This window comes from Eublepharis macularius, chromosome 3, assembly GCF_028583425.1.
Source record: "Eublepharis macularius isolate TG4126 chromosome 3, MPM_Emac_v1.0, whole genome shotgun sequence".
Classification (NCBI taxonomy): domain Eukaryota; kingdom Metazoa; phylum Chordata; class Lepidosauria; order Squamata; family Eublepharidae; genus Eublepharis; species Eublepharis macularius.
Window position 1 is genome coordinate 59,749,472 of NC_072792.1, and position 144,179 is coordinate 59,893,650.

At 42.6% G+C, this 144,179-nt stretch overlaps 1 protein-coding gene across 1 annotated transcript; it reads right to left on the reverse strand.

The window, feature by feature from the left end:
• Positions 1-24,062: 24,062 nt before the first annotated feature.
• PRKX (protein kinase cAMP-dependent X-linked catalytic subunit) lies at positions 24,063-98,838 on the reverse strand. Its single transcript, XM_054974680.1, has 9 exons — positions 98,380-98,838; positions 57,529-57,697; positions 52,109-52,372; positions 43,511-43,630; positions 33,919-34,014; positions 31,765-31,822; positions 30,538-30,615; positions 28,896-29,046; positions 24,063-28,186 (listed from the first exon to the last, which is right to left on the reverse strand). Exons 1-8 carry the CDS (start codon positions 98,564-98,566, stop codon positions 28,921-28,923), a joined length of 1,098 nt encoding a protein of 365 aa, XP_054830655.1. The 5' UTR covers positions 98,567-98,838; the 3' UTR covers positions 24,063-28,186; positions 28,896-28,920.
• Between the last annotated feature and the right edge of the window lie 45,341 nt (positions 98,839-144,179).

Genomic DNA, 144,179 nt, shown 5'->3' on the forward strand with positions numbered 1-144,179 from the left:
AACCGATGGCCATGAGCTGTGCCTCTTTTGTTTGGGGGAGACCCACAACGTGTCGGCCTGCAAGATCTGCCAGGGCTTCACCAACAAGGCCCGGCAGGATCGGAGGGCCCGACTGAATTCGTCACTGTGGCAGTCGGTCATGTCCGAGGGGACCCCGTTACCTAAGGCCGGCCCTAGCCCCTCTGCCGAAAGGCGCTCAAGAGCTGGCTCTGTGGCCTCTGCGAGGTCGGGGTCGAAACCGCGTCCCCCGAGTGCCTCGGCGTCGAGAGCGGCCTCCCCAGCGCAGGGTCCGGCGCGGCCGCCCCGCAGCGCGTCATCCACCAGGTCGGATCCGAGACCGACGTCGGAACCGAGGATCCTGGTGCCGAGTCCCCGGTCGGAACCGACGACCGGTTCGATCCCTATAAAATCTAAGAGGTCGAAACCGAGGTCCCCTTCGAAGGCGAGGAGTGCGTCGGTTCCGAGGTCTTCTTCGGAACCGGCAAAAAAGAAGAAGAAGACCAAACATCATCGGTCGCCGCATCCCGCTCCCCAGGAGGAGGTCATCGTGCTTCCTCATACGCCTTCCCCTCATCTGGGTTCCCCCGAACCAGAGGAAATCTCCGTGCCGGTGCCGGATCCGATGGCCTTCGAAACGGTGCCCGCAGAGTTTTCGTCGGGGCCGGAGCCGAGCCCGCGCCGTCGGAGCCGACCATCTCCTGCCCTTCGGTCGCCGAGGTTGGAACCGAGCCCGTCTCCTCATCGGGGCCGTCCATCTCCTGCCCGTCCATCTCTGCCTGCTGTCGGTCGTGAGCGACGTCGGTCCGGGGACAGCATTCGATCTGCCCGATCCGCTGCATCCCGGCATCGTCAAGCCTCCTACCTTCCCTCACCATACCGTTGCCAGTGGGAAGGGGCACCTGCTGGTTTCACTGAGTCGGAACCGGGGCCGTCGACGTCGAGGCGAACGTGGTTTCCCCCTCCAGTCCAGGGTGAGGACTCCCAGCACGGTTCCGAGGAAGGAGAAGTGGAGAGCCTGGCCGAGTACCAGTCGGAATCCTGGTCTGAACCATCGCCGGCTGATGATCTGGTGCCATCTACGGGCTCCCCGTACGAGGATCTCCGCATCTACGCCGACCAGATGGCGAGGATGGCCCAGGCCCTCGAGATGGACATCTCCTTGGCGACCCCACAGACCAAAGACAAGCTGCTCAAGCGGATATACGGTGACAACCCAGCGTCCATTGGCTTCCCCATGCTCGAGGGTATTGAGGAGATCGTGGAGAAGGTGTGGAAGGTGCCCTGTGACCAGCCTCCAACATCTAAGAGGATCGAGCAGCTTTATAAGATCAAGCAGGGCACCTGGCCGGCGTTGGTGAAGCACCCTCCACCTTCCTCCTTGGTCACGGAGGAATTCAACCCCCGACGGTCGGGTCACTCCTCGGTGCCTGCCGATAAAGAGGGCAGAAAGCTTGATGCCATGGGCAGGCGCCAGTACATCGTCGCTTCGCTGGGTCTGAGGATTGCCAACTACCAGACCATCATGGCAGGGTACCAGCTGTACCTCTGGGAGAAGTTGGCGTCCTATACCAGGGACCTCCCACCTGAGCAGAAGGCTGTGGTGTCCCTGCTGCAAACGGAGGCTGTCCGGCTGTCTAAACAGCAAATGAATGCTGGGAGCCACGCTGCTGACACTGCTGCTAGAGGGATGGCTTCGGCGGTGGTCCTCAGGCGCCACTCCTGGTTGCGGTCGACCGCCCTGTCTCAGGAGGTGCGTTCCAGGGTGGAGAACATGCCCTTTGAGGGGGACTCGCTGTTCTCCAAGTCCACGGACGAGACCCTGAAAAAGAAAAAGGAGGACAGACAGACGGCTAGGTCCTTGGGTCTGGCTCCTTCGGACAAACCCGCCTCCAGGCCACGGTACGCTCCCCGGTCCGGCCCTTACCACTTCCAGGGCAGGTACCAGCAGCAGCGGCCGGGTTTCCACCAGTATCCTGCCTACCAGCAACGGTCCTACCCTCCCACACAACAGCAGAGGAGGCGTAGGCCCTTCAAGCCTCGTCCGTCACAGCAACCGGCCCAGCAGAGAGATCAGCAGGGCGCCGGGAGGCAGTACTGACGGGTCGCGCCAGCCGTATCCCCGAACTTTTCGGACAGACTGAGTCCACTCCTCTCTGAGTGGGAGTCAATAACATCTGACTCATGGGTCTTAACGATTGTTGAACTGGGATACGGGCTGGAGTTCGTTGAGCTGCCTAGATGCAGTTCACCCCTGACAGCTGTCAATAACACTATGGCCGAGCTGGATGCGGAGATCGTGTCGCTCTTGGCCAAGGGTGCTGTGGAAGAATTGCCCTATGAGGACTCTGTAAAGGGTTTCTTCTCTAGGTTCTTCCTGGTCCCTAAGAAGGATGGGGGCTTACGTCCCATTTTAGATCTGAGGGGCCTTAATGCCTTCCTCAAGGTGACCAAATTCAAGATGGTTACGTTGGCGGCTGTGATCGCCTTGCTCAAACACGGGGATTGGTTTGCGGTCCTTGACTTAAAGGACGCATATTTTCATGTGGGGATACGGGAGGAGCACAGGAAATACCTGAGCTTCGTTTACCGGCGAAGGGTTTTCCGGTATAAGATGCTCCCCTTTGGCCTGTCCACTGCCCCACGAGTGTTCACGAAATGTGTGGCCCCTGTGGTTTCCTTCCTGCGGGAAGAAGGCTGTACCATCTTTCCGTACCTCGATGACTGGCTCATCGTGGCTGAATCGGAGTCTAGGCTGGTGCAGGACATTGGCTTGGTACTTAGCACTTGCCAACGCCTGGGGCTCCTGGTGAACTTTGAGAAATCCAAACTGGTGCCCAACTGCAAGGTGTCTTACATTGGTGCACTATTAGACTCTGTGGAGGGTAAGGCTCTGCTCCCCTTGGAGAGGGCTCGGTCCCTAAGGGGTCTAGTGTCCATGTTTAAAAGGAACCGATTCCAGTCGGTGCGCACTATCCAGTGCTTACTAGGGCATATGGCAGCGGCCACCTCTGTGGTGCCCTTTGCTAGGCTGCGTATGCGCCCTCTCCAGAACTGGTTTGTGCGGAGGTACGATGCTCTGCTGCACCCTCCGTCCCTCAAATTCTCTATCCCGAGGGTCATCCTCTCCTCCTTGGACTGGTGGCTGTCTGATGACAACTTGTTTAAAGGGACCCCCTTTGGATATCAGCACCATGACGTCACGGTTACCACTGATGCCTCTCTGTTGGGGTGGGGGGCTTACTGTGGTGACGTGTCTGTGCAAGATGTCTGGTCTGAGAGGGAAAAGACCCTCCATATTAATGTGCTGGAACTAAGGGCCATTCGTTTCGCACTTGTGTCTCTTACAGCACTGCTGAGAAATCGTCAGGTGTTGGTGCAGACGGACAACACGACTGCCATGTACTACGTGAATCAGCAGGGGGGCACAGTGTCCATGGCCCTGTGCCGGGAAGCCACGCTCACTTGGCAGTGGGCTATCAGGAACGGCGTGTCGCTCCGTGCTATACACGTGGCTGGGTCAGACAATGCCCGAGCAGATGCCCTCAGCAGGGTCCCCTTGCTGGACCACGAGTGGGAACTGAACGTAGAGTGCGTTGGGCCGATCTTCCAGATGTGGGGTCATCCAGTGATAGACGTGTTCGCCACTGCGGCAACCACCAAGGCCCACACGTTCTGTTCCAGGGCGGGAAGCGACCCCCTCTCTATTGGGGATGCCCTCCAGTTTACGTGGACGCAGGGCTTGCACTACATGTTTCCTCCATTCCCCTTGATTCCCAGGGTCCTGTGCAAGATAGAGGAGGACGGGACGGACTGCATCCTGGTGGCCCCCTTTTGGCCACGGCAGGTTTGGTTCCCGAAGCTCCTGCGGATGTCCCAACGGACATATGTCAGTCTGCCCCCTCGGCAGGACCTTCTCCTGAATGGGAGCCTGGTCCACCACGATCCCAGGAAGCTGCACCTGACGGCTTGGCGGATCGTTCCTCCCCTGTAGGCTTTACTGACGAGGTACAGAGAGTCCTCCTGAATGCTCGTCGGCCATCCACTAGGCGCGCTTATGCGGCCAAGTGGCGCAGGTTTGAACTTTGGGCACTTGCTAAAGGAGTGGTGCCTGACAGCAGTCCCTTGGGGGTTGTATTCGAGTATTTGTGCCACTTGCGTGGCCTGGGCTTGAAGGTTTCCTCCCTCAAGGTCCACCTGGCAGCGATATCAGCTGCTCACACCCGAGTTGAGGGTGCTACAGTGTTTTCTCACCCACAATCCTGCCAGTTCCTTAAGGGCATGTACAATCTTTACCCACCTGTGTCGGCGCCGGTGCCTCAGTGGTCGCTGTCCCTAGTACTCTCACGTCTCATGTTGCCTCCATTTGAACCTATGGCTACCTGCCCCTTGGATATGCTATCTTACAAGGTGGCGTTCTTGGTGGCTGTGACATCGGCCAGAAGGGTCAGTGAGCTGTCTGCACTGCGGTCTGACCCTCCCTTTCTTGTGTTTCATCCCAACAAGGTGGTCCTGCATCCCTGCCTCGGTTTTCTGCCCAAGGTGGTGTCCGCTTTCCACCTCTCACAGGATATTTCATTGCCTGCATTTTTTCCTCACCCTTCCTCTAAAGGGGAGAAGGCCCTCCATTCCTTAGACTTGAAGAGGGCCATAGCCTATTACCTGGATAGGACGAAGGGATTCCGCTCCAGTCCTCACCTGTTTGTATGTTTTGGGGCCAAGGACAAAGGTAACAGGGCTTCCTCACAGACCCTGTCTAGGTGGATTGTGACGGCCATTAGCAGGGCCTATTCCCTGGCAGGGGTAGCTTGCCCGCTTCATGTTAGAGCCCACTCCACGCGGTCCCAAGCATCCTCTTCGGCACTCCTCAGGGGGGTGCCCCTGGTTAACATTTGTAAAGCAGCCACATGGTCCTCTGCAGACACCTTTGTCAGGCATTACGCCATTGATGTCAATGCGGAGCAGGATGTATCTGTGGCCAAGGCTGTCCTACACTCCCTTTTTTCCTGAGGGAGTCTTGGAAAGACTTTCTTGGCGTACCTGCTAGGTACCCTTGAGTGAAGAGTGTATATATGTATATTTGGGTGTATATATGTGTAAATATTGGGTACTGATGTATCACTGCACAGTTTACATAGATGTATATATGCATGTCTATTTGTTGTTGTTCTTGTTTGTTCAATAAAATTGTGTTGGACTTCACCCCACCTTCCTTATTGTGTGAAGCTTGGTACACTCCCATGTGTGGAGGCACAGAAGAACGAAGATGAAAACAGGGTTAACATACCTGTAACTTATGTTCATCGAGTTCTTCTGTGCTGACACACAACCCTCCCTCCTACCCCGCTGTGAATTCCAATGCACAATGATGTGGTGGCTGTAACTGAATCTGATGTGTTTTAAGGTGTTACGGCTAAGTGTGTTGGTCAAGCGGCGGCAAAGGAGAACTGAGGGAAGGGGCCGTTGGTCGCTGGAAGAGCACGTGACCGTTTGGGCGGGAAGACGGTCGCTGAGGCGCGCGACAAACGGCCCCTTCGGAGCCATGGAAGCTCTAGAAAATTCTCCGGCGGCTGGCCTGTGCCTGCGCAGTCCCCCATGTGTGTCAGCACAGAAGAACTCGATGAACATAAGTTACAGGTATGTTAACCCTGTTTATCAAAGGATTGGGCCTGCCCTACACAACATCTAATTAGGGCATGAGGGAGATAGAGTAGGGGTTTTTATTTGTTTTATTATTCCTTCCATTCACTGTATATTTATCTGTGTATAGTTAGAAGTTAAATAAATGAGTTTTGGAATTTATGAAGGAAGTGTCAGACTGTGGCTTGCTAAATGTTGCAACTCAGCCTGCCCTTTGCAATAAGACAATAGTCCTTTGGTTTCAAAAGGCTTTACTGGAAATAAACAACTATTAGAGTACACATTCCAAGATACACGGATCTTGACTGAACTTGAAAATTGTTACGAATGACAGGCAAAAGCAGTGGTACAGAATAGCAGTTCCCTGCAGGCCCCATCCTCCCCCTCAGTTCTCAAAACAATTGGCCCGAGGGTGAGAAAGTGAAAGTTTCCCAAGGGTGTCCAAAAAGCAGATATATGTAGACATAACACTCTTCTCCTCTCTGTAAGCTTCCAGCGGAAGGCTTGCCACCTGCAAAGAAAACACTTAACATATACCCAGGATTAAAATGGAGTCTGTTTGGCTTAAACACAGTCAGAACCTGACAGGAAGAAAGCTCTTCTGTTCCACATAGTCCCCCAACCACTTGGGCCCACTAGCAGAGGAGGGAGGTTAGGAGGCTGTCCCACCTATCCAGGACCCCATACAGGGACAGCTGGTGGCAGCAAATACCTGGAGACAGAAAAGTGAGAAGGCTCCTCCAGGTGCTAGGCTAGGCAACAGAGGGGTAGGCAGAGTGGGGTCTACCAGTGGGAGGAAAGGTCCCGTTTAGAGGCCTAAATAAACCTAGGAACTAGGGTTGCCATCTGCAGGTTGTAGGGTTGCCAGGTCCCTTGATTCCCCCCGTGGGAGATTGGAAACCTGGCACGTACCTCGTTGCACCCTGGGTCCTGGTTTCATCCATGTGCACAGTGCACGCACGCTCCTAGCTTAGGTGATGACATCACTTTCAGGAAGTGATGTCATCACACAGGTCAAAGGGTGGCCATGGAGTGCTTCTGTGCTCAGCAAGGGGCTGGCTCGGCCTGCTGTGGGCATGATTTGGCCTGAAACTGGCCTGCTGCGGTGTGCGTTTCGGCCTGAATCAGGCTGCTGTGGGTGCAGGGGTATATCATGTCACCTAGGGGCATGCCACACTGCCCGGGGGGGGGTGCCCCAGGGAGCACGCCCCACCACTGGCCAAGAAAGTGGGTGTGGGGTGGGGAGGCTGGAAGAAGGGGATCCCCACCCCAGGCAGGGGAATAGCACCCCCAGCAGGTTTGGAAATCTCTGGAGATTTAGAGGTGGATCTTGGGGAGGGAAGGATTTGGGGAGGGGCAAAATAATATAGAATTCACCCTCCAAAGCAGCTATTTTCTCCAGGGTATCTAACCTCTGCAGTCTAGAACGGCTAGGCCTCCTGCTATGGCAGGAGACCAACTTCTGGTACTCCGTGAGGGGGGGGGGGCTGGGGGGGAAAGCTTGTGCTGTGCATGTTTGATGCCACTTCAGATGAAAATCTGGAAATTATGTCACATTGTTCTAGGAATTGCCAGAAGCTCTATGGTTTACCACAGAGTTTTCAAGAATTCCCAGGACAATATGATGTCAGTTCTGATTTTCCCAGAAGTAACTTCATGGCTCTGCTTGTTGCCAGGTTATGCCTGCAACCCTACTGTAGTCTGGAGATCTCCGGTTGTAATTCTGGGAGATTTCCAGGCACTATTTAAAGGCTGGCAATCCTGCTAGGAAGGCAGGTAGCAATGGCAAAGCAGGAACTGAGGAAGGCATTTTGAGATGGTTCTTTTAATATGCCCTTTGCATATCCATAGCTTTCTGAACTCCCCCCAAAACCATAGTCCCTGCAGATTCTTGCTAGATATTTTTTTTCTTTAATGTCCTGCTTCTCTCTCCCATAGGGACCCAAACAGTTTATGACATCAGTTTCCCTATCACCATGTTACCCTCACCATGTTACCCTAGTGTTTACTAGGAGGAAAGGATGCAGTTTATCTTGTGGTGTTCTGTGGGAGCAGGACATTGTGATGAAGACCAGGGTCCTGAGGGATTTCCTACATTCCCTGCAGGTTTTTGCACCTGTGAAGAAATCCATCAGGAGCAGAGGGATGGGGAAGAGGTGCCCTGAGCTGAGGCTCCATTTTAGTAATTCATCCCAGGAAAGGAGGAGAAGGATGAGCGTGACAAACAATCCCTTCTCATTCTTATATTTGAGAACCAGGGAAAGTGATGGGGGTCTCATAAGCAAGCAATATTGGTGTTAAGCTCAAGAAGCTAATGCAACTGGGCCAATGCCAGCCAATGCCAACCTAAGCAAATTTATGCTTTTAAAGCCCATTGACTTTAAGAGATTAAGAAGGGTGTGTGAGGCTCTGCTTAGGATGGCTGTGTGAGTTTATGACCTGGCCATGCATGGCCTTTCCAGATACAGAACATAACTTTCTATCTTCTTAATTAGAATGTAATTTCCCCTCCTTACAAGAGAACAAAACTGCAACCAGTATAACCACTATAACCAGTGCATCTTGCTCCCACCCAGAATGCATTCTGCCAAGCTTTCTCACTATTTGGCAAAAGGCAAAAATAGAGAGAGGCTTGGACCCACTTCCTTAACAGGACCAACCTGGCACTGAGGCATCAGCAGCCTTTGGGAGCAATGACTTCAGGCAAAGCTGGGATAAGGTAAACACAGGGTTTCTTTTAAGAACTTCAAGCATGTTTGATCCCAAAATGTTCACAAGAAAACATTCAGTACAGTTCTAATTAAAATGCATTTTAGCTTCACTATGAAAAGATTTAGGCATGGAAACAAATCAAAGCCACTGCCTGGAGTTATAAGAACTTAGAAGAATTAACAATGCATGAATCATTTTCACAGGGGTGGGGAGCACACTATTTTCATACATTAAGTCATGTCTTGTGTCCATGTGGTTTAGATCTTATAGGAAAGATTCTAGTTATTGTTTTCAAACTGGGCAAAGGATAAGAGATAACTCACAGTTGTGGAAGCAAGGTGACCAGTAAACAGTTACTGGGGTGATGATGACCTCTTAGAAGTAGGTGTCTGCAAAAAATGTCTGCCTTGTTATAACATACAATGATATACAATCCCTCTAACACAGAAACAAATGCTCTACCAGACCTGACACTTCGTATCTGAATAAATACAATTATCCATTGTAAAAAAGCAATATATGACATGTGATTTGACCATCACTTAATTGATTCCAGCTTCCAGAGAGTCCCGCAACAAGGTGAGCTCACACTGAAATTTCCTCACATTGAAATTTCTCCCATAAATGGTATACATTTTCAGCCTTAATTGTGCATCAATAAATCAGTATTATAAATATACCAGTATTATATTAAAATACATACCACACATATCAATTGAATGTAAAAACTATTCAGCATTATTGCACAGTACAAATGAATCTACAAATCTAGCTGAAAATTTTACAAAAATGTAAATGAATATCAAAAGAAACAAAGCAGAATTTTGTTTAGGTATCATTGGCAGCTGAGCTTGGCTGTTGACAGCTATCTGATGATTCCAGATTCCTTCTCCCCCCTCCCGGTCCCAAACATGTGATCTATGAAAACAGATAACATAACTTGCTTAGCTCCATGAACCTGCTGAGATACTAGGGCTCCACAAATTACAACCTGCTACTTTCCCCTCATCATCAGTCCTGAATATACCTTGGCAAGAACAAGAGGGTTTATGAGGTCACAAATGCTATGCAAGAAAGAGGCCTGCCTCTTCTCTGCTTCTCCCATGCTACACTGTTGATTTTGCCTAGTTCAGTGAACTAAAGTAAAAGCTACATCAAAGCATAGGGTGTTGTAAAGATACTTAGAACAAGCATTAGCCAAGTAGTAATTACTGCTATTGTTCTAAGTTTGGGTTACTTTTGTACAAGAAAAAAGACTATTCAAGGAGAACTAATTGCAATGAGATGGGTGGGCTCTCCTCAGAACTAAACTCAGACAAATCAAGCTATTTGCAGATAAGTTGGCAAATAGTCCAAATTATTATGAGGTTGAATTGAGTACTCTAACAGCCGAAAATACTTGATAATGTCATCAAGAATGCCATAAGTCCTGGTCACATTTTAATGAACATACATAATGCATATACTTGCATGCATCTGCTTTAAGAAAGAGCCAACAACACACATACATGTGTCCACTCTTCAAATGAAACTGGGGACCAGTTCAGGGATGAACATGCCATTTAAATCACTGTACAGCTGTACATGCATTGAATGCAACATGAGAATTACTTATTGTTATATAGAGAAAAAAATTAAGTGTAGAGGTGTGAACTTCAAAAAACTTCATATTAATTTCAGAACAGGATTTGGGGGAGAGCACTGGATCAATTTTTCCTGAATGTTGCCTTTGCTGCTTTGGGATTCCCTTGGTGTGTGTGTTTCTGTTCAAGAATTTCAGACCAGTTTTTCCCTGTTCCTCCTCTATTTTCCCCATCAGAGGTAGCAGGAATGGGGAGGGAGGGAGGCAGAGAGGAATCTGACCATGGCAAACAGATGTTAGTTGGCATCTGATGTCTTTAAATTTTAAAGGGCCAGTACATTCTATGAGATAACCTGGCATCCAGAGGCCAGACCTGCTCCTGTAAAAAATAATAGCGCTTTAAAATATAAAGGGACTGTCAGTCTATGGAAGACAGGATACATTGAAGCTGACTCCCAACCCTTGCAGCAAGAAATCCAGGCTCTTGAGTAACTGGGTTTTATTGAGATATCTTGGCTTCGCCATACATATGTCCATAGAATACCCAGAAGCAATTAAAAGCATCTGGCTGTACACAGGTTCCTTGTTAAGAATGACGCATTGAGTACATGATACACTATAACTACCCCTCTACATGTCCCCCACCCTCTTAGCTCATCCAGCAAAAACGTAATCAGTAGCAGGATGGGAGTATCAGGAAAGAGCAGCCCCAAGGCTGCTGCGGCGAGCCATCCGAGATAAGGGCTCCGCCATACTAGAATCTGGAAAGCAACAGGGGAACAGGTGCATGAGGCTATTGCAACATCCTATCTAAAAATGTGTAACAGTATGGAGGGACTGTGGGCAACAGACCTGACAGGGACCAGAGATGCTGATTTACAGCTAAGTCAACTAACAGCTGATGGTCTGGTAGACTTGGACAATGGAAGCCAGATCTACTAGCCATTATTTCTTCCCACATCTCTTCAGGCTAAGAACATAAGCAAAGCCATGTTGGATCAGGCCAGTGGCCCATCCAGTCCAACATTCTGTCACACACAGTGGCTAGAAATCCAGTGCCATCTAAAGGACTGTCAGTGAGGCGAGGACACCAGAAGCCCTCCCACTGCCTTCCTTCCAGCACCAAGACAACAGAGCACCACCTCCCCACAAAGAGAATACCATCTATCTCCTGTGGCTAATAGCCACTGATGGACCTCTGCTCCATATATTTGTCCAGTCCCCTCTTGAAGCTGGCAATGCTTGTAGCTGCCACCACCTCCTGTGGCAACGAATTCCATGTGTTTATCACCCTTTGTGTAAAGTAGTATTTTCTTCTATCTGTTCTAACCCGACTGCTCAATAATTTCATAGAGTGCCCACGAGTTCTTGTATTGTGAGAAAGGGAGAAAAACACATCTTTCTCTACCTTCTCTAACCCGTGCATTATCTTGTAAACCTCTATCATGTCTCCCCTCAGTCGTCTTTTCTCCAGGCTAAAGAGCCCCAAGCGCCTCAATCTTTCCTCATAGGGAAAGTGTTCCAACCCTTTAATCATTTTAGTTGCCCTTCTCTGTACTTTTTCCAGTGCTATGATATCTTTTTTAAGGTGTGGCGACCAGAACTGTACACAGTACTCCAAATGAGGCCTCACCATCGATTTATACAGAGGCATTATGATACCGGCTGATTTGTTTTCAATCCCTTTCCTAATAACCCCTAGCATAGCATTAGCTTTTTTTATGGCAGTCGCACACTGTGCTGACGTTTTTAGTGAGTTATCTATCATGACTCCAAGATCTCTCTCTTGGTCAGTCTCCGCCAGTTCAGACCCCATCAACTTGTGTTTATATTTTGGATTTTTGGTTCCAATGTGCATTACTTTGCACTTGGCTACATTGAACCTCATTTGCACTTGGCTACATTGAACCTCATTTGCCACATGGATGCCCACTCTTCTAGCCTCGACAGATCCCTTTGGAGTGCCTCACAATCCTCTCTGGCTTTCACCACCCTGAACAATTTCGTGTCATCTGCAAATTTAGCCACTTCACTGCTTAATCCCAATTCCAAATCATTAATAAACAAGTTAAAAAGCATTGGACCCAATACCGACCCCTGTGGCACCCCACTGCTCACCACCCTCCACTGTGAGAAGTGCCCGTTTATACTCACTCTCTGTTTCCTATTAATTAGCCAGTTTTCGATCCACAAGAGGACTTGGCCCTTTATCCCATAGCTACTGAGCTTACTTAGGAGCCTTTGATGAGGAACTTTGTCAAAAGCTTTCTGGAAGTCAAGATAAACAATATCTATCAGGTCTCCCTTGTCCACTTGTTTGTTCACTCCCTCAAAGAACTCTAACAGATTGGTGAGACAAAATCTTCCCTTACAGAACCCATGCTGAGTTTTCCTCATCAGCTTTTGGTCATCAATGTGCCCACTAATTTTATTTTTGATAATAGTTTCCACCAACTTACCCGGTATTGACGTCAGGTTGACTGGCCTGTAATTTCCCGGATCTCCCCTGGAACCTTTTTTAAAGATGGGGACAACATTAGCTACCTTCCAGTCCTCAGGAACAGATGCAGAGTTTAATGACAGATTACATATTTTTGTGAGGAGATCTACAAGTTCACACTTGAGTTCTTTCAGAACTCTTGGATGTATGCCATCTGGGCCCGGTGATTTATCAGTTTTTAAATTATCTAGCAGTCGCATAACCTCCTCTCTCGTCACCTCAATGTGACTCAGGTCTTTCAAAACCCCTCCCAAAGTCAGTGCTTCCGGAGTGGGCATGCACTTCTTATCTTCCACAGTGAAGACAGAAGCAAAGAACGCATTCAGCTTCTCGGCCATTTCCCTATCACCCTTTAGTAATCCTTTTACGCCTTGGTCATCCAAGGGCCCCACTGCCTCCCTAGCTGGTTTCCTACTTCTAATATATTTAAAGAATTGTTTATTGTTTTTCTTTATGTTCTTTGCAATATGCTCCTCATATTCCCTTTTTGCCTGTCTGATCACAGACTTGCACTTTTTTTGCCACAGCTTATGCTCCTTTTTATCAACCTCACTCCGACTAGTTTTCCACTGCCTAAAAGAATCCTTTTTACCTTTTACAGCTTCTATTACATTGCTTGTTAACCATGCTGGCCTTTTCCTAAACCTATTTGTGCCTTTCCTAACCAGCGGTATATATTTAATTTGAGCTTCCAGGATTGTAGTTTTAAATAGTCTCCAAGATTCCCCAAGTGTTTTGACCTTTTTTACTTTCCCTTTCAGTTTCTTCTTCACGTATCCCCTCATCTCAGAAAAGTTACCCCTTTTGAAGTTAAACATGGCTGTGTTGGTCTTATTAGGCAATTTCCTATTTATACATATGTTGTACTCAATAACATTATGGTCGCTGTTCCCAAGTGGTGCAATCACATTTACATCTCTCACCAGGTCTTCAGCATTACTGAGGACCAAATCCAGGATCACCTCTCCCCTAGTAGGTTCTGTAACCATCTGTTCCATAGCACAGTCATTGAGACAGTCTAGAAACTCACTTTCTCTCCCCCGATTCGAACACCCATTGGCCCAGTCAATGTGTGGGTAGTTAAAATCACCCATTACAACACAGTTTTTTTGTTTAGCAGCCATCTTTAATCCTGTCATCATTTTATAATCCTCCTCTATTTTCTGATCTGGAGGGCGATAACAAACTCCCACAGTTAAGTTTCCATTTGGGCCCATAATTTCAACCCATAGCATTTCCAGAAGCGAATCTAATTCAGTTACCTTCTCAATCTTACTGGAATGTATACCTTCTCTGACATATAGAGCCACCCCACCACCAACCCTTCCCTCCCTATCCTTCCGATATAATTTATATCCAGGAATCACCGTGTCCCACTGATTTTCCTCATCCCACCAAGTTTCTGATATGCCCACAATGTCTATGGATTCGCCCAACACTAAACATTCCAGCTCCCCAATTTTACCTCGGACACTTCTAGCATTTGTATATAAACACCTGTAACTTCCCCGGCACACTTTGCCTCGAGACGTAGTTAGGTCATCTGCACTGTTTGTCTCCATCTCAGTTGACAACTCTAATCTATCTCCCTGTAGAAGTGTTATACCTAGCCCTTCATCTCTCTGAGATGAACCATCCTGAACCAGAGACACTTTATCTCTTGTCGGCTTTCCCCTAGCATTTAGTTTAAAAACTGCTCTGCCACCTTTTTGATTTTAAGTGCCAGCAGCCGGGTTCCTTCTCGGGACAAGTGGAGACCGTCTCTCTTGTACAGCTCCCGCTTGTCCCAAAAAGAATCCCAGTGCCTAACAAACTTGAACCCTTCCTCCCTACACCATCGTCTCATCCACGCATTGAGACTCCTGATCTGCGTTTGTCTCTCTGGCCCTGCGCGTGGAACAGGTAGCACTTCTGAGAAGGCTACCTTGGAGGTCCTGGCCTTGAGTCTCCTGCCTAACAGCCTAAATTTTTGTTCCAAGACCTCACGACTGCATTTCCCAACATCGTTGGTTCCAACATGGACCACGACCGCTGACTCCTCCCCAGCACTATCTACCAGCCTATCTATAACACGCGTAATGTCCGCTACCTTCGCACCAGGCAGGCAAGTCACCATACGGTCAGAACGCGGTTGTGCCACCCAGCTATCTACTTGTCTAAGGATCGAATCACCACCCCACCCAGGGATGGTTCCTTGATGCTAGAAACTTAAGAAGGAAGAGAGGGAATAGGAGAAAGCTGGGGATTCAAAGAAACTGTTACATGTATTGCTATAACATTGAAACAATATTCAATTGCAACATAATAATAATATTTGATTTATATACCACCCTTCAGGACAACACCACCCACTCAGCATGGTTTACAAAGTATGTTGTTATTATTCCCACAACAATCACCCTGTGAAGATAAAATTCAATTATCGCTGCTGGGAAGAATAGCTACAATTAAAATGAATGTCTTACCTAGAATGTTATTCCTATTTCAGACAATTCCTGTATTGACAACAGAGGCACCATTTAAGCAGTGGCAGAAGGATATATCACGATTTATATGGCAAGGCAAAAAGCCAAGGGTTAAATTTAAGGTTCTACAGGATGCAAAAGAAAGAGGAGGTTTGGACCTCCCAGGTTTGAGATTATGTGGCTGTTTGGTTTGGATGAAGGAATGGCTACTGTTAAAAAATAGACCATTACTGGACTTGGAAGGGCATGATCTAAAATTTGGGTGGCATGGGTATCTATGGTATGGCAAAGTTAAAGCCAACACAGAGTTTAATAATTATTATGTAAGACGTGTAATCCTGAGAGTATGGAATAAATACAAACTTAGATTTTGTTTGAAAATACCTCTCTGGCTGTCATCACAAGAAACTCATTTTGGAAGGGAAATGGTTAGTCGATCTAATTGGTTAACTTATCAGGATTTATTAGAATTCTCTCAGGACCAAGTTAAAATTAAATCAAGAGAGGACTTAGCAGCAGAAGGGCATGTCTGTCAGTGGTTTCCATATATGCAAATTCTGGAGAGATTCAAATTAGACAGGAGTCATTATGACTAAGAAATCTAAAACTGAATTTGAAATAGCCCTTTGTACAAATGATGAACATGTTATTTCTAAAATGTATAAACTTTCGTTGAAGTTTGAGATGGAAGAAGAGCAAGTAAAAGAATGTATGATTAAATGGACAAAAATCTTGTGGACACGATATATTAATGGAGCAATGGGAAAATATGTGGACAAGAGGGCTAAAATTTACATTAAGCTCTAGTATTAAATTTTTTTACAAAATTAGGTATCATTGGTATATGACTCCTGAAAAATTGGCTAGAATGTATAAGGGAGCGTCAAATGTATGTAGGGAATGTGCCAAACAAGAAGGGACATTTTTCCATATGTGGTGGACATGTAAGAAAGCAAAGAGTTTTTGGTTGCAGACACAATCATCAATTCAGAAGATTTTGAAGATTAAACTTCAGCTGAAACCAGAGACTTTTATGTTGGGAATAATGGATAGCCAGTTAGAAAAAAGCTTTATAACACTGTTTTTATACTTTATTACAGCAGCAAGAGTACTTTATGCACAAAAGTGGAAAACTACAACATTGCCTACAGTGGAGGAATGGTTGACAAAAGTTTTGGAGTTTGCATCAATGGCAAAACTTACTGCATTGATTAGAAAAAGGACATTAGTTAACTTCTTGCCTGAATGGAAACCGCTAATAGACTTTTTGCATGAAATGGATAACAAGGATTTGATGACATATGGATTTATGGATTAAGAAACATGAACAATAGAAAAAAGAGGGGTTTTGTGACTAACCTAGAATAAGTGTGACTCTAGAAATGATATATACTTGTTGTGGAGAAAATAGGAACTCATCCTGTAGTGTAATCCAGAGGGTTTTTTTTGTTTTCTTTTCCCTTTTCCTTTTAATTATATAGATATATGTATTGTTAGTGTGTCATGTTTAGAATTGTGGTTTTTTTCTTATTCTCTATGTTTATTGTTTATTATGTTATGGTGAATAGTTTATATTTAAATAAAGAAAATTTTTAAAGGTAAAAACAATCACCCTGTGAAGCGGGTGGGGCTGAGAGAGCTCCAAGAAGCTGTGACTGACCCAAGGTCACCCAGCTGACTTCAAGTGGAGGAGTGGGGAATCAAATCTGGTTCTCTAGATTAGAGTCCTGCTGCTCTTAACCACTACATCAAACTGGCTCTGGTGGCAGGGGGAAGACATTGCTGCTGCAGGGATAATGTCATGAAATCTCCCTGGGCAGCCAAGCCTTGTAAAAGTTCAGGAGCTTACCTGTCATTTTTTGACGGTTGGGGCAGGCTCTGCAGCCTCCAATGCTGGTGGCATGACTGTTACCAAGAAAAAGGCCTACAACCCTTCCCTTGAGCATTGGCCAGCAGGCCCAATGCCAGCCAGGTACATTTATGGTCAGTTCTGTCCTTCCTTTCCTTTTAAACTTTAAAGGAATATAGGGTGTGGACTGGACTTTCTGTCATTAGACAGGTTGGCTGTTAGTCAGCATCTCTGGTCCCTATACATTTTATGGGGCTACTATGTTATGTGGGAGTAGACTTGGCCTCTAGAATTCTGAAACAATTGTTTGCCAGGGCCACATTTTTCTCTCTCCCTCTGTACTCCTGATCTCCCCACAACCTGAAACACTCATAAAATTACAGGAGATAAATTTTCATTACTTCCCAAATTTTAGGAGAGTTTGGAATCATTTTGAAGATCCTCAAGCCACCCCCAAACTGCAAATTGAAAGAATATTATCAGTTTGGGAATATTCCAACATGCATCCCTAACTAAGGGTACATCAACTATGGATTATATATCTTTATCAGAGCGACAGAGTCCTAGGTATCTTCCCAAGAACTATTCCTTCCTTGTCCACCCCAATTTACCCGCGTTGTTTCTGAGGAGTGATGTGGCGACATAGGCAGCTAGGTAATGGAAAGTTCTTGCTGCCTTTCTCCATGGATGCTATAAATTAAAGAGGCCTGGAAAATTGTGAGAGGCATAGTTCCAGAGCACCTGAATCCAACATTCTATAGTTCCCAGAATGCAATGGGTGCCATACACGTCATAGTTGAAATCAAGGCAGCTGGGAGAAGGGAGGGAGATAAAAAAATGTCTTCCTTTCAGCTATCTGCGGGCACTACTACATCATTCTTCAGTAGCAGCAGATGTTGGGGTTGGCTGGAAGAGTGAAGGGAGAATTATTTTATGATTCAAATTTATCATCTGAACCTGTGAGGTTTACCTCAGTTTGAATCCAAGCTTTATAGGCTGATGAAGTTCATATTCCAAGGCAGAAGAGGTGAGCTGCAGAATTTTGCTTTAATGATAGCCTCTGAGACATTTTCAGTGCTTTGAACTTGAGTTGTAGCAGACTTCCATCCACCACCATTACCTCCCACCCCCCAAATTTAGCTATCAGTTGGGCTAATGTTAGGTTTTGTCTGGTGCTCTATGAAAATCAGTAGATAGAATTGGGACAGTCACTTTCTACTTCATAAAGCCAAGGCCCAGATTTATCAGAAAGTGGAGGAGGTCTCAGCTTGTGCAAGCGCATTGCCGTAATATGGTCTATTTTTGGCACGTAAGAAATAGAATTGTTTCATTTATAAATCATGAGATTGTATAAGCAGGATCATGGAATGTGTGTGGTTTTATAACTTTGTTCAAGAGCAAAAAAATTAATGCTTGGGCCCCACACAGAGATGTTGTGTGAGTATAAAATATCAGGTATGCTTCCTTCAGCTCCTTGGAGGAAAGGTGGGTGTGAAAACAGTGCAATAATTAAATATATCCTTAGCTGTATAAATCTAAACAACATTAATAGTTTTAATTTAAACCTATGGTTATGGACAATGTATTGTCAAAATGGCCCTGTTGACAAGAAAACTTTATTTTCATTTTTAATATGCTATGGTCCATTTCCTCTTCATCGCATTTTAATATGGTGCATGCTATTGAAGTGTTACTTTGTTCTGAAGTTTGTTGCCACTAAGTTGTCAAAACTGTCTTGAATAGGCAAGGCATGGATCAAGAATTTTCTGATCAAATACAGAGAACTGAGCCAAACTGGATGTCACTGAATATAGCCTGAGGGACATCAATGTAGCAAATATTTCCAAAACAAATGAACAATGAAGTTCTAATCTCCCTAAAATAAATCACACAATGAGAAAAAAGTAACTGGGATAGGAGCAACACAGGGCAATTTGGTTATCAAGCCATACTATGTGGTTTTCAAGAGCATTACTTATTGTATTGTTAGTAAAAATATGCAGAATAAAATGTTGGGATAACATGTTTTGAGAATCACTGATTGTTTCCATTGACTTCTGAAGCATTTGTCTTTTAATTTGTTTCAAAGTGTGCCAGAAAGTTTTAAAGAGGACTGGATTTTCCTACAATTTTAATAGAAACAAAATAAGGGGGGGAAAGGTTGGAAGTTGATATTTTTCCCCTTTGGTTTTTGATGAAGGAAATTATTATTTTACATTAAACAACTTTGCACACATTGATACTGATTTTAACATGTGGGGACTCAAAGGGGTTATGTGGGAGTTGGGATTACAATTAAGGAACATTGTGCTATCTCTGAATATTTTATTACTAGGTTTGTTTCTTGGGCTGTAATGAACATGTTAAAAAGCTCTGAAAATCTTCACAGATCAAGGTCTTTTCACTGATTCACAAACTACACAAGTAGCAATATATCTAATTCTCAACATGGTTCCATCTGTGGATACTTAAATCTGGAGGTTGGAACAGACAGACAAGAGACAACTTTCCACAAACCTGAGAAAAGCCTCAGGTTTGCAGAAAAATCTGAAATCATAAAAAGGGAGGGGGAGGTTCACCCCTCCCCACAAAGGATAAAAGGAATGCCTGAAATTCCCCTGTGGCAGTTGCTTGGCAATCACAACAGTATGGCCAACCTTCAATCCTTGGTTTCTGGTAGTAAAAAGGAAGGGAAGAGTTAACAGGGCCCTTTCCAGGACAATTTTGGCCTTTGAGGGAGTACTTATGGGGCCAGGCCTGCCAGTAATCACTAGACTACCACACAACTTGCATGACTCACCCAGGCCTAGCTGCTTGCTAGTGTTCAATAACAGCCACCCTACGAAAGCAAACATGGTTTGTCAGATTAGGATCTGAGAAACCCCTGATTGACTTCTACTCTACTGTGGAAGCTTACTGGGTGATTTTGAGCCAGCCACACACACTCAGCGTAACCTACCTCAAAGGGTTGTTGTGAGAATAAAATCAAAGAAGAGAACAATGTAAGCAGCTTTGGATCACCTTTTGGAGAAAAGTGAAATATAAGTAAGTAAATAATAAATATAGCTGAAGATGGGCAAACAGATAAAAGATTCTTTGGTGGATAGGTGGGAAGGAGAAAAGCAGGAAAGGTGAAGATATGTGGGCTGCCCTGTGGAAGGAAAGAAGAAATAGTGTGGGGAGGGGATACAGGAGAAAGTGAGATACTCCCACAAGTCCTTGCAGGTCCCTCACTACACACCTGGGCCCAGCTCAGCCAGGACCACACAACTTTGCCAGAGTTTTCCTGCAGAAGAAAATGTTCATTTTACAGCCCATGCCTTCAAGTTTACAGCCATATGGGCCAAACACTGAGTACCTTTACTCCTGCTCTAAATAGAGTTTTCCGCATGAATGTTGGGTATTTAAAAAGAACAGAGAGAGAACTGAGGGAAGGGTGATCCTCCCCCTCCTCATTGTGCTAGAAAAGGCAGGAAAGTGGGGCGGTGGGGAGAGCACTCTGTGGTGTTTTTGAGCTTCAAAAACCTCTCAGTGGTAGGCCTGCACATGCTTGGTACCTCTGTGTCACTGCACAAGGCCCACCAATTAATAAGAATATAATTTCTTTTAAACACACTCACACTTGTAGTCCTTATTGGTGCAGAAAATATACTTGTGCACAGTTATGAAAAAATTAAAGGAGCCTGGATGGGATTAACAATAGTATGTAGGGATTTTAATGTCTCACTGCAGACTGAAGCCTTACCTTGTTATTCCTGCATTACTACCCAGTGCTCAATGAATCCCAATTCCTACTCTCTAAACTACAGCAGAAGAACTAAAGTGAAATAAAACATGCCACTAGAGCAAAACAATTATGTGTACTTTCATTGACTTTCTACAATAACAGTCTGATTTTTGGCCAAATATTTTGATACAAATATTTTCAAGTACTCTGGATAGTTCACCTAGTATACTTCAGTGACAACAGGGGAGGGGGTAGAGGCAGCAGCTCATGTTTTTTCCCTTTTATCTCTCACCAGCCTACAGCATTGCTTTTTTCCCCTGCCTGGTTTATGTGGTGGCTCCATCAGCGACATGCACTGTCCGTGAGGACAAGGTCATGGTGACGAAAGTGCATTGTCTGTGTGAATGCAGACTGTGGAAGGATGTAACCCCCTATCCTTCTGCAAACCAAGGGAGTCCCCCAATTTTGTAGAAATATCTCTTTCCCCTGTACATGGCTCAAATCTAAGGAGCTGTAGCTGTGGCTATGTTGAGAAATATAAGAGGTGAACCCATGAGAACCTTGCAGGGGAGGGGGAATCCCAATGCTATGGCAACTGTTTCTGTTTGTTTGCTCACTTACTTGCCCACCTTTCCTCTTCACTGCTCTGCCTCTTCAGCCTCCTTTCCCTGCCACCATTGCTGTGCCTATCTGCCTCAGGAGTGCAGGGGGCAGCAGCTGCTTTCAAGCCTCCCAGTCCTGCCCTACCTTCCTCCTCCTCATCTGCTCACCTGCAGCATTGCCTCAGTGGAGGGTGGTGGCAGCTCCTAGGGTGGAACCTGATCCTCCCTCCTTCTTTCACTCACCTGCCAGCCTGTAGTGTTACCTCCTCTGCCAACCTGGTTCATATGGCAGTGGCAGCAGCAGCAGCTTGAACTCCTGCTTCCCCAACCCTTCCAGAGACCCATGAGAAAATCATGGGGAGGGAAACTTAGGACCCACACACTTGCCCCTTCCCACCTCACTGCTCTGCCTGCCTGCCCACCATTCATTGTCCTCCCCCTTCCTCATCCACTGGCTGCCCCATTGCCTCCTCTGTCTGACGTAGGTGGCTGTGGACTGCCTCCAATACCCTCATTCACCCCCTGAAGATGACAGCAGGCCAATGGGGGGAAGACAGCCTGCACAAGAACAGAAAATGTTCCTCTATTTGGGGGGTGGGATTTAAACCCCCACATTTTTTATAGTTTTTTTTGGGGGGGGGGGTTGCATAAAACTTCACTTTGAATTTATTTTAATCTGTGAACAACACATATTGTGAGTAGGTCCATGTCCAGAAATAGTAAGGCCCTGGAAGATCCCAGCCCAAATTTTGAAGTAACTCATAGCAAATGATGATGCTCTCATCAAAATGTCACCTTTTAAAAGCCCCACAAGGGAAGCAACCAAGAAGTGTCGCTCCTTTCTGTTCCATGTTATTTTAAAATAGTGGATAAAAGGAGTCATGTGAGAAGAATGTGGCATATCTTTGTCATAATCTGTGTTCCTCTCACCGTTGATTTTGTGCAAGAATACACCGATGAAGAAAGTGGGAGTAAAAGGAGGTTGTTTTATGTAGCAGTTACCTTAGAATAGCAGCAACAGGCAAACTATTCTTATCCTTAATGCTTGAAGGAACATTCTGCTACAAGATCTTGCCCTCAGTATTTGTGGAGAAAGAAACTTATCCTTGAAACATCATAGTTTATACCATTAAATCTATTTATTCAAAATGGCAATATTCATGAAGCAAAAATGAACCTCTGTTGAGTACCGGTAATCAGTGAGCAGATAGTCACAGACATATGAATAGTTTCTTTGCTATACTTTATTTTTTTCAAGGAAGAAGAAATACATAGTATGAGTTGAATCTAACTATCATGGATATAGCTACAACTATAGGGAACTATTGCTGGAAATAACCAAAAAAGTTATTCAAGACTAGGGATGTGACATCAGACGGAAAATCAATCTTCGGGATCAAACTTCTGGGAAAAATGGATCCCATTTTACGAATTCATAGAAGCAAGAGATCTGCAACCTCCCTCTTCACACCACTCATTGTTAATGTATTAAAGTTGAAGCACTGTGTTAATATTTGTAAATGCAATGTATTATATTGGTTTGTTGTTTGATTATTGTTACAGTTCTTAAATTGAATAAAAATATTTTTTTTAAAAAAAGACTAGGGATGTGCAGTTTGGTTTGGATTAAAGTAATGAATTTTGATTGATTTGGTAAAATCTGGGTATTCTGAATCAAAAATCAGGTATTCTGAATTTTTACCAATTTTTTCAACAACAGAAGGTTAAATTCAGCCATTGTTTTCTTTGGGAAAATTACTCTGGGAGCTATCTAGTGGGAGGGAAGAATAATTTTTCAACCAAACTTCATAAAATTTGGTGGGCACCTACTTACTCCTGACTGTTCTCTAAATATTCCCTGAGTTTCATGGGGTTTTATTGGCTGCAAAGGTACCACTCATTTTCCATTATTCCGTATGGGGGAAATATCTGGGGGCTACACGGGGGCTGCAGATGGCATTTTTCATGTAAACTCCACCAAATTTTCAGGGGACCTACTCCTGACTGCCCACTAAAGATACTCCAAGTTTCAGGAATATTGGACCCTGGGGACTATGAGCCCCTGAACAATGTGTCCCCAGCCACTTCATTTTTTTCCTATGGGAAAAAAGTCAAAGCTGACTCCCATTGTAGAAACACACTGGGGCAAGGCTACCACATCCAAGGCACACTTCCAAATGCAAGCTGTGCTCATCCTAGAGGCAACCCAATAGGACCAAACTGAAGAACAGAAACGGAATCTCCCCAAAACCAAAAATGAAGCAAGGGGACCAACATCACATCAGAGAATCACTTCCATTCCACCCAAACCAAACTGAAGCAAGCAACACTGAGCATGTTCACCTTCAACAGAAAGCTGGATTCACATACAACCTGCCATGACCATTTTAAAGTGTTTCTTTGTTTCATACTGTGCCTGGTTAGGCCTATTATATGCTTCATGCCGTGTAGCAGTTTATTTAGGACCACTGAGGAACTCCTCTTGGACGAAACGCGTTGTCTGTGGCATTTATATAATTGTAACTGGTCAATTGGATGCTATGTGTATGATATCCTTATGTGGAATCATACATAATGATATTGTTTTAAATACATGCATTTATTGCTCTACATTCCATTATTTTTGTATTGGTCTTTCATTTTTTATATTATTGCTTGCACTTATTTTGTTTTGTTTTTCTGAACTTTTTTTTGTTACAAACTTCATTACTCACCACATAAGATAAGTCATTAGGCATAAGCAGCAGGAACAGATAAACTCTGGTGACAAACTTCCAGAGAAAATACACCAATATACCTCCGAAATGAAATACAGAGCTCACACAAGAGCACTGGCCTAATGAGGGCTTAAGATTTAAAAGTTAAAGATACTTTCTTTATTGGAAAGAGTACAAAAATCTTCATGGACACAACTCATACTCCAGAGTTATAAAGATAAATGCAATGACTCTACAAGCTGCAGTTATTTTATAAATCAAACAACAGATGCATTTTTGGACTAAGTTTTATTTACAAATCACAGTGATTTTCATTGTGCAATGAGGACTGACATGTATTTGTACAGTACTTATACACATTAGAACTAGCAAGCAACTTCTCAGACTTCCAAGGCTGACTTACAGATGTCAATCTAACAAATTTGGTTTTGTATAAAGATGCAACTATCCCTTATTTACTGTACAGCAGGATATTTATAAAGCTGTCATGTTTGCCATAGAAAAGTGCAAAACAGGAAATCTGTACACAGTACAGTACAAAGGAATCATGCTACAGTTCTTGAAAGCTGAAAAATTCTGTAATGTAGGAAGTTCAACTCTCTTGTATGGCAAGATGATCACTTGATTGTTTACCACTACTTATTTTCTCTCGGAGATCTACTCATCCAGTTAATCATAGTTAAGATGGCTCTTCTACAGCAGACCATTTTGGTTAAAACTCAATGGAAGTTTTCTTTCAGTCAAGGAAGTTTACACTACAATCCATGGCATGTTCTCCATTACAGTGCATCTTAGTTAAAATTATGCTAATGATCCAAGTTATAACAGGGCATTTAGAAAGAGCTAGCAGTGGTTTAGCTTAGTTTTGTCTGTTGATCCAGTACAAAAGTTTTACTTAGTTACAAAAAAAATTGTGTTAGAAGTTCCTTACAGAATCCAATTGTTACAAAAATAGCCACCAAGTAATAATGATCAGTTCTACTAAAAATAATGTATAGGCATATTTTTTTAAAAAAACCAGGTGCTAAGTTGTTCACTTTTAAATATTTGTATGCATGCTTTCATAAATATTGTGCATAGATGTGTTGTGAGAGTTTACCAGTATATTTTGTTAGCTCAAAATAGTCCAATTAGGTGGCATTCTATTCTGAGATTTCATGATTAAAGCAGCAGTGCAGGTACAAATAGATTTTGTAATGAGATGTGGTATATTTGGTCATTGTCCATTTCCAAATGCACATTTGTTTAGTGGTAACTGATTAACAGGTTTGTGTCATGCATACCTCGACCATCAGTTTTGTCTGTAACTTTTCAATGACACTGACACTGTCCCCCACCATCATTCTGAGATAAAATAATAGTAAAAATCAAGCACTCCCATTGGAGGGGAAGGAATGCCTGTAGTACCCAACACATGATGCCATTCTAGGCATCTATGAGCTTGGCCAAAGTATCTCTGAAAGTCTCCTTATTGGGTATGTTAAAGGTACCTAAAGAATTTAAAAAAGAAAACTTACACAGCACAAATGTCTCTCCAGTTCCAACAGAGATATGAATGCATTACACCAGTAGCAAGGAAAAATAATATTCAAATCTAAAAGATTACTTATTAAACACACATTTCCTCAAAGCTTTGAGTTGGGGATTTCAGACTAGCAAGGCATAATATTCTAAAAATTATCAATAAATATTAATCATAGGATGGGCCAGCATTTAAACATGATTGTTCTAGAAATGGTATAAAGTTTTGATAAGCCTTTCTTTCCTGTGCAATTTTATTTTTATCAGTTTGGGATGTAAGCATATTTATTGCTCATATAAACAATGGATCTCACTGCTATTAAATACTATAACCTGACACTTACAAGGCATCCTGATATTGTGCCACTCCTTATGCTAATTTCACTAACGTAGGTAAAGTTTTTCTTTAAAATTTATGGTACATAATTTCTGTAGACCAAATTAAAGTAACAATTCTGGTCTATTTTTTAATAACCACGTAACAACTTTTCCAACAACTGGATACTTACAGGTGAAATATAACTAAAGTCAGAAGCAGTACAGTTTTAGTGGCTTGGCAACCAAGTGAATGCATGGATTTATTATATGGTATACCATATATTAGGCATGCAAAGTCAGTTTGCAACTTGTAACAGCCATAGCTGAGGTATCAATGATTCCAAATAGTAATACGAAGGTTAAATTGATCAATGAAAGCAAAGAAGGATCACCACCAAAGGAACTCACATATTAGAGTCAGCTAAAGCAACACTGGGATTCTTGAGACTCAACATACTTTGAAATGAACTTACTTCCATTCGTAATATTCCATGTGCTAAAATGTTATCTACAACAGTTATTGAGAGCACTATTTTTTAAAAAGTCCAATATTAAAGAAGTATGACATTTATGGAAGAGTTTAGTACAAACTTATTGTATCTCTGCTCTTGCTTATGGCATTTCCAACAGTTTAACAGCTGGAGTGCAGACATGAACAGGAAGTACAATGTATTCTATTAGAAAGAACCCTAATTTGCCGCAAAGCACATGCCATGGTTCTGCAACCAGGAATGCCAAAGTTGGCAGGTTCACATTGAACAGAACTAACTGTGCAACTGTGCAAGTCACACAAATGCTGAGTGTTAACAATCACAAGAAATAGTAACACTGCTGCTTGTTCCCAGATAAGTACTCTATGTGCTGACTGCAAATAGCATGTAACAATACAGAAGAAAGGAATAGAACTCATGTAAATCCTGGATAGGCAACATGGGAGCATTGAAATTAAGAACTGCATCCCCTGGTACCACTTCTGACATAAGACCTATATACAATTGTGGCTTAGAAAGATGTTCTTGCCATCAAAAATGAAAGCAGGAATAATAGTGAAGGACCAGGCTCAACAGATCTGGTCTATGAAGGTATCTGATCAAATAGACTAGAAACCTGTGCAAGTCTTTAATTTTATAAATCAAGTAAATGTGAGGCTCTTAAAACAGTATAGATTTACAAAAGGAAAATAAGTCTTTTTAAAAAAAGAACTTAAGGTGTAAAATGGATGGGCACCTACCAGGTTTGCAGATGTTCTATCCTTTTACTGGAGAGAGCTTCAAACATAAAAATGCAATACTTCTCTGAATTTAGATCTGCTAGTACTTTATTCTTCCACACAAGCCAGTTTAAAGTTAAATTCAGCAAATTTAAGTATTGAAAAAGCCTAAAATTAGTAATATGTTTGAACAGCACAGTTTCTCTAAAAAATGTCAAGTTAACCCCAGAATTTAGTAAATGCATATTACCACTCTCCACATTTAATATTTTTGGTTTATTGCAAATGTATATGATGCAAATTTATGGTACTGGAGATCAGTTGATCTACAGAAGGTCCTGGTTTGGAGTTGCATATTCACGCACATCACTTGATGGCTCAAAAGACTACATAAACAGTACTGAGCCTGAGATGATGACTTTTAGGCAAATGCAATGAAAATAAGTTAATACAATCAATCTAAGTTAATTTATTGACTTCAATGGGCTTAGAAATGTGTAACTCTGCTTGGGACTGAACTGCTGAAGTCAGAAAAGAGATTTCTACCTTATCAGCAAAAAATGCTGCAACAAATGTCTTGCCATTTCTTATACTTAAGAAAAAACAAAAATCCACTTTCCATAGTCTGTAGTTACCAAGAACAATGATGAGCAAACACATCATGAACTTTGAAGAAAATGTCATGATGCAATCTAAAAAAAATAAAACAAGGCCCTTTTATCTTTCAGCTTTCAAGTATTATGGCTGCAACAGTGAAGCACTGGAAATTTTACATTTTTTCCAAAACTTACTTGTATATTCCTTTTTACAAAGAATTATAAAACGCATATAAGATGCTGAAAAACCTAATTATCCTTTTAAGTTTTTTTTTACTTCTAGAGAGCATCTCAAAAAAAACATTTAAGAATAAAAACCATAGACTCTGTAAAGTACAAAAATTTACATTTCTGCACAGTTTCTGTGCTTTATCTGATTTCTTTATATACATATTTACTACTTTGTGCTTCAAATGACCAATTTAGTAAAACTTATAAAGTTAGTCTATGAGATAACTATGCAAAAAGATCTGGGCATAGCAAGAAACAAAAACTTAAAAATAAACTTTAATTTAAAAAACTATAGCAATTTTCAATTAGTCTTCCACAGGGTAGGTGCTTCAGTATTTTAGTTTACTGAACTAATGCCAAATCTGAACTAAATATGAGAATCATCGGTTCCTCCAATTCCAAAAGCATTTCTTTAAAAACTGTGCATAATGTAGTGACATTCACTCATTTCAAAGAAATTCTTCAGTAATGTTTTCAGTTCTTCTTTGCAAGTTCCCAGCTATGATGATCTTCCAGTTTCTAGCAAAGAAACATACACAGTGGTTTAATTAATGGATTACTAAGTTTACATGCAGTAGATATCTGAGTCCACTTATTTACTTCATTTATACTCCACCTTTTTTGCTGAGACTCAAGGTGGATTACAACTTTAAAAAGAACAGGAATACATACAACGAACAAAATTAGAGAATAATACAAAAATGTAGACTTTAATATAATTGCCAACCAATTTTGCCTACTGGATAGCTGTATATAGCTTTGATTTTTACATTAGCTAATAATCAAAATGTGAAAATGTAGTGTATTAGTACTTAATTAAACCACTGCCTGTAAATTTACCCTCCCTTTCTCCATGGCAGTCAAAATAGGTAAGAAGAATATTACTTTAAATTGTCGAACTTGCCTTTCAGCCAAATAGGATCTCAAAATTGCTTACAAAAACACATACACAATGTAGTTGCATAAAACAGTAGATGTTTAGAAACACTGGATTGTGTCTTGTGATGGGCTAAGAACATTGCTGGATTTAGATTTATTTTTGCAAAGCAACTCCCTAACAAGAATTAATCTAACTGGAAGGTATCTTCTACATGTGAAGAACCACCTTTGGATCCAATTCATTATCAGTTCATCATGCTTGTCTTTTGTGTAACAACAAAGAAAATTTATCATCAAGCTTTATCATGTATGTTTGAATAATAACTTAGAAAAAATGAATATACAATACCTTAAATACGCTTTATGTCTCACAATTAAAAATTTTTGAAAATTTCTAAGTCTCTAGCAGGTACAGGAGGTGTTTTGTTCCAGTCGTCTTCAGGATAAGCTTCAAAATTAGATGTATCACCATCATTTGATACTTTCGGCACTATAGGAGGCTGAATAAGGAAAAATAACCATGAGTAAATACAGATAATACTCAATTGTGAGGATGACTTTGCAGATTTTTATTTTCTTCCCCTATAGTACACGACATAATGTTAGTTCAAGTTGCTTTGGTTTGGTTTTAGATGTCCAAGTATATAGGTGATTTCTGAATCTGCCCGGTCACTCAGTTACTGCTAAACACTGTAACATAAATAGACATGGGCATGAATTGAAATACGAAGCAAATTTAATCAGAAATGGGCTGTTCTTTGTGTCGCGAAACCACATTTTGTGGGGCTGCGGTTATCATGAAATTCACAACTTTTTGGCCTGTTTTGTTCGCTTCCTGAATGATTCGTAATTTCAGACAGGCTGGAGCTGACCCATTGATTCCCTAGGCAACAATGGGCCCAAATCTTTTGTTGCCATTGGAAACCTTAATCATAGCCCACTTACCCTTGATTGGCAGCTCACCTAGCCATCTGGAGAGCTTCCATTCTGCCCTTTACAGCCAGGAGCTGGGGATCAATCCCCTAGGCAACCTAGGATGTGGCCCTTCTGTAGCCATGAGCACACCAATCTCACCCCTCCAAACCCTGTTAGGCAGGTCTATCAGCCAATCACAGACCTCCTGTTCTTGTTCTGCTCTTTGTCAGCATTTTTTTATAAAAAGCACTTCTCTCTGTCTTGCGTTTCAGTCCCAGTAGACAGAGGGAGAGAGAGGAGGACCTGTTGCTGTGATTGGAGTGGGAGAGTGTGTGGAAGGATTTGGGATTGTGCTTTTGGCTGCTGCTGCTTTAAAGAGACTGAAAGTAGTAGTTGTTTATTTTTCATGGTCAATGACCAGCAATTAACAAAGACAAAAAGACTGAAAGAAGCCTCTTATTTCCAGCTCTTGGCCTTGCTGTGGGAAGGTCTTTGGGTGAGGGTGCCTTTTTTCCTCCACCCCACCCCTCATTCCATTTTCCCGGCCCAGCCCCACCACAGCCGATCCTTCATCCTCCTCTGATCTAGCAACTCCCGGTCCCCATTTCAGTCATGCACTCTGGCAGCACTCTGCCACCCTCCCCGTTGACCTTCCTGAGCAACGAACTGTAAAATGGGAGGGTGGGTGGAGGAGAGCCTGCTGAAGTCTCCCTGCAAGTTTGGCATCTCCTGGTATGAAGAGGGCCATTGAAATGCCCTGGGTTCTGACGACTCACGAAACTAACGAATCATTTCAGCAAACATGGCAATCTTGTGAAGTTTCGTGATTCGCGGATCATGACGAAACACAAAACTCTCATTTTGGGCTTTTCTGTTTCGTGCCCATGTCTAAACATAAACAAAATGGATTTTGCAACAATTCACTGGTTTTAATATAAGCAACTTGACTGCATTTGCTCAGTAACTTAATTACTATCTTCACAAACCATTTATACAGAATAAATATATTCTATTAAATGAGATCTCTGAACTATGTAAATCATAGCAAAGGTCTTACATGAAAAAACGCAATTCACCTTTAATTTTCTTTGTGGTACAGCATCCCAGTCTATAGACCTGAACCATCGGTGTCTCTTCACATCATCTGCTCCATTCTTTAGGAAAAAATGTATATGGATTTATTTATATACAAGGAACTTCTGATTTATATTATTATAGCAACCAATAACAACAAACAAACCATCTTCCTATAAGCCTTGATAACTCAATCTGATTTCTTCAACTGTGAATAAATAGCCTGTTGAGTTCTTATTCAAATTTACCCAATTTTTCTGATATTACCTTGAATATCTGATTTCCCAATGGCCTTTGTACCAAAGATGTATTCCATTTATTTCACAGTACATTGACCTAATCCTAGATTTTTTTTAAATGATAACATAACATAAGCATTTAAGAACTGGAAGATACTTCTACTGTTGGCAAAGACTTCTACTGTAGGGCAAGCTCAATCTCAAGTCAACAGACAGTTGAAAATATTTAATGGTCACAGGCCAATAAAATTAATTGATATCAACTCCTGGTATAAAATCATGCTGCAGAAGTGGTAAAGAGTAATTGGTGGGAAAGATAAGCCTGTCCTATATTTAAAGACTAATCTTCTATGGCCCATTACCACCCCCTCCCTTTTTAGAAAAATACAGGGATTGTGTCTTGGAAAAGGACTGGGCAAATAGCAGCAGTCGTTTCTGCAAGCCATTTCGAGTTGGGTATAGATTGAAAGGTATAGTCTAATTACAGGAGAGTTAATGTTTAGCTGCTCTAGCTTCTGGAATTGTGCTAGGAGTGAACTCAGATATAAAGATCAAATGGCAACATTGTTTCCTTAGGAAAGGCAAGAAAAGATTCAAATTAGAATTTTATTTTTTGTGGCCAAATAAAAGTACTTCTAGAAGTACTAAAACACCAAGAGACAAGTGGAAAGGAATACTTCTATAAATTCCAGAATATCGGTCAAGGAGACCATACCACAGAAATGTGAATATAACAGACTACATATTGACAATATGGCATTGCCAAACCTTTTTCTGATACAAAGGTCATTTACTAAGAGTTCAGATTACAAACACCATATCTTCCCCTTAATTAGAATTATATATTTTTAAAGCAAACATATGTTTTTCACAAGTTCCAATGTATTAGATTTTGGTCTTAAAATCGAGTATCTTACTAGACTGAAAGAAAACTATCTTTAATAGTTTGAATGAACAGATTAAGGTTTGCCTTTAATACTTAAAACTTACCTTCATGTTCCCCAGTCGTCTTGTTCTATCAACAACAAGTAGCTTTTTAATAAGGTCCCTATACAAATGAGAAAATATTAGTTGTATTTCCAACCTAATATATTTAATGTAGTCACCTGATTTTGCCTGGATAGAAATTGTAACACTAGAACACAATGTATGCATTTTTACTTCCAAAGCCCAAGTTTACTGGAATTTAAAGACAACAATGACCGAGAGATGAAGGATAAGAGCCATGAGCAATGATAAACTTTCAGCTTTGCAATAAACTCAATTTCAACAACATGACTTTTTCCTGAATCCACGAAAGCCACTTTGTAAACAATTTAATTATTTGGCCCACTGGCTGCATAATTAACCATACCACAGTTTATAAACAATGATTTGATTAAATTCCAGTTAAATTTCTGAATGCACACAGTCTAAAATGTGGATTGCTGGCAAATGCTAAAACTAGAATTTTAAACCATGGTTTTTAGTGCGCTTGTTAACTATAGCAATGGTAGTTTATCATGACATTTCAATGCAGAAGTCAGTTTGTTTAATAGCACCATCTCTCTCAGGGATGGAACCAATCAGCTTTTCCACTGGTGGAATAGGGAGGAGAAAGCCCCTTTTGAACAGCAAAAAGGATATGCTGGAGATCAGGGGACCTGTTCAGGAAAAGGCATGAACAACAGAAGTTGGAGTAAGGAAGGGAACTGTGTAGCAAAGCTGGCTGAATTCAACCATTCAACTTCAGTATTCAAAACAACAGAAAAGCTTCCTGCTGTAGCTGTATACAAATGCTGGTGGTTACTTTCTGAGGACACTCCATCCCACCACCTTTTTTTCCATGCTCCAATTTCAGTGATTCAACTTGTTTTAGAGATTATTTGTAGGTACATGAAACAGATAGACAGATAAGACGAGAGATGATCCTTAGTAAAGAAGCAAGAACATAATATGTGGTTTAAAACAAACCACAGTTCCCACTACTTATTTCAAAAATTAAATATAGCATTTTTCAGTGACACACAATTCTGTTATCTTTGTCATTGCTACTTTAGAAAAAAAAGAACTTGAAGGGAGCCCAGTTGAAACAGGCTTTTTAATTTCATTTTTGTTTTCAATATTGTAGAAAGGAATTCTTGATGCAAAGTTGTTTTTAATGTATTTTCAACTAGTCTACTGAAATTTTGTCTTTGCAGTCCTTGAGCAAGAACATGGAAGCTCTTGAAATACAGAGCAAAGGAGCTGAGCAATTCTTGAACTTGTCTGACCAAGTTTGAAGAAGTTCCTCAATCCAACTGATCTAACGCTTAGACAGAATGTGGCACTCCTGGCCAGTGGCAACAGCTGCTTCAGCCAGTAGCTATGATTTGCCTCCCCAGAGGGGGGAGGCAGCGGCGCTTTTCCCTTGGCCATCCACGGAACGTTGGAGGGGTGAAGCACAAAGCCTTATAGGGCCGTTCTGTTCTTCAGCACCTCAGTTGCACCTTGAGCTCAGCCCACCCACCTCAACCTATTTCAGTGCAGATGTAGCCAGTCACCATTTACTGGGGCCAGCTTGGAATTTTTTCTCCTTTACCAAAATTGGCAACTTGGGGAGGTGTTTTTTGCCTAACTTGCACTGTAGTTATGGGAAGGTAATTGGCTTAGGTGGGTCGTATGTCACCCTTGAGGGCAGGTTAGAAGTTGGGGAAAATCAGCACGCTGGTGAGCACCCTTGGCATATTCCCATTGGTGGGGAATTGGGGTCTGTAAGGAGTGGCTGGCTGCTTCATGGCCCAGTTGTGAGGACAGACACTTTGGTGGGGAACCCCCAGACAAGCCAGTCCTCCCCCAGCTTTATGGCTAGGTAGTGGAGCTTTAAGGGGGTGAACCACTTTGCCTGGCCTGGCCAGGCCCCAGCCATATGATGGATGGCTCGCACCCAGAGCAGCGGATAGCTTGCCTAGACAGGTCAGGGCGGAGGTCCTGGAGTGATCCCAGGGCCTGACCTATATTGCTAGTTAGGCCCTTGCTGTGCTAACAGATATGTTTTAATTTTAATAAAGTGGCCCTTTAGTTCCCAACGCTTGTGTCTGCCTCTTCATTATGACCAGAGGTGGGGGTGGGGATTTCCTTACATACTATCTCTGTTAAGTCCTTTATTCAAGCCAATACACTTACTTTACATATAAATCCAAATGTCTTGGGAAATCTATTTTTCCAGCAAGTATCTTCTGATATATCCCAAACGGGTTATCATCGAAGAATGGAGGAAATCTGTTCAGAGGGAAACACACAACAAAATATACCTGTTAGTTTAAAAAGAAACCAGCTCCCTTGACTCCCTTGGGCTCTGCAGGTCACTTACCCTGCAGCTGCACCACAAAGGTAAGGGGAAAGCCACTGTAGAAAAAACATGTCTAGGAGGTCACACTACTAACTTTTCCAGTTCTTTTCCTTTAAGTGTTTAATTTCAACTTTATGCAAAACCTTTTCAGAGCCTGAGAATGGAAACCTGCAAAGATTTTTTGAGGGGAACGGAATCTCATTTCCCCCTCCCCCATTATTTCCTCTTTTCCTTCCCCAAAAGTCCTTAAGCTTCTTCCCTTTTCCTGCTTCTTTCTGTACTTCCCACACACCAGCCAACCTATCTTTACCTGCCCCTTTGTATTCAGCTTTCCTCCCTTCCCACTCCCAGTAGTCTCTCTTTGAGAAGTCTGCCTAGCTGCACAGTGGGGAACCTACACAGACTTGTTGTGAGAACCTTTCATCCCCCTGTATCATCCCCCCCCACAATTTCTTTTCTCCCTGCAGCCCCCATATCCTCAACTTTTAAGGCATCTTTTAAAGGAAGGAGGCAGGGATTTGGGGATTGTTATTTTATTTTTATTTTACTGTAAACCTTTGTAATCTATTATTGTAAGCTGTTTTGAATTATGAGGAAAGATGGGTAAAAATATTTTAATAATCACTCGGATGAATTAGCACACAGTACTAAACAGTTAGGATGTTTACCTGTAAGACCTCTACAACCTAACTTCAAAGACAGATAAAATTTACCAAATATCACAATTAGCCTAATTATCAATTGTTGTTTGACATTTCTGAATCTGAAACCTTTGTTAGAACTCTTTATGCTCCAATCTTAAAATATTTGTACCGGTATTGTTAGTTAAAGTAACATTGCCCCCCCCCAGTTGGAGGAAGGAGACAGGCACAAGGGGTTGGATTAAAGGGCCGCTTTATTGAGATACAACATGAATTATTAACTGCGGCCAAGGCCAACTTGAGGTACAGGTCAAGCCACGGGGTCAGCTCCGGACCTCTGCCTTGACCTGTCTGGGCGAGCCCTGCTGCCCCGGGTTTAAGCCATTCCATAATGACATCCACCTGGCCAGCCAGGCAAAGGGTTCCTCCCCATCAAGCTCCTAAAGCCTCAGCCATACAGCATGAGGGTAGGACTTGCACCTGGGGTTCCCTGAAGGCGGTCTGTCAGGTGGTGGTAGCCGTATAGCATACCCTCCACTCCTGTCAGACCCCGTTTCCCTCACCAATGGGGGATTGCCAATGGGGGTGCTCACCGGCCCACTCCCTATTCTCCCTACTCTCTCCTACCAACGCAACAGCCAAGCCTCTGTTTAGGCCACTGTGCCCCACCATTGGCCTAGCGCCACCCTGGGCCTTGCTGCAGGAACTATGGAAAGGTGATGTCAGGACAGTCAGAACAGGGTAACCCCATCCACTAAACGCTGGCAAAAGCAGCCCAAGCCCTGGGCGTATATTAAACCATAACTATCCCCACCCTGGGTAACCAGGCCGGAAGGCGTCAGTAACAGGGCACTGCAACCGTGGCCCTATAAATGTGAAAGGACCTGTCCTCATCAACTAAATGGGAGCAGACCCATCCATCCCAGAGACCTGCAGGGGAGCCTAATACTCCAACCAAGAACACAGGGAGGACCGTTCCTTCTCCAAACCAGGATGCGAAGGAGGACCCTTCCTCCCTCCAAACCAATGAGATGGAGCAACTGCCGGCCGTGGGGGAAGAGATACCCAGTGAGGCATCCGTCTCCGCCCCCCTAGCCAAATCCCTGGTGCTGCCTCCTCCTCCTTGTCATGTCTGTCACCCATCCATGCCATTATTTTCGGATGATGTGTTGCTATGAACCATTGTTCTATGCTGTGCCTTGATATCATATTGCTGATGCCATAACTTGCCTTGTATTCACAGGCCTGCTGTATCCAGAGTGTCTTATCTCTTGTGCTTTGAAGCTCAGTGTCTCTGACCTTGCAAACCTGCTAGTTCTCAGGGGGAAGAAGAATACCGTGTTTCATTTTTAATCTACTGCCTCTCTCCTGTCTAGACAAAGCATGTAAACTATTTAGGGAGTTCTCAGGACTGGTTCGCGCCAAAAGTTGGGAGGGGGGATGAGTACTTGGAACCTATATGAGCCATAGTTTTACAGATTTTGTTATTCCTGTCAACCTTCTGATCAACCTGTGGACATATCTATGAATATGATTTGTTTCCTTGAATAAACCCTTTTCAACCAGGACCATGGAGTGCTTGCTGTGAGGGTACAAGTATCTATCTACCATAGCCTGTCATCCATAGACATGACACTCCTTCCGGGGGGGGGGGGGCAAAGTACATTCCCCAGCTTAAGCCGCTTTGCGGCTGCTGGGAAGGGGCTGCAATCTCATGACATAGGGCATTCTATTGCTGCAGGATATGAAATATGCCATCTTGTGAGTTAAAACAGTATATTTTATAACAGCCTCCTATTTATATTCTGACACTGAGCTGCCATTCATCACTAGATCATCCAAATTCATCACTGCCATCCAAATATCAAATAGCATATTTCTCTAACAGATGGCCTACAGCTTGTGGGAAGCAGTCTTTATGCAGAGCATGTTTACTAAAGCAAACTGTTCCCTGATTGCCTTTCACAGCCTTAACAGCCTGTACAAACCACAAGTCCTGCCCTTCTGTATAGCAGGGTTAAGAGTACTGTTTCAGGCAGCAGGTTGCAGAACGAATATAGCCAAGAGATCAGAAACAAAAATTAAATATTTAATTGTTTTCTATATGCACACATGAAGAGGGAACATGACAGTCATCAAGCAGCTGCTACATGACAAGTTTAAAATACCTGTGCATGCCCAGCCACTCACAAACACTTTTCCTGAGACAGACTCCTGCAGACGGTGCCACCACTGAGATGGTCTCACTGTTATCACTTGTCCCATTGTCCAGACTAGGCATCAGTGACATGCTCCCCCAGGGTCCCATAGCTAGAGATACCATGGCTAAATGCCAAGCACACTGCAATTTTTATTAAGTTCAAGCATTTAAGTGCATGAATGAGTATATAAAAACACTCTGCACCAGAGGAACTGAGATGCTTGTTTGTTCAGTAAGAAGCAGGGGTAAGCATGATAGTAGTGGCAACTTTTTCAGTACAGAAGTCTCTGCTACATGTAATGCTCTAGTTTACTGATTTTAGACAATGATACTGCTGAGACCAGCTACCAACCTGGTTGTAAGTATTTTAGGAGAACTTTCCAACCATGAACACTAGGCTAGTAATCCAGATATAGTCACTTTACAGTAGTTCCCTGTAAACCTTAGGAGAAGGAGAAGGATGTGCATTCATCCGTTACAGCCAGGCCCCTTACAGCAGCAGTCTGATCCTGTCATTCTAGAGTCGCAGCCAACATATGGGATAGAACCACTGCCATGTGGAGAAGTTATCTCCATACCCTTAGTAGAGTAGTGGTCTGTCCATCTACTTTGGAGCATCAACAGCAGCAGCTTGGGTTGGCTCACCCACTGGGACAAAGTTAATCTGAACAAAAGACCTCTAGTCCAAAGAATGAGTCAGGATACCATATACATAGAAAATGATATAACCATGCATACACTGTTCAGGCAGTAAAAACTAGGGCTTGTCCAAGTTTGGTGAGCCAGTTTGGTGTAGTGGTTAAGAGCACAGGACTCTAATTTGGAGAACCAGGTTTGATTCCCCACTCCTCCACAGAGTGGGAAATCAACAAAAGAAGGACAAAAAGGATAAGAAAAGGGACAAGGAAGGAGTGAAGAAAGCATAAGGAAGCAAGGGGTTGCCAGGAAACACACCAGCAAGCGCCTTGGTGTCAATTAGAGGTGGGCATGAACCGGGGGGGAAAAATGAACAGTGCGGTTCGTGGTTCGTCCTGTTTCACGAACCACGAACTTTCATGAACTTGCCCCAGTTCGCAAAGTGGCATGGAAAAGGGCATTTCACCCCCACCAGCTTCGATCAACTGCTTGTCAGGGATCTCCCCGCCAAGCAGCTGATCAGGGGGTTTAAATGTCCCAACAAGCAGCTGATCTGGGGGTTTAAATGCCCCTTTCTCTGCCGCTTCACAGCAGCATGGAAAGGGGTATTGGCGGGGTTTAACACGAACCAAACGAACTGGCAGACCAGTGCATGGAAGTTCGTGGAAAACGGGCTTCCACGAACCGCTGGTTTGTGAAGCACGAACTGACCCAGTTCATGACAAACATTAGTTCGTCTTGCGGTTTGTGTCCATCTCTAGTGTTAATAGAAACTGTGTGGGGAATCTGTGGTCTACATAGTATTACTTTCTCTTTATCATTCTGCTTTGATATATCCCTAATACTTTCCCAGCCTTTACAAGTGTAAGCATAAACAATATGGGGAATTTTCAACTTGGTCATCACAACATCACAAAGATTTTTTTCTGTTGCACAATGAAATTTGTTGCTGGAATTTAGGGAGCTAAGAACAATAACAATAAAAATGAAACCCTCTAGTTTTCAACACCATGCTGGTCTGTCCTTCCTTCGTGTGGTATTTTCCTTTGCTATATACATTTGATATCAAGCAAACACAGCTAGTGTTTAGAACTTGCTTTTTTAAAGAAAGGCCAGTGGTCTGTTTAAGGTGGGTGAGACACAGCTAGAACTTAAATTCTCTAATGGGAGTTAATGTTACGTTAGCAAGCTTTTTGGATTCTTTCAAATTCAGTTAATATGACATAGCTTCAACCAGCTTAAAGAAGCCTAGAGTAAAATATTTTTCAGTGAGGCAACATTTTTTAAAAATCAACACAAAAATCCCTGTCCTGGAAACTCCCTTCAGACTTTCACTAGCTGATTTTTATAGCAGTTTCATAGGAATGTTTTCAGAGGAAGCACTTGGGCAGAAAGCATCAGACCATATGCAAAAGTCAGTTTTTGTTTTAAAAAGAGCCTATAAGAAAGTAAAAGAAATATTTAAAACTAAGACTACAGCCTGAGGTATGCAAGTCCTTGACTTTATAATGATGACTACAGTAGATTCTATTAGTGGCAGAATGAATGCACATTACTCATTGGCTATTATTACATATTTAAGGCCAGACAGAGCATTGTGTTTATATTTGAATCAGGACAGCAGAAACACAACAGAAAAGCAGCAGCACATGATCATACAAATTGACCCCAAGTCTGAAAAAGGATGCAAAGTGATAAATGCCTTTGGCTACCAGATGTTTTCTTTAAATATACTGAAAGCCATAGTATAAACTGCTGTAATAATTCCTCAGTTCAAATGTTAAGTCCTTTTGCTGTAACATTTACTCAAATGCAGAAGGAGTATATTTCATTTTATTGTGAACAGATGCAGTTAGAGAGAGAGAAAAATGGAACCTATATTTTAGCATTTTAGAGATAATACAAAAGCAGGAAGCCACGTCCACCAGTTTGCAAGATCTGAGCAAGGCAGGACGATTTGGAGGTCTTTTATTCATAAGGTTGCCGTAAGTTGGAAGTTGGAAGCACACACATACCTACTCGTTCATGCTCATGTAACTATCAATATTAGGAAAGGAATATGATTGCAAATCTCAGTTAATATTTGGGCAAGTTTACATTTTGCTATTTGTATAATTTATTTAATGCAAGCCTTCTGACAACAGAGCAAGTTAGAGCATTAGTCTGAGAATGCTGCCATCTACTGGATTCAAAATATTTTCCAAAATTGTTTATGGGACAGAGAGAATCAAGTAACTGGCATTCACAGACACAAAATAAAGGCTAATAAATAATAATAATTCTACTAATAATAGTAATATTAAAAAAAATCTCACCATGAGTATGTAGAAAATGGTTTTAACTTCAAAGTGGTGCCATGTTCAACAATAAATTTTGATAAAATTAACCATCAAGCTTCTACCACACTCTGTACACGAGCCTGACATGACAGGAAAACAGTGTGTCTCATTAGAAACACTCTGGTGACAAAGTCTTCTCCCAATATTCTTCCTGAAAGGTGGTGGGGTGGGGTTAGGAGTCAGACATCTTTGTATTTCCACTAGTGGAAATAAGATTTATGAGGCAGAGTACAAATCTGAGTACAGCTTTCACTACTTGTACTAAAACAAAGAGAATACACAGCATCACTCCTAGTCACCACTAAAATCTCTTTTGTGTTACTATTGGTATTCTAGATGATTGCTTCTATGCAAATTTTTCTACTGAGAATCTAGAATATGACAAGTTGAGTACAATGTAGAATTTATCCTTCCCTGCCAATCAGTTATGTTCACAAGAAACATACCTGCCTAGAACGTCTTGGAAAAGTAGACTGTTGAACTAACCCAGACTTCAGGTGTAGTTACCCACCTCAGGTGTACTTTCCCTATAAAACTCAAAAGTTAGCAGCTCTATCATTTTTCTCTTTTAGGACAATGTCATTAATAAAGCATTGTATCTTCAAATGAAAATTATCATAACTTTTTTATTCCTACCTACCTATGAATTAAACAAACAAACAAACATTAGAATAAAAGTTTGCCCCAGAAACAACCAACTTTTCCACCTGGGGAAACGTACTTTGGCCTGCATTAAGTACTGGAGCACAGAATTACCCTGGGTGTATTTCATTTATTTAACCATGCTAGCCTACCTTACTTAACTCCAGGTGTGTTTCTTCCACAAATTTAGGTTTCATTTATTTCTGCAAGCTGCCTTTACACCAAACACAAACAGTTTTACTAGATAGCCCACAGCGATCTATCTAAAGTAGCTCTAGTTGATAGATCTTTCTACAATGCACAGGTACTATCTTCAAGTAAAACCTTATGAGAAGCTGCCATGACTCCTCAAACAATCCACAAAAGGAAGTGTTGCAGAGTTTGCCCATGTTCAAAGAACTGCGAATGATACACACAATGCAAGAGTTGTAATCAATTTGGTTTGATATAATAACACTATCTCTGTTTTCTGGGAGAACAACTATATTTATGTGGTGTAAATTTGAATGGGCCTGAATATGGACTGCAATGGTCTGAAGAGTTTTGTATCTTTATACAAGAGGGCAAAGAATGATTTTCTACTGCTACAGAAGCATGGCTAAATCTAATAGATTTGTTACAGGATGACTGATGAACATTAAGAGAATCTTACAAGTAGTACGAACAATTCTGGAACCAACCATCCATAATGGCTCTCCTTCACTGGAGGATTTCAAGCCAAAGCTGGTCACCATCTGTCAGGGATTCTCTAGTGTTTGCATTCATCACTAAGCAAGGACCTGGACAAGATGGCCGATAAAACCTCTTCCAACTCTATGAATCTATCAGCACCATCGTTAGCAGAGTTACTCCCTTCTAAGTCCCCAGAAGTCAAGGTCTTTCAGCTGTATGATTAGGAATGGCTAGGAACCTTTACATATATTTTGAAACTCTACTAAAGCTATTCTGTTTTCAATAGAATTTTCATTTTTATTAAAAAAAACACAATTGTCAATTGTAAATGGAAGTAGATTTGTGGTATACTTGTGGTATATTTGTGGTATACAAATATATGCCGCAAGACACAATCATTTGTGTTCCTATGAGTGCATGTATACTTGTGTGCATGTGCACTTGTGTATCTGAGTGTGCATGTACACTTGGGGTTGCATACAGCAAGTAATATGATCCATACTGTGACTTATATTGTCAAATACAATTAAATTTCATTTGCTTTCATTCAAATACACCATAAAATCTACCTGGGTCAGTGATAACGTTAGGTAATTTTAGAATCTGGATTTAATATATTATGGGGGCTCCCTTTATATTTATTTATTTATTTAATCACATTTCTAGACCGCCCTCCCCATCAGACGGGCTCAGGGTGGTTTAACAACAGATTAAAAACAGTAAAAACATTATAAAAAACATTAAAACATCATATCAAAACAATAAAAATTGGCAGGTATACAATATTAAAATACAGCATTGTCCTGCATGGGTGGTGGAAGGTCTTCAGTGGTATGGCCAGCGAGAGGACAGCCTAGCCTCATAGGAGAATGTCAAATCTACATGGGTTCCTAGTTTGCTTCTGGGCTCAATTCGTGGTGCTGGTATTGACTATTAAAGTCTTATACACACTGGGGCCAGCAGACTTTAAGGACTGCCTTCTCCCATATGAACCTACCCGTTCATTAAAGTCATCTTCAGAGGCTGAGCTCTGGGTGCTCCCAAGATAGGGCCTTCTCAGTCATGGTTCCAAAATTTTAGAACTCCCTCCCCAGGGAGATCTGTCTGTCCTTCTCTACTGCTGTCTTCTGCCTGTGGGTAAAGGCTTTTTTTGTTTTGTTTGGCATACCCCCAATAACTGTTATAGGTCTTTCTTCCAGTTCTTGGTGTTGTGTGTGTGTTTTATTGAATTATTATTATACTATTTTAAATGTTGTTTAAATTAATGTGGCATACAATGTTTTAAATAAATAAATGCAAAGCTATAGCTTGGTTTTGGGGACCGATGCGGAACCTGTAAACTGAATCTGTGGTGCTCTGCCTCAAAGTCCAGCCCAGATGCCACCATTGTATGGAGTAACATTATAACATCCCCCATATGTGGAGATGTTATGGCCTATGACACTAAAGTGCCATAGGTCATAACTCCACTCCCCAAGTTAACAAAGATTCCACATTTCGTAAGAAGAGAGAATACAGCAGGTTTATGCTTGAAGTATATAAAACCAGAACTAAATTAGAGTAAGTGGGGACAGTTAATAAAGAATATGAACATACTAGTAAACCTAAACCTAACCTAACCCCCCCAAAACAAACAACCTTTTTATGTGTTTATGTTAAGATTAAAGATGTTTTAAAAAAGAAAAAGAAAACGAGGCACAATTTAAAAACTTTCTTCTATAGTGTTAGTAAGGTAATTTAAAACAGAAGCATAGACCAAAAGTTATCTACTAAACAAGCAGGTGCATTGTTGAACATGAAAATGTGTTAGGATTCCAAAGAATGCTGGTGTTCTTTTAGTAGTCCCTAGACATGACAGCCATTTATTCATGAACCTATAAATTACTCAGTCACATGAGCAGGATCAATGCCACCAGTATTTCCTATGGAATTAGTACTGAGAAAGAAGGCTTTAATTTTACAGAAAAGACTTGTGCCATAAGCCCACCTGCAGATTCCTGGGCCTTTTAGGAGAAGCTTTCAGTCGTGTGGAAATTAGTCATAGGTCAATAGTGCCTACGCTCTCAGAAGTTTAAAAAACACCATTTCCATACTAGGAAATTTGTTTTTATCAACTCTTGTAATTTTTAAAGGACAGGCGTGATAATGTTACAAAATATTAAATTCTCACTCCTCCATCTCCAATACACAATACAAAGGAATACTAAGACAATTAGCCACAGAATTGGATTTTTTTTCATTTTGAAAAAATGACAGTATTTGTACTTCATGTCCCCTTGCCTCCTCTTGAACTTACCCGGATAACATTTCAAATATTAGAATGCCTAGGGCCCACCAGTCTACTGCTCTTCCATGACCTTTACTCTGTATAACTTCTGGGGCAAGATATTCTGGGGTTCCACACAGTGTCCACGTCCTAAGGGGGGAAAAGGAAGAAACCTGGAATTAACACTGTTGTTTGCATTTTTAAGGACTGAATTTCAATCTTAACTTGGCTGTATAAGTCATAAAGCAAAGGGAAATGATCAGAAATGGCCCAAGATTTAAGATAATTAAGAGTACACATAAAAACAGGAATTGCTTCAATATCTTATGAAGGTAGATGACAATTCTCAATTGAGGTAGTCTATGTCTCCCTATTTCGCCCTGAGCCGGCTTGCGGGGAGGGCGGAATATAAATATGATAAAATAAATAAATAAAATAACTAAATATAAGAGAACCATTTTAATTCGTGGAACTTTGAAATGTACTCTACACCATACGTTATAACCATTTACTGGTTAAACTAGCACCCTCTCTTAGGAAATATTATCTCCTTATGCCACAAGCACATATAAAGGGAATTTCAGTTCACCTTGATAACAATTGCACTGGTTTCATTCCTGTGATTGTGTAAAAGACAGGAAATATTGTCCAATCCTACACTTGAGCCATTTACAACCAGATGGCTAAAATCTATTATCTTTCTATCCTGCTGACATGTAGGTACTGAATAATTTAACCCAGTCCTTGACAAACCTCAGGTGTCAGGTTGCAACAGTGACTGTAAGTTTGTTCCTGGCAACTTGAGCTGTGGACCTGCTGCTGTTGAAGGAAATAGGGAGGATCACAGATATGGCAGCAGACACAAAGCAAAAGGAAGTGCTGGCACATCCCAAGCACCTTTGAGCAAGCAATGCCAGCCTCTCCACTGCCCCAATGCAGACCAATTGTCTCTCTCAGCTGGGCAAAGTTCCCCACCTGCTTCTGAGTGGCTTGTTGCAGTAAAACTTCCAGTTCCAGCATCACTACCTCTCAGGCTCATATCTCAGTCTCTCTCACATGCACACTTCTGGCCTGAGGTAGCTTAGGCCACCTCCCCTTCCCATGCTGCTGTGGTTTGGGCAGGAGGTGACAAGTAAGAGGGTTGCCTGGTAACCACCAAGTGCTCCATTAAAACTTCTTGAGTTTCTGCCCACTGTGAAGCAGAGACACAGACTCTAGGGTGGGATCGAGCAGGTGAGTTGAACTTGGCAAATGTCTCTAAGGGAGTGATAAAACATTGATGGAGGAGGAGTGGGGAAGGGTATTGAAAGGCAGGAGCAAAGAGATATAGAACAGAAATCCAGAGTGGCACCTTAAAGATTAACATCATTTATTCCAAGTGACCTTTGGTGAGTCAGAAGTTGAACTCACTTCCACAGATGCAAAGGAGTGAAGGAAGACTGTAGACAGTGGCAGGGTCAAAGTCTGTTAGTAGGCTCCTGAAGTGTAGTCCATTTACTTAAGCTGATTTTTAAAAGAATATGAGAATTTCTTCCACATTTCACAGTGGTGATGGAGAGCACCATCAAGTCACATCTGACTTATGGTAACCTCTGCTGCGGTTTTCAAGGCAAGAAACTAACAGAGGTGGTTTGCCACTGCCTGCCTCTGCATAGCAACAGTGGTCTTTTCTGGAAGTTTCCCATCCAATTACTAACCAAGGCTTAGCTTCCAAGATCTGATGAGATTGGGCTGTGACTCATGAAAGCTCATATCCTACCACAAATTTTGTTAGTCTTATAGGAGCTACTGAACTCTTGCTTTTTTCTATTGTTACCAGTAAGTCTGGTTCCTGATTGTTTGGGTGAGCCCCTAGTTCTAAAGAAAATTCATTAAGGCTTGCCCTAATCCAGAATTTTTGCCCTAGCTAAAAATAATGGAAGGAAAGAAGCATAACTCCATGCAACACAAACAACTTTAATCTGGATATTAATACAATCAAATGGTAAGATGAAAAATCCTGTACTATGTAAATATTACCGTATCTTTTTTGTAAAAAGTGAGAACAAAAGTCCTATATCTACCTGTGAAGAATTATACTTTCCTGATATTAAATGGCTAACAACAAAGAAAGAGACCTGCGCTTCACAAAACCTCCACTTCTGAAATATACAACATTCTCAGTATTTAGAATACTGTTACTGCAACTGAAATATTAACTAAAAATGCTGAATTTAGAGTGCAATCCTAAGGAGAATTACTCCAGTCTAAGCCCATTGAGTTAGTCCAGTCTAAGCCCATTGATTTAAATGGGCTTAGACTGGACTAACTCTTGTTAGAATTGCATTATTAATGTAGTTCCTAAGACTTGTACCAGACTACTATGTTAACATGCCAACAACATGACGGAGATATCATGTGTTGCATGCAAATACACTGATGCAAAGACTTAACAGTTCAGTGTGTTTCTACAATTACAACTGAGGGGGAAAAAAACTAATCTGAACTTAATGTTCTTCTCTTTCTAAACACAGGACAACAGTATAGTTGTTTATACATCATGACTAGTCATTATAATTACTAGGCAGTAGCTAATAGAACAGCACTGAGGCTGCACTTCAGTTGAAGAGGTCATAATTGAAATGGGGAAAACCCTTTTTTTCTTGAACAGAACAGAAATCAATGTGTTAAAAAGGAGAAAAACTTAGCATTTTAGGCAAATGCTATTGTATATTTTCACCTTATGAAATGTGGTGCATTACTATGTGACTTTTGTCTCTGCAACCAAAACAGTACACTCTAGCACCATCTAGCAGCAGTTATGGATAATATTAAATCTACTTTTAAAAAACTCCGTAATGTTAGATCTTTATTAGCTCCTTTAGTTTTCAACCTGCTATCGTCCCCCTCCCCCCAAACCACCTTCATAAAGATGTTCACAATATCAGCATGTGAGGCAGAAGATGTTTAGTGCATTAATGCTTCTGTGCATAGTGTAAATTTTTTTAAAACTATTATCATGAAATTTAAATCTACTTCATCCAGGATTGGTCTGCTGCTCCTTTAGTCATTTCACACGGAGACACTACATGCAGATTTGGTTATGTGAACTGGATAATATTTCTCCTAAAACAAAGGAGATCTTTTTTTAAAAAAAACCTTGGATATTAAAAGCATAACATAAATAATATTTCATGCACTTGAACAAGTGATCAAAGCACAATAGTTTATTTAAAATAGTTGATGGGATCCAAACAACTTTTTTTCTCCTTTGTTCATCAAAAAGCCTTTGCTGGAGATTAAAGGAGTTGCATGGACTGAAGGCATGATAGTGTCTGTAATAAGGAGAAGAATTAGGTGAGAATGAATGAGAAAGCTGGTTAGATCCAACCTACTGATTTTAAGGAAGAAACATCCAAGAATTCAGAACCCATATATGGGCTAGCCAATAGTAAATACATTTACAGAGAGAGAGTGAAGGGAAGGAAGGAAGGAAGGAAAAGATCTTTGGTCTTACAGAATGATGCACTCTACCTCTCAAAACTTCTGAGTTTATCTCCAATTAGATATAAAACCGAAGCCAATATAATCAGAGGATGATTACGCTGCAGCACTGTTACTGAATACACATGGGAGTTTCATGTAAGCACTACTGAGAATTGTTCACATGGATACAGTTTTATGGCTTTGAAGAAGGGCAAATGTTACTTCAAAAACATGCTGATGGTCACATTTAGCTACTGGGGTTGCTGTGTAGCAGAGCTAGTCTGTCACCTTTCTTTCCTCTTAGTTCTGTTGCATGTCAGTCCATTTTTCAGGGCACAAAATGATTCAGTGTGGTTCTGTAAAGAATGATGACAGAACACTAACAAAGGACCCACTAACAACAACAACAACTGTGCTTACATACTGCTCTTCTAGACAGATTAGTGCCTCACCCAGAACGGTGAAAGTGCTATTATTATCCCCAAAATACAGCTGGGGATCTGGGGCTGAGAGGAGTGGCTTACCCAAGGCCACCTACTGAGCTCATGGCAGTAGTGGGATCCAAACCAGTAGAGTGCTGATTCACAGCTGAACCACTTAATCACCACTATTGTGTGTGAGAATGATCACTGTTTCTGAAAAGCTGTTGTTTGTATAGAGAACTCTTAAAATAGCACACTTTTTCTAGCTTTGTGTTATTTTCCTTCAGCCAGCATTACTTTTGTCCACCTCATGAGACTAAACCAATATATACAAATATCAGAGGAGAGAACATCAGTGTTGCTGGGAGACAAAGAAACAGCAATTAGGGCTATGCTTTGAATAATGAGGCTGTGGCCTATATTGTCTGAAGTCTTGTGTAACCAAATGTCTTGCACAATTTCAAGTGGGGATGGAACTTACTTAGGCCCAATTAGACCAACCAACCATCAATCAAGACAGGCAAGATTAGAGAAGATTTCACGGCAAGATATTGCTAAGTTTTTTAGCACTTGGGTATACTATTGCACATCTGGAAGACACTCATGACTGTCATTCAGCTTGGAACAGTGCTTTAGGCTTAGAGAGGCATAGAAACAACATAGGGAAAAGAGAATGATTTCCAGACTGGCCTGGCTTTAAGGTTTGAGGTTGAGGAGGAAGAGAAGATACTCTTTTAAGTATTTAAAAGGGAAGGGAAGGGAGGGAAGGGAAGGTAGCTGTTCCTCTTGGCAACAGAGGATAGGACTCAATGGGTTTAAACTACAGGAGAGAAGGTACTGGCTGGAAATTAGGAAAAGCTTCATGTTATGAGGAATCCACCAGTGGAATTGGCTGTCTAGGGATGTGGTGGGTTCCCCCTCATTAGCAGTCTTCAAGGAGTGGCTGGACGAATACTTGTCAGGGTTGCTTTAAGATGTTCCTACGTTGGGCAGGGGGTTGGACTAGATGGTCTGTAAGACCCCTTACAACTCTATGATTCTAAGAGAGCAGGAACCCTAGTGGAGTTCACAGGCAGCACAGTGTGGGTGCCAATTTGTCTCCATTTTGAGGGAAATGTTTCATCTCTTGGTGTTCAAGGTTGCTGTACTTGGGCTGTACTGGTTGATAGCAGCTTCCTCATTAAGGAATTTATTACATCCCATCTTCAATATTCTATTCATAAAGGTAAAAAAGGCAATGAGGCTTGCTGACTCATGCATGGTTGACCCATAATTGCTCTACTCTGGGTCACTGGTCTTTGGATTCTATGATGTTTTATTATCAGGTATATAAATGGTGTTTCTGGATTTTAATCCTGTAAGTGAAAATGTCCAGAAATTTTATTTTTAAATTTTATTTTGATGGACTTTTAATTTTCTTTTGTGCTTTTGCTATGGCTCTTTGCTAGCACAAGACTGATGATGATGATGAATATTCCATAGCATCCGTGGCTTTTCCCTTCTATGTGAGATTACAGAAGCATTTCCCCTTCCCCTTTTAAGACTAGCAAAGGCACACATTCAGTACTAATGCTTCAATCCCACACAGTACAGTGATATGAATACTGCTGCAAAGTACTCTTTGCAATCTATCTTCAAGAGGTGATAAGACATTCCCTTCTATAGTAGCAGAAGCTACCACACAAAGTCACAACACTTGCCAACCAATGTTAGATCAGGCTTGTGTAGATTCAGTTAGCTCAGCAATACCCAGCCTGCCACTATGGCCAGACACTGAAAAGCACCAAGCCTTAAAGATATGGTTCACATGAAAATGAGATGTACATTTGTGCATCATCAGAATCCACACAACTTCATGATATGCAGGCATGAATGAAGCCATACAGAAACTTTTCACAAAGTATCTTTCATCCCAAAATGGTGAAATAAGGTAACTGCATACAGAATACCCCCTTATCCCACACCGGCTCAAAGTGCCAAGGGGGTGGCAACGTATGACTTACCATTCGTGGCTGTCGTACGGCTAAGTGTGTTGGGTTGGGGAAAGCAATGGTGAACTACCCTGTAAAAACTTCACTGCGAGACTCTGCGGATCTCTCTCGACGCGCTATAGGACAGAAAGGCCTAGAGGGGGACGATCTATGGAGTAGCTGAGGGTCGGACGCGACTGTGTGGCTTGGATCAGATCGGATACAGAATAGGGTTTTAGGATTTTTTTTATATATATGATCAGGCTGCTGAAGTATAGAGGCTACCTGGCATTCTTCCTTTTAAAAGCATACATTGATTTCCCTACCCAGTACAATTTTCTCCTACTTCAGATTAAGCAGCCAAAAATGGCTTTATTTATTTTATACCCACCTTACCGGGGGGGGGGGAGGGGGGGAAAGCACTGAATATTGTAATTCGTATTCCTTTCTCTCCTTCCAAGGGGAGGGGGGTGACACTCATAAAAATGCATTCAAATTGAAGAAATCTGAACCTATGGCTGTAGGCAGACAATATACAAGGGTATCACACTGCTGAAAATTCTCCTTCACAAGATAACTGTCACAAATTAGTCTCGCCTAATATCTCTTCCACTCTTATTATTTATATCTCATGAGGATGTATCTCATGCACACAGCCCAGGGACTTCAGCTTTCCCCAGTCAAAGGAGGTGATGGCAGTATTGGGTAAACAAAGAAGAGCAAGAAATGGTGTGTGATCATTTCTTTGAGAAGGTGGAATTCTGAGCCCTTTTTAAATGTTACATCTATCTTCAGATATTTCAACAAGAAGTTTCAAAACAACCAAATATAAATTTAGTCTGTGAAGCAGCTGGTTAAATACCAGCTAAACAGATTATAGGTAGAGACAGCCCAAATTTTCCAGACCATCATAAACCAGATTTTAAAATATTTATATTGTATTACTGTTGTTTTAAATTGTTAATATGTAAGTTTTATTGAAATGCTTTTATGGAATGTAATCCGCCCTGAGCCTGCCGGTGCGGGCAGGGCAGAATAGAAATTGAAACAAACAAACAAATAAAATAAATATTCATTTTGGTGCATGGCATTTTCCAGACATAGTGGCAGCACACACAAAAGACTTTAGTTGCTGTCAATACTGTGGCATTTATAGCCTTAAAAATGTCTCTCATTGCCACAATCTGTCCTCCTCAGCATGAGTCAAGCACCAACTGCTCTCTAGTTATCTACTGTCCTGTTTCATTATTTTCAGCTCTCATGAAAAGCTGAAGAACCTGTAGTAAAAAAGTAGAGCAGGAATATGCCCAAGAGCTACCATGTCAATAGCCCTAGTCAAACTGCTATCCCACAAAAGCAAGAATACATTCAAAAAGATAATCCAGGCCCTAACATTATAAAAATGGTTGCACTTTATTTTTTATATATTAGCTGCCAGTGGGTTTTTCTTTCTGTTGCACAGTACTGAAATGTGGACTTGCTCCTTCTCTACACTTCATTGTATTGCGACAAATCTTCAGTTTTCTCATGCAAGAAAAGTACATTATAGAATGTCAGTTTAACACAGAGAATATATCTATCATTAAAATATACTAATAAAACTATAAAACAAGACTCAAGGAGACTCGTATAATAAATAGTATTCCTACTATTATTTTCATATTCCATTATCTCCCTTAACTGAATGTATGAAATGTCTTATTTTACTATGATTTCCAAATGAGAAAGGCAATAGGACATGCCACTTGCTTTCCTACAATGTCAGATTACAAAACAGCAAAAACTAAAACTATGCAAAATCCTCAGTTTTCTTATAGAATGAAAATACTCATACTCTGTCTAAAGAGAGACAAGATGCTAATGTTCCGATCTCAAAAGTTTTCACTTAATTTTAATATACACTAATCAAGATCATCATACATAGTGGTAATACTTTCAAACTTTCTTCCTTTGGAAACACTTTCCTCATCTTTTTGTCTGTTGAAGAATTTCTGCACACTGAAAAGCATTCTGGGAACATGTTCTATGTCGCAGCGTCAGTTCAAGTAAAGTCATATCCAATCGTGCTGGATAATCATGGCCCTCTATGACATGAGAGAAAGTCCGAATGCAACCATGACATATATTATCCAGAGTCAAGTCAACTGTCCGCTTAATTCAGAAAAGGTTTACCAACATTTTCTACGCTTCTTGCAGAATCTCAAGCAGAGATCCTTCCTAGCTCTGCTACCAGAGAGCTGTAGAAATGACCCCATACTAAACGTACAGTCTAATGCTCTCCCAAAAAGCAAGAAGATGCTTTGACTTTTCTGGTACTTTCCTATCCTCTTTTTGGTTAGACTAGGCTCTCAGTTGGCTTCAGAATATTCTGGGCCATGACAAAAGTAATACAGAGAGAGAGGGAGAGGGAGAAAGAAACACACAAGAAGTCTCTATATTGGGGATAAAATGAACTATGAAAACTTACTGGTGTATTTATCAGTAAAAACCTTGATGTCTTTAACATGGCTGAAAATAACTGAGAATATTTTCTACTCTATAAAGAGCAGAAATGATCTGCATTTTAAAAGTTTTCATAATTTAGGTGAGTCACTTTCAAACTCCTCTGAATACATCTTCAAGAGTTTACAAGATGTATAACTATAACCAGTTAGTAAGTGGGTTAAAACCTAGAAAGAGCTAATTTTATGGCTGACACCACTAGCTAAATACAGCTTGAGCTTATGTCCTCCTCCCCTCTTTCCCCCCATCAAAGTAAATACCTTTCTTACCTATCAACCAGTTTTTTTGCAAATCCAAAGTCCGTAAGCTTGATATGCCCCTCTTTATCTAATAAAATATTTTCAGGCTTTAAGTCTCTGTAAACAATTTCTTTTGAGTGAATATATTCTATTGCACAAACAATCTCTGCAGAATAAAATAGTCCAGTGCTGTTATTGAAGCGTCCCATATTGCGTAGATAGCTAAACAGTTCTCCTCCAGGTACATATTCCATCAACATATATAGAAAGCGTTCGTCATGGTAAGTCCAATATCTACAACAAAAGATAAAATAATCCATTAGCAAGTCAGAGATATGTGCATTTATTTAAAGGTCTGAGATCAACATGCAGCAAAATGTGCAGTACCCAGACTGAATATGTCACAAATTTTAAGTTCACATACCAAATGGTTTCTCAAAATAATTTTCTCATTTATAGTGACCGGAGCACTAGACAATGTATGTTCATTATGTGGTTGAAGGATAGATAGATATATTACAGCCAGAACATGAAGAGGAACTCTAGACAACAAAAGCAAGTATAGCAAGAGGGCAGGGGCAAACACCTCCATACATATGCTTGGTTAACTAGGCAATCAAGTAAGATATCAACTAGAGGAACAATAGGTTAGACCTTTGAGCTTTAACAACTTGGCAATTCAGGTGAAAATACTGAAAGAAAGAAGAACTAACCAGAACAGAAAGCTTTTGAGTAGGACAGTGCAGTGGGAAGACCAGTGTAGCTCCTTGACTGATAAAGAACAAGACAAGCTAAAATACACACTCCCCCTCTCTTAGAAATGAGTGGCGGGAGGAGACACTAAATATTTCCAGTATGTTGTCCTCTGTTCCTTTGAAATATCAAGGGCTTCAGTCTGGGAAATGGGAGAGTGCAGAATTTCAATTTCATGAAACTTCAGGATTTGGGATGCAGTGGGACACAAAGATGACCTAGTCCAAATTTTGTTCTAATTCATAACCCATAATGCCCAAACAACTTTAAGTATATGGATTGCAGATTATAGCAAGTCAAAAGTTATCTGCAATACAGTTTTTCTTATTCTACTGTGACAATGTTAGCAAGTTCTTCGTGGAAGAGATCTATCCCTCCACATCCTGGGGGCAAGGCCTATACTATCACGAGGATCACTTGGAGTTATTTACTCTTGATATGTCTGATATTCTACAGACAAAATGTGAATAAATGTTTATTGCACTATAATGTGACAATGCTTCCTGGAGAAGGCTTCCTAACTAATAATTATGTACCATGGATATGATCATCTAAAAAGTGTTTTATGGATTAAAACTTGCACTGACAATAGGAAAAATAAGGCAGAGAGTAAAATGAAGCTTCAATAAAGTATGCTAGAATCTCTCTCTGTTTTCTGAAAGGGGCTTTTAAAAGGTACTCTTTGACTCAGAATCAGTGATATTCATTCCATAGGTCATGGAAAGTCACATTCACTATTATCAGCCACATTTACTTCCATTACTGTGTAAGACCTGTGTCTCTGGGAAGCTCACAGCTTTTCCACTTCTCTGGCAGCTGCTGTTTCAAGGTGGGATCTAACTGCCAACCAGAGTCCCAACTGGGCAAGTCTTACCCTCTTTCCTGTATTATTGGATGGATGCCACATTGGGAAATGATACTCAGAAGAGATACTGGTGGCAAGTCCAAGAGTCACATGTGGCTCTTGAGCAACTCAGTATCTAGGCAGAACTCATATACATAGCTTTCAACTCATAAAATAAGGGTTAAGCTAGATAAGTTGCAAGGAGATCCATGTCATCTCATTAAAAACAAGGTTTTTTTTTTTTAAATTAAAGACAGCTTAGGAAACTTCCTATTTAAATTGGGACACAGTGCATCATCCTTCAGCGATGTTAATTGTTTTATGCTTCACAGTGCATCTTCCTTAATTAGCCTGTATGTTTGCCCTTCTTGTACACTTAGGAATGGTCATTGCCACCCATTCTGAATGGATTTTTTCTTTATTAGATCATTCTTCACCTATATCCCAAGCAAAACAGAACCTCCGATCTCTCTTTTTATTATGTGGCACAACCACATCCCTTCCATCCCTTCCAAAGAGTCTCACACTTGAATGATATACAACAGGATTTACAATAGGTCTCTCTCCAATATATCTCCCCTTCTGTGATCTTGGTTATAATGATCTCTCAAAGATAATTCACTCCTATGAGATCTGACTCTCAAAAGTTTATGTTAAAATAAATTTAGTTAGTCTTTAGGGTACCACCTGACTCCTGTTTTATACAGCTGGGGAAGCAGGGGTTAACCCTTTGTCCCCCAAGCTTGCTCTTCTATAGAACTCCTGCATTTTCTTCTCAAAGCAAATAAAAGTCCGGAAGCAACATGCACTTGCAAAACAGAACAGAGGAACCTTCTCACCCAGTGACATGGTCACAATCTGAACTGAGGTCAGCAATGGCTGGTTTTATCTAAAAAAATTCTTGTCTGCACGTACAATTCCAGTGAACTTTGCAGTCCCTGTGCTACACTGCATCTCCCATCTCTTTGAACAACAATCTCATTCTTTAATTTTAAAAAAAAATTGCTATAAAAAGCTAGTTAAGAGATTAAAGGATTGCTTATTACATGCAGCATATATATTTGCTCCACTAGTTTTGTCCTCACACTAATTAGGGGGAAACTATGTTTTACAATCAGACAGAAAGGATTATTTTTTTTAGTATGCCTGTATTTTCTCTGTTCACTTCTCCTTTGAGATATCAGGATGCAATCTTATTATGTTGAAATCACTCTTGCAATCTGTACCCACACCCAATCTATTTTAACTTGTTAGCGTTTCACATTTCCGGTGGTATACACTACTCCACTCATTACCACAAGATATGCAAAGCGACAGTGAAGCACATACAGGAACAGATCTTCAGGCAGTTTCAGTCTCAGGAATAGGTATAAATGGCCATTAAAAAGTAGTAAGTACTTCTTCCAACAGAAGAGCCACTTCAGTTTGAGGAAGGTTTCTTAGGTGGGAGAAAGGTTTCAAAGTCCGCAGAGCAGCTGGATCTTGTCCACTGCACTCACCAGAAAGTATTACAGTGAAAGTTATTAAAGATCTCTGATGTTCTGCCTTATTTTTTACATGGTGAGAAAAATCACAAATCTTTCACTTGATAATAAAAACTCTATTATGAAATTTTACATAGAAGACTGCTATGGAAGAACACAGACATACTGGCTCTCAAATAAGATTAAGATTTTTCACACTTATCAAAATGTGTTTCTCAATTTTACTAAAAAAAATAAACAAAGTGATGATACATTCACAACACCAGTGGAGATGAATACATACTGTAACATTATATGAAAAAAGCAGATTTCTGTGAAGATTAAGCAAGTAGAAGTGAAGAGGAATTTCAAGGGTCTCAGTGCTACTCTGGGACTTCCTGACTAGATTATCTTGCTGTAAGCTAAATGTTGTTTTTTTCCAATCTAAGAGGACATGCTTGAATTACTACAGTATAGGAAACTTACATCTTTAATAATTACATCAATGACTGTAATTTGAAGGGTGGCATTTTCTTCCAATTTGCCACTAGTAATGTTATAATGCTTATTTTTGTCTTTTGCTAGTACCTGATAAAATATGGTCTGCCTTAGTGCCACACCTCCCCCTTGGGGAAAAAAATAACCATTTTGATATTCTGTGACATTTCCAGAAAAAGATACAACTTCTACATCAAAACTCTCCAAATAGTAATTCTCCATCAAATATATTTCTGTAACACTGAAATTTTGTTTGTGGATCAGCAATGTTTGAGAGCTGCCTCTTGTAGAATTTTGGCCTCGATACCTCCCCTGAACCCAGTGTCAGCTGAAACATCAGGGCAATGTGTGACTGCATGGAGCTTAATATGTAAGCAAGAATAAATGTTTATAGCTAACATGGCACAAAAGTAAAGCCATGGGTGAACTTATTTTTTTATGGTTTTTCAGAACATGGGCTCATTTGTTGAAGACAACTTTTTTCTTAAACTGAAGTTTTTTTTGGTGGGGGATAGTTTATAAACAAACAAAACATTAACGGTGTCATCAGAAGTATTCTCCACAGGAAAAAGTGAATGTAACATTGTTGGTGGGAAGTGCATTCAAGTCATAGCTGACTTATAGTGACCCCTGCTGGGTTTTTTTAAGGCAAGAGACTAACAGAGGTGGTTTGCCATTGCTTGCCTCTGAATAACAAACTCAACTTCATTGGAGGTCTCCCATCCAATTACTAACCAAGGGCAACTCAGCTTAGCTTCTGCGATCTGATGAAATCAGGCTTGCTGGGATGAAGGATCCCCTAAAAGTCTGGGATGTGGTTAAGACAGACATTCCTGGATTTCTTCAGCCATTATTTCCTATGGGGAAACTATCTGGGGGCTATCCAGGAGGTTGGGGAGGCATTATTCAACCAAAATCCACCAAATTTGCAGGGAACTTACTTCTGACTGTTCTCTAAAGACAACCTATGTTTCAGGAAGATTTCACCTGGGGTATCCAATTCTGTAGGCTCCTGAAGAAGGTGCCCCTTGCTACTCTCCATTGTTTCCTATAGAGAAACTTTCCAAGCAGGCTCTCAGACGGAAACACATAGGGGCAAGACTGCAAGTGGACAAAGGCACACTCCCAAATGTAACCTCAACCCAGAGAAAGCCCAACCTAACCAAACTGAAGTCCCCTCCAAAACCCAAACGCCCCCTTGACAAACTGCCCAAATACTCTCCATTGTTTCCTATGGGGAAACACTTCCAAGCGGGCTCTGGGGCAGAAACATACAAGGGAAAGGCTGCCAGTGGTCAAAGGCACATTCCAAAATACAAGAGGAAGCCTAATTGAACCAAAGTGAATCAAGGAGACTAACATCAAACTAAAGAATCCTGTCAAAACAGAGAATTCCCCCAAACCAAACTGAACGGACACAAAGGAAGGTGTTGCAACTTAGCCCAACTGAATTAGTGTCACTCATGGAAGCCAGGCAGACAAGGAGAGCTCCCACAGACTGGCCACTCACTTTTCCTCCCTCCCACCTCTGCCTCATTCCCTGTCCCTCCCCCTCCCTCCTCTGCCTTCCCTTTTGGAAAAAAGCCAAGAGCTTTTTTCCAAAAGGAGCCAGCCAGAGACTGAAGCCATGTTTTCTGGATTTAACTGGATTTACCTGAAGGAATCCAGGTTCTCAGATTGGATGCCAGATTCTCTGATTTATTTGCGAAAGCTGGATTTAGCTGGATTGGCAAACATTTGACTTTTTCCTCAAATCTGCAGACCCAGGTTGAATACCCCTAGCCTGGACTACCCAAAGTCAGGGCAAATGTAACATTAGCCACCAACCCCCCCCCCCACATGTATTCATAAAAAATGAAAAAGTATACCACAAAACAGAAAAAGAGGCTCACAGTTTGATCAGAAATGGATGATTCACTTCTTTCAAGACTGATTTTTCATTGTGCACATGCTGTTCTTGTTTTAGGCGAATGACATCTGGGATGCTCATTACTTTCAATGCGAAGTAGCATTTGGCTGATTTTTCTTTCACCAGATGAACCCGCCCAAACGTACCTGTCCCTAAAAATAGAAGGGGGGAAAAAACACCAATGAGAAAGACGTTTTGTAGTGAAAATTTAGAAGGAATATAGAAAATCAATGTATTAACCTGACAAGCACAGGACTTCATGCATGACAACTTGGACCATATACAGATCAAGATGGGTAGCCGTGTTAGTCTGTCTGTTGCAGTAGAAAAGAGGAAGAGTCCAGTAGCACCTATAAGACTAACAAAAGTTGTAGTAGGATATGAGCTTTTGTGATCCACTTCTTCTGAAGAAGTGAGCTGTGGATCTTTTCAACTGCAACCATATTTTCAAACAAGCAAACACCTCAGCTGCTCACGATCACTTTTCTGAATTGCTTATTTGTTCACAAGAATGAGCAGTTGAGGTGCATGCATAATAAGAAGTGCTCTGCCAAATCTCTCTCTTTTTTCATACTGCAGCTCTTTGACTGTGTGACAGCTTGGAAGAAAACTGATGGTCCTTGGGATGAGGTACATAAGGGATAACAGAGAAAACTGTGGAGATGGAACAAGGCTTCTTTAGAATTCTTGTTATCTATTCCATCTCATCTCATCTTTACTGTGTCATCACAGAGAAAAAGATTAAACACTTATCCATGGTGATCTGTATTGCATCCTGACCCATTTTCAGGCATCAAAAAAAAATCACATGGTTTAAATCCCAGTTCAGAATCTCATGGAGGAAACAAACTAGGACTTGCAGATCACAACAAACTGGTTGTTGATTAAAGGCTACACAAATCAGGAAGCTTACAACCACACTCTTTATACACACATAGGAAGCGGCATGCATGCATGAGAATAAGTGTGGTTAGTGCCCATCAAAGATGATCAGACTTATCATGACCTCTGAATGTAACCAGAGTAATTTTGTATGCACAATTTTTTTAGTTGATATTCTTTGCCCTCGTAAGTTTTCAACTGATTTTAAGCAATTTAAAAAAAAACTAGTTTTATGCCAATGTTAGTAATATTTCATAAATTTTGTAATTTAAAAGATACCATTGATGTACAAGTATTTATTCATTTATTCGACATATACTTCCTCTCCACCATGTCTGTTGCTCGAGGTGGTTTACAACATGAAAATGACAAAAAGGCATAAAAGAGGCATTCTAGGAGGATATGCAGAAGTTATGTGCCTGTCTTTCCCAAAAATGTTCCTGAGAGTTGGAACATCTTATGGAAGAAGTACCCAAACGGTGCTGTAGGGGGAAAAAGAGGTATGGAAATGTATCTAGGCCTCATAGAGTACCTGGGGAAGGCAATGGCAAACCACCCCGTAACAAAAAGTCTGTCAAGAAAACATCGTGATGCAACATCCCCCCATGGGTCAGTAATGACTTGGTGCTTGTACCTTTACCTTTTTTTTTTTTTTACCATAGAGCACCTCATGGTTATGTTGCCGCCATTCTTTAAAAGTTCAGAGAACTGTTTAGAATTGTGCTATATTGTTTTTCCTAGATAAAGGCTGATGTGGCATCAGTGGACAGTGAAAAAAAGAAAGGCTATTTACTGTCATTTATACAGCCATCGATTTCTCAGCTGTGTAGGAAATGGCACCTTTTATATTCCTGATCTTGACTATGCATGCTATAAGTAATTAATACTGTTATATTGGAGTCATTCCTTAATTGTGTTTATTTTTTTTTTAAGTTGAGGGTACAGACCAAAAACATTTCAGCTCAGTTCAGTGGCACAAATCTCAGATTATAAATTCTTGGGAAAAATATTATCCCCATGGATTCTGGTGGAATAGGGAAAGCTTCCATGACTGCATGCAAAGCTATTTCACAAGTTGTTTATATTTCTCACACTTTAAAATAAGGTGTATAGTAACTGCCAGAAAACCATTCCATTTTGTAGTATATTATTATGTATACTATGATACTACATGCACCAGGAGAAATTAAACTTAATTTTAATTATGTACACAACGTTAAAATGGTTCAAGTATCACATTTTCCTTGGTGATTGTCAGTTTTGCTATCCAGCTTATATTAGAGTATACCAGAAAATTATGTAGTTACTTAAACATTACATTTCAAAGATATAGCTTAATGAAGGGCCATACAGAAAATCATACCCAGTTGATGACCAAAAGCATTTCATGTCTTACATTACACTGCTAATGATACAATTCGGCTCCCACCCGGCCGGCAGCCAAGGGCTTGAGGCTGGGGGCCGCATTTGCCGCCGCGAAGGATAAGCGGCAGCGTTTCCCCAGCCTCTCAGGGTCACATGGGAAGGGGGCAGGGCTAAGTGCCTTAACAGGACAGCCCTGCCTCTGCATCAGCACTTGTTGCCTCGTGCTCGGCCCATCCGCCCGCCCAGTAGCAGTGCAGGTTTTTGACCGGTTGCCTTTTGGGGGGCCAGGTAGGAATTTTTCCTTTCTGTCTACATTGTTAGGAAGTTTCTTTGTTCTACACCTGTTCCAATGCAAAGCATCGTTTCATTTTTCATACAGACATGGAAAGGCAGCTAATACCATTACTTTGCAAAAGAGCAGTATCAAGTACAAGATTTAAACAATTGTTACAATCGAAAACACATCCAAATACAACACAAAGTATGTCAAATTAATGACAGAAGATTCCTTGAGGCTGACTTGTGTCAAGGTTTTAACAAAAGCACTTTTCTTCTACTCCACCTATACACAATTTGTAAGAATACAGAATCATTGGTAGATAACCACAAATATGCTGCACAAAGTGTCAAACACACAAATATGTGAAACTGTACAAACAGCACTTCACGGAATTTTCAGCCCAGAGGCAGAAACTCCAGCTTATAAAATGCAAGTCAAATGTACGCTGATTAAGGTTTGTCAGTTTAAAGATAAAACAAAACCCTCTTGAATTTAGGGCTCACATCTTACAGTTAATTATATGTATTTACATCCAATAAAAATGTTAGCTATTATTTTTAAAGGTTCCAGTGAAGTCTAATGCATGAAATGACAAAAGAGTATTCTGTACATTAAAAAGGCATCAAGCAAAAAAAAAAGAAGAGGCATTTCTGTTCCAATGCAATTATTCAAAACACCTTCATTTTTGTCTATGGAGTACTGCGAAAGAGGCATTTGTCTCACTAACCAAAAGATAAACAAGAAAAAAACTTTCTATAAGCGAAGTAAAAAATACTCAAAGACCTTCTCAATACAAACTGATTTTAGCAAGAATTGCTTTTAACACCCTGCTCGAACCATAGTGCTTTAAGCATTAAAAATTTCCATTTAAAAGTGTTCATTAAAAGATTCTTAATATATTCACCTCTGAAATCTGCTGTCCCAGGAAATTTAACAAGAGACTAAATCCCTGTTTTCATATTAAATGAATGTATCGGCAAGCAACTTTGCTTTCATGTAGCTTACAAACAAGATTATCCCACCCTGGGAACTCTATTTGGGTAGAAAGGCAACATATAAATGTTTTAACAACAACACACGCCACATGCTAAGGTGATAGATACCTCACCAATTCCTAGATTCTTGGATAAAATCTGAATCAGTGAAGGATCAAAAAATTCCAGCCCAAACATCTGGTGGACTGTGATATCACATGATGATGATGATGTCCTGTGTAATATGACTCAATGAACGATCGGTAAAAATTTAGTCAAATATAAACTTAACACTTATCCACTGGCCATGGGAAAAGGTAAGTGTTTAGTAGTAGTAGTAGTAGTAGTAGTAGTAGTAGTAGTAGTAGTAGTAGTAGATGTTTTTTAAGGTCACATACTCATACCCTTTTGCTGAAGAGTACGCCGTTCATTTTAATAATTTTATGCTACTTCTATGATTTTATCAAGTTTTACTTTGTAAGCTGCCTTAAAAGGTCTCTGGAGGGGTGAGAGAGAGAGAGAGAGAGAGAGAGAGAGAGAGAGAGAGAGAGAGAGAGAGAGAGAGAGAGAGAGAGAGAATGGGTTCAATTATAACAATCATGAGAACTCTTAATAAGGATCTAAACTTCTCTTCTTACAGACCATGCAAAATGAGGACCACCAGCTTTTTGTGGGAAGTGGACCCTGATGACCCTGTGGGAAGTGGATCCTGATGAATGCCAGAATCTATGGAGCTGACTACAATGAGAACTATATGGAATATCTGCCTCTATATATTTATCTATTACAAACACCACATGGCATGATGTTTTACATTTGCTAATTTGTTTTCCAATGCATAGTTCATAAGCAATTAAGGCTGAAAGTGCAAAGCTCTAATATCCCCCATTTAACTGAAAGGGCTTTGCTATTTATAAAGTTCCAGAAATAATCTGGCCAGAGTGGCAAACATCTTGCTTTCAATGCTCCAGGGGGAAACAGAGTAGCCTATGCAGAATGTTTAACTTCCTTAGGCAACTTTCTGCCTTGACAAGGGGAGACCAAAGGAGGTCATACTCTTGAAAACAAACCTGTTACTGCTGTACTAGACAACTGAAAAACATCAGCATCTGTGCTGACATTAATGCAGAAAAGGATCTCACAAACAAGCTCTTTTGTAAATAACTCAGTTCAGTTATCTTGAACAATTTTCACCTATGTTGGAACTGCAGAAAGTTGAAGCTAGACTGCTGGTTGGGTCCAGCTATCAAGATCATGTGATCCCAATATTACAGCTATGACACTGGCTATCAGTCCACTTCTGAGCACAGTTCAAGGTGTTGATTTGAGCCTTTAAAGCCCTATATGGCTTGGGATCAGAGTATCTGAAGGACTATCTTCTCCCATATGTTCCTGGCCCAGAAATTAAGATCCTGGGCAGAGGCCTTCCTGACTTTCCCATCAGTAAAGAAACTCACCTGGTAGGTATATGAGAGAAGTCCTTTTTGATGGCAGTTCCATGATTATGGAATGACATCCTCAGGGAAGCGTGCCTTCACGAGACTGAAGACATTTTTAAAATTTAGGGTTGCTTTTAATCAACTTTGTTCTTATGTTACTGGCAGTCCTAAACTGTGTAGTTTTTAAACTTTGTTTTTATTCCTCATAGTTTTTATTTATATTGTAAGCTGCCTTTGGTTCCTGCACGGTGGAACAGTGACTAACAAAAGTTTTAAACAAACAAACCTTTTTCTATCCAAGGGAAATATATACAAGCTATTCAATCTACCTATGGCAAACTGCTATTATAATGACACAGAAGTAGACAACAGTGGTCACTTGCATACCTTTTGGAACTTCAGTTTTAATTATACGCTTATTTATTTATTTATTTATTTATTTCATATTTGCATTCTGCTCTCCCTGCAAGCAGGCTCAGGGCGGATAACAACCTTAAAATCATTTTAAAACGTTCCATATTAAAACATCATATAAAAATAGCAGCACTCTTCGCCTGGCAGCAGCAATACAAGTATTAACAAACAATATAGCAGTACAACTAGACATAGCAGCACAGGAACAGCAGCTGAAAAACAAACAGTGGTGGGCAGCTTTCACAAGGAGGGGGGTAGATGTTGCATCCTCCGGTTTAAAACCTGACATCATTTTTGCAGTTATCACAGAGTGCTGCACTTAATTAAATACTGGATTAGAGAATATTAATTAAAAAAACAAGTAAAATTGTACTAACCAAAGTATGAGCACCCACTAGAGATGGGCATGAACCGAAATACGAACCAAAGTTCGTCATGAACCAGGCCAATTTGTGGTTAGCGAACCAGTGGTTTATCGGAGCATATTTCCGATGAACCGCTATGATTTTTAGGGAGGTTTGTTTTATTCATTTTTTGGTTCACCACTGCAGACAGTCTGGAGCCAATCAATCTATTCCCTAGGCAACGGGGGAATGGACTTCTGCAGCCCTGGGAACACCAATGTCAGCCCTCCAAAGCTTGACAGGCAGCTCTGGCAGTCAATCAGAGAGCTCCCATTCTACACTATGAGAGCAGAAGGAGTATAATCCCCAGCTCTGAAGTGAGTGGTTTCAGTTTCCAGCAGGCAGTTAGACAGGGAGGAACTTCTGTTGGATTTTCAGTCACAGAGGTTGCTATTTGAAGTTTGTGCTTCTGGTGCTTCAGGCCTCTGAAGCACCTGCTTCTGTTCCACAGCCAGGTTCAGGGGCTAAGCCTAGTAAGTTACTCATCTGAGAGTTTTTTATTATTATTTTGAGTACCTCTCTTGTAGGGTTGCCAGCTCCAGGTTGGGAAATTCCTGGAGATGTGGGGGGGGGGAGCCTGAGAGGGTGGGGTTTGGGGAGGAGAGGGACTTCAGCAAGGTATAATGCCATAAAGTTAAGGTTGCCACCTCCAGGTTGGGAAATTCCTGGAGATCTGAGAGGTGGAGCATGGAGAGGACAGGATTTGGGGAAGGGAGGGACCACAGTAGGGTATAATGCCATGGAGTCCACTCTCCAAAGCAGCCATTTTCTCCAGGAGATCAGTTGTAATTCTGGGAGATCTCCAGCCACCAACCGGAGGCTGGCAACCGTACCTTCTCTCCAGCATTGACCTTCCCTCATGGATCGCCTCTGTCCTTTCCTGTCCAAGAATATTCCTGTCTCTCCAAAGAACATCTACTCCTTCCCCCCAAGATTAACCTCCTCTCATAGATTGTCTCTGTCCTCCTGTCCTTTCAAAGAATGTTCCTATCTCCCCAAGAACATCTCCTTGACTATCCCCTCAAAGAGTACTTCTGTCCCCATTCCAGACCCAGAGCATTTTTTCTGCTCCCAGGAACTGTCATTCCACCCTGGAGGTCATCATTCCGTTCTCAGAGGAAGATTCTCTCACTCCATCCCATGTTTTCATTGCAACCTTTTGGTGCTGCAATGTATTTCAATGGAGCCAATGCAAGTCAGAGCAGTTTATCTGTTCCCAGAGACCGTCATTCCACTCTGGGGGCCTTCATTCCAGGCCTAGAGCAGTTTAGCTGGTTCCAGGGACTGTCATTCCATCTGGAGGTTGTCATTTCATTCTCAGAGGAAGATTCTCTAACTCCATCCCATGTTTTCATTGCAACTTTTTGGTGAAGCAATGTATTTCAATGGAGTCAATTCAAGTCAATTGGTATTTTTCCTTCCCATTATATCTAATGGAACTTTCCTGGGGGCACCCGCTTTGGGGGTCTGTAACTCAGACATTCAAAATCCTATCTCTGCCAAACTTGGAGTGGCTGGAAAAGAGTCTGCTGAAGACTTCCTGTGAGTTTGGCATCTGACTGTCAAGGGGGCCATTCTACAGCCTCCAGAAGTGACATGATGAACCGAACAAACTAAACAAACTGGTTCGTGAACCAGGCAAGTTAATGTAGATTCGTGGTTCGTGAAATGCGACAAACCACAAACCACCATTTTCCTGGTTCGTGCCCATCTCAAGTACCCACCAATTAGCTTCACTTTTTACCTCAGCACCCTAAGGTCTTTTCTGAAGCCACAGAACTCACATTTCAAAATAAGGCTGTGAATTATGTGTACTGCACACACCATCTATTTATTTGACATTGTTTTCTCTATGGTATATTAATCTGATGATCAGTTTTTTCAACACAGATTTTAGTGTTACCCTTCTCTTTTTTTTTAAGTCAATCATTTGCATAATGTAGGAGTGATTTGGAACAGTGACCAAGTTATCATCCGCTATTATGAAAATTACAGTGTGGCATCTGGAAAACAGAGCATCTGCCAACAATGGGTGGAAAGACACTAGAATTACGTGATGTCATCACTCTAAGAATGTGATTGCTGAGTGGACTAATCACTATGATGCACACAAACATATTCACACTGACAAACAAAAATGCCATGCGTACTGGAAAAATTCACAACTGAAAAAACAAGACTCTAAAAACCCTGACAGATGTATGTGGCTAAGTGTGGAAAGATGTACAAACATATACAGATGTGCCACATAAATATATATTATGCTACCTTAAAAAGAAGTAGAAGAAAGTATACTATACAGGGTTTTTTCCCCTAAAAAAATAATTTAAACTGTGTCATGAGTTGACAGGTTTCAAATTCTATAAAACCAGGCTCTAATCAGATTTTTAGTCCTGTATAAAGCCAGAATGCTATTTCCTACAATGTCATCATTTCCCTCAGAAGCTTTCAATCCTCATTACAAAAATGTATGGCATAAAAATTCCTGGCATAAATTTTAAGGTCTTTAAAAGAAAAAAAAAATCAGGTTTTGTTGTTTTATTTATAAGTAAAATTAATTAACTTTCAGTCATATTATTAAAATATTTTATGGTAATACGGCCCTCACCCGGCCGGCAGCCAAAGGCTTGAGGCTGGCGGCTGTATCTGCCGCCGCGGAGGATGAGCAGCAGCATTCCCCTGGCCTCATAGGGTCATGTGGTGGGGGAGGGGCTAGGTGCCTTAAAAGTCTGCCCTGCCCCCTGTAACGGCACTTGCTGCCTCATGCTCGGCCCACCTGCCCAACCTGTAGCAGTGCAGGCTCAGACTCGTCGCCTTTGTGGGGCCAGTTAGGAATTTTTTCTTTTTTCCCTGATTGGTCCTGGGAAGGAAGTTTTTTGCCTACCTTGTACTGCATGCTGGAGCTGTGGCAATTTGACTATGGTGGTGCTGATATAGGCCATCGCTGCCAGGATTTAGTTGGGGGAATGTGAGCTGGACAGTGAGTACCCTTGGCACATCCCTATCGGTGAATAGGGGCCTGTCAGGATCGGCTGGCATGATTTACAGTGGCCAGTTGAGAGGGCAGGCTGCCTGGTGGGATCCCCTGGACAAGTCCTTCCCTCATGCACCACAGAAGGGGTGCTTGGAGCTTTAAGGGGGAAACCATCCGCCAGGCTGGCCAGATCCCAGCCATGCATTTAGATGGCTTGCATCCGGGGCAGCAGGTCTCACCCAGACAGGTCAAGGCGGGGTCCAGGAGTGACCCCAGGGCTTGACCTGTACCTCTGGTTAGGCCCTTGCTGGGTTTTAGTTGTTGCAGTTAATGTTGTTGCCAAAATAAACAGTGGCCCTTTATTTCCCAAGCCTTGTGTCTGCCTCTTTATTTCGAATAGGAGGGGGGCAAAGAAACACTTATAATTTTCAAACACTGGGAAAGAAACCAGAATTTTTCACTTCCCTAATTTCAAGAACAGAAAAAGGAATGAAGACACTAGTTAACACTTTTTAAAAAGTTTTTTGCTTTAAGTAACTTTTTAAAAAGTGCTAGCAATTTGATAATTATCAAGTGTTTTACTACAAACACCCAGTTATAAATCTGGTAAATAAAATGGTAGATTGGAAGTGTTTTCTTGTTTTAGATCCCAAATGCATGAAAAAACCAAAGGGAAGGATACAGGGCTTCAAAAATCAGACTTCAGCATTCCTGAAGCCAACCAGACAATAATTGACCTAGACCACCAGTTTATGATTCAAGGCATTCCCATCAAAAGAATCACATGACAGAGGAAGCCATTTGAACACAGGGTTGTATTTCTGAATAGATTTGATTTAAAAGCCATTTAGCCTAGCCCAGCACAGCTCTCTTAATTGTTTTAATGTAACTAGATATCACATACATACTATCAAATTTAGGCATTAGTCCTAAGTGCATTATTTGATTTTGTTCTTAAATGTATAAATGAATATAAATGATGTGATTTAAGAGTAATAAATAATTATAAAGAAATTTTTTAAGAGAGGAATCAAAATGTTCTATTGTCTTTGCATAATGGAGATACAAAAAAGGATTTCTTTTTAAAAGTTATGGGCATCATAGATTTTTCTCTTAAAACTAATTCAATACGTACATATTCTATGAAAACAACATTAGTCCTATGAGTGAAATTATGCATCAAGAAACCAATACAACTCATATCAGGTTAGTAGAAATTTTGTATGGCCTGTTTCAACAGTTTTAAAATCTAGCCTAAGCCTATCAAAGGAAGCTCTGTCTCCCAATGGCTGTGATGAAGAAGTGTTGACTTTTGTAAAGGGCCCTTAGAGCCTGCAAGTTCACTATAACTTTTTAAATCTGCTTACCCCTAAACATGATTGTTTCTTTTTTGTTTTTGGATTCTTAACCTGAAGGGACACCACTATGATCATGGTTTGCGGAAAACTAGGACATTACAAATTAGTCTAGAATGCCCAGCAGGAAGAGGGATTGTGCAAGCAACCCTAAAGCTCTTTCCAGGCTTGTTTGTATAGTGCTGAGCCACAAATTCATAAATGGAGCAATCCTAAATAGAATGATTCCAGTCTAAGTCCATTGATTTCAGTGGGCTTTGACTGGAGTAACTCTGTTTAGGATTACACAAAAGGCACTCAGCATCTCTCAATACTGCCTTACAGTGCCTTGCAGCACCTCTTAAGATTTTTTGGGTTTTTTATAGCTTCAGCGCAGGTACATGGAGGAGAGGAAACTGGGAACTTCTGAAATGGCTGAATAAACCTGGGCTGAGTATCTTCCCCTCCTAACTTAAATCCTAGGTCGGGTCAGAGCCAGGAGCCTTTGACATGAACCTCAGAGCAAGAGTCAGTGGGCTCTTGGCTCATAGTTTGCAGCTTGTAGTCCTCCTGTGTGGAACATGTTGGCAGAATCGGCACTAGCCCAGGACTTCCTTGTGGCTCGTCAACTTGAATAGAGGCCTGTTGGGATGCATATTTTGTTTACATTTTTATTATTTGTGTATCTTATTTTGTAAACAGCTCTGAGTCTCCAATAAATAAGGTTTGGTTATTTGAATGGTCAGCAAAGATTTGGTAAACTGATCGTCTGTTGTCAAATATGGCCAATAATTTTTAATGCATTAACTTTATAAAATATCCTTTTGTTAATAATCAGAGGGCTTCAATAATCAACCCTATTTACACCAATTACAAAAACAAATTAAATAAGCTTATTTGGAAACCATGAAATTAACTTCAATAATGATTTCACAATTCAGTGGATTTTAACACAGGTTCTCCTAGGATTTTTCTATTTGATAACTGTCCCCCTGGTTTGTTTTTGTTTGTTCCAATTCCAATAACCTTTATTTGCATAGTGTTTTTGTTTGTTTTTTCAGACATCTGTAATTATATTTATTGTCCACCAGGCGACAATCTGCAGTGCTATCAAGGTTGTCTGTGACTGCTATAGAGCACTAGGGAGCAAACATTCCTGCCTTCACTACAATCGACATAATATTGAAATATGAAGGTAAGGTAGTATCTCCACAGTGGCACGTCCTAGGTTAGCAGTGAACATCCTAGGTTAGCAGAAAATCCTGAAATCTTAAAAAAAAAAAATTGAAGGGTTAACCTACCCCCAATGATAAATACGAGGAGATGGGTCCAGAGCCCTTTCTGCGTTGTTTTGCATTGCTGCCAGGCTTGCAGCAACTACCAAAGGACTTACTACCGCATGACTTGGATGACTTACCCAGACTCTCCTGCTTGTTACTATTCAACAGCCCCCCCCCACACACACACACATTAAAGCCAGTGTGATGCAGCGGTTAGTTTCAGACTTGGATCTGGGAGGCCCAGGTTTAAATCTCTACTTTGCTGTGGAAGCTCACTGGATGACTTTGGGCTGGTCACATGCTTTCAGCCTAACCTACCTAACAGGATTGTTGTGAGAATAAAATGGAGGAAAGCAGAATGATGTAAGCCCCTTTGGGTCCCCATTGCAGAGAAAGGCAGGATATAAATACATAAATAATAAATCTAGCTGAAAATGGGAGAGCAAAAAATATAGGTTGATTGTGAGGGAAGAAAGCAGGGAATGATTAGGATGTGAGGACTTCTAGAAAGAAGAAAAGACAAAATAGTGTAGGGAGGGAATACAAGGGATAGTGAGGTACTCTTTGCAAGTCCTTCTGGGTTCCCCAACTATGCAACTGAGCCTGGCTCAGTCTGCACTACGTGACTTGGCCAGGGTTTTCCCAGAAAGAGACTTCTAAAGACAAGGAAGAAAGGAAAGCTAAATATAGGAGGCCAAGAAAAGATAGGTTGGCTTCTAGGTAGGAATGGGAGAGGGAAGTGAGGAAAAAAGAAACGGCTATGGAAGCTGCCAGGGAAGAGAAAGGAAATGACAGGGGAGAAAGAAATGAGATGCCTCCCCAAGTCCTTTCAGGTCCACTGCTTGTTCACTAATCTGCAGAACAAACTATGAAAGGTATGTTAGACAAAAACTTGTTTATTTAAAATATGTATGTAGCCACCTTGCTCCCAGGCTTCCTGGGACCCAAAGCAGATAATAGCAATGTGTGCTGTTTCAGTGTTCAGCAAACACCGAAACAGCATATTAAAAACAAAACTATAATCAAGTTATGACCCCAATGAACAGATAATTTCCCCTTTGCATAGGCTGCCCCCAAAGTTCTCTGGAACAGCTCTAGTTTGCAGCCTTACCAGAAAGCCAAGAGAGTAGAAGCCCCTCCCTGGACCTCTTCCAGTATGCTGTTCCAGAGGTATAAGGGCAGGCACTGGGAAAAAAACCCCAAGCCCACACCATTTCCAAGGCATTCTGAGTTTTGCGGAACTGGACTTTTGAACACAGGTTTCCTACATCTTAAAAGAGCATGCACTCAGTTTTGAAACCTTAAGTGTCCTCGTAAGTAAACACCTAAAAGTTTTTTAATTTGCACAGCACAGAATCAAAACAGTTTTTGTCCTTGTGCCAAAGGACATACAAAACAGAACTAAACTGGGGTAGTGCCTGATACAGTCCCTGTAGCAGCTCACAACTTTGAAGAGAATGCAACATTATCTTGAAAATTAGGTGCAGTTGACAATTCCATAGATTTCCAACTAAATATTAACTGCAAATTTGATCATTTTAAAATGAAACAAATCCATGAGAATTAGAAGGCAAGCCTTTACTTTAAAAATAACCCAAAAGCTATTTTTACACAACAAGAATATCTGACCTAATAATCTAAACTGGGCCTTTTTAAAAAAAACCAAACAGAACTTGTGCAAGGTGCAAAGGTTTTCCATTGCCGTTACAGAGCAATAAAAAACCACTTTGTATTGTACTGGAACAATTTCCTGCTTTGTTAATATTATTCAGAAACATAGCTGTGTAAAAGATTTAAAGTGTATCTTGATATAATCATACACAGAAGGAAGACACATGAACTAAATTCTGTCACAAATGTAACCTCAATTTAATGCTGAATGAGGATCTACTGGCATTTCATTTTAAACTGTTGAACGCTGGCAGCTCACACACTAATGATATCTAACAATGCAATTTACTTATGTACTTGAAACCAACCCCTATCATTGTTCAAATACTTCAGATACATAAGCAGCCAGCATTATTCACATTAAAGTGCTCAGAATTAGTTTCACTACAATGTGTTCAGTCTTCATCCACATCTTGCAGCTATATGAGGGAATATCTGTCAAACAAAACAAATCACTGGGTTCACAGCTCTCCAAAAAGTGCACAGTTAAAGCATGCACATGTTAAGCTGTCACATGATGTCTATAAAATACAGCAAGTTTTTACTGCACAGAGCAAGGAAAAAAAGATAATAGAATTGTTACTTTTCAAGTGCATTTTTTAAAAAATCATCACATGGATGAAATGCTTCAGATTTTAAAATGTCTTTAAAGACTATGGAACTTTAGTTGTTGTAGATTTTCCGAGCTGTATGGCCGTGGTCTTGGCATTGTAGTTCTTGACGTTTCGCCAGCAGCTGTGACTGGCATCTTCAGAAGAGTAGCACCAAAAGATAGAGATCTCTTAGAGTTAATGTGTGGAGAAGATGTTAGCAGGTAATTTATATCTACTCAGGAAGGTGGGTTTAGGCTGAGTCATCCTGTAAGAGTTTCCCAGGGTGTGGAATGCTAATGGGGGGAAGCTTCACTGTATCCTGAGGAGGTTCTTTTGCATATGGATTGGTGGTTGATATGCTAATCTTATCTGCAGGGCTATAGTAAGATGTAGAGTATATTGTTAGTCTGGCGTTTTTCAGGACTGGAAACCATGCTCTATTCATTCGTAAAGTCTCTTCTTTCCTGTTGAAATTGTGCTTATGTTTATGAATTTCAATGGCTTCCCTGTGCAATCTGACAAAGTTGTTGGATGTGTTATCCAGTATTTTCGTGTCCTAGAATAAGACACTGTGTCCTGTTTGAGTTAGGCTATGTTCAGCCACTGCTGATTTTTCAGGTTGTCCAAGTCTGCAGTGTCTTTCATGTTCTTTTATTCTTGTCTGGATGCTACGCTGTGTGGTCCCGATGTAAACTTGTCCACAGCTGCAGGATATGTGGTATACTCCTGCAGAGGTGAGGGGGTCTCTACTGTCTTTTGCTGATTGTAGCATCTGTTGTATTTTTCTGGTGGGTCTGAATACTGTTTGTAGGTTGTGCTTGTTCATAAGTTTTCCCATCTGATCAGTGATTCCTTTGATATATGGCAAAAACACTTTTCCTGTGGGGGGCTGTTTTTCCTTAGTTGTTTGATTTATCCTTGGTTTAATTGCTCTTCTGATTTCATTTCTGGAGTAGCCATTTGCTTGAAGTGCATGGTTTAGATGATTAGTTTCCTCATTGAGAAAGTGCGGTTCACATATCCATCTTGCACAGTCTACTAATGTTTTTATTATGCCTCTTTTCTGTCGCAGGTGGTGATTGGAGTTTTTGTGTAAGTACCGATCCATGTGAGTTGGTTTCCTGTAGACCTTGTGACCTAAGTTTGAAAGTTTGCTTTGCAGATGACCAAGGTATCTAGATATGGGAGTTTACCCTCGATTTCTTTTTCCATGGTGAATTGTATCTTCAGGTGGATATTGTTGAGGTGGTTTAAAAACTCCGATCAATACTTCCTCACCATAGTTCCAAATGATAAAGGTATCATCCATGAACCGGAACCAGACTATAGGTTTGTGGGGTGCTGATTCTAGAGCTGTTTTTTCAAAATGTTCCATGTAGAAGTTTGCTATAACTGGGCTGAGAGGGCTTCCCATGGCCACCCCATCCATCTGTTCATAGAATTCATTAGCCCATTGGAAGTAACTGGTTGTCAGACAATGGTGACAATGGTGATATCCTCTGGAAAAATCTGATTAATAAGTGTGATTGTGTCTTTTACTGGAACATTAGAAAAAAGGGATACAACATCAAAACTGACGAGTATGTCCTGTGGATTGAGTTTCAGAGGACTGATTTTGTTGATGAAATGTGCTCAATCTTTGATGTAAGATGTGTTTTTTCCGATGTGGTCCTGTAGAAGATTGGATGTGGTCCTGTAGAAGATACATAAGGATTCAGTCCTACTCTGACCATCGTGAGTACCATTGGTTCACCAACATATGAACAAGCTAAACACCTTGCCAATCTTCTACAGGACATGAAAGCCTTCGTCAATATACTCTGGAACTTGATTTGAACTGAAAGGACACCTTGTTGAACAAAGGTCTTTGCTGAACAAAGCTAGCATTTTGTTAATAACAGATTTATTTTATTCCATAGCTTTCAAAGCATAACTTGTCTGTCCGCTTAGGGATTTATATGCAATATGCAAACTAGGGCTCCACTCTTTAAAAAGAAAGTTGCCATTTGTTTAAACACCTTTGAATGAAAAATGATGTGATGTTGTATCCCTGCCTTAGCATCATGCTAAGTCACCTTTAAACTTTCAAGGAACACATCCAAAGACAGCAAGTCCCTGCACAGAACAGGAACATAAATGTCAACTTTAGATAAGAATCAGGTCTTTGGGGAAACCAGAACCAAGTGCACTCACTAGAAGGTGCAGGCAGGCAGTTTATTTCAACTCTAGAAATAAGCAGAATTACAATGCTATGAAGAGTCTAAGGAAAGGAAGTGGAAACTAGAGATATTATCCTGTGGATAAGGTTAAACAGGTTCTACAAAGCTCACAATGAAGTCATTCAGGGTCACTTCAACGTGATAAACTAACTAACCATAGCATGGGGAATGGCCATCACAATCCTCTTTGTGATACCAGGCAATATGTTTTGTGTTAATCTGATTTTCTTTTTAAAGGCCAAGGATACTATGTACTTGAAAAGGATCTTAGCCTTAAATGAAATTTGTTCAGATATCAGTAACTAACAAGATTTTGCTGGACAACTGTAATCAGTAATATTAAAAGATAGCAATACTAACAATGACAACAACATATGGCATATATTCTACTTCACTCAATATTATCGTATTTTACCAAAAACCCAACTTTCCCATGAGCCATTTTTACAGCTGATAAGAATATAAATTTTTATGTAACGATTAGATATTTTGGTACTTATAACAGTAAATAGACCACATGATATAGAACCAAACCGCATTTTACCCTTCCTTTGAATTACTTTTAGTTCTTTAAACTATTTGAGACAGTTGTCTGGATCTCAAATCTAAATGGATTTAGAACAGGAGACAGAATCACAGTTCTGTCTTTCAGCAGGATTTGGGTCCAGTGGCACCTTAAAAACCAACGAGATTTTTATGGTGTAAGCTTCCGAGAGTTAGAGCTCCCTTCTTCAGAAGAAGGACGCTCTGACTCTCTAAAGTTTATACTCTGAAAATATTATTGGTCTCTCTAAGATGCAATTGGACCCAGTTCTGTCAAAATCTGTAAATAAGCATGTTGAGTCAACAAATTGGATAGTCAGGAGGCTATAACACGCCACTCACCCTTATATGAAACTTGCTGACCCCTCAGCTCCCCAGAATTTCTGTGAGCCAGATGCTATTTTTTCCAGATTCTTTTTTAAAAAATGAGTATCTTGGGGACAAGAGAAAGAACTGTTCCTCACTTAAATTAATAAATGAAATAAATACTTTCATGTGGGTAGCAGCATTGGTCTGCAGTAGAAGAGTAAGATTCAGGTTCAGTAGCACCTTAAAGACTGACCAGATTTCCCGGAAGAAAAGGGATTCGAAAGGTGCTACTGGACCCAAATCTTACTCTAAATAAATACAGTTTCCTTGTATGTTTCAGGACATCATCCACTCTGTTAACAAGAGCCAGTGTGGTGTAGTGATTAGAATGTCAGACTAGGATCTGGGAGAACAAGGTTTGAATCCCCACTCTTTCACGGAAGCTTGCTGAGTGACCTCTGGCACTCTCAGCCTAACATAATTTACAGAATTGTTGTGAAGATAAATGGAAGGAAAGGAGGAAGGTGTAAGTCAATTTGAGTCCCATGGCGCAGAAGGTGGAGTATGAACAAACTAAATTCCCTACCAAAATTCTAAACTTATTTGTCTGCAGTACTCATTTTGTACTCATAAATTCACTTGTGTCTAATACAGAAATTTAAAAATAGTTGTTCATTTTGTTTAAAAATCTATTTCTTGGATCACAGTGGAGAAGACAACCAAGTCTGGCAAGGTACTTGCCTTGGAAGAAATTCCTTCTCCTTTTATTGACCAGTGGCAAGACCAGCTGCCTTTTCTTTCCTGAGGCTTTGAGGTACGAAGCACCTGTTTTATTTAAACATGACTTTCCCCCATTAATTAAAAATCCTCATTAGAACATAGATCAAAAGTGTTAATAAGCACACTAACTTCTACAAGTGTTTAGCCACGCACATAAATCATTTTTCTTTTGTCATGCAAAAAAAATCATCAAATATTTTTGCCAGTTACCTTATATCAGGTCAGCTAGACCACTTAATCATCACATCTCTATCTAATCTGAATTGAGCATTAGCTTAATTCAGCCCATTACTGACTTCAGATAACTTTTCAGGGCATCCACCTTTTCACCAGAGATAATTAAAAAGTAAAAACAGCAGAATAGGAAGGAAAAACAGAGCCCTATATAACCACCCCAAAGGTTTCATGGAAATACCAAATGCATAGGAAACATTCTAAAACTCTACAGTACCTCTTATGATGGAACAGCAGTTCTTTGGTAACACTTGCTAGACAGCAAATACAAGTGAAATCACTGTTAATGCATAGCCACCAACTCCCAAGCCACCAGACAGTAGTACAGAAAGATGCACTGACCAAAGACATCAAACACAGAGATCCAGGGGAAAGGAAGAAAACAACACTCTTCTTTCTATAACCTGGTGCAGATCATCCAATTTTAATTCCAAAACTACATGGCTAGCCAGATTAACTAGACTGATTCTCACCTAGCATTTTATCATAACCGTAGAGTACTGGACAGTCCATTTGCTCTTGCATATAAAACAGTATATAAAAATTCTTCATGTATAATTTAGTGGGGGGGAAACCTAGAACGTAATGCACATTTCACAAAACTACCAAGAGAAAGTCAACCCATCTATCAGTAAAGTGAATTTCTGAGTCTAATGGATGAGAAGAATTAGTGACTGAACATATAATGCAGCTTTTTTGCTTAAGCCAATGGTCTTCATCTAGAGGGTCATAAGGACCCCAAGTGGATTGCAAATTCTTGTCTGCCAGGATGTGAACCTTATGGGGTCATCTTTTTTAAAAAAGCTACATTTTGGAAGGGCCTGCTCCTGAATGTATAAAGCCTAAGAGTGCCATGCTTCCCGCCCTTCTTTGAAAGCATGCTCCAAGGAGAAGTGGGGCAGTGAGGAGTGGTCACTAAGTGGTGAAAAAGACTCTTCCATGGTTTTGATCTTGGCTTTCTCTTCACCATGGTTTGGATCCATGTCCTGGGCTGGCGATGAGAGAGGTCATAATTTTGACTGCAATGTCACATGACCTTATGTCTGCTTCCATCTTGCTGTCAAATGTGGGTCTCCACTCTGGAAAACCCTTTCAGTCTTTGACTTAACACAAGTATCCTAAAGTATTCTTGAGCAAGGAAGGAGTATGCATATAATCACTCTGATCACATCACTTTTTGTTTACCAGTACAAGGCAGATAACCAGAATGACCTGCAGGATTACCCAATGAGTTTGTAGGAGTGTGGGACTTCCTGTTTGGGATCCATGGAGGTCTAACGCAGCTCCACTTGCGGAGCTGACCGGACTGCCGTTTTAACCGGCCGGCGGGGTGAAAATAGCCCGCGGCCGACTGCTCTCAGGCGGGGAGCAGGCAAAGAACGCTCAAGACCCTAGGGTGAGCTAGATCTCGGACGAGGGGGGGCTCTACACAACGAGTCTCCCCCCGATCCTTGAGGTCCCACCTTGCGACGGGTCGGCTATAATCTCTGCGGCAGTTTTGGGGCCAATTCGGCTGGCATAAGACCTACATACCCAAGCATCGATTGGGGGAAGAAGCTGAGAGGAGAACTTAAAATCGAAACAGCGATTACAACCCGAGAAAAGTGAAGAGAAGGTAAAGATCATTATCTTCTGAGACGGGACAGATTGATAAAAACAGAGAGGAAAAAAAGTAGATTTTTAAACTGCAACAGACTAGTGAAAAGGAGGGGAAGACTCGGCAGGAATCGAATTTAAAAAGAGACTAAGTTTAAAGAAGTTATTAAAGAAATGGGACTATTGTTTTGAATACCTGTGGCTTTGGAGCTGTGAGAAAAAGACACCATCGCGAGATCTGCTGTGGGAAGACGGGAGACAGGAAGTGCGTAATAACAATAGAGTGGCTGGAGAGAAGCGGCCCTTGCTGGAGGGCAGGAAGTAGGGAATCGCCATTTTTGAAAGGGGAAGGGTCGCGGCTTCAGCGGAAAAGGAAGTAGGCCATCTTGGATTACAAAATCATAGAGAAACCATAGAGAAAAGATGCCCGACATTTTGGACTCTTTAAAATTTAATTTCTATAAGAAGACCGGGACATTTAAAATAGAAAAACGTTAAATTTTACGCCACGGAGTTAAGGAAGAGAGCGGATTCGTGGGAGCGAGCTAAAGCAAGCCCCACGATGTCAAAAAAAGAGTGGCAATCGGCAATAGAAAACCTGGATAAAAACCTGGACAAAAAACTTTTAGATATGATTAAAGAACTTAAGGACACGAAATTGGAGCTGATAAAAGAGGTTAAAGAGGTTACACAGACAGTAAAATCGGAGCTGTCAGAAGTGAAAAAAGGTATGGAAACAATACGAAGTGAATTACAAGGAACGCAGCAGAGAGTTAAAACAGTAGAAGACGCGATGGAGAATTTAGCAGACACGCAACAAACAGAGATGAGATTGGTGAAGGGGAGAATGTCAGTTGCAGAAACTAAACATATGGAGAAGCAGCTACGTTTTCGTGGCTTGCCAGAAGTGGAAGGAAAGTCAGCGCAAGAACAGATGACTGAGGTGTTGGCTGAGTACCTGGGGAAGGAGGAGGAGGAAGTTGTGGCTATCCTAGATGTGGCATACCGTGTGAATTCGAGAATAGCAACCCAGAGGAAACTACCAAGAGATGTGATTGTGCAGTTTACAACACGAAATATGAAAGAGAGGATTGTGACAAAACAGTTTCAAGATCCATTGGAGATTGATGGCAAGACGATTATTATAATGAAGGAACTGCCCAGATCAGTGTTACTGGACCGGAAAAAATATAAAGTGCTAATTCAGATTTTGAAGGACATGGACTCAGGGCAGTTCAACACAGACTGGGAGAAGCTGAAACAATACCTGGAGAAGAAATGGGAGGTGGGAGGAAAACTGTGGCAGTTTGAGAACTACTGAAGTATTGAAGTAGAGGGGGGAGACTTTACCGGGGGGAGAAGAGATAAATGTGAATTAATAAGCAGTCAGATTAATAGATTGACATATATACAGATATATATAGGTTAACAAACAGAACATAGAGAAAATAATTAATTATAAGGACTAAATATAAGGAGCGATTAACTAACAATATTTTCTTTTTTTTCTGACAAGTTTTGTACCAAACTGAATGTCTGAAGATATAGATGGGTCAAATTGATTGACTACGTGAGGAGAGATATATAGAACTATTATAAAAAGATAGAATGAGTAATATATATAGAGAATAAGTCAAATTGTTTGATATAAACGAATGTATGATCTATATGGTTTATGATATATAGAAATACCTGAAATTAAAAAATTGGGATAAATTGTTTATCTAAGATGGAAACAAAGGCTTACAGTTTGGGCATATAATGTTAAAAATAGTTAAGGATGTACTGCTTAGAATAATGGAGAATATATATTTGTTTTAGATAGAGGAAGCTAATAAAAGTAAGGGAAAGGGGACAAAGGGTTGGAAAGCTGTTGGAAGTCAACAAAAAGGGGGGGGGGAAAGGGAGGGGGTTAGAGATGAAAAAATTGGGGAAAATTGAATGTAAATGTGGAAATAATGGAGTCTAACCCAATAAAAATTTTTCAAAAAAAAAAAAATGAGTTTGTAGGAGTGTGGTTTTTACACACACATCATGACGAACAAATCAGGTTATTATAACCTTAATCACTCAAACTGGGTCAGAATTCTTTATATATTAAAGCTTGATAATTTTGAAGGTATATCCTTTTATTAACTAGATGAAGACAAACTAGTGTTGTCAAGATATTTTTATCCTTTCATGCTAGATCATGGTAACTTTGTGCGTATTTCCACTGAAATATGTAGCTAATGCAAATCAGTTTGTGAAATCAGTATATTAGATATACCTGGGATGGCAACAGTTCATCAGCATTTTCGAAATTTTATATTACATTGCAAAATGGATTTATTGAGGCTATTTCAGTACATTTTCTGATATAGGAGTATACTACTGTTATTTTGGGAAAATGGACTACTGCTGAAGACACTGTCATATGATCTTTCTGAAAGCCCCCAGCCCCGCTCTTACCAGGGCCGGCGTTTGCGGGGCTCGCAGGCAGGAAAGAGGCGTGCAGGGCGGCTCCTCCCCCTCCGGCCCCGGCTCTGATCTGCGCGGCTCTATTCCGAGCTGCGCGAAAGTATTTCCCAGCCAGCCAATCAGCGACGTTGGCTGGGAATTTGAAAATGGGTCCGTTGCTGGACCTGAGGGAAGGAGTTTTCCCTCCGGTCCTCGCACAACCCATTTAACCGGGGCCGGAGCGCGTGCACGTCAGTCGGCTCCGGAGCTGCGAACCCCTCCCACCCTCCGCTATTTTCATCAGTGTTCAGTGGCTCTCAGGTTCCATCGCAGTTAGAGTTGGCTTTGTATTAGCATACGGTTAGCGTTCTTTGTGAATGTCAAATATACTGTTGAAACTCTGTGTTAAATATGGAGACTCGTTGGAACAGTCTCACTGTTATAACAAAATTGTCACAACTTGGGGTGGCGGTTGGGCGTTGGGCACCGATCCCTGTGGGGAAAATCAAGGCCTGTAGGCACTGTTTTCCCATAGATGGGGATCCCCATAAGGGATCTTGGACCAGGCATGGCAGTGGCAGGCCCAGCTCAGGGGGCTGCCAGAGCATGCCTGTTGCCAGGTGATGGGGAAACCACACAGAGGCTTCCGCCCGGTGTGGACCCCTCAAGCATCATCACGGGGTGTCCCCCTTCAGCAGGCGGGCTGAGGGGGTTAGAGGGTCATCGGCTGGCAGGCGGGTCACCCGATGCTGGGATCCGTGCCCTACGCTGCCAACGCTCCTTTTCCTTTCTGTACCCAATAAAGCTGTTTTCATCCAGCAGAGCTGTTGTGTAATTTTTCCTGCACCAGACACCTGCCTTAAGCTTGCCCCGCAAACATGAGTGTTTTATATGTTATGTTTACTTTGTGATACTGTTTATTAATATCCATATTTACTGTTTTCCCCAAATAGATATACCCCCTTTCCTCACCTTTTTCTTTCTTTCTCCTTTTCTTTCTTGCTTTTTCAAGCTAATGTGATGCCACAAAGGTTTACAAATATTTTACACAGATTGTTCAACACCAATTCCTTCAAGGAAGTTAAAAACTAGGGCAGCTGGGAAAAAGTCACACAGGAAGAATTCAAGATAGAAATGCTGATACATTTCATATAAACTACCAGAACAACCTTTCACTAGTGACTGTGCTTATGGTAACCCTCACCCTTTAAAAATACCTGGAGAGTCATATATCAGAGAGAGAAGAAGGGTACAGCCTTGCTAAAGGTCACCTTTTTAAAAAGCTAATAGGTGGTGTATGGCCAGAAAGAATGGTGCAGACGTACTCACGTTCAGTATTATCATCTCTTTCAAATAACAGAGTAGTATTTGCCACAGGAGAAAAAAATGCATCAGTAAAGCAGACAGTCCTTTAAAATGCTTTTTAAAGTACAGGCCTTTGGAGGGGAGGTTATGACTTTTGGATGCCATGGACTATAGATGCTAATGAAAGACACACAGTTCACAGATGGCAGAAGCAAATGGGTGTGTCAACTTGCTTCTACTCCTACCATAAGCCATACTTAAGTCAACCTGTCTGAAGCATGTGTACCATCATCAGTGCACTCACCTATCCTGTTATTTCAAATCTAGAATTATCTGTCACATCATAAGACATTCATCAATCTCCACCTGGTGTAGTTACCACAGATCCCACAACTCAGGAATCAACATTCTCAGATTTGAAATAACATAGGACAAATCATTGACAAAGCCTTGAATCTAACCCTTTATATGTGAAATAATTAAGTTTCTTCAAAAGGTTACTGAAAGGATGAGTAAGAACTAAAATCCTCCACAATGGTTATTATAAAAACTTTAAAAAATTATAAAACTTTTAAAAAATGATTAAAAGTAAACAGCACAACCATACTTGACAAGAGTAACGTGTTTCTACATTTTAAACACAAATTTACAGTCCCTGCCCTATTTTACAGGGTTGCATCCAAACATGCCCTTGAATGTGTGGAATGCAGTTCTGTAAATGCAATGGTGTGAGGTCTGTATTTCTACTGATTTCCTACTCAAGAGGCAAAACTCGGACACTGTATCTCACAGTATTCCTGAGTGACACAGGCTGCTTTTTGGAGAGTTCTAAAGTGTGCAAAAGATTTGTTCCACAAGCAACAACTTCTTGTGTGGTTCTCTGCATCCAGCATATAATAAGCAAACTGTAACTTTTCGGCCTCTAAAACTCAAGTAACCCATGATTTCCATGCCCATTTCACTTCCCATTCATCAAATTCTTTGTCAAATTCTTCCATAGACGAAATTTTGTATAACTCATTCAGATGGCAACAATTGTTAATCCATGATTTGATACAAAGTAATTTTATTTGGATCATAGGTAATATTTTTATTCAGTTTATTATAGCTATTAGACCAGATTCTCCTCCTCCCCATTCTTTATTCATTTCAATTTATTTAAAAGGGAGAAGTTTCAGTCTGACTTTGTTTTTCATTCAAACTGCGATGAAATTCTCAGGAGTTGTATCTGTTACTATAGAGTCATCCCAGATAAACTTCAGGCAAATACAAAAAAGTCCTCTCATTTTAAAGTTAAAATCTTCCAATCATATGCAGTGGAGTTTTTCCTTCTTTTCCAGGATTCACAAGCTGAGGCTGTGGAATTCATATGCAGACATGCTCCTGTTTTTAAACAAATGCAGAGAGCCCTTTCAAGGGGAACCAAATCTCCCTCCTGCCCAGCACCACATCTCACCTCAGTGTGTATTTTTCCCTACACTTCTCCCCTACAGCTTTCTTCTGTAATGAGAGCCTGGTCAGGAGATATAAAACACTTCAAGCACCCACATATGGCACAGCATGGCACAGACACCAGTTTTCCTCACTTCCATGATCTAGTTTTGTTTAAAAATAACCCCTCAGCCCTATTTTTTAAATGAATGAAAGGAATGGGCGGGGGAGGTTGCCTGAGTTTTTATCTACTGGAGTTAACAACAGTGTGCCTGTGTGAGTGGGGGGGGGGGGCCGCGGTTTGGTTTGCATTGTGCTTTAACATAAGGTTACAGACACTATCTTGGATCTTAGATGCAGAGGAGTTAGCCGTGTTAGTCTGTGGTAGCAAAATCAAAAAGAGTCCAGTAGCACCTTTAAGACTAACCAATTTTATTGTAGTATAAGCTTTCAAGAATCAAGTTCTCTTCGTCAGGCATCTGACGAAGGCATCTGACGAAGAGAACTTGATTCTCGAAAGCTTATGCTACAATAAAATTGGTTAGTCTTAAAGGTGCTACTGGTATCTTGGATCTTGAATCACTAGTTCTCTCACACCTAGGATAAGAAAGGATCAAGACTGGGTCGTATTTGGTTTGGCGTGCCTGACAAGGCAGAGACAAAAGAGCAATAAATCAATGTAAAAACTTACTCTCTCCCTATCTCTAAAGAAGGCAGACTATTGATGGAGGGACCGCTCTATCTTTTGAAGCCATGCCTGCCTGCCTGCCGACTAGAACAAGCAATCTATTTACATTCATCAGAAGCTGCTTGTTGCAAAGGGAAGGGGGAATGTAGCCTAAGACTTAACTCCTATTGTCCCATTCACAGCCTGTGCAAGATTAACAATCCTCACTTATTATAACTAAATACAGTTCATATTCCTGTTTTGATTACTTACAAGTATATTAATAAATGGGATCTGCTTGGGTGAGAGATTGATTTGCTATTCCTAGAATGTGTTGTCCCACAAAACCTGGCTTTTGAATAGTTGCGAGTACTAAATTCTTGTATGTTGCTTCAACATGGTGATCATCCATACATTCACTACATGATCAGACAATCTGAAATATTGTGTCACTGAATTTGACAGAAAAAAAATCTCAGCCAAATCTTAAACTGAATACACAAGTCACACACACTAAGAAAGATCAAGGAAATCTCCATTGCCCTCTTTACAGGATCTCTGGATATGGTACATAAGACACAGTGGTGGAAATATGAAGAATTTTGCTGACCACATAAATGACAGAAATTATTTTAGGTAACACATACCTTACAAGCAGGCAGAGTCCACTGAAATGTTTTTATTTCATATTAAAGTTTACAAGTCTTGAAAATTCTCTGAAACACCTTCAAAAATACATATACAGAACCACAGGGAGGGCAAATAATTCTAAAAGCCCTTATACCTCCATATCTGTTTAGCACACACCTACAGATAAAATTCTATCTGGAGAAAGTGATGTGGATGGTACTATCCCACCAAGTATTAGAAATTACCTACAGCATGCCTTTGTATACACTCAGACATGTGGCACAGCACCATCATCTATGCTTTGATTCTCCTTTGTTTTTTTTCTCTTGGTAATCATCTTTACATAGTATTATTATATGACTAAGCTCCAGGTAATGTCCTTGTGCATGATTAATATATTCACTAAACCCTTCTTAAATTTTAAAAAACATTAATTTAGTACCTTTCATTTTCAATACAGTAACCATGCAGTTATTACTCCTTTCTTAAATGGTATGTGTGCTTTCCCAAAAACTATTGTTTCAGCTTAGGGCTATCACATTTCTTGATCACCAATAAAAGAACATTTTTTTCACAGGGAAAATATAATTCCTCCCTGCCACTGTATTCTATGGAATACATTCACACAAATGTTACAGTAACTTCATTAGCGAGATCTGACAAGACCTCCCTATTTCAAGTTTACGCGATTTTATAAACGTCTTGCTTTTACTATAACAGTTTGAATGCTACCTTTTCCGCATGGTAGCTTCAGCAAGGCAGTACTTATTGAATCACATTCATAAAATAAAGCCAAGCACAAAACAACAAAAAAAGAATAAGTAACCTTATTTACTCAGCTGCAGCAAAACTTTCATTTCATACTAAGTTGGGTGTTCTTGTTCATTTGAAGGCTGCACATTTCACAGCACTTTCTGCATTTGGTAAGTTTCACTGTGAAGAAACCTTGTCAGTTTCACTTCCTGGTTTGAACAAAGCTCATTCACACTACTGTTCAGGATAGGAATTAAGACAAAAAGTGTTCTCAGCCTTCAGCACTATGTATATTTCCTTCCAAAGTAAGGCTGACTCCTCTTAACCAAGGCATACCATATTCCCTCCACTGGATCATGTAAGTCATGAAGCCACTCTCCACCCTTCCTCCTTAATTTAAACCTGGGAAAACAAGTTTTGCCATCTCCAAAACACTAACCCCACATACTTTAAAGAGTCTCTAATTTACAAGAGGTACTATTACACTTAACCAATCAAAATTTCCCCACTACACAACAAGAACAGATTACCCATTTAAGAAGGAAAGACACTACTCTGTTCTGTCCAATGAAGTGAAAAGCCTCTGAGTCTTATTCTCTGCAACATCATCAGAAGAGGTTAAGTCTTCATTAAGAACACCCTTTTCATCATTTTTGTAATCTAGGCATCACATCTTTAGCGTAAAGATACAAGTGTGCATTAAAATACAAAAAGGTGTAACTATGACCCTATCACCTCCTTTCTAATCCATCACTCTTTCTGGCTCACATTTAAGGGAGATGCAACATGAAATTCAGCAAGGCATCACTACTTACTAAAATTCTCACAAAAACACAACAGCACAATATGAAATACTCACTATAGCTCTACCCCTTAAATTTATTCATGGTAGCCCATGATCACAGCAGAACCGTTCCAGTTCTTATAGAGAGCAAAGCAATGTTCCTCTTTCACTAGTAAAGCATCTATGCTATTGACAATAAGTTTTGAATGTCATACTTTACAACATGGAACAAAGATTGACATTGGATAACTACACAGAAAGGAGATTTAGGATTTTTTCCACAATTGTTCGTTCGGGAACCTGAATCTATTGGGATTAAGATATGAAAAAACAACAACTCCAGAGCGACATATTTTGTGATCTGAAAGGAAATTTAACAACCAGACTTACTGTCAGTATCAATGGCTGACAAAGAGTTACACTTGTAGAACTTAAATTTAAAATGTCTGGAAAAAGCAGGAAGCAGGTTGAAAAACAGAAATCAAGAATGTTTTCCTGTTCTTCAAAGCCAAAACAGAAACAGCTTTCTGAAAACAGAATTTTACAAAAATGTAGTCATACTAAATGCCAGCAGCCAGTTAACATGAGTAACAGTCCCATGTTATTTTTTAGGTACCCACACATGGCTAAAATAATGCTTATCATCTACTCAACATTTGTCAGATTTGCCTTCCAGAAACCAGATTTGATGATTTCCCACCAACACCACCAACACACAATTTAGGTTACTGGAATTCAAAAACAACTTATTTTGGTGTATATGCATAGGTAAGCAACTCACTTTCATAGGTTTACCTGCATGACTGGCCTAAATATATTTTCTCCCCTTTGCAATTTTGGTGCCACCTTTATGTTCGAAGATTTATGGACTGTGATTTACAAAAATTTTCAAGCATTTTAAAAAAATGGCATGAGGACACCATGGGGAGTAAGTACTGAATGAACTTTGTAAAAGAATTACTGGAATCATCTCCATGTAACACTAGCCACAGTTTGTTCTTTATTTGGATATTTAGATAAAATGTTGCTAAGCTGGTTTGGTAGTGTATGGGTCATGTAGATAGTAAGTTGCAGAGCTGCTTACTTTTATTTTATACACACATTTGAGCAAATATGGAATGTGCAGCCATCTACAGAGTGCAATCTGTCAGCCAAATTCAAGTTTACACCCGTGCAAGAGAAGGGAAGGGTGTTCAGTTCGTTTATGAAAAGAGTCCAGTAGCATCATCAAATTCCAATAATCTATTAAAAATCTATGCTATTAATTACATGTTTGTTGGGGGAGAAAGATAAGTATACCTCAAAGCTGTACTCTTGTGAAGAAATTATCTCCAAGTTTATGCACCCAGATGCAAAAATCTGCAGCTTATTTTACAGCAACTTCTAATTGCAATCCTTACAGAATGCTTTATCTACTGGTAATCTGCATGAAAGAAACACATCAAACTGAACTCAAATTTTAAAGAGATTCCAGGGGAGAACATGGGTAAATGAATAATCTGAGCGGCAGACAACAGAGCTCAATTCCAGCTGCATTCAGTCTTGTACAGATGCATTAATGTTAAAAATATACACATGGTTACTCAGATGATTTGCAGTTCAGTACAACATGGTATCCCCCACATAATTTAACACAATAATAAAAGTCAATAGTTAATTAGGGAAGCATACCGAAAAGAAAATGGGAATCAACAACACCACAGAAGGTACTGTAATTTCTCTAGAGCCACAGTTCCCAAAATATGAGGTGGACCTTCCCCAGGTGCATTTTCCATGCAAGGTGGAAGCGATACAAGTCCTTTCATCACTTTTTTTTTTTGCCTTCGGCTGGGAGGAAAAAAATGCTCATTTATCCATTCTTTTCTAATTGCAGATAGATGTGCAGGCTTTACGCCCCGTGACCCATCAAATCTTGAACGAGAGCTCAAGGGGAGGAGTTGTCATTATAGCATCCTTTCAAATTACCAGCCCTAAACACACATTACGCTGCAATTCCTAAGCTGCATGTAGATAAGTTACACCAATTTCAGGATCTATTCTATGACAATGTTTGGGGGGTCTGACATAATCAACATGTGGAATTCTTCAGTAAATATTAAACAATGGCAACTACATTAGATGGCTTTTGTTAATGGTTAGGCAATTAATGCTGAGCAGGCCTATCAACAGCTGTTAGCCATAATGGTTAATGTCCGGGGTCAGCAGCCCAGCCCTCGGACTTGCTGACAGACAGCGGCAGGGGGCAGCTGGGAGACAGCGGTTCAACTGCTCTGACTGGCAAACAGAGCCAGAACCTGCCTACTCCAGGGGGAAGGGGTGAAAGGCCAAAGCCTCAGAAGGCTGGAGGGAGCAGGGAGAAGCCAGCTAGTCCCACCACCCAGGGGAAGAGAGGGGGCTAAGCAGGCTAGAGGAAAAGGGCCAAGGCAGGGGGAATAGGGACCCAGCAACAGCCCAAACAGAGCCCTTACCTGCCAAGGAGGAGAAGCAGCCACTACAGCCCAGAGCCAAACCCTGGCTAGAGGACAGCAGCCTGGCTCAGGAGGTGCTAGGAGCCAAGCCCCTCCAGGTGGAGCTGCCACAGGCATTCTGGGGGAGGAGATGGGTAGCCCCGCCCGGCATCAATGAGCAAGCAGCCCAGAAGCTGGCCAGGGCAGCTCCTCGTGAGCAAGGCCAAGGAGACCTCAGCTGGGGATGGCTCGAATTCAACCCCACCCTGCCAGCAAGGCAAGGAAGCCAGGAAGGGATTAGTGGTAGGAGGGAAACACCTGAGGGAAGGCACAGCTGGGCCAAGTCAGGAGAGGGAACAAGCCTAGAAGGAGGGCGGGGCGGGGAAAGAAAACCCTATATAAGGTGTCTAGGAAGAGCTCTGAGGTGGTGGGTGTGAGTAAGGAGTGATGGTGTGGAGTGAGAGCAGAGCAATGCAAGAGTGGAGGCTTGGAGGAGAGTTCTGGAAGGAGGAGATGATGAAGGACGCAGAGGGTAAGCAGGCCAGGTTGAGCAGGCCAGCGAGTGGACTGAGAGGGAGTCTGGGTGATGTATACCGCCCCTCCTTCCACAGAGCAGGGTCCTGCAGTATCCCTGGCGCCCCTCTGACGTCAGGGCCGGCCCAGCGGCGGCAGTGGGGCCCTGCCCAGTGGCGGCAGTGACAAGCCCTGACAGTTAAAACAGAACCTGTATGCTTCAAGGCAGTTTATATCCAAATATCAGAGGGTAGAGACAAACAATTGAGGGCAACAGTATACCCTTAGGAATCTGACAGGCTGCTAAATCCTTGCCGTTTTACACAATCATACTTAAATCTTGCACACTTGTTGAGGCTAAAAAACATAAGCTCATTCTTAACAAAACAATTCACTATTCATATTACTCAAGCATCTCACTAAAACCCCACCTTTTTGCCCTCATAAGGACCACCAAAGAGGCTACCAAATTAAAACACAGATAACAAAATCAGATCTCAAAAGCTATTAAAACCAATAATGACAAATCACTGAAACGATTAAAATCAGACCTAAAATACATACAACAATATAAAAACAAAGATTAAAACATTAGGCAGTAAGGAGGGATTACTGGCCAAACAAAATAAAAAATGCCAAACAAAATAAAAAAGTCTTCACCCACTGGCAGAAGAGGGCAACAGAAGGCAATAAATGAGTCTCCTGGGGTGCCACTGCAGAGAAGGCCTTCTCCAAAGTTGCTACCTGCTTAATTTCAAAGGATGGGAACACCCAAAGCAGGGCTTCCAAAGATGAATACAGTGGGTTCATAAGGAAGTAGGAGGTCCATCAGATCAGTTGGTCCCATCAGGTATGTTGGTACTTTAAAGATCAGCACCAGCCCAAACTGGAGTGATATGATCCGACCCACTCTGGTCAGCATCCTGGCTGCAGCATTCTGCACCAACTGAAGTTTCCAGACATTTCTAAAGGGCATCCCATGTATAGCACATTGCAGTAGTCTAATCTCAATGTAAACCAATGCATGCACAACAGTGGCCAAATCATTTCTGCCCAGGAAAAGTCACAGCTCACCAGCAACAGTTCCATCTTTTGGGGAAGAAGCTTCAGTTTATTAATCTCCATTCATCCCAAAAGTGTCTCTAGGCAACAAATCAGGAATTTTAAAGCCTCTTTGGGATTGGCCAGAAGTGCAAAATATAGCTGAGTGTCATCCATATTGGGGACAACCCAGCCCAAATCTCTGGATGACCTCATCCAGCAGGTTCATGTATATGTTAAAAAGCAAAGGGCAAGAAGCCACGAGGCTGAGCAGCAGCCCCTCAACACCAGCTTCTTCTTTTTTATGAAGAGTTTTATATGATGAAAATGACAAATTGACAAAAGAGACAACTTCACACACAATAACCAAATAAAAAATAACTAACAAAGAATAACATAACAAAGCAAACCAAAGAAATAATGATATAAACTAAAAAGATTCCAATTTTCTCTGCAACAAATATAAGTATAATTTTCAAATTTTCTCTTACTCTATGTTACAAAGAAAAGCTCTCTTTTTTCTAACATCCAAAATCCTTATTCAGCAAACCCTCAAATCATTATTATCTAATTCATACAAAACGTCTATAAAAGGTTTCCATTCAACCATAGACCAACTTATTGTTTTTTCTCCAATCAACGATGTTTTGCCATTGTTGCTAATTTCAACTCCTTTACCAATCATTCCTCTATTGTAGGCAGTGTTGGACTTTTCCCACTTTTATGCATATAACAGTCTCACTGTCATAGTTATGTATAAAAACAAAGTTCCATAACTTCTTTCCAGCTGAGTATCCTTCAGTCCCAAAAGAAAAGACTCTGGTTTCAGTTGTATATTAGGTCTTTAAAACCTTCTGACATAATTATTGTATTTGTGTCCAAAATTTGTTTTCTTACATGTCCACCACATACAATAAAATGTTCCTTCATGTTCTTCATATTTCCAGCATAGATTCAAAATACGCTTGTATATTCTGGCCAGCTTAATGTAAATTTCAACCCTTTTGACCACATATTTTCCCACTCTTCCATTAATATGTCATATCCAAAATGTTTAGCCAATGTAATCTACACTACCTTCTCAAACTTACCTTCCAAGTAGTACTGGAACCTCCACAAAATGGTACTCCCCTAGTCTTAGCTTGGAGTGGTATTGAAAGTTGTTGAAGTTTGAGAAGTATCAACATAATTACACTCCCTCTGTCCATGTTCTGGCACAGGTCACCTGCCAGGACAACTAAGACTGTTTCAGTCTCATAATCAGACCTGAAACCAGAATGTAAAAGATCCAAACAATCTGCTTCATCAAGGAATACTTAAAGTTGTCCAACCACCACCCATACAATCACTTTGCTCAAGAATGGAACATTTAAGACTGGTCAATAGTTATTGACAACTCCTCTGTACAGAGTAAGCTTCTTTATTACTGGATGCACCACAGCCTGTTTCAAACCACCCCCTCTCCCAAAACATTAACTACTCTCAGACCCATTCAGTAACTACCATTCTGAAGAAATAAGTAGCCAGAAAGGACATCGGTCATACAAGTAGCTGGTATACCTCAAACCTCCAAGGGCTCTGTCCGCATCCTCAGACTGAATAAACTGAGTATTATTCCATAGAGCTGGAAAAGTCAGTACACTGGAACCATCTGACCTTGTCACTACTAATGTATAGTCCAAGTCAGAATGGATGTGAACTCTGAGCAAAATGGTCACAGTGGGCCACCACAGTCCACCTTCTCTTGCAGGTCAGATCCCTCACATCCCTGTAGGCCTCTGATCTCTCAAAACATCCTATACTGTGCAAACACAGTGGTACCATAAAAGTATTGTTTCTTTGCTGATATCGGTGTAATGGAGAATATTCATCCGAGTCTTCCTCCGCGGTAGGTCTAACCATTTCCTTTCCCTTTTCATCATCCACAGCCCCTCAGTAAACCATGGGGCTATGTGGGTCCTAACTCTTGAGAGGGGGCACCTGGGGGTCAATCATGTCCATCACTCCAGACATTTCATCATTCCAGAAGTCAAGCAAATTCTTGCAACAATTCAAGGCAGATTACAAATATAAAAACAATGTAATAAGAACAGTATAATATAATATGTAGTAAGAACAGTATAATAAATACAGTGAACAATGCCCTTGGTGTCTGGCCCTTATCCAGAGACCAAGTAAGTTGCTTTCTTCCAGTAAAGACTCTAAAACCTAAAGTCAGACTCATTCAGCGGCTCAGGAACCATGCATGGTTCTTTGACATTCTGTTTACCCTCTGAGCACTGCTGCACAATGTGGCATCCATTTTTCAGGAAAGTGGGCAAAGTTATTGCCCAGTAATGCTGTGGGCCTCATGCCACAGATGGAAGTAAAGGGTCAATTCTCTCTGACATCTCCCCCCACCAAGTTTCTGTGCTCTCAGCACCAAGGTACATGCTGAAAGGAAAGAAATCTGACTTCAGAGAAGAGACAGTAAAGCCACTACCACCATGACAGACACTCAAGAGAAGAACAAGCTGCCTAAGGTGAGGTTTACCTCTCTCCTTCCAAGGCCAGCTGGCCCTTATCCAGACGCCTTGATTATCTCATTCTCTTGCATGACCTGCTGTACTTCATGTTGAGGAGAGAGTGAGAAAACAGAGAGGTAAGTCCTTACACTTACTTCAGGACTGGCTAAGGTTCAACAGTGATGGGGAAAGACAATCCTACATGTGTAGAGGTACACTAGTATTTTAAAAGGTTGTAGTTATAGTTACATACTTAATATTAATGGTTATACCTTATATTATAGTACACGAATTTTGGCAGGATGATGTACAGGTTGATGATGAATGCAAATTTGGCTCTTTGCAAGCCATGGAATGAGTACCACATCTCTAAACGATTTTACCCATGTGTGTTTTCAGCATCTTTTTGAAATATTACAAGTGCTATTTATAGTTTGTGAGAATGGATACATGAATATTTGATCTTGTGCAGCACAGAGAGAGACTGCATTAAAACATGTTTTCCATAGAGCTAGAGTGAATATTTTTCTATTCTGTCCCCATTCAACTAACCATACACCTTCTCTATAGCTGAAGCCAGGATTTTTAAGTGGTTGGGTGAAACTACACCTTTACCACTTTTTAGTAGTTATTATTATATCAGAATAAATAAAGATTGTCTTTAGATTTTCAAGAGAATTGTGGCAGGCATTAAAATAGTTCAAATATGACAACAAATCACAGATTGTTATGTTATGTGAATAATCTGAGGGGAGGGATCCACATTTTCTTTTCTCATTCATTCACGCACATGCATCTAAAGACATTTGCAGTAAACCAGAGTTTGCTGTTACATAAACTCAAATTAGGGTTTGCTCTCTTCTCTACAAACCCAGATTAACCTAGTTTGAGTAGACACAATGACAGAGCATTTTCTACTCTGAAAGCAGACGTTTTTAGAATCATGAAAATTAAGAGGGGAAGAAGGAGGGGAAGGAACATATGAGCCCTAGGCTCACTCATGACTTTCCATGTAACTGCAAATTATGGTTTATTATCCAATATATGGATGGCCTTTGGCAATATCAAAGGAAAAAAGAGGGGAGCAGGTCCTCAATACACCAGTACAGAGCCAAAAAGACAGGAACTAAATAAAGAAAAAACATGCACTGCAAATGATGGTACAAAAGTATACACTACAGATGGTTTGCATACGGTTTCATTGTAGACTGGCTTTTAATAAGTGATGGTCAATTATAGTTTCTGATATTGTTCTGGTTGAGTCAGACCCTTTGACTTTGTTGCTGGGATTGCTCCCCTTGCTGTGGGGTTTTGTTCAGGTTTTGGGTGGCAGTTTCACTGTCTCCACGGGTGTTGAGGTTTTGTTATGGAGCATACAAACATTGGTGGACTTTTTGCATGTATCTAAGGAGAATAAAGGATGAGCTGATTGTCCAGAGTCTTGTGGCATTTTTGGTGTTTTTGTTCATGAACTGTGCTTTGTGCTTCTGTATCATCTTTATACTTTCTTTAGTCATTGTCTTTTTGGTTTTGTGCTAATTAAGAATATCAAACAAGAGAGAATATTTCTAAAGTGGGAAATATGAAATGTTCTCTATTACTTCAAAGTACAAGCAATTTTTACATGGTAATTTATTTCCTTTGACATTGGCAGGGAGAGTGTCCTAACCTCTCTAAATATAATTAAGAGGACTTCAGAAGATCAACCTCCAAACACCATAAGATTCCCAAAATTAATATAAGAGTTAGAGGAGAGTTCCTTTCAACAATAAAATTGCTATTTGTAAAAGGATGAGTATGCAATGCAAGGAGACATGCTAGCTTCAGTTTTTGTTTCATGACCACAAAAATCATATTTTGCTCTCTCATCCTTCTACTACGTAAATTACTAGCATGATCAAAAGATAAATTAAATTAAATGTTTACCTATGTTTGCTTTCTGAATTCTTGTAATAACTCCTTAATTAAGAATACAGAGTAATTAAGGTTAACAATTTAAAATTTGGTGCTTTACATTCTTTGGCATTCCTTACATGAACCAGCAAATATGATAAAAGAAAAGGAGGCATTTGTGTCAGATGCATCAGGTAACATTTCCTTTGACAGTGAAGAAACAGAGGGTGATGCAACAGATCCCAGTCAACCTACAGGTGGGGAATGCTCTGCATTCTGAACAAACAAGTTATAGAGTAAAGGCACAATCAAGAAGGATCTTCAATCTGCCCCAAATTATGCCAGTTACTCGAGATAATACTACTAAACACTGATATAGGTTCTCTAGCCTTCAGATTAATGGACACACGGGATAAAAAGGGTCTTCTCTAGTACTGCCCTGGTTGTTCTGCCCTCCTGCCTTTTATGCATTGTGTTAAAACCTGGCTGTTTAAATAATGTTTTTATACCAAAGCTTCACAAACACAGCTGCCTGTGGCAACCTTCCCTCTACCTGATGTCTAGCACAAAGTTTCCTTTCCACAAATTCTTCAGAAACATATAAAATCTGGGATGGGTAACATCATATCTGTTTTAGAGAGGCACAGCAAAAAGAGAGACTAATACTGCTTCTTCTCCATTGTGAGACAAGACCCTTTCCACCATGAGACCCAGAACTCTCAGAAAACTCAAGTGGAGATATACTGTCTTTTACGCAATTATGTCACACTTTGGAGAAAGTAAGAAAAAAACATGAGTTTCTCACTTCATCACTGCTTCTACTTGGTGCAAGATTTAACACACTCATCCCTTGAGCTCTCTGAACAAGTCTCAGGGGGGAGGAGGGGATGGATCCCTGGTGAACAAAAATAATGGTTGGATACTAAGCTGAGCAAGAAATAAAAAAAAAAAGCAGTGACGAGGAAAAGTATATTATTAATCTTTTATTTTATTATACTATTACTTTATACTTTATTTTATATTATACTTATTTTACATACTATTATATGAGCATTTTGCTAACACTTCTTCGGGGGGGGGGGGTCTGTATAATAATTTCACATGCTTCCCACAGCACTCCACTGTGGAAAGCACCTGATATTATTATAAAGATCCTTCCCCCCAAAGAAGTGTCAGAAAAACACATAGGGGAAGTATATTGGAATAAAACCACTTTTTGCACCATAGCTGAGCCAAAAGTAGCGAGGCTTCGATTTATACCCATTTTTTACATTAAGAGTTTGCTTATGCTTGTGTATGATCTTTGTGTGTGATCTTTCAATTCCAGTTTAAGTTCTCCCATTTCAAGAGGGGGTATTTGGGAAGGCCAACAAAACTCTCAATTTCACAACAGCTAATTTTAGCTGAAATATAATGATATTGAAAATGGATGAGAATAGGAGTATAAACATTCATTTATACTTTTAGTCTTCACCTTATACTATAGTAAAGAACATGTACAAGATTTTGAAAGGATATTTTGTATTTCTACAACATGCTTTCATACAACCTTTCTTTATTCTGAAGATAGAACAATCACCCAAGTCAAGACTTTTAAATGAATCTTCTTTTAGGAACAACTGTATCAGCCTATTTTTAGTTTCCTTGTTATTCACAAGAAAGTGTGCATAATAATCAGATCTTTATTTGTTAATGTTGCAATCCTGCACACAGCCTGTTTAAATTCCAGCAAAGTCTATCAGTGAAATCCTAAGCAGAGTTACTCCAGTCTAGGCCCATTAAAGTCACATAGAACACATTGCAGTGATCTAATCTAGATGTCTAACCAGGGCATGTATCCACCAAGGAAAGATCGCTCCTGGCTAACCAGTTGATAAAAGGCAGGGTAAGGGCTATGGGACTGAGCAGCAGTCTCCTAGCATGACTTCCTGAAACCTAAATTCCAGGTGGGCCCAGAACCACCACAAAATGGTGCCTCCCAATAGCAGGCCAGAAAGACAGTCCGGATACTATGTGGTGTCGAAAGCCACTAAGAGGTCCAGGAGAACCAACAAACACATTCCTTTTGTTGATCTCTTGGCAAAGGTCATCCTTCAGTGTGACCAAGTCAGTTTCAGTCCAATAACTAGGCTTAAAACCAAATAGGAAAGTATCTAAACAATACTATTAGATCTCTATTAATACTGGTAATGCTTATCTCACAGATTCTGAGTATCAATAAATGCCATGTGTTTGAGACACAGTCTGGAAAATAACTATCTAGTTCAAATGTAGTTCAGTCGTTAAAGTGTAGACCACCAAATCTGGGTTTAAATCGCTACTTAATAGGAAACTTGCTGAGTGACCTTGGACTAGACATTCTCAATCTGACCTGCCACACAGGGTTGTTCTGAAAATAAAATGGCAAAGAGGAGAACAAGGTAAACCACCCTGGGCCCCTTGAATGCATTGTAAGACTAATATATAGATACCAACCACCAGAAATAACCATAAAGAAATGAGTTATACAATTACCTGAATTTTAAATTTTTTTGTAAAGAAGATTAATCCAAGAGGAATGCATTTTTATTACTCTTGTACATTCACAAATACAAACTTTAATTGGCACATGAATAGTTGTTTGAACTGCCTCAAGGTATTAGACTCATTTAGCACTTATATTTATGCAGATATACAATTTTAGAGCATACCAAACAAAGCAAGCAGATTTCAAATACCTAACCCTAAATTCCAGAGTGCTATGGTTAGCACAGAAACTTACATACAATCCAACTGGTATCAACAAGAGAACACTGAGTGTTTTAAATTCCGTAAAAACAATTTGATTAGGCTGAGCATTTGAAATGTAGAGCTAAATGACCATACCACTACATATTTATTCAATATGTCCATTCAATTCAGTCTGCAAGACATACTGACTGAATGAATGTTTTGAAGACAATATGAATAAGGTCAGTGCCTAAGTCTCAGGTGTACATATAAGCACCTTTAAATGCATGCAAAATGAAACATTAATAAAGAATTTTAAGGCCTGAGCATATGAACCTATAAGCGTCGGAGGTGTCTCCCACTGTTCACAAACACAAATCAAAATTATGAAACCAAAATTAACAAGGGAATACAAACTAACAAGTTTTTAACATTTTTTAAATTGACACTTTCCAATGTTGACATTGTTACTTCAACTGAAATTTTGTCTCTCCATCACATGGAATACTTAAATCCATTACAGAGCCTCCTGAAATCTTCCAAAGGTGACAGGTGGATGACACTGGACTTCTCCCAAGATTAACAGGGGAAACCATGAAGATAGCCACTTTAAATATTTTTAAAAAACTTTGTCCATCACCAAACTAGAAAAGTGGATATGAATTCACAGCGCTGTACAAATAAGGGCACACAGAAGTAAAGACTTCATGAAGATTTCGTGACAGATGAAACTGGCCTATAGTAGCCAATAACACTTTTTCATCTTGGAGAAGGCAGGAAAGAGGAGCATTCCATCTATTGTCCAAATCTCTTTAGACAGGCCCATCTTACACTTTTCAGAACCAAGCAACGCAAAGATCTTTTTATGGAAGTTCTTGTAGTTAACTTAACAACCAGCAATTAATACCCATGGCCCAAAAGCCATTTCCTGAACCCTACAAGCCCAAGCAAAGAGGTGGAGTTTGTTTTTATCATGTGTTTTCTTCCCTTGCCGTCTATTACACTTCAGACTATTATACTTGACTACAGTGAAAGAGGAAAGAGATGATACAGAGAGAAGCGAAGGATATGATCACAGTGCCTTACAACAAAATATAATGTGATCATCATATCTGCAGCTTCTCTCTGTACCATTTCCTTCCTCTTCCACTGTAGCTGTGTTCAATTTTCTTCAGTTACCTGCTAATATTAATCATCTGTGCTGATCACAACAAACAAGCATCCCTGAAGAGAATAAATCTGGGAGAAAGGTCTTCGCACAAGGTTCTCTTGTTCTAGAATATTTAAAACTCCTCAGAATACCTGCTGTGTCAAAGGAATACAGAAACACGCTCATGTTCATCATGTGAACAATGGCTAGACCACTTAAGATATGATGAAAACCTACTAGTTGAACACAGGAAGAAACCTACAGATGAAAACCATTAATATTAAAAGTTGCTTGGAAAGAAGTTGTCAGGGAGTTGTAAAAGAGAGAGCACACATTTAGTTAAATACTCACTTTAACCTGAAGAGGCATGAAAATTATACTTCCTTAAAACAATTACTTCAAACAGAGCTCTTGTGAAAAAAGGACTAAATCTTTGCAGCATAAGGCTGCAGTCCATGTATTGCTTCAACTGCAAATTATTCAGTTAAATGAGCTGAAGTTGCTGGATTCAAAGCATTTTGCATGCAAATATTTCTGTTCAAAGGGTTTGTGGATTGCAAACTCAGAGCAGTTTCAGTATTCCAGGATAAACAGGATCACATACTGTTGACAAAGCTGGTTTAGCTTTGTGCCAATATGGAGTGTGAAGCCTGCAAAATCTATCCACTTGTGTATACACACAGTCTCATGCCTTATCAGGCTTCTTCATGTTGGATTTGGCGGCTCTCAAGCCTGGGTGGCACCTGCCAGCTTCACAACCGACATTTGGAAAAGCTCCTTGTGCTGCCTCCGATAAAGCACCGCAGGAGCTTTCCAGATGAGAAAACAGGAAGGAAAAGGGAGCCTGGAAGTCAGCCGACAAATTGGCCCTTGGCAAAAGCGGCTTGTATGAAGCTAAGGGTAGCGATCGGCCACTGGCACAGGGATGGCCCAGAGTTAGCAGCTGGTAGCATCCTCTGGGGTTGCGCTCAGGGGATGATAAACGGTAGCAACCGCTCTTCTGTTGCCTTGACCCTCTGATACTCAGTTTCAAAGGAAAGGTCGCTGCAGGGCTGCGATCGCTACCTGGTCTACGACGCACACCGAAGCTAAGGCATTCGGAATTAGGCAAGATTCGTTCTTTCGTACTGCAGGCAAGGGGGGCCGCGCGAAAATCAAGGGTGTTTCCCTCCAATGAGAGACGCCCCTCAGCCCCGCCTGGGTGGCCAGGGGGGGCGAGAGCGCGGTCTCTGCCCGCGCCCTTTGTTTTCCATTGGCTGCCGCCCGGCTTCACTCACCCACAGTGGCCAACGTCTCCAGATCCTCCAGTCTATACGCGGGGGACTCCGGCGTCGCCGCTGCAGGAGAGCCTCGGCCAGCGGGGCTCGAAGAAGAGGCAGGCTTGGGTTCGCCGGCTCCAGCCGCCTCGCAGTTGCCCGGGCTTCTCGCCCCTACTTTCGCCCTCACGGCGTTCAACGTCTCCATGTGAAGAAGGGGAACAGCAAGATTCAAAAAACAAGGCGCGTCCTGTCGGGCAAAGTTGGTGTCGGCCTTTCAGCAACTGCAGCTGCCCCGAGCCCAGGCCAGTCCCCGCCTCAGCCTCTCAGCAGCTGCAACCCGGCGGCCGGCGCCGCACATCTCGCCTGGGCAGAGCTCCCTTGCCCTGCGCGCGCGCGCCTCTCTCGCCCAGTCGCGCTCCTCGCGCGCTTCCCGCCGGCGCCTCAGTACAGACAATGGGCTTACCCGGGGAGCGCCGAGGCTCTCTCTCACTCGCCAGCCAGCCGGTGGCACGCGGGGATGGAGGGCGGGGCTTGGCTTCCTGCAGCTGCGGCAGAACCCTCGACAGGGCGGGGCGGACGGGGGGGGAGGAAAGACAACAGGGAGGGCGGAGCCACAGCGGCGGACCTGCGGAGGGTGCCTGCCTGTGGCGGGTCACGTTGTCTCTGAGTCTCTTTCCTTATCCTTCGTTGTTTACGAAGTGGACCTGAGAGAGTAGTTGCTGTACGGCTTGCCCTGGCCGCCACCCACCTTTCTGCAGGCTTGAACACAGCCATGCGCCTCCGCCGCCGCGCTGGTTTGCCTCGCCTCGCCTCGCCTCGCCATGCCTAGAAAGACCCTCTCTGGGGTCAAGTCGGCGTCTCTATGTCCCCCTTCTTCCCCATCTTCTTGTCTGCCTGCATTTTTTCCCTCAGCGCTCCCGAGACTCCTGGTGAATAGAGATCGAATAAAACGGCCCACGTAAGGGCGGGCGGGTGCTGGGGAGTAGGAAGGAGTTTGACTATCGAACCTTGAAAGGGCCGTAGGGTAGGAAGCAACGGGGTGGTTCTGCTGGGCACGTAGAACTGGGAGAAGTCTGGCATAGCGTGCAACCCTGTGGCACTGGCCATTAAGAAAACACGGAAGCGTTGTGGGAAAGTATTCAAAACCCGAAATGATCCGAACACAAAAGCTATGTCATCTCAGGAGCTTTATGAAGCATCGCAGATCAGCAAGCAGGCTTTCCAGTTCTCCAGAACTCTTCAGCAGGCTGTCACAAAACAGACAGAAAAGAGTGCAGACCTCATTCTCTGTTAGGGATAAAAATACGGAAGAAAGTAAAACCAGAATCCTATGGTTTTTTAAATAGGAAAAACACAAATGAAACATCAAATCACATATCACAGCCAGGTCCACAGACTGAAATATAAAAAACACAGATCCAAAAATATTTGGCCCTGCCACGGTGAAAAAACATGAATCTGAGACACGGATCCTCATGAATTCATATATTTACATTGAAACAAAACAAAAAGGCTGTCATATTTTAGATCCTGTCCCAGGCTACAGAGAGCAACAAAACAATCACGCATTCACGAATTCGTGGTGCTGCCACGGCACAAAAACAAGCTCAAAAAGCATGGATCCTCTTGATTTTTAAATGGGCCCATGCCAAATCCACCATACAGTACCAGACCATGTCCATTGCCACAAATGGGACCAAAAATTCAGCCATCCACTGCTTCGTGGCACTACCACAGGGCAAAAATATGGTTCAAAAGTATGGATCCTCATGGATCCTCTTGATTTTTACATGGGGTCATCCAAAATCCACCATACAATACTAGATCATGTCCATTGCCACGAATGGGACCCAAAGATCATGCTGTCCACCCTTTCGTGGCACCGCCATGGGGCAAAAACATGGTTCAAAAGCACGGAACCTCACAGATCATCTTGATTTTTATGTGGAGCCACCCAAAATCCACCATACAATACTAGATCATGTCCATTGCCATAAATGGGACCAAAAATTCAGCCATCCACTGCTTCGTGACACTGCCACGGGGCAAAAACATGGTTCAAAAGTACGGATCTTCACAGATCCTCTTGATTTTTATGTGGGGTCATCCAAAATCCACCATACAATACTCAATCATGTCCATTGCCAAAAATGGGACCCAAAGATTAAACTGTCCAGCCCTTCGTGGCACCGCCACGGGGCAAAAACATGGTTCAAAAGCACGAATCTTCATGGATCCTCTTGATTTTTAAATGGGGCCACACAAAATCCACCATACAATACTAGATCATGTCTACTGACACAAATGGGACCCAAAAATTCAGCCGTCCACCGCTTCATGGCACCGCCACGGGGCAAAAACATGCTGAAAAGCATGGATTCTCAAGGATTCACTTGATTTTTACATGGGGCCACCCAAAATCCACCATACACTCCCAGATCATGTCCATTGCCACAAATGGGACCAAAAATTCAGCCATCCACTGCTTCGTGGCACCGCCACAAAGCAAAAACATGCTAAAAAGGCACGGATCCTCACAGATCCTCTTGATTTTTATGTGGGGTCATCCAAAATCCACTATACAATCCCAGATCATGTCCACTGCCACAAATGGCAACCCAAAATTCAGCCATTCACTGCTTCATGGCATTGTCACGGCACAAAAACAAGCTCAAAAAGCACGGATCCTCATGAATTTTACATGAGGACACACAAAATCGACCATAAAATTCCAAATCATGCCCATTGCCTCAAATGGCATGAAAAAATCAGCAATCCACTGTTTCGTGGAACCACCACAAAGCAAAAACTTGTTTCAAAAACATGAATCCTGATGCATCCCCTTGATTTTTACATGGGGCCACCCAAAATCCATCATATAATCCCAGATCATGTCCATTGCCATAAATGGCACCAAAAAATTGAGCCACCAACCACTTCGTGGCATGGCCCTGGAGCAAAAACAAGCATAAAAAGCACGGATCCCTATGGATCCTCCTGATTTTTACATGGAGCCAACCAAAATCCACCATACAATCCCAGATGTCGATTGCCACAACTGGCAGCAAAAAATTAAGCCATCCACTGCTTTGTAGCACCGCCACAGCACAAAACATGATTCAAAAGGATGGATCCTCTTGAATTTTACATGAGACCACCCAAAATCCACCATACAGTCCAAGATCATTATCATTGCCACAAATGGCACCAAAAATCAAGCTATGTAACTCCTTTGTGGCACCGCCACGGTGCAAAAAGTTAATTCAAAAGCACGGATCCTCATGGATCCTCTTGATTTTTATATGGGGCCACCCAAAATCCACCATACACTCCCAGATCATGTCCATTGCCACAAATGGAACCCAAAAATTCAGCCATCTATCCCTTTGTGGCACCGCCACGGCAGAAAAAGTTAATTCAAAAGCACGGATCCTCATGGATCCTCTTGATTTTTACATGGGGCCACCCAAAATCCACCATACAGTCCAAGATCATGTCCATTGCCACAAATGGAAGCAAAAAATCCAGCGATCCACAGCTTTCTGGTACCTCCATGGGACAAAAACATGGTTCAAAAGCACAGATCCTCATGGATCTTCTTGATTTTTACATGGGGCCATCCAAAGTCCGCCATACAATCCGAGATCATGTCCATTTCCAGAAATATTATCAAAAAAATCAGTCATACACCACTTCGTGGCATCGCCATGGAGCAAAAGCATGGTTCAAAAGCATGGATTCTCATGGATGCTCTTGATTTTTACATGGGGCTACCCAAAATCCACCATACAATCCCATATAATGTCTATTGCCACAAATGGAACCAAAAAAATCAGGCACCCACCACTTCACGGCACCACCACGGGTCAAAAACATGCTTAAAAACCACGGATCCTCATGGATCCTCTTGATTTTTGGTGTGGCCACCAAAAATCCACCATATAATCAATGTCACGTCAAACAAGATAGTGATGGTCAGACAGTCCTCTTGGCTGAACTGACTCTTCTCTATCCCAGTGTTGCTCTCCAAGAGCCATATACTGAGGGTGGCCTGCTACTCCACCAAACACTTGAGCATGGCATGGGTGGAATTAAACATGTGCTAAGATTGCTGATCTGGTGATACTTCGGCATGCCTGCCAGGTCTGCTTCTGGAGCAATTGGTGAGTAGCTTTCACACTACATGAGATGTGTGATCTGCAGGCATCTCATGATGAGACACTGGAATTCACGAGCTGGAGAGTCTGTTCAAGGTTACTCAGAACAATCCAGACCCAGTGTGTCCTTCATCACAAGGTGACATTTGTGGGCCACACAGTAAATATGCTTATAGCCCACTTGGTCTGCCACTGTCAGGATGATTTTGCCACCACTGGTCACCATGAATCCTGTGGTGACATCCTTACCCATTGAACTAATTGCCACCTTGATGGTGGCAGCAATGTTTTCTGCAATGTGCAATGCAGCATGGAGCAAAGCCTTGCAGTATCTGACCTAGTGCCCCTCCATCTCACCTTGCCTGATGCTGGTTAGGTGGGTAAGCACAGAAAAAAAATAGAGACAATCCAGATCCAGAATTCAGGGATCCCAGAAAAATCAAATTCGCCAAATCTGGGAAACATTCTCTGATCCAGTTCAGACAGATCAGAGAAAATCTCAGTTAATTTGGCAATTTTTCCCTATCGGGGGGGGGGGGTATCCAAGGGGTGGGTGGTTGGCATTTCAAACAAACTTCACCAAATTTGCAGGGAACCTACTTCTGACTGTCACCCAAGTTTAATACATTGGATTCATGTTTTATGGCTTTGGTGGTAACACAGAGTACTGGAGCCAGTATTTGTGGTGTGGTCTGCGGCCATGGGCCAGGGGCATGATGAAGGATTTGATGGTGAGTTTTGGATGACCCCTGTAAAAATCTAAAGTATCCACAAGAATTCATGCCTAAGAACCAAGTTTGGAAGGGATCATATGGTGACTTTAAGGTGACCGTAAGTACAAATACACAAGATCCATGGGGATCCATGCTTTCCAACCAAGTTTTTGCACCATGGCGCTGTGGCAAAAAAGTGGGTCAGTGATTTTTGTGGTTCAATCTGTGGCTATAAACATAACATGTATTGAATGGTGAACTTTTGCTGACTGCATATAAATATACAAAAATCATGAGGCTCACTGCTTTCAAACCATGTTTTTGTGGCATGGTAGCGCCATGAAGTGGTGAATGGATGTTTGTGGTTTAGTCTGAGGCTACAGGCATGATATGGTATTGTATGCTCAATTTTGGGTGACCCAGTGTAAAATCCAGAGGTTCCATGGCTGGGAACCACCTTTTGCAGTGTGGTGGTGCCCTCAAATAGGGAGTGGGAGATTTTTGTGGTTCAGTTTGTGGGTATGGATATGGTATTAGATTGTATGGTGAGTTTGGGGGATCTCATGTAAAAATCCAGAGGCTCCATGAGGATCCATCCTTTCCAACCATGTTTCTGCAATGTGGCACAGCCAAAAAGTAATGGGTGAGTACTTCTGGGGTTCAGTCTGTGGCTCTGAACATGTTATGTGATTGGGTGACCCCATATAAAAATCCATAATATCCATGAGGATACATGCATTCCAACGTGGGTTTTGAGGCACAATGGTGCAATCAAGAGGTGGATGGATTATTTTTGAGGTTCAGTCTGTGGCTACGGACATGTTTTGGGATTGCATGCTGAGTTTTGGGTGAGCTCGCATAAAAAGGCATAGGATGCATAAGGATCTGTGCTTTTGGAACAGGTTTTTGCGCCATAGCGGTGCCACGAAGCAGTGGGTGTCTGATTCTTTTGTGCCATTTGTGGCCATGAACATGATCTGGGATTGTACGAGGGTTGTTGGTGGCCCCATGTAAAAATCAAGAAGTTCCATGAGGATCCATAGGTTTTATGTTTTTGCACTGTGGCGGTGCCACGAAGGGGTGGACAGCTTAATCTCTGGGTCCCATTTTTGGCAATGGACATGATTGAGTATTGTATGGTGTATTTTGGATGGCCCCATGTAAAAATCAAGGGGATCATTGAGGATCCATGCTTTTGAGCCATGTTTTTCCCCGTGGTGGTGCCACAAAGAAGAGGATGGCTGAATTTTTGGGTCCTACTTGTGACAATGGACCTGATCTAGTATTGTATGGTGGATTTTGCATGGCCCCATTTAAAAATCAAGAGGATTTGTGAGGATCCGTGCTTTTGAACCATGTTTTTCCTCATGGTGGCGTCACGAAGGGGTGGACAGCTTAATCTTTGGTTCCCATTTGTGGCAATGGACATGATCGAGTATTCTATGGTGGATTTTGGATGAGCCCATGTAAAAATCAGGAGGATCCATGAGGATCTGTACTTCTGAAACATGTTTTTGCCCCATGGCAGTGCCATGCAGCGGTGGATGGCTGAATTTTTGGTCCCATTTGTGGCAATGGACATGATTGAGTATTGTATGGTGGCTTTTGGGTGAGTCCACGTAAAAATCAAGATGATCCTTGAGGATCTGTGCTTTTGAGCCATGTTTTTGCCCTGTGGTGGTGCCACAAAGCGGTGGATGGCTGAATTTTTGGGTGCCTTTTGTGCCAATGGACCTGATCTAGTATTTTATGGTAGATTTTGCATGGCCCCATTTAAAAATCAAGTGGACCTGTGAGGATCCGTGATTTTGAACCATGTTTTTGCCCCGTGGCTGTGCAACGAAGGGATGGACAGCTTAATCTTTGGGTCCCATTTGTGACAATGCACATGATTGAGTATTTTCTGGTGGATTTTGAATGACCCCACGTAAATATCAGGAGAATCCGTGAGGATCCATGCTTTTGAGCCATGTTTTTGCCTTGTGGCAGTGCCACGAAGTGGTGGATGGCTGAATTTTTGGTCCCATTTGTGACAATCGACATAATCTAGTATTGTGTGGTGGATTTTGGGTGACCCAACGTAAAAATCAAGATGATCCGTGAGGATCCATGCTTTTTAGCATGTCTTTGCCCCGTGGCAGTGTCATGAAGCAGTGGACGACTGAATTTTTGGGTCCCAAATGTGGCAATGGACATGATTGAGTATTGTATGATGGATTTTGGGTGACCCCATGTAAAAATCAAGAGGATTCTTGAGGATCTGTGCTTTTAAGCCATGTTTTTGCCCCGTGGTGGTGCCACGAAGAGGTGGACAGCTGAATTTTTGGGTCCCATTTGTGGCAATGGACCTGATCTAGTATTGTATGGTGGATTTTGCATGGCCTCATTTAAAAATCAAGAGGATCCGTGAGGATCCGTGCTTTTGAACCATGTTTTTGCCCCATGGCGGGGCCACGAAGGGGTGGACAGTTTAATCTTTGGGTCCCATTTTTGGCAATGGAGATGATCTAGTATTCTGTGGTGGATTTAGGATGACCCCACATAAAAATCAAGAGGATCCGTGAGGATCCGTGCTTTTGAACCAAGTTTTTGCCCCATGGCGGTGCCAGGAAGCAGTCGACGGCTGGTATTTTTGGTCCCATTTGTGTCAGTGGAAGTGATCTAGTAATCTATGGTGTATTTTGGGTGGCCCCATGTAAAAATCAAGAGGATCCTTGAGGATCCGTGCTTTTGAGCCATGTTTTTGTTCGGTGGTGGTACCATGAAGAGGTGGATGGCTGAATTTTTTGGTCCCATTTGTGCCAATGGACCTGATCTAGTATTGTATGGTGGATTTTGTGTGGCTCCATTTAAAAATCAAGAGGATCCCTGAGGATCCGTGCTTTTGAACCATGTTTTTGCTTCATGGCGGTGCCCCGAAGGAGTAGACAGCTTAATCTTTGGGTCCCATTTGTGGAAATGGACCTGATCTGGTATTGTATAGTGGATTTTGGATGATCCCATGTAAAAATCAAGAGGATCCGTGAGGATCCGTGCTTTTTAGCATGTCTTTGCCCCGTGGCACTGTCATGAAGCAGTGGATGGCTGATTTTTGGGTCCCATTTGTGGCAATGGACATGATTGCGTATTGTATGGTGGAATGTGGGTGACCCCATGTAAAAATCAAGAAGATCCTTGAGGATCCGTCCTTTTGAGCCATGTTTTTGCCCCTGGCAGTGCCACGAAGCAGTGGATGACTGAATTTTTGGTTCCATTTGTGGCAATGGACATGATTCAGTATTGTATGGTGGATTTGGGGTGATCCAATGCAAAAATCAAGAGGATATATGAGGATCCGTGGCTTTTTAGTATGTTTTTGCTTCATGACAGTACCACGAAGAGGTGGATGACTGAATTTTTGGGTCCCATTTGTGTAAGTGGACCTGATCTAGTATTGTATGGTGCATTTTGGATGATCCCACGTAAAAATCAAGAGGATCCGTGAGGATCTGTACTTTTGAGCCATGTTTTTGCCCCGTGGCAGTGCCACGAAGCTGTGGATGGCTGAATGTTTGGTCCCATTTGTGGCAATACACATGATCTAGTATTGAGCGGTGTATTTTGGGCGGCCCCATGTGAAAATCAAGAGGTTCCTTGAGGATCCGTGCTTTTGAGCCATGTTTTTGCCCCGTGCTGGTGCCACGAAGAGGTGAATGGCTGGTTTTTTGGGTCCCATTTGTGACAATAGACATGATCTTGTATTGTATGGTGTATTTTGGGTGGCCCCATGTAAAAATCAAGTGAATCCTAGAGGATCCGTGCTTTTTAGCATGTTTTTGCCCCATGGCAGTGCCACGAAGTGGTGGACAGCTTAATCTTTGGGTCCCATTTTTGGCAATGGACATGATTGAGTATTGTATGGTGTATTTTGGATGGCCTCATGTAAAAATCAAGGGTATCCTTGAGGATCCGTGCTTTTGAGCCATGTTTTTGCCCCGTGGTGGTGCCACGAAGTGGTGGACGGCTGGTTTTTCTGGTCCCATTTGTGTCATTGGACATGATCTAGTATTGTATGGTGGATTTTGTATGGCCCCATTTAAAAATCAAGAGGATCCGTGAGGATCCGTACTTTTGAACCACGTTTTTGCCCTGAGGCGGTGCCACGCAGCTGTGGACGGCTGATTTTTGGGTCTCTTTTGTGGCAGTGGGCATGACTGAGTAGTACATGATGGATTTTGGGTGACCCCATGTAAAAATCAAGATGATCCATGAGGACCCGTGGCCTTTTACCATGTTTTTGCCTCATGGTGGTGCCATGAAGAGTTGGATGGCCGAATCTTTGGGTCTCATTTGTGGCAATGGACCTGATCTAGTATTGTATGGTGGATTTTGCATGGCCCCATTTAAAAATCAAGAGTATCCGCGAGGATCCGTGCTTTTGAACCATGTTTTTGCCCCGTGGTGGTGCCACGAAGGGGTGGACAGCTTAATCTTTGGGTCTCATTTGTGACAATGAACATGATCGAGTATTCTATGGTGGATTTTGAATGACCCCACTTAAAAATCAAGAGGATCCGTTAGGATCCGTACTTTTGAACTATGGTTTTGCCCTGTGGCAGTGCCATGAAGCGGTGGATGGCTCAATTTTTGATCCCATTTGTGGCAATGGACATGCTGTAGTAATGTATGGTGCATATTGGGTGACCCCACGTAAAAATCAAGAGGATCCGTGAGGATCCGTGCTGTTGAAGCATTTTTTTGCCCCATGGCGGTGCCACAAAGCGGTGGACGGCTGGGTTTCTTGGTCCAATTTGTGTCAATGGATATGATCTTGAATTGTATGGTGTGTTTTGGGTGGCCCCATGTAAAAATCAAGAGGATCCGTGAGGATCCGTGCCTTTTTAGCATGTTTTTGTGACGTGGTGGCACCATGAATTGGTGGATGCATGATTGTTTTGTTGCTGTTTGTAGACGAGGACATGATATATAATATGACAGCCTTTTTGTTTTGTTTCAACATAAAAATCATATGAATTCATGAGGATCCATTTAAAATCATCTGGATCCTGCTTTTACCCACTCCCTAAAAATACATAAGAACATAAGAAGAGCCCTGTTGGATCCGACCAGTGGTCTGTTTAGTCCCATTGCCTGTTTCACACAGCAGCCAACCAGTTTCTCTGGAAAGCCGGCATACAGGGAATAGAGTCCAAGGCTTTTCTCTGATTATACCAATGATACTTTGCAGCCATTGATCCGTGGGGTTGGCTAATACTCTTTTAAATCCACAGGGAGGTTACCACCAGTTTTGCTTTGGGTGCACTAGAGATGTAAATTTTATTTAATAAAACTGTTTAAACTATCAAACTATTCAAAACTATTTAAAAATAAACAAGTTCACAATCTAATTATCAGCTCTGCTTTTAAAGAAAAGTAAGTCCAGCAATGCAAAATGCACATTTCATAGGCACAGACAATCCTGGAATGTGCTGTTAGATTTTCAACCCTTGTGAACATATAAATGATAACCAAATCCTTACTGTTTGAATGGTTTTACATCACTGTTGTGCATCTTCTTTGTCATGGCCATCAACTGGTTATAGAAGTTCCATGAAGATTATCAGGTTTGATGACTGAGCATGTGAATCTAAGCTGATGTCCCCCATGTGTCTGGAATGGTTGGCTTTTGAAAGACTGGCGAGAGACCACCATGAGTAAACTGAAGAGACTAACACAATATAACATCAAGTGGAGCGCAAGTGAATGGCAAGTAAACAGGGAGGAATACACGTGAATCTGTTCACTTGCCAGGCAAGCGTCATTCATCACTTGTAGCTTGGCCCTAGAGTCCTTGCTCAAGGGGGCCTGCTGCCATTGTCGAGATCAGTTGTTGGAATTGCCCCTGCTGTGGACGAGGCTGTCTATACTGGGAGTACTGAGGATATGATTGATATTAATATGGTTTGCCTCTGTACGGCTGCTGCGGGCAGTACTGGTACCATTGGGTCAGTTGTTGCTTTGGTGGAAGTACATCATAAGAGCAGTCTGTCTGTCTGTCTGTCTGTCTTTCTTTTCTGTGAAAGATAGTCATCAGTTTTGGATGAGAACAAGGTTAATCCCTCAAACGGGAGGTCTTCTATCTTGTTTCTGGTCTCTATAGGTAGTACTGTGGTACACAGCCAAGCATGTCTTCTTAGTAATACAGGTGATGCCAGAGCCCGGGCTAAAGTGTTGGTCGAGTTGCATCCTGCATTAATTTGATGTTTCAACAGTTTATGGGCTTTATCCAGGATTGCCTTAGCCAGTATCTTCTGGACCTCTGATAACTTCTCAATAAAAGTTGCCATCCAGTTCCACAGGAACATTTGATAAGCCCCCATGATAGCCATGTGATTAGCTAACATTCAGGACTGAGGATGAATACAATTTTCTGCCCAATGTGTCAAGCTTCATGCTTTCCTTGTTTGCTGGGGCAGTATGAGAACCTTGCTTTTGTCTTGTTTGGCTTGGATGGCTGAATAGAAATGCACAGATGTCTTCTCTAGTCTTGTAAAGACCTTCCAATTTTCTGGATGTGGGGAGGGTTCAGGCTGGTTTCTTGCATATTATGTTGATCAGTTCAACAAACCCTTCAATAATTGGGAATGCCACAATAGATGGGTTCCCTGAGTAGAGATACTGTAGGATCTTATCCTTAGGCTTGGGGTCTACAGCTGAAACCTCTGTCTCCAGTGACCATGCCATCCTTAACATCTGTTCAGTGTATATGATAGGCTTCATTAGGGGAGACCTGTCCTGTTCCCATCACTGCTTCATCTAGTGAGGGATCAGAAGCCAGACTTGGACTCTGTTCTTGTTCAGGAATGGAGAACTGACAAAACATCACAGAACTTGGGATATCATAAGGCGTCTGAGATCCTCTTGGTTGCTCAAAGGTCTCAAATCCCGGTGCTATAGAGTATGTACAACATGGCTCACCAGCTCCAGTCTGTACCTCGATGGAGTATGGCGTGACCAAATCTGACAGGTATGAGAGGAGCAGCTCTGCTTGTCATCCTCACTTCTCCTCCAGGGAAGCCCGATGGGAGCCCCTCTTGAAGTTCGCCTTCCTCAGAGCGGGACCACAAGTGACACCTGACACAGGTTGGACACTAGTCAGCTTCCCTCAAGTTTTGATGGGAAATGTAGGCATCCTGGTCTTGCAGCTTGACTCTCTGACTGCTGTCCAATGGACTTTTCAACTGTCACTTGTCCAACATTCCGCCAAGCTGCCTACATTTCCCATCAAAACTTGAGGGAAGCTGGCAAGTGTCCAACCTGTGTCAGGCGTCACTTGTGGTCCCGCTCTCAGCCAAGGAATGGTAGGAGGGGACTCTGGAATGGAGTGATGACGTTCGAGGTCTAGCGATGGTCGTGGTGTCCCTCAGTTCCTAGTGAGTTTCTAGGTGTTTCGTTTGCACTTTGCTTTCTTTTTCGGAGGTTCCAGAAACTCCAGGCTCATCATCTTAGACTGATCTAAACCCTTCAGCTCTGATATGCTAGTGCCAGACTGATCTGAGTGTCTTTTCTTTGGTTTGGTGGATGGTGCCAGCATCAGTTCTGACCTCAGTGGTGACTTTGAAAAGACACTGGATCCAGGGGATCTCGGTAAGTTTCTGCGTCTCAAGCATTTGATGTTGGTGCCAGTTCTGAGACGGATCTGAAGTTGTCGGACCCAATGCAGTCGAGTCAATTGACGGGTGTCATGTTTGTGCAGGTGACTTAGCTGTCAGAGTTGGTGCCTGGTTTGGATGATCCCTGCTTCCCAAAGAGGAGGGGAAGACAATTTTAGAGACATCAGAGGCTTTTACCCTTCTCTCCCACAAAAGAGCTTTTAGCTTGGTTGCTCTTTCAGCTCTGGCCTTGGGGGTAAGCTTGCAGCATTGAACATTATGCCCTTCCCCCAGACACTCTTGACAAATGAAATGCCGATTCTTTTCATCATTTTAGTGGCACACGTGGTACATCTCTTAAATAACTCATTTTCAGCCATATTACAGGCTTCCTTACTGTTTTCCTCCTTCTCTCTTTTAGACACAAATGGAACAAGCAAGAATCTTCCCGGTCAGTGGCGAAGAAAGAACTGATGGTGAGTGGGCGCTGTCTCCCTGTGGTGAGTTCAGTGGGAAAAGCTGTGCATGCGCACTGGAGAGACGTGCACCCCGTAGCATATTTTAAGCTTTAAAAATCTCACCAGTCGGCAGGCCTGTGCATGCACAGTCCCATGTGGAACTGCACAGAAGACGAACAATGAATCAACAGTTCAGGTAATTCTCATCCTGGTTAGAGGTGGTATGTGCTGACATATTGCTGTATTCTGTATCAAGTGACTATATTCCATTCCCACCCCCTGTTATTTCTTCACTGCTTCTGGTTTGGGTAAGGCTGCTTGCACAAACTAAGAACAGAGGATTGTACTGCATTTTTTCAGTTTCTGTGTCTCCATTTCTTCTGTTCACTAACAGGTCCATCATAAGCAGAGTCATGCCCTTCTTAACCCAATGACTTCAGTGCTTAGGCGGACACTATGTATGGCATTGTAGGAGGAAGAGAGTTAAGGAAGCATCCATGTTTAGGGGCATACACGGGTGCACAGTAACCCTGTTGTTAAATCTTACAGTATGCAAACCCTCTTGACCTCAATAAGAAGAGTATTGCTCAAGAACATCAACTGCTATAAGCAATTATTAGCAGTCAGACTTGCCCTCACAATATTAAGAAGGCTTATGAATATGGCTATGCCATAAGCCCCTTCTCTGAATATGTTTCAAACACTAAAAATATCTCCCAAGGAGGCAGAAATATGGAAGCCAGATCTTGGGCAAGAGACAGAATGTGCTAGCATGTGAAATATCAAGTGAGACCAGCTCTCAGCCCCCATACCCTGGAGTTGTGCATAGATCCCGTCATGCCTCAGGTACGGTGAGCCATCTTACGCTGCCACCACTCTGGGATTTAGGGTCCCTTGGGAAGGCCCAGAGTACCCTCCCAACCCTTCTGACCTCCATAGCTTGTCCAATAAACAGGCGTGAGGACCCAGCAGAGTAACAACAAACAAAATAGTTTATTTACAAGGAGATCAGTTAATCAAACAACACACAAACAAGCAAACAAGGTGCCTTAGCAACAATAGATGGGTGAATGCAAAATAAACAAAAGGCCCTAGCGCGACTGAACTCCCTGTCCCTCTGTCTGCCAGGCTGTCTTCTCACCCTACCTTGATGAGGGCCTCTCTCCCTAGCAGAAACCTCCTCTGGCCTGCTCCCTGGGAGAAAGAACACAGGCTTGTCCCCTCTCTGCTTATATAGCAGTAGCCCCCTGTGTTCTGATTGGTCAAAAAGAGTGCCAAAATGGCCCAGGGGCTCCTGGGAATCGTAGGCAGGCCTACTCCCACTGCTAACAGGCTTCTGAGGCCTTGCTAGGTCTTCCTGGCACAGCCAGATCATGACAGATCCTAAGACAAAGGATCCTCCCTGAGTTCCTGAATTAATCATCGCAACACACCCTACCGATTTTCCCTGATCCATTCTCCTATTCTCAGGAGACTCAGGGCTCTGATAGCCTTACCCATCCATAGTTTGTGGGTCGTCAATCATCATTGATCATTTTAGTTCTGCCCAGGAAGACCTTATCAAACCTTCCCAGTTCATTGCCCTGGAGACAGGTCACCAGTTCATTTCTTTCCCTGGACACAGCTTCCCAATCCTTTGTCCCAACCCCGGGAACGACCATTAAGTCTTAGTTTCGGGTCAGAAGTTGCAATCTTGCCCCTGGGAAGGTTCCACAGTATAAATGGACTACCCCTCTGCCATAGCTGTGTGCACGCTCTTGGATCCAGCATCCACCCTTGAACCTCTGTTCGGGTTTTTCCACATTGACACACTGGTCGCTCAGTGCTCTCTCTCTCTCCCCCAGATACCTTCTTCTGGATGGTAACTATCACCCAATCCCTCAAACTCTATCTAATTTTCACCACTGTTTTCTAGTTCTGACTGTGTGTTTTGTGTGTTGTCGATCTTTATTATTTTCAATAACTCTCCCTTTTTTATTGAAACATCTGTCTGGTCATTAAAAGAGTTTTCTGGCCGGAACAATTCTCGTATACATAGGTGGAGATCCTGAAGTCACCCCCCTCTTGCAGCCTCTCCTTGCATGCTAATCCCTCCAGCTCACAAGGAGACTTCCACATAGGATAACAGAAGCCCATTTTACTCTCATGGCTTGTATTGAGAGAACTAAAGAAATGCTTATACGTTTCCTAATGAAATTAATGAACTGTATTTTGGCTTGATTGCACACAATTATTTCAGCTTCAAAATTTCATGGGAACATAAAAAATACTGTTTGTTTTTATCAATCTAACACATATTTTGATCTTGGTGTTATTTATACGTAATGGTTTTCCACTATGATTCATGTTTTAACAAGTTTCCTTCTATGACACAGGTCTTTTCATTCTCCTGAGCTGAAGACAAGCCAAATAGTTGTGATGAATACGAGTCTCTATGTAGTCTCTTAATAGCATCCTGTCACAATAACTTTTTCATAAAAAAGAGCAAATAATTTACAAGGCTGTAAGCACCTGGTTATGTGTAATGTGTCACTGCCTATGGTAGCTTGTGCAGCAAGTATGGCAAGTTAATTGCCCAGAAGAAGTTGTTACACACCTCAGGTGAAAAATTAATTATGAGACCAAGGCTACAATCCTTTGCATATTTACTTAGGAATGTTGCATTGAGATTATGGGGTTATATGGGAACAGTCCTGCAGGATCAGGTCAATCGTCCTTCCATTCAGCATCCTGTTTCTCACAATTGCCAATAAGAGCCCTCAGAGGCCTTATAAGCAGAGGTACAGAGGCCAAAGCTGCCCCTGTTCTTGTCTCCCCCCCCCTCCCAGTAACTGGTATTCAGAAAGATGCTACCTTTAAAGATTCTAAATATGGAGGTTGCATTTAACTACATTTGTTATACCTTCCAAGAACAATAGATGTTCTCAGGATTGTGGTGCAATATAAAATGTAATATATAATATAAAATATTTTTTTTTTAACCAGGGCTATTTGACTGATGCAACATAAACATCCAGTATTGATGTAATACAAGCTACGGCAGTTCTTCAGGCTCAGAACTGCCTTACCTTTTTATCACAGTGGCAGTGGTAGCCAGGCAAGCATGATTTACTTATCTGGGAAGTTCATCTGCTTGCCTGGGCAGTATGTAACATCAACTGAGAGAGCATCCTGGAGTGCTCATATTGCTTGGGGTGCCTTGTAGGGCATGTAGTCAGAAACAGATTCTGTAGAAACAAATCAGCTTGCTCAGGTGGCTGCTACAATGAATTCCGGTCTCTGACACACACCTGTGTGATGTGAAGTTTGCGACATGGATTTGCCAGATTCACACTCTTATGCTTCTAGTTGTGCACTAAAATATCATATGTATTTTGGTTAAAAATGTAACCCTCAAAACATAGCCCTCAAATTCTTTAAAAATTTAACAGTGCAATCTTGTACAGAGGTACTCTAGTCTAAGTCCACTGAAATCAATAGGCCTACTCCTACTTAGGATAGACTAGTCTGCACTGTGAATAGGCTCCATTGACCAAGTATTCGCTTTCAGTATTGTTGTCATATTACCTGTTGACATTTAGATACGCTCTGTGCACAATTCAAATACCTGAAGGGAAAATACTTAGAGCGGGAACACAAGTGACGCCTGACACAGGTTGGATACTTGCCTGTTTCCCTCAAGTTTTGATGGGAAATGTAGGCATCCTGGTCTTGCAGCTTGACTCTCTGAATGCTGTCCAATGGACTTTTCAACTGTCACTTGTCCAACATTCCGTCAAGCTGCCTACATTTCCCATCAAAACTTGAGGAAAGCTGACCAGTGTCCAACCTGTGTCAGGCGTCACTTGTGGTCCCGCTCTTAGACTAACCCTTTTATCAGGGCAGTGCCCAGGCAAAAAGTATTATTAAACAAGGGTGAGAGACATAGAGCACCAACGAGATTTAGCGCAATCTCCTCGTTTTATGTCCCCTAGGGAATCTAGATGTTACGGGTACGGCCAGATATCTCACTCATTTGGATGTCCCATCTTATAGAAGAGCTTTCACCCTGGCCCGATGTGAAGTTATCCCGTCAATCGTCATTGAAGGGAAATATAGAAAGATCCCATACAAGGACAGACGCTGCCTTTGCTCTGTTGGTGAAGTAGAATCACTTATTCATATGTTCTTTCGCTGTCCTTTCCATCATGTCTATAGGGACAAGTTTATTTCCCCACTCTTAGACAGACCAATTGCAGAGGCAAATAAGGCCTGCCTGGAGAAACTCCTAATTGATGAAAATCCAACTATCTCCAGGCAAATAGCCAAATTCTGTCTCCATTTGGTTAAATTCTATAATAAAAAGTATAGCCATGCATAGTCTGTCCTGCTCTTTTTATGATTTTAACTATTTTAACATCAGTGTTTTAAATATTAGAATTACTGTGGTTCCCAGAGAACTATATACATTTTAAGATAAGATTTTAAATGCTAAATGTATTTTTCTATGTCCTTTACATTTTTTATGCTGGATTTAACTATTTTATTGACTGTTAAGGATGTATTGCCATTGTAATGGTCTCTGACCGCAAATAAATTCATTCATTCAACCTTTATATCATTGGCCCAAATTTGTGAATCTTAGTGTCATATATGCCATGAATATTCTATGTGCTCTGTAATGTGTACTGATCCTCTGAGAGTATGTGAAGTTGCATATTGGGGTCCTGTTTAGCTGGGAGTTGCTTATCTTACAGGTGCCTGCTGTGATGTCTACTTTCATTTTCACAGCCGCTTGAGAACGTGTCCTTGAGAACAGAAAATAACTTCATCTCTCCTACAATTATTCTCTCCTCCTGTCTCAATCCCCCTCCTCCCTTCTGGCTCTTTCATGGCAGAATCCTAACCGTCCATATCCTAATGGCAGGAACTTTCCCTATAACTAACCCCTCCAACCTTAAACACGTCACTTCTGCCAATACCCTTGTCTGTGCATGCTGATACTGATGGATCTCTAATAAAGTAACTTTAACTCATATACTGGAGTGTGTGCAGTGGAGTACTATGGGGATCTAACTGCCAGAACCTGACACTTAGATTAGCTTTATTATTGAAAAAAGAACTTGAGAAAAAACTTTGTCTGAGATCCTCTCAGAAAGGGTTCATCCACGTTCTTAATAAAGTTGATCGGTATGACACTAGGAGGTTACTGTGCCTAGTTGCAGTGGAATAGCAATGGGTCTGGGCTTGATATATGAACTCTTTAATGATTACAGTGCAGTTCTAAGCAGACTTGCTCCAATATAAGCCTATAGAAATCAGTGGGCTTAGACTGGTGTAATTCTTCTTAGGATTGCACTGTTAGTCAGTAAAGTTCACTGGATTATAAACTGAAGGAGCCATGATGAAATTTCTTTTCACATGTAAGGAAAATAAATGAGGAACAGAGCTGAATGTTTCTATTTGTGATTCTGCATCATGTGATTTCTGAGGTATGGCAAATTACCATCCAGTTTATCATATAAACACCCATTAAACTCTGGTTCAAATATATGCATTAAATTAACAAGTCAGGGTTTCTTCTTCTAATGGCAACTTTGCTAGTATGTAGTGTTTTATTTCTAATTTATTTATCATTTTGGTTAAAATTGACTAAATACTCTAAAAAGATAAAGACAAATTTTATAAATATTTTGTATTTCCCCATTTTATTGTATTTCTCCATTTTACATTATATTTACAATGTAAGCATACTGATGTCTGAACTAGGCAAAAATAACTAGATGTACTGATATTTGGAATTATATTATACAATTGGTACAATTAAGAATAGGATACACGATCAATAACATATCAACCCAGAATGCATCAGTCTTTCTGAATCACTTCAGTTTGTTCACTGCAGTGAAACCATATTTCTATGTAATGTTTCATATGGTTGTGCTTCTGTATTCCATCTCTTTCCAGTGACGTTGGGAACCATACTGTTAAAATTCAAGGAGAAGTTAATACGCAGTGTTTGTTGCATTTTCAGGTAGTAGGTGTTTTCAAGTAGGTAACCTTTCTGTTTCTGAGACTCTGGATAGACATTGTCCGTCTAAGTAAACAATACCGAGGTTGAAAATAGGAAAGATGTTCTGACTGGAATTTTCAGTAAGAAATAAAAGATGGCAAACAATGAAGTGTCCTTTTTGTTTGTTTCTTTTGAAAAGTTAATAAAGCATAGGGAGTGGTTTCAATTAGCATAACCTTGTAAGGATGGAAGAATTAAACCTGCTTTTCCCTCCCCAAGTGTCCTAAACCAAAATGTAACTCTAATTTAACTTTTTAAAGAAAAACTAATCTGTCCCTTCATTTCAATGGCAATAGCTGAGTAGGACCAAAGAGACACTAAGATCTAAGCAAAAGGAGAAAGAAAGGAGAAATGAGGTCAGAGAGAACTGGTAAAAATGCAAAGGCAAGGCAAAGGCAGTTAGTAGGAACAGGAAGTTTGGGGACTTATCCACCTTCTCAGCGGATAAGTCTATTAGTGGACATATCACTAGTTCTTGTAAAATGAATCGCTTCTCTCCTCCATAATGCAAGTTGCATGTTAATGACACAGTTAATCCCTTTGTGATTCAACATCAAAGCTAGAGTCTTTTGTTTTATGATGACAGTGAGTCACATTTTAAGTGTTTGCAAAACAGGTTTTTTTAAAAGGTTCAAGAGTCACCCTGTTGTAGCTTGCAATTAAGTTTATCTCCATCACAATCATTTGAAATGAAAATATCTTACTCCAGCAAAATAAATTAATTCATCTCCAGGTTAGTCAGTTAATATACAGGCTGGTAGGAGACAGTGTTCTCTTGAAATATCACAACAAGTGAATGCTGATCTTTTTAAAACATTTTTATGAGTCCTTGCATCTTTATGAACTTTAAAGCCAAACCTTTTAAAATTTATTGTTCTGGCAAGTGTAAATAGTTTCAATAATGGTACAATCAAAGATGCATTAGTACAAAGGCTCAGAAAGCATACTCAGTAAATCACAACTTTAATGTAGACAGCTCCAGCAACACGTAAACAGACTCAAAGTTAATTGCCCTTGCAGATATAGTAATGTACTTGACTCCTAACATTTATGCACTACTTTTTGCTTTCAACATTAAATATTTACTTTAATTTTGTATCAATGTCATTTCTTTAGATAGTTGAAATTAATTACCTTCCTACTTCTAAAACTGTACAACTGTGTTTTTAAGCATTTGCCCCCCTATTCAGAATGAAGACACGTACACAAGGCGTGGGTGAAAAACAGGGCCATTTATTGACCGACAATAACTCAGAACTTAACTACGAACTTAATCATGGCAAGCGTATAACTAGTGGTACAGGTTGAGACAAGGGGTCAACTGGACCTGCTCCTCGCCTGTTTGGGCGAGCACCCCCTGCCTCAGGTGCCATCCATCCATTACATGGCTGTAACCCAGCCGGCCAGGCGAATGGTTCTCCCTTTAAAGCGCCATACACCCCAGCTATAAAGCCCGAGGGAAAGCCTTTTCCACGAGGTCCCAAGGGCAGTCTGTCCTCTCAGCTGGCATCCGTAAAGCCTGCCAGCCGATCCGAGACAGACCCCTGTTCCCCACCAATGGGGAGGTGCTACTGGGTGCTCACCGGCCCACTCTGCCTACCCAAACTAACCTGCCAACGCCAAGGCCAAGCCTCTGCTTAGGCCCTGGCGGCCCACAGCTCCTGCAGGGCTAACCATAACCCTTCCTGTAAATCGGTCAAAAAAATATTGTTGCCCCTTGCGGACAAGTGCACACCATCACCTCTGTAGAGGTCAGGATACATGTCCCTTATCTGAGGGTGAGGCAAGTAAATGCCCAGTCCGGCACCCAAAGCCTTCAACATGGCCTTATTGGCCTTGCGTCCAGCATGCTCAACCCTGTCTTGGTCCAAAGCCTCCCTCTAAACCCTGCGTGGGAGGATGGTGGACCACATTATGAGGACCCCGGGCCACTGCTTGGCAATAAACTTCAAATCGGCCTCCGCCTGTAGCATAAGGTCCTTGCCCTTGACCCAATCCAAGTCATTCCCACCTAGGTGGATAACTAAAAAGTGAGGAGGAGGGGCACTCCTCCCCTCAAACAGGAGCGGCAGCAAGCCCGGTCACCGTAGGCCCTGCCGGCCCTGCCACTCAACCTGAGCCCACCGACTGAGGCCAAGCTGGGGCCCCATAGGAGGCCTCTTGGCCTGATGGGCTGCCCAAAAGATCATGCTGTGTCCACATATGAGGATCCGCCACCTCCCATGGCGAACCACAGCACCTGGAGAAGAAAAGAGACAATTAGCCCGTGCTCACAGAGGGGCCAGCAGAGGACGGACGTACCCTCGGTAAGCCACCAACCACCACTGTCCAACTCTGAATGGTCGACACCGGGTAGCCCATTGCAGCAGCCGTGGATGCTGCCCCAATCAAGAATGAGTGGGTACAAAATTTGACCCCCACCAGACCCAACTTAGCCAAAGTTCTCTTGGTTACCGACCAGAACTAGTACCGAGTAAGTGGGGTTCCATCACAATGCTGGAATAAAACCCCAGTGCCGCAGCCCCTCTTCTCCAAATACGCATGCAAAGGCTGAACGGGGCAGAGGTTGGGGTCATCACATGGGCCCAGTTCCACCACTACCCCCTTCTGGCACTGGTCAGTCTTGGACCTCCAGATGCAGAGGGAAATGCCTGCCCCCCTAAACTGCACATCCTGCACCAGAAGAGCACGATCGGAAACATCTGAATGTGACTGTGCCACCAACTCGCCTATTCTAAAGGCCCCAAAGAAGGCTGTGAGTGATGCTGCATGAAAAAGCGCAGCCTCATACTTGGATGAGCACACCAAACCCCAAACCCCACCTAATCCCTTAAGGACAGATGGAGAAATGGTTTGCCTAGGGTCTGGCTTGGTGCCAATTTCCCTGGACCACCCCTCCAACATCTTATTTACTCTAAAGTCCCCAGTGCTCTCTGGCATGCCCCTGGCCTTGCTAGCAAAGGTCAGAGCGGCCAAAAGCCCCCTGATAGACTTAACTGACAGGCCGTTAGCCTTCCTGTCTATGCAGAACTGCATAAGATGTTCTGCAGGGATAGGCCAGGTTTGCTTTAAGCATGCATCCAGCCTGAAACTGGCAAATTAGCGTACAGCCCGATCATACGACCTTCGAGTGCTAGGAGCGATGGCTAGGCAGATAGCTCTGTGTGCTTTGGCCCTCCAAGCTTCCACAACTCCTGGGGCATCAGAACAGGCTGCAGGTCGGCCTCGGGGGCAAGCTGGCGGAACCGCTCCATCTGCCGGCGAGACAGAGCATCTGCCACACCATTGTCGATACCAGGGACATGTTTTGCCCTGAAGCCACCCACAATTCAGCCTCTAGCAGCAGTTCCTCCCACCAAAAGGTAACTCCATTAAACGACGAGAGGAAATCCTCCCATACCTTCAAGTCAGCTCTGATCCCCTGTGACAACCTGACCCTGTAATGGGGCAAATGAAGGCCGACGCAAGAAAGCCCTACCAGGAGCCACAGCCTGACAGGCAAAGTTAAGGTGGCCTACCAACTGCTGCAACTCGAGAAGAGAAGCCTTTCTCTTGATCCCCAGCGCAGCCAAGTGCAGCCAAGCGCACCTGCAAGTCAGCCACTTTGGCCTGTGGCAAACGAAAGGTCTGCTGAATGGTATCGATCTCAATATCCAAATATGTTAATACTTGGGACGGGCCCTCAGTTTTCTCATGAGCGAGAGGCACCCCAAGTTCCTCCACCAGGGAAATGAACCGGGCCGATAACCGAGCACATTGGCCTGATCCTCTGGGCCCAGAAAAAATAAAGTCATCTAGGTAATGGGCAGAGTCGTGGCTACGCAGCCGTTGACGCAAGGCCCACTCCAGGAATGAGCTGAACTTTTATATGTGCCTTAAATAATCAGGATTTTCAACCATTACAGCATCCCGCTTTTATTTTTTGTGCATGATATTAATATATCAATATAAGGACTCATTTTTTCAAAAAGATTGAAAATGAATACATTGCCTGTATTTGTATGGAGAAGCCTAAAAGGGGAGCAGTTCCACCACCCATCCCTAATTTCCTAACCTCCCCCCACCCTGGTCTAAACGATAGCTCCCCTCCCAAGCAGACCAATCCAGAATGAGGAGATAGCCAGCAACAGTGGGGCAAACTGACCTGTGTGGTGATGGAGCCCGGAACAGCAGTGACTATAATACTGCACTGCTTTTCCTGGTGCTAGAAGTGCCCATCCCACTCCCCACCATGGCTTTTGCAAATTGAAAAAAGGCACTATAATATTTCTATATTAGGATACCACTTTAATGATGAGTGTAGCAGGTTCTCTGAATTTCCAGCTTTAATTTTTCTATTCCCTTTTCTTGTGGAGATATAAGGAAGAAGACATATCTCCACAAGGGAAGGGGCTAAAGACTTACTTTTTTAATAAAGGGAGAACTGGAAATTCAGAGAACCTCCTAAATCTAGCAACTTTTAATGCATGTTTATATTGCTAAATTGATATAAGAGTTGCTTTTTTTTAAAGGTCAAATATGAAATCACTTTCTTCATGCCGGGCAGGAGAGAGGGAGTGGTTTGAGATCAATGACAGTCCAGTAATCACAAAATGCATTGGAGGTGGTTGGGAGTGGGTGGGACAAAGAATACTGAAAGAAACATTATGCAGAAGAAAAAAAGTGTCTCAAAATCAGCTTCCAGAAAAAGAACAGGGTAAAAACAGGGGAGAAAAACCAAATATCTTAAACCCAAATGTTTAAGATATCCAGACACCTCTTAACCCCGAAATCTGAACCTTCACAGTCCCAAGAACAGACAATTAACTGCGAGGCTTTTGTTAAGTTTTTTGCTGATAAAATAACACGAATACGCTCTCATCTAGATGCTAGCTGCAATGCAAGTGAGATGGAAGAAATGCCAAATACATCATGCAGCTTATATTTGGACTGCTTTGAACCAATCACAATGACAGATCTTAACAAGATCTTGATGTCTATGAAAACCACTACTTGTATGCTCGATCCTTGCCCATCCTGGCTGTTAACCTCAAGTAAGGACCACATAAGTGAGCCACTAAGATTTATTGTAAACCCATCACTAACTCAAGGCAGCTTTCCCTGACAGCTCAAACAGGTAGTTATCTGTCTGCTACTTAAAAAACCATCCCTAGACAAAAATGATGTGGCCAATTATCGCCCAATTTCTAATCTGCCCTTTCTGGGCAAAGTGATTGAGAGAGCGGTAGCCGACCAACTCCAGACCTTCTTGGATAACTGTAATGCTCTGGACCCTTTCCAGTCAGGATTCAGACCAGAGCATGGGACAGAGGCAGCACTAGTAGCATTAGTGGATGATCTCTGTCTGAATATGGATAAAGGCCATACCCCCTTACTGCTTCTATTGGATCTGTCTGCAGCCTTTGATACAGTAGACCATGCCATCCTGTTGAGGCGTTTAGAAACAGAAGTGGGCATCAAAGGATGTGCCCTAGATTGGTTTAAATTGTTTCTTATGGAACGGACTCAAAGGGTTGCTGTAGGAGATCAGCTATCTCCAGAGAATGGGATCTATCTTGTGGGGTTCTGCAGGGCGCAATCTTATCTCCCATGTTATTCAACCTCTATGTAAAGCCTTTAGAAGAACACCCAACTTTATATCTTGCTATCCAGGTCCCCGCAGGATGCAGTGGAAATCTCAGATCGCTGCCTGACAGCCATGGTGAAATGGTTGAAAAACAACACATTGAAATTGAATCCATACAAGACTGAAGTGATGCTTGTTGGGAAGGCAGAGATCTTGAAGGACATTGTACTCCCCACTTTCAGTGGAGTTTGTCTGACTCTTGCAGACTCAGTTAAAAGCCTAGGGGTTATACTGGATCCAGCATTATTACTAGAAAAACAAGTTAAAGCAGTGGCAAAAAATGCTTTCTACAACCTCACTCTAGCCCAGAAGATGGCTTCTTATCTTGACATGGCTGACCTGGCCACTTGGATCCATGCTATGGTAACATCAAGGCTTGACTGTTGTAATGCTCTATACATTGGCCTCCCAACTAAGTTAACTAGGAGGTTCCAATTAGTGCAAAATGCTGCAGCTCGATTGTTATCAGGAGTGAGCAGGAGCATGAACATCACTCCCATCCTACAGTCGCTCCACTGGCTACCCATCGTTTACCGTGCTCAGTTCAAAGCATTAGTTATTACATACAAAGTTCTTCATGGCTTTAGTCTGGCATACCTATGGGACCGTCTCTCTCCCCGTGTTCCTCCACAGCAGCTTTGCTCATCTGAACAGGGTCTCCTGCAGGTGCCAGGCTGCACACAGGTGAAATCAGCAGCAGCCCGTACACGGGCTTTCTCTGTGGTGGCCCCTATCCTGTGGAATGACCTGCCTGAGGAAGTCAGAAGAGCCCCCACTCTCCTGGCTTTCCGTAAATGATGCAAAACCGAACTATTCAAAAAGGCTTTTTACTCAAATGGGAGGGCTGCATTGTAGGAATGGGGTCTCAGGTGCTTCACTAACAAGTTGTGGATCATAGACTTCATCACCATTTTTGCCTCATATATTATCTGCTGCTTTAAATATGTACTCCTATGTACAACCATTGCTCCATGCTGTCTAATGTTAGTTCTAGAATTGTATCTCTACTATGTCTTGGATCCTTTCTAATGCTATGTCTTTAAACTTGTATATGTTTACCTTATGGTATTGTATTGAAATGTACTTACTTGATACTGATAGTATTAACCTCATACTGTGTAATCCGCCTTGAGTCTCAGTGAGAAAGGTGGACTATAAATGACGTAAATATAAATAAATAAATAATAAATAAAACACAAAGCAAAAATGGCACAAAATGTGAACAGAAATCAAAAGATAAATCAAAGCAGTATGGGACCAGAACCAGCTAAAATAAGCTGTAGTGAAAGACAGGTGTGATGGATTGCACATTTTAAAAACCTTGGAAGGGCTGTACACACACAGCTGCAGGACTGTTAAGGATTAATCCCTCACAGACGCAGAGAGCTTTGAGTGGCAGGCTACTCCAAGGGATCTGATTGAGTAGTGTGAGCTGGGAAAAGGAGGGTCTGTTTTCTGTCCTAGCAGAGAAGAATCAAGTGTGAGGAGTTGTAGTCCTGGAAAGCAGTTTGAACACTGACAGAAGAACTGTGGAAAAGTTGGTAAACAAGTTTGGGAAGTAGGTGCTGACTCCCAAATGGGCCAAAGAAAGAGGATAGATCTTCTAAAGAGAGGAGATTTTCCCTATCCAGTCAAACAGAGAGGTAGCTCTGGAGAATGAAGACATCTCTGGTCAAGTGTGATTGGAAACTGCCTGTGGAGACCTTCAGATTCAGTTAACAACTGAAAGAAAGCACTGATGTTTGGAGAGAAGGAGATTGGGATACTAGAAAGTGGGTACCAGCATTCCTAACTCCAGAAGAGAAGAATACTAAAAGCAAGTATACGAGAGTAAGGTAAAGGTAAAGGTAGTCCCCTGTGCAAGCACCGAGTCATTACTGGCCTATGGGGGGATGTTGCATCACAACGTTTTCTTGGCAGATTTTTTATGGGATGGTTTGCCATTGCCTTCCCCAGTTACCTACACTTTACCCCCAGGAAACTGGGTACTCATTTAACTGACCTTGGAAGGATGGAAGGCTGAGTCAACCTTGAGCCAGCTACCTGAATCAAGCTTCCGCCGAGATCGAACTCAGGTTGTGTGAGCAGAGCTTGGACTGCAGTACTGCGGCTTACTAGAGTGCTTGGGAAAAAACAAGGGAAACAACACTTTAAAACATAAGCCTTTAAGTATCTGTGCAGAGAGTAAGAACCAAAGCCTGTGCTTGTTCTGACTTTACCTCAGAAATTTATATATGTTAAATTTACTTCAGAAATTTTCACCTGACCTTTCCCCTCTAAAGTAAATAAACTAGTTTGTTATTTTTGGGATTTTAAAAATGACTCTGGTGCCATTTCTGATGTTTAAAGATTGTTGTATCTGTTGTAACAGATACAACAGAACTCTGTTGTAACAGATTTCTAGCCTATATTTGTTTTATGACAAAACATAGGGTAAAATTTTATAAATAGGTAAATAAAATCTTACAGAAATTAGTGGGACTAGAATATATTTGACCTCTCACTGGATTTTGAAAGTCACTTAATATCCAGATATTTGTTAAGGGCAGAGTGGCTGTTATCTATATAGGAGCTCCCTACTCTCAGCACTATAGAAGGCTTTGCTTCAATGGAAGGGTCATCTTCATGTGCAAAAAGAGTCTTTCTACTAGTAGCACATTTCCTTCACATGTAGAAAAGCTCCGGAGTTGCATCACATGCATCGTATAATCTACTTCGTGTTATTCTCAAGGGCTCAATGAAGCAAGTGCTGTTTATTAAAGAATGAGTGCTTTTGAATGACATAATGTAAACCAAGTGAAGCCTTTTTAATTAGCCTGGTTGTTTATTGTGCCTTTTCTGAAAGTTTACTCCAGATGTGTGGCTTTGTAAATACTGGTTCTGTGATAAGAGGGCTCCAGGAAAGGCTTAAATATGCTTGTTCACAACTGGGCAGGGGAGGGGTGCTTTGATGTACTAGAGCATATCATCTATGAACTGCACGAGAAGTCAAGAATAATATTGGGCTGGATCCAAAGAACTGTCAGGGGAAGTAAAAGAGACATTAGTGATTTCTGCAAATGTTTGCATGGGATTCATACAGTGCTATGTAAGGTGATTCCGTAGTGGTTTTCATGCTTCTATTTTCAAAAGACTTTGCAAGAGCCATGTTTTAGGATGTAGCGTCACTTTTCTCTTGCAGTGATATAGCAGAAGGTATAAATAGCCCTTCTGAGAGAGGCCAACATCTTTCTGCATTTGGAAGTGTCCCCATAACTTTCTAATGTGGCCAAGTCAAATGTCAGCTGACAAGATGACGTCTTCACTTTACTGAGAAGAATGTAGACTGATATTAAAAATTCAGAATAATGATTTCCAGTTGAAAGCTTTCTTCCTGCATCAAATTATAGGGCTGCAATTTTAAAAGCTTGTATCCTGGAAGAAAGTTTCCCTTGCAAATAGCTTTTGCTTGCAACAGATGTTTTGTGTAAAGTAATGTGGGAAAGAAAACATGAATAGATAGGGGAACTGAATAGAAATATTCTAAGTAAATAAAGCAGCAGTACAATATTGGAATGGAGTGTTGTGTTTAAAACATTGTGTCAATAGAGCTTCTAATCTTTCCTCAGGCTGAGCTCCTGTGCTGTAATCAGTCACATAACAAGGAGAAATTCCAGCTCTCTCTTTCTCTCAATATGCCTTTTGTCTTGCAGATGTTAAAAGGGAGTCAGTGTGATGCAGAGGTTAGAATGTAAAACTAGGGTCTAAGTGACCTGGGATCAAATCTTCTCTCTGTCATGAAACTTGCTGTGTGATCTGTCATGCTTTTTAAGTGTAACTTGCCTCATAGGTTTGCTGTGAGGATGAAATGAGCAAGAAAGAGTCATGTATGTTCCAGAACATCACTTACAGCACAAAAGTGGAAGTAATGTTGGCATCAGTACAATACCAAAGAGTTCCCCCACCCCAATTCTCCCACTGGAGTGTTAGCTACAGTTGACAACCCTAAGAGATGAATGGTTGGAAGAACAAATTGGTGGTTGAATAAAAAAGCACATAAAGCCTGCCAGGAAAAAGGTGGCTGTCTTATTGATTCAATCATTAGCAAAATACTGTCCTTTAATGCACATACTATTTGGAAGAAGTGAAAGATGGCAGTAGTTAAGAAAGAATGTTTCTCATTAATTGGATTGAACAACAATTGGATTGAACAATCAATTAATTGGATTGAACAGGTCTGCAGAGGCCTATGAAATTCTCAGTTGCCTAGTTTGATCTCCACATTCACTTAGGAGAGATTTGGGACAGGCAACTTTCAGGTTTTGGTTGTCACAAAATATTTCAAGTTTCAGTTAATTGGACATCTTAAAGTAGATCAATCCCCACCCCTCGTGATAATATAAAATAAAAATTGTCACCAAATGAAACAAAATCAGATAATTTCACACTCATTTCCTAGTCTTGCATATCCTATTTTGTTTTAACTAAATTAATGTTTCCTAACTATGTGGAGATTATAAAATGGAATGAAATGAAGTGAAAGAATATTGTAGTATTTTATATATAATGACCATAAGTTTACAAATATTGATGATTCTGCAATTCTTTAAATTGGCTAAGGGTCTTTCTATCTTTTTGTTACTTTTGTATCTTCTTTAATCAAACACAAGGGTAGGTAAGAATACCTACAATGTTGCCACATCCAAAGTTCTCCGATTCTTTCTTCTACAACTCATATAAACTCAGCATTCCACTTTACATATGTGACTCAAAGATACTAAAGAATGTTGTTTTATGTGGTTGCTTTTACTTAATTAATCCCTTTATCCCAAATATAACTTCAACTTTTGTCTGGCTCTTCTTTCGCGTATCTCAGGGATTTTAGCCATTTTATAACTGTATTGCTCATGCTTCCATGAGTTGTACTCTTTTTTGTTTATAGGGTTCTCATGCTTCATAGTATGGCAGTGCTAGAAAATGTTTATCTTTGTGATATATCATTTCCCCCCACTCAGTTTTTCCATGATTATTCACCATACCTCCCCAGTGAAGCATTTTTCTCCTGAAGAAAGATAATATTATTATTTCGATTGTGATATTCTGAGCTTGTGTATATTAGGTTCCAAAAGAAGCGTCAGTAAAGATGTTCCAATGTAGCCATAAATACTTGGCTTTTGCTGATTCATTCAGTATCATTCCTACAATTAAATTGATTTTGCAGCTGTCTTTGTTGCTTTCTCACTGAGAGTACTTTAGTTGATCTCCTTTCAGTCTTCATTATCTTGGCTATTGCTGTTCAAGTATTGGAAAAATATTTTGAAGCCACCATTTATTAGAAATAGCTGTTTGTTTCAGCTTTGCACAGTATAGGTCATTTTTACAGAAAAAAATATATGAATGTAGAAAGTATATGTATGATATAAATCCAAAGCTTATTTTGTTATTATAAAGTCAGAATAGAAACTGTATAGCATGCATTTAAAAAAATATGTTTGTAATGTTTGATATTGAGAGTGTTCAATGTACCTTGCATACAATTTAAATAATCATTACAGGGCATCTGTAAGACAGGCAGCTGCTTGCCTAAGGCTACATAGTGAGTTCATGGTTGAGGACAAATTTGGGATGGGCTTTCCTTATTCAAAGCTTTCTCCCTCAATAATTACACAAATTTGAGCGAAACCTTCCTGGTACACAGTGGGATGCTCAAATACCTGCTAGTTCAGCTCACTCACCATTCACCAGTGGTGATCAGACAGTCAGTTAATTGGTGGGCTGTTTGGTTGTTCGTATTTTGTACCTGTCTATTCACAGTGACAGGTAATTTGCAGCCATCAGAAGCCAACTCCCAACCAACTCCCAGCAAAATTGGGGGGGGGCAGGGGCAGGAAATCAGGAACCTACTGATCAGCTGCAATTAGCGTTGCCAGGTCCACCAGGGCGGCCGGGGGGGGGGGGATACTGGCTTGAGGAGGTTTGCCAATGACATTATCTTATTGCTGCCAACATGTTGATGTCATTCCCATGAGTCCAGAAGTGAAAGCAGCAGGTTGCTGGGGAATGTTGGGGACAATGGTATTTGGTCTAATCATTGAGTTTTTCCCAAATACTAGAGCATCCCTGGTATCTCCTGGTGACATGCTGACATCACTTCCAGGCACACAGAAGTGATGTCAGCACGTCAGAATGCTGCTGCCAACCCCCTCCCCATTTTCCACAGCCAGCTGAGTGGTGTTGGGAAATGCCTGCTGGTGGCAGGGGATCCCCTGCCCTGATGGGAGAATGGTAAGCCTGGTTGCAAGTCAGTTTATTCTGATCTCCCATGCTGAAAACTTTGCTGCCTCCCAGACTTGCTGAGAGGCAGCAAATTTAGAAGGGGATGGGTTATCAGAAGCACAGCTGATTTTCCTCCTTGTCTCCATATCCCATGCTGTCAGCTTGGGATGCAGAGAAAAGGGAATAAATGGGTTCTTCTCTTTTTGCAGTGGTAAGCTCAAATTCATAGCTTCTATCCCTTTCCATCTTGGAGGGGGGAACTCTTTCTCCTCTATTTTTTGCAATGCAGAAATCAAAAGCATTGTTTCTACCCCCACCTGGTTTGGTGAGGAGGAAGAGAAATGAATTCTTTTGCACCTTCACAATTTAGCTATTTTGCTGTACAGGGACCGGAAACCAGCTCCTAGTTGATCTCCAGTTCAGCTGTGAGTCATCTTCAGCTCAGGAGGCAGCTGCAAACTTGTTCAGCAGCTGTTTGAATTCTTTAATACAACGTGAACACATCTCTGATTGGTCCCCAGTCTGATCATGAGTGTTGAACAGGTAAGTTCAACTGCTGAACAGGTTCACTGAAAAATGAGTGTTGAACAGGTAAATTCAACTGCCAAACAGGTTCACTGAAAAATTTGCAGCATCCCTAGCTCATAGCTTTCTCATCAATAACAACATTATACAGGTAAGGTATAAGCAAGCCTTACTGAATACGGAACAAAACCACAGCCATTCAACTGTATGTTTTAGCACGTATGCCTTTTACAATACTCTAAGAAGTTGTGTTTGCTGTCAAGAAGTCCTTGAAGCCCCATCTTGTGGATTTGCATTTGCCAGGAAGTATCCCAGAGGCTGAAATAGAAGGTGGAGGAACCCGACAGATCGTCTGCATGGGTATTTCCTGGGTTTTGCCACTGTTGCATAGTCACAGAACTAAAGAAAAGCCTCCAGCCCACTGCTGACCATTCCAGGCCACACCTATTCCTTTCCAGAATCTGAGACACAGATTAGTACGTCCAAAGTTTTAAAAGGTATTATAATCCTATGGGATGCTCTCCCAGCATGCACAGACACACAAAGCAACCTGTTTTGGACTAGGGCCAGTTCCAGACCCTTGTCAAAATTTGAGGAAAAAAAAAAGCTTTGACCCTTGAAAGATTATACCCTCAAAATCCAGTTAGCCACTGGACTCAAACCCTGATGTTTTACTGTAGACCAACATGGCTACCTACCTGAAACTTGCCAAGATAGTCATTGATGACAACCTCTGCCCAGTAGACTCTATTGCTGATATGTTGTTGTACTGTTACCAAGGTGCCAGTGCCCCAGATGACTGAGCCAGTAACAGTATGATTGTGCCTAGTAGAATTGGTGTGGAGCTGCTCTCACTACTGCTCAATTATTGACTCTTTGCTTCGCTCTCCAGATCAGGAGGAGTAGAAGCTATCTTCTGCCAGCAGCATTGAGTATGCAACATTGCTTTCACAGTTCTTACTCCCATTTGTCTGAGAAGTAGCAAGCAGCTGGATCTGGGCACTTACAGTATGCCAAACTATACTTCTGATCCAGGGAAGTGCCTGAGTAGCTGGACTGGTGAGGAATAAACAGGCAGCAGTGGCACAGTTTTGTGTTTCACTGACCCAAAGGAGTTCTGGTCATTATCCTGTCCTGCTCAGCAGATATCACATGAGAATAGGAATGGTTTGTCAATAAAATAAAGAATCAATAAGCAACCCAAATTATAGTGTTCAGAAACAAAGAGAAGGGATGAGTGTGCTGTGCCCAATAATTTCCGTAATTAATTCAAAGCATCAATGAAATTCAACCGCACCCACTAATGAAGAGTAACACCCACGGGTGTTAGGTTTTGAACCCATGAATTGACTGTCCTGTGTGTATCAGGGGATTATAAACATCAGTTGTGGAATTGTTTCTGCATGAAGCATTTGGGGAGCAGGATTTGCGGAAATGTATAGCAAACCACCTCCCACACGTTTACAGCATCATGAAAATATTACTGAATACCAGGCATTGCAATGTAGTCAGTAGCACTGTCCGAGATTGCTTCTGCTTCACCTTTTGAAGGACACTAAATTCACTCCTCTCGCCTGTTTTGTCAACCATATTTCTTTAATTCATTCAGAGTATTGTATGATCATGGAGTGAGGCTGTGGCTCTGTGGCAGAGCATCTGTTCTGCATGCAGAAGGTCCTTGGTTTGATTCCCAGCATATTCAGTTTAAAAGATGAGACCCTGGAGAGGTGCTGCCAACCTGATTGGACAAAACTGACCTAGATAGACCAGTGGTAAGACTCTACAAGAAAGGCAAATGAAATGAAAGAAGGAAGAATATAAATAACAGAAGGAGGCAGCTGCATGCATTCATCATACATGTTTTACAGATCCTTCCTCAACCATTAAGCAGCTTTCACTCTCAGGATTATGTACAATCTGGGAATGAAGGGATAAAAGGCTACAGGTATATGGCAGTAAACAAGAAGAGCTAAAGAGATTAGGTTCTGCCATCTCATGTCTTCCCAGAATTCATATGGCATGATAGTAGAAAAACCAGGCTGTGTTGTAGCTTTGGACTAGCCTAATTTAGATTATGAAAAGGTGTTTGCCCAGTATATGGCCAGTGTCACATGGCAGGAGTCTCTTCCTTGACATGCAAATTCCCATAGTGTTACCAGATTGGCAACCCAGATACAATTTTTTTATATATCTGGTGTAGAAGGCATTAGTCAGTCTTGCTGTTACATTGCAGCCAAAGCCTGGGGAAAGGGGAGAGAGAGACAGAGACAGCATTCATGGCAGAAGCTGGCTTTGACTGTTCCATGAAGGTGTGTGGTTTATTAATGGCCGACTGGCCCACAGTGTTGTGCTACTAGCACTTGGACCCCCATTAGCCTAAAGGCAAAACAGAGTTGCCAGCCTAAGACCCCTACCTACCAATTATGCAGATAACTTCCCTCCAAGGTAAAGTCTAGCCATTTTTGCAGTAGGGGTTATGTGGGTGCTTATACAGCAATGGATAGTACCCTACAAGACATCCTGAACAAGAAGTGACAAGTCCCATAACCAAATGACATGCAAGAGGAATGTGTGTGGGCAGAGTGTAAAAATAGCTCCATTGTTTTGGTCACATTCCAGTTTGGCTAACAAACATACTCTTGAGTTAAATACTATGGAATGTGTAATGACTAATAAACTTCCTTGTTTATATTATGATCTGATGTTGCTTGCTTATTTTATTACTCTTATGCTTAGAATGGCCATGAACTGTAGAAAAACTTGGTAGGGATTGCATTACACAGAATAATCAAGTGCAACAGAAGACAGCCTTTCTTAAAGGATGTGACCAAGTAGTTAGGTACTTCATTCCTGAAAGCTATTAGTTTCAGCCTCAAGCTGAATGAAGGTATAGTTTTTTGAGTTAAAAACAAAGTGTTTAAGCCACCAACTTTTAAAAATTAAAACGTCTTATGAAACACCTTGATGTTTCCTCAATATATCTAATTCTCAACATGGTCCCTATGTGAAAATTTAAACCCAAAGTTTGGGGCCATGGACAGACAAGACAGAAAACATGAAAAAAGCCCCAAGTTTGCAGGAAAGTCTTAAATCTAAAATAAGGGGGGGGGGAATTAAACCTCCCAAAATAATCAAAGGAGCACTTGTTGTTTTAAGAAATAGATTCCCTCAGTTGCTGTCTCTATCCAACCGGAACAATATTGCCAGCCTATAGGTCTTGGTTTCTGTGAATAAACGGGCGAAGGATTAGGGTACTTTTCAGGGCTGTTTTAGCCTTTGAGGGAGTACTTGTCATGTCCAGGCCTGGCAACTTACTACCATGTGACATGCATGACTCTCCCAGACCCCAATGATTGCTTGCTGTTCAACAACAGCTGCACCATGAAAGCTGTTGTATTGTAGTGGGTAGGATCTGGGAGACCCAGGTTCAAATCTTCACTCTGCCCTGGAAGCTTACTGGGTGACTTTGGGCCAGTCACAGAATCTTACTATATAATTGAGTAAGCGTATTTCAGACAACTCACTTTATACCCTGGTGCACCACCAGAGGGCGCTGCCATGGAGGGAAACCTAGGCAAGGCACCATGTCCCTCCAGAAAACGTGCCATGGTGGGAAGCCCAGGCCAGGAGCAGGATGGCAGCAAGTGGCAATGCCCACCTCCCACCTTCACCCGGCTGGTATTAAGAGTGAACCAGCTGACAACCTCCACCACCCAACTTAACCCAGCTGTTATTAGGAGTGGAGCAGATGGCAATGCCCACCCCCTGCCTTCACCCAGCAAGTATTAGGAGCAGAGCAGGTGGCAATGCCCACCCCCACCTTAACATAGCTGGTATTAGGAGAGGAGCAGGTGGCAATGCCTAACCTCGCCATAACCCATCCGGCATCAGCAGCGGAACAGATGGCAATGCCATCCCCCCCTTTGAACCAGTTGGGATCAGGAGCAGAGCAGTTGGCAATGCCTGCTCCCCCCGTAACCCAGCTGGTAATAGGAGTGGAGCAGATGGCAAATCCCAGCCCCTGCTTTAACCCAGATGGTATTAGGAGTGGAGCAGGTGGAATTTCCCCTCCCACCTTAACACAGCTGTTATTAGGAGCAGAGCAAGTGGCAATACCACCCCTGACCTTAACCTAGCTGGTATTAGGAGCGGAGCAGGTGACAATTCCCACCCCACCTTAACCCAGCTGGGATCAGGAGCAGATCAGATGTCAATGCCCCCCCCCCCGCCTTAACCTAGCTGGTATTAGGAGCGAAGCAAGTGGCAATGCCCTCCCCTGCCTTAACTCAGCTGGTATTAGTGGCGGAGCAGGTGGCAATGCCCATCCCTCCGCCATCACCCATTTGGCATCAAGAGTGGAGCAGGTGACAATGTCCACCTTGCACCTTCACCTGGCTGTGATCAGACACAGAGCAGGAGGCAATGCCCTTCTTCCCTTCACCCAGCCTGGATAAGGAGCAGAGCAGGTTGCAATGCCCACCCTCTTCAACCTACCGGAATAAGCCACTGAGCAGGCAGCTATGCCCACCCTGTCTTCACCCTGCCAGAGTCAGGAGCCAAGTGTGCAGTAATGCTTGCCTCCCCTTCAACCTGTCAGAACCAGGAGCAGAGCAGGTGGCAATGCCTGCACCCCCTTCACCCAGCTGGGATTGAGAGCAGAGCAGGTAGTAAAACCCACTGCCCACCTTCACCTGTCAGGATCAGGCACGGAGCCTGTTCCTCCCTTCACCCAGCAGGGAGCAGGTGGCAATGCCCACCCCCTTCACTCAGTTGGGATCAGGCTTGAAGCAGGTGGCAATGCCTTCCCCTCTTCATCCAGCCATGGTCAGGTGCAGAACAGGAGGCAATGCCCCCCCCTTTAACCTGGCATGTATCAGGCATGGAGCAGGTAGCAAAGCCTACCACCCCTTCACATGGCCAAGATCAGGCAGATCAGGCATGGAGCAGATGACACTGCCCCCCCTTCACCATCTGGAATCAGTGATTGAGGAGGAGTGAATGCCTGCCTGCCCGCCCTCCTCTTTCTAGAGCCCGTTGTATTTTTTCCCACAACGGGCTTTGTTGCTAGTCTATAGATATAGATATAGATATAGATATAGATATAGATATAGATATAGATATAGATATAGATATAGATATCACTGCTCTGCCAGCCAAAGGATGGTGGTGATCTCTCCCCCTCATCTCTTCCTCTCTTCAGAGGCAGCCAACTTCTCTTTTCAGTTTTTGGGATTCCAGGACATTTCCTTGGCACACAGGAGCATCCCTCTGCAGATTTACCTAAGTCCCTTACCCTCAATTTCTAGGTCATCAAAACTGACAATGGGCTTGGCCCAGCTCAGCAAGCCAAGGATAGGTAAATTCCTCCACTTTCATAAGACTTGGACTTTTCTCTTACAGTTCCTCCTTTTAAAGAAACCACTCCTCCTTTGTGGCTGTCATGGCCCAGTCTGAGAGTGAGGTCTCCTCTGGAGGAGAGGAGCCTCGTGTAGCCAGCCAGGACTCCTCAGGAGAAGAAGAGTTCTGTGTAGCCAGCCCTAGCCTTGACTCAGCAGAAGCCGGCAATCAGGAGCAGCAGCTGCTGGCTGATCAAAGCCCACAGCCAGCAGCTGAGACACCAGCACCTTCTAGCCCCAATACCACAGGCGAAGCTCAGTCAGGAACTTCCACAGGGGAAGCTCAGTCAGGAACTGCCAGCACCACAGGGGAAGCCCAGCCAGGGGCTTCCACCCCCCCAGGTTCACCCATGCCTAGAGAGCGCCACAGACAGCGCCAGAGACTGGAACTGCAGGAGAGACAGCGCAGTGCTCGTCTCCTGAGCCGATGCCAGCTGCTGGAGAGCGACGATGAGTAGCATCAGGATGGAGCCCCAGCAGCTGGCTGAAAACCACGCCTGACTATAAGAGCCAGTCTGGAGGAACTGTTGGGTGTGGAAGCAACGTGTCTACTGCCTGCAACCATGCTGTGTTCTGTGAACTGTGCCTGCTTTTGGACCTGATGCCATTGGTGACTGACCTTGGACTGTGCCTGACCTCGCCCTTGGACTCTGGACTCACTCCTGGTATTATCTTGTGCTCTGACCACTGGTTTGACTTGGCTTTTGCTCTTGGAACTCCCTTTTGACTTTGGCCTTAAGGTTTGGACTGGAACCACCTTGCTTGGACTAGCCCAGCCTGTGACAGTGGCTATTCCCCACCACTGCAGAATCCTTGCTCAGCCAGTGGTTGGCTCTCTTTCATTTTCTCTTTCTCTTGTTTTCTTTTATTCTTCATATACATGTCCTTCTGAACAAAACCAATTCATTGCCCTTTCAAATCCTGTATCCTATATTTCCCTAAATAAATTCTAAACCTTAATTTGGAAAAGATCTAGTCATATTGTTGTTATTGGAGCCTATTCAAGGTACTTTGAGCTTAATTACACACTATGCAGATAAAGATTCCTAAACCATACATTCTGTTCCCCACCATGGGGATGAGGACTCCTGCCTTCCCCTTCAAGCCATTTTCCAAAATAGCAAGCATGGGGGGTATCTCTATTTGTGCTGCTCCATGTGGAGTATTCTGTGAGTGTGGAGCAGTAAAACCAGGGAAATAAATACCCTTCCGCTGTGCTATTTTGACATGGGGTAACAGCTTGAGAAGAAGTAGGGCCCCTTCCTCCCCCTGTGGTGGTGTTCTGAGGCCATTTGGGCTTTCCCAGACTCAACTCTTTAAAAATCTGCACATCTACTGTAACCCTCAGAGATACCTGCTTCCAGGTTTGAGGAGCCCTCAGCCTTGCTGGCAGAGATGAATTTCTGCTGTGGAGGCCTAGGGATCTGAGGTCTTTCTCCTATACCCCTGAACTCCAATTTATGGAAAGGATCAAAGGTCCAAGCCAGTTTGGATGCCCCAGGAAGTCTAGCTAAAGTAAGGGCATAATAAAAGGGGGGAAAGTACCCTAGGACTAATTCAAGCCTAGAACCAGGAAAAAATCCCAATGGACATAACTACGTCCCTGAAGTTAAAACTAGTAAATAGGGATAATTAAATAAGGGATAAGGAAATATAAACTTAGTAATAGAGCACCTTATTTTTTTTAAAAAAAAACAGAGCTGCAAGAAAAATTAGAAAGATAGGGAGCAACTACAGAGTAAGCATATTAAGGTACAGGAGAAGCACATAATAGAAAGCATCAATTTACAAAATCCATTACAACAGAGGAGAATGATGTGAGCTGCTTTGGGTCCCCACTGGGGATAAAGGTAGTAAATGAAGTAAAGTAAAAATAAATGAAGTAAAATAATAAATTTATTCCATGAGACAGCAATCCCAGCCTCCACAACTGTGCAGACTCTAAAACTCACTGCCTGATATTCAGTGAGAAAGGGTTGATTCTGGTAGCCGCTGTAAAGACACGTCTCTGGATCCATGCCCAGCCACTTCGTATACAGGCCACTGCTCCTATATCTTCTTGCAATGAAACTGAAAGCCAGACAATTGAGAGTAAACTTGCAATATGTCAATAGGTCTTACGTTAGGTCAATAACCTGATAATTTGGGATAACTAGCTCTGTCCCAAACTCCACAGAGCAACAACTTTGAACAAACAATAGTGTTATGCATTTACAGTGTAAGGCATAATCTGTTACTAGTGCATGTCTTGATCAAGAGATGTACAGAAAGTTCGTATCTCTGTTTCCTCTTTTTAAAATGCCCAAGCCAAAGACTGAATGCAAAGGCAACTTCCAGTATTATGTGCAGTTGAGAAAGAACTAATGCTGGTTGGCACTTCTCAAGCAGGCACCTCATTGCCAGTTACATCTGAAAGAAACTCTCCCCTATTCAGCCAGGCACTCTTACCCCCTGAAACCAGAAGAGTGGAAGGAAAAACTACTCGGCATACTTTGCCCCCTAGTGGAAAAACTAGTCAGACCAGAAATCTGACCTAAGATAACCTCTTCCTATTGTTTCCCCCCACCTTGAGATAAGCCTAAACAAGAAAGCTTTAGTAGCCCTGACTAGAGATGGGCACGAACAGCATTACAAATGAAAAAAAGCCACGAACACCCCAATCTGCTGTTCATGAACAAGCTGTTCGTGAGGCCCCATTTTAGACAAACAAGTGGTCATCGCAAGCCTGGTTCGTGCATTCGTCCGCTGTTCATGAAGCCAGACAGTCAGGCACCTTCAATCAATTCCCTTGGCAATGGCAGCAGGGACTGCCTGAACTCTGTCTGCACTCCTTCTGTTGCCCTGGAAACCCCAATCTAAGCTCAATTTAGCTTGATGGGCACATATTCCTTCCAAGTGTGGAGCTCCAAATTGGTTACAATTGGTTACATGGGAGCAGAGACTGGGGAGAGGGAGGGGGTGATCTGTAGCCATGGGCACTCCAATCTCATCTCTGCAAACCCTGTTAGGCAGTTCTGACTGCCAACCACAGATGTTCTGTTTTGCTCAATGGGACCTCTGGTTATAAAAGGGCACTGTGCTCCCAGTTCTGGCTTTCAGTTTTAGGTGGCAGAGGAGTGGGAGAGAGCTGTTGTGTTGCTAGAATTTTGAGAGACAAGGAGAATGCATTGGAGCTGGGATTTTTTGTGTGGGTGGTGGATAGGGATCTGTCCCCTGTGGTTCAAGGGCTGCTGCCTGGCCCTGGGGCCAAGCTCAGTGGGCACCTCGGCTGAGGGCTCACACTGTGATTAGTAGTATTACTGCCTGATCTGATTCTGGTCAGGTATCTGGGAGTGCTGGACTAGGGCTCTATCCCCTCCCTCTGGTTCCAGGGCTGCTGCCAGGCCCTGGGACCAAGCTCAGTGGGCACTTCGGCTGAGGGCTCACACTGTGATTAGTGGTATTACTGCCTGATCTGATTCTGGTCAGGTATCTGGGAGTGCTGGGCTAGGGCTCTACCCCTCCCTCTGGTTCCAGGGCTGCTGCCAGGCCCTGAGGCCAAGCTCAGTGGGCACCTTGGCTGAGGGCTCACAGTGCTCTCTCCTTCTAGTTCCTCCTTAATTCTTGTTTACTGGCACAATGAGGCTTCGGGCAGGAGCCAAGGGTGGTCATGGGGGGAAGTGCAAAGATTGTCCCAGTTGCCACGTGGGAAGCAGTACTGGGTGGGGCTTGGGGGCAGCAGAACTTCCTGCTCCTCAAGATTCAGCTGCGGGGGCTGTGGAGGAGGCCGAAGAGCTCTTGCCGCTGGGGGAAGAGGATCTCCTTAAACTTTTTGAGGAGGAGGGCCAGTTGTTTGTGGAGGAATGGTTGGGGTTCAATGAAATATCCATCCCGTCCCCATCCCAAACTCTTGGTGCTGTCCCTACCTGCAGTCCACCCCTTACTCCATCTTCTGGTGCCAGTTCCACAGCGCAGCCAGTAACCCTTTGTCCTTCCTCCCCTGGGACAGTTAGTGGGCATTGTTTCAACCCGTTGGTATGGAGGCACTTTTGGGCTCTTCCTAATGATCACCGTGTAGTGCTGTGCCATGTCTGTGATGGCCTGGTGTGCAGAGACAATGACCTGAAGCACCTGTCTTCGACAGTCCTGAGTAGGCACCTGAAGATGCACCACCCGAGCCTGTGGTCTCCGTCCTCGGCCAGTGAAATATCCAGTGGGGGGAGACAGAGGGCTACCAGCTCTTATGACCTGGCATCAGTGGGAGGGTCACCAGAATCCACCCAAAGCAAGAAGCCTTGCCCTGAGGGTACTGCTGGTGGAAGCAGAACAGTCAGGCAGGCTGCCCTTGAGGAGGTTGTTCCCTCGTGGTCGGGGACAGTGCCACTGAAAAGGGTGAGGTCGAGGGATCGGGAGGCGGGCATTCGCGTCGGGGCAGAGACGATTGCCCTACAAGGATTCTGTAGCGGAGGGCATGGGCTTCCAAAGGCTGCTTCAGCACTTTGCCCCATGGTTCTCCATGCTGTCACGGCTCACCGTTGGGTGTTGAGTCGTGGTGCTCAGGGAGCTGTCGGCTGCCAAAAGTCGTATAGTACACTTCACGGCAGACCTCTAGAGCAGCTGCCATCATGGCTACCTTGGCATCACTGCCAACCGGTGGCAACCAGAGGACCTCTGCCACCCCAGGCCCAGAGCAGACACCCTAAAACAGGTACCCTGCTTGACACCGGTCTACAGGGTAGTTCTTCTCCAGGCCTGGGGGATGGACAATGTCCATACTGGGAAAAACATTGCTGCTATGGTAAAGGCAGCTCTGAGGGAGTGGATGGCCGGAGGGGAAGGGTTTGTCTGTGGCTTCATAGTGACAGACGCAGGAAGCAACATGTTGGCAGCCCTGAAAGATGCATTCCACCCGGCCCTGGTGTGCATGGCGCACGAGGTGCACCTGGTGATGAGGGACATGCTCAGGCTGGGGAGCAAGCTAAGGGACAGCTGGACAAGGGAACGTTGTGAACGTGCAATCTGCTGGACAGCTGCAAGTGCATCGCTTCCCACTTCTCCCACAGCATCAACTCTTCCTGTGAGCTGCTCTAGAGGCAGGGGGAGGGGGGACCCCGACCACCAACTCTTCAAGGACCTGCCCACCCTCTGGAACCACCTACGACATGATAAGTCTTCTAGTGGAGCAGATGGGCCCATTGCAGGACATCCTGTCATCGATGGATGTTCTGAGGAAGGGAGAGGAGCTGAGCCTTAGCTCCATGGAATGGAGAGTCCTTGCCCAGATGTCCCAGTTGCTGAAACCCTTTAAGGCAGCCACTGAGCTCTTGTGCTCATACAAGGCCAGCCTGGGTCAGGTCATCCCCCTGATCCATGGGGTCGACCAGTTCCTGGCCCAGGAGCTCAAGCACGAGGAAGTTCTGCTCCCCAGGGTCAGGGACTTTGTGAGGAGGATGCAGGCATGCATGGCCAAGCACTTGCATTCTGTGTGCCACGAGGTGCCATACCAAATAGCCTCCCTTTGTGACCCCCGTATCAAGGGCAGCATCGCCATGCAGGTGGGTGAGATGCAGCACTGGAAAAAGGAGCTCCGCAGAGCAGTGCTCTGTTTCCAGGCAGAGAAGGCAAGATGGAGGGAACCAGGTAGGGCCGAGGGGCAGGTGGCAGGGGAGGAGGAGGAGGAGGAAGGGGAGGAGTTGGGAACAGAGCCATGCCAGGAGAGACCCATCCAAACAGGCCCACTCGATCTCTGGGTCTCATTGGTGGGCTGTGTGGTTGGCCGCAGCACAGTGGGCCCATCTCTCACAGTGGAGGACTCGGTGTGAGAGTACCTTGCGGAGCCCCCCGAGCCCCCCCATTCCAACTCGTTGGAGTATTGGGTGAGTAAATCCGCCATATGGCTGGACCTGTCCATCGTGGCAACTAACATCCTCTCCTGCCCTCTCACCAGCGTGCAGAGCGAGCGAGTGTTCTCCCACCTGGGAGACCTCATCCATCCCCGCCAGGTTCGTCTGCTCCCAGACCTGGTGGACATGTTGACCTTCATCAAGGTCAACCTCCACCTGCTGGGATAAATCTTCATGGACCTGGACCTAGCTGGGCTCTGAGTCACCTCAGTCTACTGTGGTTCTAGGCCAAGCTCCTCTGCAGTGGGCTGAAGATCTCCGACCTGCTGCCTGGCTCCAGGGCCAAAGCTACTGACTGCTATTACCTGTCCCATGGCTGCTTAGGTCAGGATTCTGTGAGTGGTAGTGTCGTGCTCTATCCCCCCTCAGTACTCGGATCTGCTTCAAGGTCTGGTGCCAAGCTCAGTGGGTTTCTCAGCTCATGGCTCACAAATGTTGGGGGCTTCCTGGTCCTGCTGCGCAATGCAGCCAAGAAGCCTTTGTCCTCTTCTCCCTGACTAGTTCCCAGTCTCTCTTTCAACCTTTCCCTCTCTGGAACCGCTCCGACCCTTCCCAATGACCTCTCCTGTCCTGTTCGTCCCGTCCTTTCCGCCAAGGCAGGCAGGTGAGTGATGTTGGCGACAGCCTCCACTTTGACACAGGAAGGGTGGACAAGCCTCTCTCGGAGCAGTCTGTGTAACCCTTCATGGTGGATATTGGAGTCTTCCTTCCCGGTCCTTCACCGAAACATGGCTGGTAACCCTCTGTCCTCCTCTCCTTGTCAAGCTCCCGGTCCCTCTTTAAATCTCTCTCTCTCTCTCTGGAACTGCTCAGACCCCTCCCAAAGGCCTCTTCTGTCCATCCCATCCTTTCTGTGAAGGCAGGAAGGTAGGTGATGTGAGCTGCGGGGGCTTCCGGGCATGAGGAACAGCTCAGGAGCTGTTGCACATGCAATTGTGTGGTACTGTGGCCCCTGTCAATGGCACCGGCTGTCCCCTCTGGGCAGGGGGTAATGGGTCGTGCTGTGACCAGTCATGTCCTTTCTGCAAAGGCAGGAAGGTGGGTGATGTTAGTTGCTGCCGCTGACGAGATCAGTGGGTTTTCTTGGCTCATGGCTTGCAAATGTTGGGGGCTTCCCGGTCCTACTGCACAATGCGGCCAGAAAGCCTTTGTCCTCCTCTCCCTAACAAGTTCCCAGTCCCTCTTTCAACCTCTCCTTCTCTGAAAGCACTCAGACCCCTCCCAACAACCTCTCCTGTCCTGTCTGTCCCGTCCTTTCTGTGAAGGCAGGAGTCCTCCTCTTCCTGACAAGTTCCCAATCCCTCCATCAACTGCTCCCTCTGCGGAACCGCTCAGATGCCTTCCAACCTCTCCTGTCCTGCCCATCCCATCCTTTCCGCGAAGGCAGGAAGGCGGGTCATGTCAGCTGCCTCCGCTGCCCCATGACTCAGTGTGTTTCTTGGCTCATGGCTCGCCAATGAAGGGGTCTTCCTGATCCTGCTCAGCAATGTGGCCGGTAACCCTTTGTCCTCCCTCTCCCTGACAAGTTCCCTGATGGTCCCTCTTTCAATCTCTCCCTCTCTGGATGGTGCCAAAACGACCCTTCCCTTGACTTGTCCCGCCCATCGTGTCCTCTCCCTGACAAGTTTCCAGTCCCTCTTTCAACCTTGCCCTCTCTGGATGGATCCACTACGACACTACCCGACAACTCCTGCCCATCCTGCCCTTTCCATGAAGGCAGGAAGGTGGGTCATGTCTGCAGCTTCTGCTTTTGGGCATAAGGGGCAGCTCAACAGCTGTTGCTGATACGGTTGTACCGCATGGTTCCCCCCATTCCATGGCACATGCTGTCCCCTCTGAGCAGTGGGAATGGGTCCCATGACTCCCACCCTTTCTGTGAAGGCAGGAAGGTGGGTGCTGCCTGCTGCTGCTTTTGGGCACGAGGGGCAACTCAGGAGCTGTTGCACATATGGTTGCCCAGCATGGTGCCCCCTATCCATGGCACCTGCTGTCCCCTCTGAGCAGAGGGGAATGGGTCCCACGATTCCCACCCTGTCCATGAAGGCACCCATGAACAGAAGGGTGCTGTCTTCTGTTGCTGCTTTTGGGCATGAGGGGCAGCTCAGGAACTGTTGCCAATATGGTTGTGCCACATGGTGCCCTCTATCCATGGGCACCTGCTGTCCCCTCTGAGCAGGGGGGAATGGGTCTCGCAACTCCTGTCCTTTCCACGAAGGCAGGAAGGTGGGTGATGCTGGCGGCACTACTTATTAGTAGTGCCTGTACTGCCTGCTCAGGTGCTGTGTCTCTGAGTGGTGTGGATTCTGTGGAAATGCTCTAGCCCCCCTCAGTTCTTGGGGCTGCTTATCCCTCTATAACCTCTCCCTGTCTGGAACCACTCTGACCCTTCCCAACAACCTCTCCTGTCTTGTTCATCCCGTCCTTTCTGCAAAGGCAGGCAGGTGGGTCATGTATGCAGCCACTGCTGTTGGGTATGGGGACTATGACAGCACTGCCACAGCCTTTGGGTCTTCCCGGTCCTGCTCTGCAATGCAGCTGGTAACCCTTTGTCCTTGTCTCCCTGACAAGTTCCCTGATGGTCCCTCTTTCAACCTCTCCCTCTCTGGAACCGCTCAGACCCCTCCCAAAGGCCTCTCCTGTCCTGTCCATCCCATCCTTTCCGTGAAGACAGGAGATGGGTGATGTCCGCTGCCGCTGATGCAAAGCTCAGGGGGTTTCTCGGCTCATGGCTTGCAAATGTTGGGGGCTTCCTGGTCCTGCTGTGCAATGTGGCCAGGAAGCCTTTGTCCTCCACTCCTTGACAAGTTCCTGGTCCCTCTTTCAACCTCTCCCTCTCCGGAACCACTCAGACCCCTCCCAATGACCTCTCCTGTCCTGTCCGTCCCGTCTTTTCCACGAAGGCAGGAGTCCTCCTCCCCCTGACAAGTTTCCAGTCCCTCTTTTAACCGCTGCCTCTCTGGAACCACTTTGACCCTACTCAATGACCTCTCCTGTCCATCCCGTCCTTTCTGCAAAAGCAGGAAGGTGGGTGATGTCAGCAACTGCCACTGCTTGGCACAAGGGACAGCTCGGCAGCTGTCTGGCTGGAGAGACCCTCAACGGCATCAGTCTTCACTGCAATGC

Bases quoted from the DNA above. Each gene is read 5' to 3' on its own strand.
- PRKX (XM_054974680.1), bottom strand. From the start codon at position 98,566: ATGGAGACGTTGAACGCCGTGAGGGCGAAAGTAGGGGCGAGAAGCCCG. The intron at 43,631-52,108 runs GTAAGAAAGGTA...TTCCCCCCTTAG, and splicing joins GCAAAAAAACTGGTTGATAG to GACGTGGACACTGTGTGGAA. The intron at 29,047-30,537 runs GTGAATTGCGTT...TTCCTTATTCAG, and splicing joins TACCACAAAGAAAATTAAAG to CCTCCTATAGTGCCGAAAGT.